Source organism: Bufo bufo, chromosome 4 (genome assembly GCF_905171765.1).
Source record: "Bufo bufo chromosome 4, aBufBuf1.1, whole genome shotgun sequence".
NCBI classification, from domain to species: Eukaryota; Metazoa; Chordata; class Amphibia; order Anura; family Bufonidae; genus Bufo; species Bufo bufo.
Window position 1 is genome coordinate 411,740,082 of NC_053392.1, and position 144,179 is coordinate 411,884,260.

Consider the following 144,179-nt stretch of genomic DNA (forward strand, 5'->3'; position numbering starts at 1 on the left):
CGTGAAGCCTGATTCTCTGCTATGACATGAAGCCTGATTCTCTGCTATGACTTGAAGCCTGATTCTCTGCCTGATTCTCTGCTATGACATGAAGCCTGATTCTCTGCTATGGGACCTCTCTCCTCTGTCTGGATGCCGGGGCCTAAATATCTGACAATGGCCTGTTCCAGTGGTGGGTGACGTGAAGCCTGATTATCTGCTATGACATGAAGCCTGATTCTCTGCCATGAGACCTCTCTCCAATTGATATTGGTTAATTTTAATTTATTTTATATTTATTTTAATTCATTTCCCTATCCACATTTGTTTGCAGGGGATTTACCTACATTTTGCTGCCTTTTGCAGCCCTCTAGCCCTTTCCTGGGCTATTTTACAGCCTTTTTAGTGCCAAAAAGTTTGGGTCCCCATTGACTTCAATGGGTTTCGGGTTCGGGGCGAAGTTCGGGGCGAAGTTCGGGTCGAGTTCGGATCCCGAACCCGAACATTTCCAGGAAGTTCGGCCGAACTTCTCGAACCCGAACATCCAGGTGTTCGCTCAACTCTAACCTTCAGGAATATTAATAAGCCAACTTGGGAGATGGCAACTACTATATAAAATATAACTATTCCTAGTTGATGGCTTGATATATGTACATCTTTTAAATTTTTTATCTTCCACATAAATTTGCAAATCAAAAAATTCCAAACGTTCCTTACTTGTTACACTCGTGAATTTAAGATTGTATTCATTAAAGACATCCAATTTCTCCTTACCTGACTTCCAAATGAAAAAGATGTCATCGATATATCTTTGCCATAGCACCAGGTCCGTCCCCAGTCTGGGAGCCACCACTTGCTCCTCCCAGTTAGCCATAAATAAATTGGCATAACTGGGGGCGAACCTGGTGCCCATAGTGGTCCCTTGAGTTTGTAAAAAATAGTCACCATTAAAATTAAAATAATTGTGGAACAAGATAAAATCGATGTCATCTATTAAAAACTTAATCTGTTCTAGGGCCAGCCTACCTTCTTGTCGTAACTCAGAATCGACTGCCCGTTTCCCTTGTTCATGGTTAATGACAGTATATAATGATTGGACGTCCAACGTCCCCATTATCCAATCTTTCTCAAGTACCTTTTCTATTATCTCAATTATTTGTGTCGGATCTTTTGTATATGCTGGTATATTCTTAACCCTTGGCTGCAATAACACATAAATATAATGCGAAAGATTCAAAGTCAGGGAATCAATCCCTGAAACTATGGGACGTCCCGGTGGGTTGGTCGCATCCTTGTGAATTTTAGGTATACAATAAAACACAGGTATACGTGGATGTTTATTCAATATAAAATTGTATTCCTCTTCATTTAAAATGCCACTCGTTTTGCCTTCTTCACAGAAATTAATCAGCTCCAAATAAAACTGGTGAGTTGGATCTTTTCTCAACTTTGAGTATGTGTCAACATCAGACAGTTGTCTTAGACATTCTGAGTTGTATTTGTCTCTGTCCTGTATGACTATTGATCCCCCTTTATCCGTGGGGTGAATAATAATATCATTATTTTTTTGAAGTGTTTTCAAAGCTGTTATTTCTTCTCTTGTTAAGTTTTGGCGTCTATATTTCATAGTATTTTTGATCTTCCGCAAATCATTTTCGACACATTCTTTAAAAGTGATAATTTCTTGGCTCAATTCACTCCTAGGGTATTTTTTGGATGTATTTCTCAACGTTGTATGTATATATTGTTTGTATTGATTTATCTGACTGTTTTCCCTATCTATTGGGTTCCTTAAAAAAAAAAAGGCAAAGGCGCCTCATGAACTTCTCGATCCCAATAAAGGTTTCAAATTTGTTTAATCATACTGTAGGGGCAAACTTCAAACCTTTGTTTAATAATTGACTTTGGGTATTGGACAAAGTGACAGAACTCAAATTGATGATAGAATCATTAGAGATAAAGGATTCATTTATCTGGGGTAATGGCGCTTTCTTCCTTCCTCCCCTCCTAGTCTTCCCCTTTCTTCCTCGTATTGTCTCGCCCTGAAGCGGAAATTCTGACTGTGATAATCGTTGTGTTGGGTATGCAGTCTCCCTGTTAGTGGTGCTCTGTAATCTTGATGTGAAATCTGTGATTTGTTCCTCAAATTGTAATGGTGATCTGTGGGTGTGTTCAAATGAGACGACTGTGGTCTCATTGGTGGTGACCTTTGTTTCGTGCGTATCCTGTGATGAGGTGGAGTCTGATCTAAAAAATGCTCCCTCTCTTCTAAAATATCAAATCTATTCTGAGTGGGTATAGTGTAATTGGTGTATTCAAAATTATCTGTCTCTATAGTGTTAGTGGTCTTAACATTAATAACCCCATGGTTAGATACAATACCCTTCACTCCCTCTCCATTTTCCCCATATTTCTTTGTTTCTTTAATACCTCTCTTACTATATTTAAACTTCTTCATCTTTTTGTCTATTATTTCCCGTTCTACTTTATCCAAATTATTACATAATCGGGATTGTAAAGAATTCAGTTCATAATTTTTGGGAAATCTGTCAACTACAATTTTTATTTCAGCAATTTTTTTAGTGATTTCCTCAAGTAATTCCGTACGTCTTCTAATTACTAAGTTCGTCAATGCAACAGATTGATCATGTAATAAACTGTCCCATTCTTTATTGAAGTTGGAATTACTTAGGTCCAGAGCCGGAATTTTGGTTAATGTTAAACCTTTTGCGATCTGATTAATCTCTAAACATCTTTTCAGGGATTTAATCTCACACCTTTGTCTTAATTAGCGGATTAATAATATTTCCAAATCTTTAAGAACATTTGTTGCACTCGGTGCATCCTCAATACTATCTAAGTCTACAGTATCGAAATAAAATGTATCCACTTTTTGTTTTTTAATTCAATATGGTCCCAAATATCCATGATCCTGGTTCATCCGTGCAGTCACAGGGGTGAAGTATACAGTAGGAAATATTAAATATTGTGACGCACAGGATGAGCCTGAGATCAAATGAGGTGCTCTCAGTAAAGTAGATTCACCCCATCTACTCAATGAAGTAGCAATATAAACAAAAATGCACTGGGCACTCTCTAATATCTCGACCAATACTGAATTTATTATATACTAAGTGCTACCCTATAGTGAAGGGTACTAGGCATAATAAAATATCACATATAACATAAAAATCGAGGACATCAACAATAAAACATCACAATAAAATCGATAACATAATCGATAATAAAATCGCTGAATAAAACAAAATGCCTATGCTGATTTTCAAACCATAAATGCAACAGCATACACATTAGCAGCACTCACAGGTGTGGAATGTTAAACCTTTGAATCTGAAGGATCGATGTTTGTTCGATCAAGATTTATAGCATAAAGATAAAAGTCTTAATCCCACATGAATCGCTTTAGAAGAACAAGGTTAGTCACTGGGAAGTCAATTTCATATACAGCTTGTAGTAAGCTATTCCCCAACAAAATGTCCTAGCGGCGTCCCGCTATGTTGAAATCTCAGCGGCGTCCCGCTGAAACAATTAGCTTTGTGTTCCCAACACACATAAGCCGGCATAAAAAATCGAGCAGTCTTACCATTCGATGAAGCAAATGCCCATAAGTTGCTCTCGACGTTGGTCTTTCAGTAAAATCGACCGTAGTCTTACGAGTTTTACAAATTTCTTCCGTCTGGATCCCCACGCCGGTGGCTTGTTTGCACGTGAACCTCGATAGTTGTGCATGGTCTTTAATTAGACAAGCTTTGAGTCACCTATTGCGCGGCAGACGGTATTAGACGGGCAATTTCATATAATATTACTTCATCACACTTGGCAAGAGATCCTTTGGGGGGTTTGAACCAGACGCGTTTCGGGGTATTGAATAACCCCTTCCTCAGTGGTTACTAGTCCCCCTAGAATGCCCCTCTTTTATAGGGGTTATGATGTGATACAAAATCCGGTCTGGATCTTCTTGTTCATGGAACCAAATGATAATTAGATATTAATCCCTTATTTGAATATAGTCAATGCTGCGATGTGTGAATAATACTTTCAACATCAGTTTATAAATATATCTGACAATGTAATTAATCGTAAAATCAAAAGAAACAATAATAATAAAATCTATCAAAAATAATATCCCAGCATTGTTGTAGCTCAAAATCCCACCATTCAGTTACACAAACTTAGTTGTACTTTCTATTGGTCGACAAAACGCATCAGATCCCATGCGGTACCGGTGCGGCAATGATGCATTTTTTTGTAAAAATGGCTAAATGGATAATCCACACTTAAACCTCCTATAACTGGGGGTCTGTTATAGCTATAGTATACCATATTCAACCTAATGTCCCATCTAAACATAAGTCTGTTTCCTTGCTGTTGGGAAGAACCTCTTAACACAGAAAATACCAATTTGTTTTTCCACCAAAATACGTCAATAAAGATTTTACCGCATATAACCGTAGCGCTGAACGCTGAATAAAATTTGTTTTTCGACCGAAATACATCAATAAAGATTTTACCACAAATATTACTGCAGCGCTGAATGCAGAATATATTTTGCTTTTCTACCGAAATACGTCACTAAAAGTTTTACTGCATATAACTGCAAAAGTGAACGCTGAATATATTTTGTTTTTGTACTGAAATAATAACTGCAGAAGTAAAATGCATATATATTTTTCTTTTTGTACTGAAAAAGGCCAGTAAACGTTTTTAGCAGAAATAAATGCACCAGTGAAGTGCGTATTTATTTTTCCTTTTTGTACTGAAGTAGGACACTGAACGCTTTCACCACATATAGCTGCAGTAGTGAAATGCGTGTATATCTTTCCTTTTTGGACTGAAATAGACCACTAAACATTTTCAAGACATTTAACCGCCACCGACGTGAACTGAGAATGTATTTTTCTCTTTGTACTGAAATAGGCCACTAAACGCTTTCAACACAAATAATATATATATATATATATACAGTACAGACCAAAAGTTTGGACACACCTTCTCATTCAAAGAGTTTTCTTTATTTTCATGACTATGAAGGCATCAAAACTATGAATTAACACATGTGGAATTATATACATAACAAACAAGTGTGAAACAACTGAAAATATGTCATATTCTAGGTTCTTCAAAGTAGCCACCTTTTACTTTGATTACTGCTTTGCACACTCTTGGCATTCTCTTGATGAGCTTCAAAAGGTAGTCCCCTGAAATGGTCTTCCAACAGTCTTGAAGGAGTTCCCAGAGATGCTTAGCACTTGTTGGCCCTTTTGCCTTCACTCTGCGGTCCAGCTCATCCCAAAACATCTCGATTAGGTTCAGGTCCGGTGACTGTGGAGGCCAGGTCATCTGGCGCAGCACCCCATCACTCTCCTTCATGGTCAAATAGCCCTTACTTTCAAAGTTTTCCCAATTTTTCGGCTGACTGACTGACCTTCATTTCTTAAAGTAATGATGGCCACTCGTTTTTCTTTACTTAGCTGCTTTTTTCTTGCCATAATACAAATTCTAACAGTCTATTCAGTAGGACTATCAGCTGTGTATCCACCTGACTTCTCCTCAATGCAACTGATGGTCCCAACCCCATTTATAAGGTAAGAAATCCCACTTATTAAACCTGACAGGGCACACCTGTGAAGTGAAAACCATTTCAGGGGACTACCTCTTGAAGCTCATCAAGAGAATGCCAAGAGTGTGCAAAGCAGTAATCAAAGCAAAAGGTGGCTACTTTGAAGAACCTAGAATATGACATATTTTCAGTTGTTTCACACTTGTTTGTTATGTATATAATTCCACATGTGTTAATTCATAGTTTTGATGCCTTCAGTGTGAATCTACAATTTTCATAGTCATGAAAATAAAGAAAACTCTTTGAATGAGAAGGTGTGTCCAAACTTTTGGTCTGTACTGTATATATATTTATTATTTTTTTTTTTTTGTACTGAAATACAAAATAACACATATAACCGCTGCACTGACTGACTGCTACAGCCACTACTTCGGTGAACTCCTGCACCACTACTTCTCAGGCAGGTAGGCTGCTGCAAAGCAGGTGGTCTACCCCGGGCACGTTTGACTCCCAACTAGAGTTGAGCGAACACCTGGATGTTCGGGTTCGAGAAGTTCGGCCGCACTTCCCGGAAATGTTCGGGTTCGGGATCCGAACCCGACCCGAACTTCGTCCCGAAGCCGAACCCCATTAAAGTCAATGGGGACCTGAACTTTTCGGCACTAAAAAGGCTGTAAAACAGCCCAGGAAAGGGCTAGAGGGCTGCAAAAGGCAGCAAAATGTAGTTAAATCCCCTTCAAACAAATGTGGATAGGGAAATGAATAAAAATAAATATAAAATAAATAAAAATTAACCAATATCAATTGGAGAGAGGTCCCATAGCAAAGAATCAGGCTTCATGTCAGCAGAGAATCAGTCTTCATGTCATAGCAGAGAATCTGGCTTCACGTCACCCAAAACTGGAACAGTCCATTGTCAGATATTTAGACCCCGGCACCCAGGCAGAGGAGAGAGGTCCCATAACATAGAATCTGGCTTCATGTCAGCAGAGAATCAGTCTTCATGTCATAGCAGAGAATCAGGCTTCACGTCACCCACCACTGGAACAGTCCATTGTCAGATATTTAGGCCCCGGCACCCAGGCACAGGAGAGAGGTCCCATAACATAGAATCTGGCTTCATGTCAACGACTCAGCAGAGAATCAGTCTTCATGTCATAGCAGAGAATCAGGCTTCATGTCACCCACCACTGGAACAGGCCACTGTCCGATATTTTTAGGCCCCGGCACCCAGACAGAGGAGAGAGGTCCCATAACATAGAATCTGGCTTCATGTCAGCAGAGAATCAGTCTTCATGTCATAGCAGAGAATCATGCTTCACGTCACCCAACATTGGAACAGTCCATTGTCATATAATTTAGGCCCCGGCACCCAGACAGAGGAGAGAGGTCCCATAGCAGAGAATCCGGCTTCATGTCAGCAGAGAATCAGTCTTCATGTCATAGCAGAGAATCATGCTTCACGTCACCCACCACTGGAACAGTCCATTGTCAGATATTTAGGCCCAGGCACCCAGGCAGAGGAGAGAGGTTCCATAGCAGAGAATCTGGCTTCATGTCAGCAGAGAATCAGTCTTCATGTCATAGCAGAGAATCAGGCTTCACGTCACCCACCACTGGAACAGTCCATTGTCACATATTTAGGCCCCGGCACCCAGACAGAGGAGAGAGGTCCCATAACAGAGATTCAGGCTTCATGTCAGCAGAGAATCAGTCTTCATGTCATAGCAGAGAATCATGCTTCACGTCACCCAACATTGGAACAGTCCGTTGTCATATAATTTAGGCCCCGTCACCCAGACAGAGGAGAGAGGTCCCATAACATAGAATCCGGCTTCATGTCAGCAGAGAATCAGTCTTCATGTCATAGCAGAGAATCAGGCTTCACGTCACCCACCACTGGAACAGTCCATTGTCAGATATTTAGGCCCCGGCACCCAGGCACAGGAGAGAGGTCCCATAACATAGAATCTGGCTTCATGTCAACGACTCAGCAGAGAATCAGTCTTCATGTCATAGCAGAGAATCAGGCTTCATGTCACCCACCACTGGAACAGGCCACTGTCCGATATTTTTAGGCCCCGGCACCCAGACAGAGGAGAGAGGTCCCATAACATAGAATCTGGCTTCATGTCAGCAGAGAATCAGTCTTCATGTCATAGCAGAGAATCATGCTTCACGTCACCCAACACTGGAACAGTCCATTGTCATATAATTTAGGCCCCGGCACCCAGACAGAGGAGAGAGGTCCCATAGCAGAGAATCCGGCTTCATGTCAGCAGAGAATCAGTCTTCATGTCATAGCAGAGAATCATGCTTCACGTCACCCACCACTGGAACAGTCCATTGTCAGATATTTAGGCCCAGGCACCCAGGCAGAGGAGAGAGGTTCCATAGCAGAGAATCTGGCTTCATGTCAGCAGAGAATCAGTCTTCATGTCATAGCAGAGAATCAGGCTTCACGTCACCCACCACTGGAACAGTCCATTGTCACATATTTAGGCCCCGGCACCCAGACAGAGGAGAGAGGTCCCATAACAGAGATTCAGGCTTCATGTCAGCAGAGAATCAGTCTTCATGTCATAGCAGAGAATCATGCTTCACGTCACCCAACATTGGAACAGTCCGTTGTCATATAATTTAGGCCCCGGCACCCAGACAGAGGAGAGAGGTCCCATAACATAGAATCCGGCTTCATGTCAGCAGAGAATCAGTCTTCCTGTCATAGCAGAGAATCATGCATCACGTCACCCAACATTAGAACAGTCCATTGTCATATAATTTAGGCCCCGGCACCCAGACAGAGGAGAGAGTTCCCATAACAGTGATTCAGGCTTCATGTCAGCTCACTCAGCAGAGAATCAGTCTTCATGTCATAGCAGAGAATCAGGCTTCATGTCACCCACCACTGGAACAGGCCAATGTCAGATATTTTTAGGCCCCGGCACCCAGACAGAGGAGAGGTTCATTCAACTTTGGGTTGCTCGCAATATAATGGTAAAATGAAAATAAAAATAGGATTGAATGAGGAAGTGCCCTGGAGTACAATAATATATGGTTAAGGGGAGGTAGTTAATGTCTAATCTGCACAAGGGATGTACAGGTCCTGTGGGATCCATGCCTGGTTCATTTTTATGAACGTCAGCTTGTCCACATTGGCTGTAGACAGGCGGCTGCGTTTGTCTGTAATGACGCCCCCTGCCGTGCTGAATACACGTTCAGACAAAACGCTGGCCGCCGGGCAGGCCAGCACCTCCAAGGCATAAAAGGCTAGCTCTGGCCACGTGGACAATTTGGAGACCCAGAGGTTGAATGGGGCCGAACCATCGGTCAGTACGTGGAGGGGTGTGCACACGTACTGTTCCACCATGTTAGTGAAATGTTGCCTCCTGCTAACACGTTCCGTATCAGGTGGTGGTGCAGTTAGCTGTGGCGTGGTGACAAAATTTTTCCACATCTCTGCCATGCTAACCCTGCCCTCAGAGGAGCTGGCCGTGACACAGCTGCGTTGGCGACCTCTTGCTCCTCCTCTGCCTTCGCCTTGGGCTTCCACTTGTTCCCCTGTGACATTTGGGAATGCTCTCTTGGGAATGCTCTCACGTCTACCAACGTGCGCTTGTACTCGCGCATCTTCCTATCACGCTCCAGTGCAGGAAGTAAGGTGGGCACATTGTCTTTGTACCGTGGATCCAGCAGGGTGGCAACCCAGTAGTCCGCACACATTAAAATGTAGGCAAATCTGCTGTCGTTGCGCAGGCACTGCAGCATGTAGTCGCTAATGTGTGCCAGGCTGCCCAGAGGTAAGGACAAGCTGTCCTCTGTGGGAGGCGTATAGTCATCGTCCTGCGTTTCCCCCCAGCCACGCACCAGTGATGGGCCCGAGCTGCGTTGGGTGCCACCCTGCTGTCAACATGCTTCATCCTCATCCTCCTCCTCCTCGTCCTCCAGTAATGGGCCCTGTCTGGCCACATTTGTACCTGGCCTCTGCTGTTGCAAAAAAACTCCCTCTGAGTCACTTCGAAGAGACTGGCCTGAAAGTGCTAAAAATGACCCCTCTTCCTCCTCCTCCTCCTCCTGGGCCACCTCCTCTTCCATCATCGCCCTAAGTGTTTTCTCAAGGAGACATAGAAGTGGTATCGTAACGCTGATAACGGCGTCATCGCCACTGGCCATGTTGGTGGAGTACTCGAAACAGCGCAACAGGGCACACAGGTCTCGCATGGAGGCCCAGTCATTGGTGGTGAAGTGGGGCTGTTCCGCAGTGCGACTGACCCATGCGTGCTGCAGCTGAAACTCCACTATGGCCTGCTGCTGCTCGCACAGTCTGTCCAGCATGTGCAAGGTGGAGTTCCACCTGGTGGGCACGTCGCATATGAGGCGGTGAGCGGGAAGGCCGAAGTTACGCTGTAGCGCAGACAGGCGAGCAGCGGCAGGATGTGAACGCCGGAAGCGCGAACAGACGGCCCGCACTTTATGCAGCATCTCTGACATGTCGGGGTAGTTGTGAATGAACTTCTGCACCACCAAATTCAGCACATGTGCCAGGCAAGGGATGTGCGTCAAACCGGCTAGTCCCAGAGCTGCAACGAGATTTCGCCCATTATCGCACACCACCAGGCCGGGCTTGAGGCTCACCGGCAGCATCCACTCGTCGGTCTGTTGTTCTATACCCCGCCACAACTCCTGTGCGGTGTGGGGCCTGTCCCCCAAACATATAAGTTTCAGAATGGCCTGCTGACGTTTACCCCGGGCTGTGCTGAAGTTGGTGGTGAAGGTGTGTGGCTGACTGGATGAGCAGGTGAAAGAAGAGGAGGAGGAAGCCTAGTAGGAGGAGGAGGCGACAGGAGGCAAAGAATGTTGCCCTGCGATCCTTGGCGGCGGAAGGACGTGCGCCAAACAGCTCTTCGCCTGGGGCCCAGCCGCCACTACATTTAACCAGTGTGCAGTTAGGGAGATAGCAAGCGACATGAGCTGTTTGAAGCTGTGTGTGTCCACCAGCCTGAATGACAGCATTTCATAGGCCAGTAGTTTAGAAATGCTGGCATTCAGGGCCAGGGATCGAGGGTGGCTAGGTTGGAATTTACGCTTTCTCTCAAATGTTTGTGAGATGGAGAGCTGAACGCTGCCGTGTGACATGGTTGAGATGCTTGGTGACGGAGGTGGTGGTGTTGGTGGTACATCCTGAGCTGCAGGTGCCAACGTTCCTCCAGAGGCGGAGGAAGAGGCCGAGGCGGCGGCAGCAGCAGCAGAAGAGCCAGAGGCGGCGGCAGCAGCAGAAGAGGCCGAGGCGGCAGCAGCAGAAGAGGTAGCAGGGGGAGCCTGAGTGACTTCCTTGTTTTTAAGGTGTTTACTCCACTGCAGTTCATGCTTTGCATGCAGGTGCCTGATCATGCAGGTTGTGCTAAGGTTCAGAACGTTAATGCCTCGCTTCAGGCTCTGATGGCACAGCGTGCAAACCACTCGGGTCTTGTCGTCAGCACATTGTTTGAAGAACTGCCACGCCAGGGAACTCCTTGAAGCTGCCTTTGGGGTGCTCGGTCCCAGATGGCGGTGGCCAGTAGCAGACGGACTCTCTTGGCGGCGGGTGTTCTGCTTTTGCCCACTGCTCCCTCTTTTGCTACGCTGTTGGCTCGGTCTCACTACTGCCTCTTCCTCCGAATTCTGAAAGTCAGTGGCACGAACTTCATTCCATGTGGGGTCTAGGACCTCATCGTCCCCTGCATCGTCTTCCACCCAGTCTTGATCCCTGACCTCCTGTTCAGTCTGCACACTGCAGAAAGACGCAGCAGTTGGCACCTGTGTTTCGTCATCATCAGAGACGTGCTGAGGTGGTATTCCCATGTCCTCATCATCAGGAAACATAAGTGGTTGTGCGTTAGTGCATTCTATCTCTTCCACCCCTGGGGAAGGGCTAGGTGGATGCCCTTGGGAAACCCTGCCAGCAGAGTCTTCAAACAGCATAAAAGACTGCTGCATAACTTGAGGCTCAGACAGTTTCCCTGATATGCATGGGGGTGATGTGACAGACTGATGGGCTTGGTTTTCATGCGCCACCTGTACCTGCTCAGGCCTTACCATCCGTAGAACGGCATTGGGCCCCACAAAATATTGCTATAAATTCTGCTGGCTACTGGGACCTGAGGTAGTTGGTTCACTAGGACGTTTGGCTGTGGCAGAACGGTCACGTCCTCTCCCAGCACCAGAGGGTCCACTAACACCACCACGACCATGTCCGCGTCCGCGTCCCTTACTAGATGTTTTCCTCATTGTTACCGTTCACCACAATAAGAAAAAAATTATTTGGCCCAATGTATTAAATTCAAATTCAGGCCTTTTTTTACAGGCATCTAACACTATCTGTCTATCTATTTAGGTACCGTATTACACTAATACTTGCACAACAGTAAAAACAGATTTAGCTGAATATAAATTGTAGGCCTAGCATTTAGGCGCTGGGTGACAGGGATACGTTTACGGACAGAATTATTTAAACTTGGAAATGCACGGTAGCGTGTGAAGTTATTGAGGATGACACTATCCGCACCTTCAATCTAATATACATTTTATGGATCAATTTAAACTTGGCCTGATACAGCAGAAAAAAGATATTTAGGGGATTGCTAAGTTGGGAATTGTATTCAACCCAGAACAAAAACTGTGCTTTGGCGGACACTAAATAAATTTACCAGCCTCAGCAATAAACACAGATTGAGCTGAATATAAATTTTAGGCGTATTATTTAGGCGCTGGGTGACAGGTATACGTTTACGGACAGAATTAGACTTGGATATGCACAGTAGCGTGTGTGTGAAGTTATTAAGAATGACCCTATCAGCACCTTGAATCTAATATACCCTTTTAGGGATAGATTTAAAGTAGGCATGATACAGCAGAAACCACTAATTTAGAAAATTGCTAGGTTGGGAATTGTATTTCAACCCAGAACAAAAACTGTGCTTTGACGGACACAAAATAACTTGACCAGCTACAGCAATAGCCACAGATTTAGCTGAATATAAATTTGAGGCCTATTATTTAGGCGCTGGGTGACAGGTATACGTTTATGGACAGAATTAGACTTGGATATGCACAGTAGCGTGTGTGTGAAGTTATTGAGAATGACCCTATCAGCACCTTGAATTTAATATACCCTTTTAGGGATAGATTTAAAGTAGGCCTGATACAGCAGAAACCACTAATTTAGAAAATTGCTAGGTTGGGAATTGTATTTCAACCCAGAACAAAAACCGTGCTTTGACGGACACAAAATAACTTGACAAGCTATAGCAATAGCCACAGATTTAGCTTAATATAAATTTGAGGCCTATTATTTAGGCGCTGGGTGACAGGTATACGTTTACGGACAGAATTAGACTTGGATATGCACAGTAGCGTGTGTGTGAAGTTATTGAGAATGACCCTATCAGCACCTTGAATCTAATATACCCTTTTAGGGATAGATTTAAAGTAGGCCTGATACAGCAGAAACCACTAATTTAGAAAATTGCTAAGTTGGGAATTGTATTTCAACCCAGAACAAAAACTGTGCTTTGACGGACACAAAATAACTTGACCAGCTACAGCAATAGCCACAGATTTAGCTGAATATAAATTTGAGGCCTATTATTTAGGCGCTGGGTGACAGGTATACATTTACGGACAGAATTAGACTTGGATATGCACAGTAGCGTGTGTGTGAAGTTATTGAGAATGACCCTATCAGCACCTTGAATCTAATATACCCTTTTAGGGATAGATTGAAAGTCGGCCTGATACAGCAGAAACCACTAATTTAGAAAATTGCTAGGTTGGGAATTGTATTTCAACCCAGAACAAAAACTGTGCTTTGACGGACACAAAATAACTTGACCAGCTACAGCAATAGCCACAGATTTAGCTGAATATAAATTTGAGGCCTATTATTTAGGCGCTGGGTGACAGGTATACGTTTACGGACAGAATTAGACTTGGATATGCACAGTAGCGTGTGTGTGAAGTTATTGAGAATGACCCTATCAGCACCTTGAATCTAATATACCCTTTTAGGGATAGATTTAAAGTAGGCCTGATACAGCAGAAACCACTAATTTAGAAAATTGCTAGGTTGGGAATTGTATTTCAACCCAGATTAAAAACTGTGCTTTGACGGACACAAAATAATTTGACCAGCTACAGCAATAGCCACAGATTTAGCTGAATATAAATTTGAGGCCTATTATTTAGGCGCTGGGTGACAGGTATACGTTTACGGACAGAATTAGACTTGGATATGCACAGTAGCGTGAGTGTGAAGTTATTGAGAATGACCCTATCAGCACCTTGAATCTAATATACCCTTTTAGGGATAGATTTAAAGTAGGCCTGATACAGCAGAAACCACTAATTTAGAAAATTGCTAAGTTGGGAATTGTATTTCAACCCAGAACAAAAACTGTGCTTTGACGGACACAAAATAACTTGACCAGCTACAGCAATAGCCACAGATTTAGCTGAATATAAATTTGAGGCCTATTATTTAGGCGCTGGGTGACAGGTATACGTTTACGGACAGAATTAGACTTGGATATGCACAGTAGCGTGTGTGTGAAGTTATTGAGAATGACCCTATCAGCACCTTGAATCTAATATACCCTTTTAGGGATAGATTGAAAGTAGGCCTGATACAGCAGAAACCACTAATTTAGAAAATTGCTAGGTTGGGAATTGTATTTCAACCCAGAACAAAAACTGTGCTTTGACGGACACAAAATAACTTGACCAGCTACAGCAATAGCCACAGATTTAGCTGAATATAAATTTGAGGCCTATTATTTAGGCGCTGGGTGACAGGTATACGTTTACGGACAGAATTAGACTTGGATATGCACAGTAGCGTGTGTGTGAAGTTATTGAGAATGACCCTATCAGCACCTTGAATCTAATATACCCTTTTAGGGATAGATTTAAAGTAGGCCTGATACAGCAGAAACCACTAATTTAGAAAATTGCTAGGTTGGGAATTGTATTTCAACCCAGAACAAAAACTGTGCTTTGACGGACACAAAATAACTTGACCAGCTACAGCAATAGCCACAGATTTAGCTGAATATAAATTTGAGGCCTATTATTTAAGCGCTGGGTGACAGGTATACGTTTACGGACAGAATTAGACTTGGATATGCACAGTAGCGTGTGTGTGAAGTTATTGAGAATGACCCTATCAGCTCCTTGAATCTAATATACCCTTTTAGGGAAAGATTTAAAGTAGGCCTGATACAGCAGAAACCACTAATTTAGAAAATTGCTAGGTTGGGAATTGTATTTCAACCCAGAACAAAAACTGTGCTTTGACGGACACAAAATAACTTGACCAGCTACAGCAATAGCCACAGATTTAGCTGAATATAAATTTGAGGCCTATTATTTAGGCGCTGGGTGACAGGTATACGTTTACGGACAGAATTAGACTTGGATATGCACAGTAGCGTTTGTGTGAAGTTATTGAGAATGACCCTATCAGCACCTCGAATCTAGTATACCCTTTTAGGGATAGATTTAAAGTAGGCCTGATACAGCAGAAACCACTAATTTAGAAAATTGCTAGGTTGGGAATTGTATTTCAACCCAGAACAAAAACTGTGCTTTGACGGACACAAAATAACTTGACCAGCTACAGCAATAGCCACAGATTTAGCTGAATATAAATTTGAGGCCTATTATTTAGGCGCTGGGTGACAGGTATACGTTTACGGACAGAATTAGACTTGGATATGCACAGTAGCGTTTGTGTGAAGTTATTGAGAATGACCCTATCAGCACCTCGAATATAATATACCCTTTTAGGGATAGATTTAAATAACCACACTATTGATGGTTAAATGGACTTGATGGCAGCTTGCCCCTGATGTAGGATATAGCAAAAAAATAACCACACTATTGATGGTTAAATGGACTTGGTGACAGCTTGCCCCTGATGTTGGATATAGCAAAAAATAACCACACTATTGATGGTTAAATGGACTTGGTGGCAGCTTGTGCTGGCGCACCACAAGCCACAAAATGGCCGCCTATCACCCCAGAAAAAAGTGACTGAAAAACGCTCTGGGCAGCCAATAGTAGGCATGGCTGTGATGGCCTCTTGGGGCAAGTAGCATGACGCTTGTTGATTGGCTGCTTTGCAGCCTTTCAAAAAGCGCCAAGAAAGCGGCGAACACCGAACCCGAACCCAGACTTTTACGAAAATGTTCGGGTTCGGGTCCGTGTCACGGACACCCCAAAATTCGGTACGAACCCGAACTATACAGTTCGGGTTCGCTCATCCCTACTCCCAACCTCCCACTGCTGCCACCTTGCTGACTTCCAGCCATGCTTTCAACACATATAACCGCCGACGTGAACTGAGAATATATTTTTCTTTTTGTACTGAAATAGGCCAGTAAACGCTTTTAGCAGAAATAAATGCAGCAGTGAAGTGCGTATATATTTTTCTTTCTGTACTGAAATAGGCCACTAAACCCTTTTGCCACAAATAACTGCACCAGTGAAGTGCGTATATTTTTTTCTTTCTAAATTGAAATGGGCCACTAAATGCATTTGCCACAGATATAAGCCACTAAAGGCACTAACATAGCACTTGCACCCCAAGAACAAATTGCTGGAATGACAGAGCTGTATAATGGCTATTTGAATCCCCAAATTATCTTTCCCTGCACTTGTAAATCGCTTTTCTAGCACTGTCCCAAGCGCCTTCTGACGTCTCTCCCTGCACTAAGATGCTGTGAACTGATTCCTCCCTATCCATTCCCTGTGCTTGTAAATCGCTTTTATGACACTGTTCCTAGCACTTTCAGATATCTCTCCCTGCACTAAGATGCTGTAAAATGATTCCTCCCTATCAGTATTGAGCGAGCATGCTTGGCCGAATACCTGTTAAGCAGCCAATAAACGTGCAGGTAAGTACTGTCATCAAAGTAATGCCAGTAGCCATGTTGGCTACTGGCATTACAGTGATTGGCTGGCAGTAACGCTATATAGCACCAGATGACGGGGGTTTGGCTCATTATGAGTCAGGGAGAACTGAGCTTAGGAAGGGACAGATAGTTTCGGAAGTGTGATCGCAATATATTTGATAGAAAAATGTTTCAAGGACTTTTAAGGACTATTGTGTGTGGTGGTAGGTTGGCAGCAATATAATTTAGCCAGCAATTTTTTTTTTGTTTATTCTTTACAATACTTTTTTGATAGAGGGTTTCTGCAATGACTTGTGACATATGTGCTGCAATACCTTCTGTGTGTCAGTGCCAGATATTGTGAAAAATATTACTGACAACAAATATATATATTTTTACCATAATTTATCCACACTTTGCCTATAAACGTTGTTTGCAGTGAATTGTCACATCTGCGCTTCAAGCGCGTGTGTGTGTGTCAGGGCCAGATATTGGGAAAAATATTAATGACAACAAATATATATTTTCCATAATTTATCCACACTTTGCCTATAAACGTTGTCTGCAGTGAATTGTCACATCTGCGCTGCAAGCGTGTGTGTGTGTGTGTCAGGGCCAGATATTGGGAAAAATATTACTGACAATAAATATATATTTTCCATAATTTATTCACACTTTGCCTATAAACGGTGTCTGCAGTGAATTGTCATATTTGTGCTGCAAGCACGTGTGTGTGTGTCAGGGCCAGATATTGGGAAAAATATTACTGACAACAAATATATATTTTCCATAATTTATCCACATTTTTCCTATAAATGGTCCCTTATAACATATAACATTTATTATGAAGAAGGCGAGCATTAAGGGACGGGGAAGTGGCCGTGATGCTGATGGTGCAAGCAGAGGCCATGGCCCTGGGCGCGGTGAAACTGTGCCTGCTGCCAGAGCACAAGAAAAACAATCATCCAAAATACCTAGCTTCATGTCCCAGTTTGCAGGGTGGCACAGGACACCACTCTTGAAGTCAGCTCAGTGCAAGCAGGTGGTCTGTTGCATTGCAGCAGATAGTACTTCCAGTCGGTTAAGCACCACCCTGTCTTCCACCAAGTCCAGTCTCAGTAGCCAGGAGTCTGGTCAACACAATCCTCACCCTGATCCTCCTTCCTCCCACCATTTACAGTCTGGCCAAACAAGTGATCCCACACTCGGATATTCCGAGGACCTCTTTGCATCGCCATTAATTGATTTGGCCCTCTCGCAAAGCACGCTTGAAGAGGGACCTGAGATCTTGTGCCCCGATTCCCAACCTCTTGAGCATCCAGAGTCACAAGAACATGATGCTAGGGAATGGCAATTAGTGTGAAATGAGGTGGATGATGATGAGACACAGTTTCTGATGACTCAACCGCAATTACTGTCTCAAGAAGTTGATGAAGAGGATTACAAACAGTTGTCAATCACTGAGGTTGTGGTTAGGTCAACAAATTAGTAGGATAATCAGAGTGAGGAAGTGGAAGAGGAGGTGCTGGATGACGAGGTCACTGAATCAACCTGGGAAGGTGGAAACAAGCCTAGCGAGGAGAGCAGTACAGAGGGGGAGGGATCTGCAGCACTGAAACAGGCTGGAAGAGGCAGTGGGGTGGCAAAAGGTAGAAGGCGGGAACCACCAAACATGCCCGCAAATGTTCCCCGGAGCACCCCCTTGCGTAAATTTCCCTTGCCAAGGGGTAGGTGTTCAGCAGTATGGCGCTTTTTTGGGGAAAGTGCGGACGACAAAAGAATAGACGTTTGCAACCTTTGACACACCAAAATAAGTTGGGGTCGTGAACACTAGCAACCTCACCACCACCAGCATGATCTGCCACATGGCATCAAAGTACCTTAATAGGTGGGCCGAACGCCTGGGTCCACAATCTGTGTCTGCGGGTCACACCACTTCCAATCCCCTGTCCAAGACGCAGGCCCAGATGCCTCCTGCCCTGCACCTGGACCTTTGCAAGCACCATCAGCGACCTCATCCACTTCCCTGTCCCAGCACAGCATCCAAATGTCATTACCCCAGGCATTTTAACGCAAGCGCAAATACCCAGCCACCCACCCACCCACCCAGCCACAGGCCATAGCACTAAATGCGCAGCTTTCCAAATTTCTGGCCCTGGAAATGTTGCCATTTAGTATTGTGGACACTGATGCCTTCCGCAGCCTTATGTCGGTGGCCGTCCCTCCTTACGCAGTCCCCAGCCACCACTATTTTTCAAGGTGTGCTGTGCCAGCCTTACACCATCATGTGTCCCTTAACATCACACGTGCCCTGACCAACGCAGTTACTGGGAAAGTCCACTTAACCACAGACAAGTGCTTTTGGCCAGGGGCGCTACATTTCCCTGACGGCACACTGGGTAAATGTTGTGGAGGCAGGGAGCGACTCATACCCTGGGATGGAACAGGTGCTACCGACGCCAAGGATTGCGGGTCCTACTTCCATCAGGGTTTCCGCCAGCACCTACATTAGTGGCTCCAACCCCCACTTCTCCACTTCCACCACCGAATTATCCGCGTGCAGCACCAGTCAGTCATCAGTCGGTAGCTGGAAGCAGTGTAGCACTGCAGTGGGGAAGCAGCAACAGGCTGTGCTAAAGCTTATCTTCCTAGGTGACAAACAGCACACTGCCGCAGAACTGTGGCAGGGGATTAGAGACCAGACTGAGCTGTGGCTCTCGCCACTCAACCTAGAACCAGGCATGGTTGTGACTGATAATGGCCATAACTTGGTGTCGGCTTTGGAGTTGGGCAACCTTAGACACATCCCATGCCTTGCCCACATATTCAACCTTGGTTCAGCGGTTTCTAAAAACCTACCCCAATTTGTCTGAGCTACTGGTGAAGGTGTGCCGCGTGTGTTCACATTTCCGCAAGTCACCGACAGCTTCATCCGGTCTGTCAACGCTTCAGCAGCGCTTGAAATTGCCAGCTCACCAGCTGTTGTGTGACGTGAGCATGCACTGGAACTCCACGTTCCACATGTTGGCCAGGCTCTGTGAGCAGCAGAGGACAGTTGTGGAATACCAGCTGCAACATGGTCGTTGCCTTTCCAGTCAGCTTCCGCTATTCACAAGCGAGGAGTGGGCATGGATGTCTGACCTCTGTGAGGTTTTAAGAAACTTTGAGGAATCAACACAGATGGTGAGCAGCGATAACGCTATTATCAGCGTCACCATCCCACTTCTGTGTCTTCTCAAACGCTCGCTGCTCACAATTAAGGACGATGCTGTGCATGGGGAAGAGGTGGAAATGGGGGAAGACATTACACAGGTTGATGATAGCCAGACCACCCTCAGTTCGCCTTCTCAGCGCGAATTGTAGGCTGAAGAGGAGAAGGAGGAGCAGGAGACGTTTGCCTCAGCTACATAGGGTAGTACCCCTGGAAGTTTAATTCCATCTGTTCAGCGTGGGTGGGCAGAAGAGGAGGAAGAGGATGAAGAGATTGGGAGTGATCCTCCTGATGACGACAGCGAAGTCTCGCCTGTTGGTACTCTGGCACACATGGCTGACTTCATGTTAGGCTGCCTCTCCCGCGACCCGCGCGTTATACGCATTTTAAACAACACGGACTACTGGTTGTTCGCCCTTCTCGACCCCCGCTACAAAGAGAACTTCTCATCTCTCATTCCTCTGAATGCAATACCAGAAGATCCTTGTTGGAAAATTGCTAAAAAATTTCCATCTGACAATGCTGGCGGCAGAGTCCGTACTTCCTTGGCCAACCGAGGAGGGGAGACAAGGGGAACACACACCAGTTCCAACAGAGGCAGGGCAACACTCTCCAAAGCCTGGGACAGTTTCATGACACCCCGCCAGCACCCTCACCCTGATATGCGGCCTACTGCCACAAGGAGAGAGAAATTCAGATCCGATGGTATATTCTAACCCCCAGGCGTTCCCATGGTGACAGGGACGCTTGTCAGGGAGGAGTATGCCGAAGTGGAAAAACTGTACAGATTGAAAAAAAAATAGACTAATATATAAAAAAACGAATATATTCGATATAGTGCTATATATTAGTTTTTTCGAATATTCGTCATTTTTCCCATCTAAAGTCATGATTCCTCCCTGCTTAAGTTGCTTGTGGGCCAATAACTCAGATGGGAAAAATGATGAATATTCGCTATAACAAATATATGGCACTATATTCGAAATATTCGCGAATTCTCGAAGATGTGATATTCGAGATAAAAATTCGCTATTCGAATATTCGCGCTCAACACTATTCGTCACATATAATACCCTCGCTTATATGGCCTTCGAATATAATTTTTTACAGTCTCAGCTCACCAGCAGGCCCTCACATATAAGGCTACTTTCACACTCGCGTTTGGGGCGGATCCATTATGGATCTGCACAGATGGATCCGTTCAGATAATACAACCGTCTGCATCCGTTCAGAATGGATCAGTTTGTATAATCTTTAACATAGCCAAGATGGATCCGTCTTGAACACCATTGAAAGTCAATGGAGGACGGATCCGTTTTCTATTGTGCCAGATTGTGTCATAGAAAACTGATCCGTCCCCATTGAATTACATTGTGTGTCAGGACGAATCTGTTTGGCTCAGTTTCGTCAGACTGACACCAAAACGCTGCAAGCAGCGTTTTGGTGTCCGCCTCCAAAGCGGAATGGAGACTGAACGGAGGCAAACTGATGCATTCAGAGCGGATCCTTTTCCATTCAGAATGCATTAGGGCAAAACTGATCCGTTTTGGACCGCTTGTGTGAGCCCTGAATGGATCTGGCAAACGGAAAGCCAAAACGCCAGTGTGAAAGTAGCCTAATTTTTTACAGGGTCTGCTCACCAGCAAGCCCTCACATATAATTTTTTACAGGGTCCGCTGACCAGCAGTCCCTCACATGTAATTTTTTAGAGGGTCTGCTCACCAGCAGGCACTCACATCAGATTTTTTACAGGGTCCGCTCACCAGCAGGCCCTCACATCTAATTCTTTACAGGGTCTGCTCACCAGCAGGCCCTCACATCTAACTTTTTACAGGGTCCACTCACCTGCAGGCCCGCAACTCAAATCTTTTACAAGGTCAGCTCACCTGCAGGGCCGCAACTCAATGTGAATGAGGCCCTCCTTTATGTGATATACAGGTTGTATCGGAGTGCCTCTTCCTTGTAATTTTTGGCAGCACTTGCACTTTATATACAAGTAAATATAAAGGAAAGAATGTTTTCAATACATTTTTCCTATAAAATCAATTTTTTACTTTGGTTTTGTGCGTAAAACCTTAATTAGATTGTGGGCCTGGTAATCAGTTTAAGGCCTTTTAAGCATCATCAGCAGCAGTATGGTGATAAAAATGAGTGGCAAGGTGACATACTGTGGAGATGGCAGCATGAGGAGGTCACATAGTGGCACAATGACTGAGTCTGGATAAAAGACTAAGGCCACAGATTGTTTAGAAAGATGCAGATTGAAACAATCTGTAGAGCTGTATGACGGTCACCTGCAGATTAATGCAGACCAGGGGCATAGCTATAGGGGAAGCAGGGGAAGCTGCAGCTTTGGGGCCCTGACCCAGAAGGGGCCCATCCAGGAGGAGGAAGACTAAAGGATTTGGTCAGGGCCCCCTCAACAGTATTACACAATGAAATTATATACAGTGACAGTATAGACAGTGTATAAAACGGATGGAACAGCTGCCGGCTCTGGTCTGAGAGAGCGATCTTTACTAGCCACAGGAATGGGGGCGGCATGAAAGGATGGGGTTGCTAAAAAATTACTGTGGGATGGAGCCCCATTCAAAAATTTGCTGTGGGGCCCAGTAATTTCTAGCTATGCCACTGATGCAGCCCACAAAAGCAAGTTGGGTTTATCGATTACAAAACCTTAATTAAATTGTGGGCCTGATTATCAGTTTAAGGCCTTTTAAGCAGCATCAGCAGCAGCATGGTGATAAAAATGAGTGGCAATGTGACATGGTGTGGAGATGGCAGCATGAGGAGGCCACATAGTGGCACAAGTGGCACAATGACAGAGTCTGGATAAAAGACTGAGGCCACAGATTGTTGACAAAGATGCAGGTGGAAACAAATCTGTAGAGCTGTATGACGGTCACCTGGAGATTAATGCAGCCATCAAAATCAAGTTGGGTTTGTCGGTTCCACCTCAGCTCACCAGCACGCCCGCACCTAAAATCTTTTACTGGGTCAGCTAACCCTACAGGCCCGCAACTCAAATCTTTTACAGGGTCAGCTCAGCTGCAGGCCCTCAACTGAAATCTTTTACTGTTTCAGCTCACATGCAGGCCCGCGACTCAAATCTTTTACAGGGTCAGCTCACATGCAGGCCCTCGCATATAATGTTTTACAGGGTCAGCTCACCCGCAGGCACTCGCATATAATGTTTTACAGGGTCAGCTCACCAGCAGGCCTGCACCTAAAATCTTTTACAGGGTCAGCTCACCTGCAGGCCCACAACTCATGCTGCCTTGCTTTAAAGTAGTAGCCATAGCTGTTTATCAGGCTCCCTCTGCGAAATCGAACAATGATTCCCCGTTACCGGTGGTCACCATGTTAGGCGCATAAAAGAACATCGAAAGTTGATAGGGAAGATATCCAAATGGATCGTGGACGTCACGGGGACGTGCAATCAGGCAGAAGTTATCTAGAGTCAATAAAGCGGCAGCTTTAGAACGTTTCCTCATCCAAAATACCGTAGTGACATTCCCTGTAATTTTTTATTACTCATTCCAATAACAGGGCATCTTAAGAGTCCTGTATTGTTATTTATTGTCACTACCTCCACGAGTCGGGAGTGTGTGATTTGCGCAACACCCGCTTGCCTTCCTTGGAGGTGTTAGCCGTTTCTCAGGCTCCCTATCCAGAATCAAACACTGATTCCCCGTTATCCGTAGTTTACAATGGTTTTGAGATGACAATTACATCGAAAGTTGATAGGCCAGACATCCAAATGGGTCATCGCCGTCACAGGGACATGCCATCGGCCCCAGGTTAACAAGAGTCACCAAAGCGGCAACAGGCCACCGCCCATAATGTTTTAGATGGTCACCGGCAGGGCATCAATCATCATTTTTAAAGGGTATGTATGATGCCCTCCTTTATGTGTAACTAAGAGTACTTTCACACTCGCGTTTGGTGTGGATCCGTCATGGATCTGCACAAACGCATCCGTTCGTTCAGAACGGATCCGTTTGTATTATCTTTAACATACCCAAAAACAGATCCGTCTTGAACACCATTGAAAGTCAATGGGGGACGGATCCGTTTTCTATTGTGCCATATTATGTCAGTGAAAACAGATCCGTCCCCGTTTGGCTCAGTTTCGTCAGACGGACACCAAACAGCTGCAAGCAGCGTTTTGGTGTCCGCCTCCAAAGCGGAATGGAGGCAGAACGGAGGCAAACTGAGCCAAACTGATGCATTCTGAGCGGATCCTTATCCAAAACGCCAATGTGAAAGTAGCCTAAGGATGTACCGGAGTGCTTCTTCCTTATAATTTTTGGCAGCACTTGCACTTTATATACAAGTAAATATTCAGGAAAGAATGTTTTCTATCAATTTTTCCTCTAAAATCGAATTTTTCCCCCCTTGGTTTTGGGTGTATTATTGTCATTATGTAAAAGTGGCGTACTATTTGGACAACATAGTTCCCAGCAGCGACCAGCGAGTCCAAGATGCATCCATACATCCTCCCCATGCTGTTACAGAACCATTTTGGTGGTGTTACCAACAATTTCTGACATTTTTTTATGAACCAGGCACCCTCCCCTCTTTAGAGCAGGGGGTACCTGGTTTAATGCTCGGGTTCTCCCATTGACTTCCATTATACCCGGGTGCTCGGTTGAGCACCCTAATATCATGATGTGTTCGGCCCAAGCCCCTGAACCCCCCCGCCCTATGGTGCTCGATCAACACTACTCTCTATCCTTTCCCTGCACTTATAAATCGTTTTTTTCAGTGTTTTTTTTTCTCACTATGAGGTTTTTCCAATTGCTGTCCATAGCGCCCTCTCATGTCTGTCCCTGCACTCAGAACGCTTGAAAATGTCTGACTCTAAGGTGGCCGCTGTATTTTTAGGGCTGTGACATCACAGGGCTGGCTGGCTGCTGATTGGCTGCATGCATGGCATTGTGGGTCAGCCCGCCATCCCAGAGTTCCTTGCCCCATGTCCTCACACGTGTATCTGCCAATGGAGCCGCCATTTTAGGAAAAATTGAGTTACCACGAAGCGCGAGGAAATTCGCTCATCTCTACTTTTGACCATCCCCAGAAGAAGAAAAAAATGATTTTTTTCCCCAATAGATTTCCTACTGCTATCTGACAAGCTATGCCAGTTGGCAACCTCAGGTCCCAAGGTGGCAGAAAAGGTGATATAATCAGGTACAGCACTGAATGTATAGAAGCACTTCGGCAGCCATGTGCTCAGGCCTGGACTACACATTAGCAATAAAGTTCCTAGCATTCATTACTATACAGATTGTCCAGAAAAGATTCCCACCAAACTATAAAGCTTCTTAATGTAACGTTTGGGGAAAAGGCAAACTGTTTCTGAGCAAACCATATCCTCCACCACCGCCAAGAGCCCTCCTTTACATGATACCAACTCTGTTCCCAGTATTGACCAGGTTGGTTAACCTATCCATCTATGTTACTCCTAATTCTAAAACCATCAATACAAATGACACCGACATAATAGGACCACTAGAGACTAACAATATGATCACTACATTGCCCCTCATAATGACCAACACAACAGATATTGTCCAAGAATCTTCCTTGAACATTTCTACACAATCGGAATCATTCTTAGCCCTACCTACCAATTTATCTGATAGTCCTTTTTTTTAGGGAAAATCTCACCAAATACCACACCAACTCTCCACATGACTCCTCCTCTGCGACAAACTTGGTCTGTTTATCAACCCGTTACCCTTTTTTTCACTCCAACAGGGACTCTCTTGAAAACACCTCCCCGAAATCACCGCTGGGTGCTGGTGAACAATGGAGTGGTGCAGAGCAGTGTTAGATTTTAATTGCAGGGGGGCAGCATTAGATTTTAATTGCTCAGGGGGGCAGAGTTAGATTTTAATTGCTCTGCACCACTCCATTGTTCACCAGCACCCAGCGGTCAGTAGGCCGACGGTGCTTGGATCAGTTCAATAATTCAGCTAGTTTGGGCATTCGCTGCTGGGCACTGAGTCCCTGTTGCGGTTCCAGTCGCTATACATTCCAGTCTGAGATCAATTGAGACGCTTGTATATAGCAGGTTGATATCCTCATTCTCACACCACTTTATAAGGTTGCTATGACAACCATTCTCAGCTGGTAGTGATACCGTGGACGGTGCTACGGCAGTGATCGTCCCTCACAGTGACACCAGTAGGCATCTGCCTACAGGGACACAGGGTGAGAGATAGTGCACATCTCTCTTCCTCTTTAATTGTCCAGTTAACATTCTCATCAGTGTAGTGGTGCACTGTGCTTTTAACACTTTTCATTTTTTTGGTTTTGTCTAAGTTCAATTAAAGAGTGCACGTTGCACACACGTAGTATATTATATTTTACATTTATCTCAATAAAAGTGAAGTATTAATTTACACCAAAATCAACAGAGCCTCAAAATAACACTTTTTCACTCCCCTAACGTCATCAAGAAAACGGCAAAAAAACGAACTAGGGGATGCAGAGGAGGCAGATCCAAACGCACCAGAAAAGAAAAAGTTAAGAACGGTACCAACACATTAGAAAATAGAGGGGGGACTTTATTCGATCAGGAAGAATCAAATAACCAAAAAGAAAAAGGGATTTTTAATCTTTCCAGATACACTCTAGAACCTAATGAGTTCGAATTATTCAGCAAAGGACTATCCTTCTGTCCAACTAATATTCCTGACGTGTTTGAGTTATTTATAGATCTCAATAAATTTATCAGGAAACTTACCTTGAAGCATCATTTTAAAATAAAGGAACTTATCAAACAACTTTCTAATGAGAACAATACAGATATCACAACCAATACAGGAACACGTCCTACCTCACCAACTCCTATACCATCCAATCTGAAAATCTACATTCTATCCCTTGGATAGTAGAGGTGCACATATAGAAAGTTATTATAACATAGTACTAGAGGAACTAGAGAAAATGTGCAAGGAAGACCAATCCCATAACAATGAAAATACGGATCATCAGAACCTTAAACCCTGGGAGAGAAGAGCCTTGAAAAACCTATGTAAAAACGAGGAAATAATTATCAAAAATGCTGATAAAGGTGGAGGTGTCGTCATTATGGACAAAGAGTATTATGTTAATGAGGCAAATAGGATTCTTTCAGACCCCAAATATTATAGAGTCCTAAATGAAGACCCCACAACAATTTTTAAGAAGGTATTAGTTGAATTAATAGACTCAGGGTTCCACTCCAATTTACTTGATAAAAAAGAAAAACAATTCCTCTCACCTCCCCACCCTTCTTTGGCCAAGTTTTACTTTCTCCCGAAGATACATAAATCCATAACCCATCCACCGGGCAGACTGATCATTTCAGGTATAGATTCACTTACCTCTAATCTATCAGCGTATGTTGATCATTTTCTACAGAAACATGTACAAACACTTCCCTCATACCTGAGGGACACTGCTCATCTCATTAACCTTCTGAAACCCTAGATGTAGCCTCGTTGTATAGTAACATCTAACACGAACTTGCTCTAAAACACTCTCGGCTGTAAAACACTACCTTAATCAGGATTCTACTATGCCGGATCTACAAAAAGAGTTCCTAATCAGATCCATAGATTTTATTTTACGGCATAAATATTTCATTTTTAATGAAAAATTCTATATCCAGAATAAAGGTACTGCGATAGGGACTAAATTTGCCCCATCGTATGCAAACCTTTTTATGGGCCTTTTTGAAAAAAGGCATGGTCTGCTGGCCCACCACAAGATCGAGTTTTATAGTCGTTATATAGATGACATTTTCATTTGGGAGGGTACGGAAGAAGAACTTCTCCTCTTCTCAGGAGAGTTGAATGGGAACAAGTGGGGATTATCCTTCAGCTTAGAATATCATGCTAACAAGGCAACTTTCTTAGACATTCATCTTAAAATAGAATCTGAAAAGATAATTACAGAGACATACTTCAAAAAGGTCGACTCTAATAGCTATTTAGAATATACTAGTTGTCATCACGCTAAATGGAAGAAAAACATCCCTTTTAGCCAAATGAAGCATATCAGGAGGAATTGCTCTAACGAAAAAACCCTGAAAACCCAGTTATCTATTCTCCAAAAGCGTTTTAAAGAAAAAGGCTACCCAAAAACCTTGATTAAAGGATCGATGGAGAGAGCCCTGAGACTCCAGGTCAACGTTATTACCCGATATAGTAATAGACATTCACAAATCAGGAAAATCTTAACCAAACATTGGAATATCCTTTCAAAAGACCCAGTTTTGAAAGATATATTGCCCTCTGGTCCTATTGTTACCTTCAGAAGGGCTCCTACCCTAAAAAATCTATTAGCCCCGTTGCATCCCTATCTCAAGAAAAGAGAGAAGAGCAATCGATTAACTTCCACCGAAAACAACAGAGGGTCTTTTAAGTGTTTTAGTAAAAAATGTAAATGTTGCCAGATTATAACCCATAAAAGGAAGACAATCAGTATCCTAGAGTCCGATTAAATATTTCTCCTAAAATACACTATGGACTGCAGTACAAAGAACGTTATATATCTATTAGAATGCCCCTGCAAACTAAGCTATGTAGGAAGGACCACACAGTGCTTGAGAGAGCGAATGAATGAACATAGCTCTAACATTAACCGAAAATAGTGACGCCACTCTTTTAAAAGTCACTCCACTCGATTGGGTCCCACAGTCTTATCAGCAATTGTCCCATAAGGAGATGTACTGGATTTATTGTCTAAATACTTTGTCCCCGTTTGGTTTGAATGAAACATTAGAATATACCAACTACTGATCCACTTAGGACATCAATCAATATTTATTTGTATTTCAAATTTTATCTGTACCCATTTTTTTATCTAATACATGGCTTTTTCTTATGTTCACGCCCCTCTCCACTTGTGTGTGTGTATATATATATATTTTATATTTTATACTCAAATCATGTGTATATATTTTTATATATTTTTGTATATTTTTAAATATATATATATTTTTTTCTTTTCTTATTTTTATCATATCATATATATATTTTTTTTTACTAATATTCACTTTCTTCTATATATATATATATATATATATATATATATCCCTATGCTGCTAAAGCACATGCCCGGATGCAAATGGTGGAACGAGGCATGCCCGCGTACCTAAGACTGATGACCACTGTAACCCCTACAATAGTGGAAGGGGCACGGCCACCGGTGCCCTGCTCAGTATATGGAGGGAACCGTGGTCGCCTCAGATCCAGTCAGAAAATAAACAGATACACTACAATGTCTGCACACTTAGCTGAAGGAGCTGCAGCAGCAGAGAAGACGGATCCAAAGACAGCTGGCAATATCCGGAGTACTTGCTGCAGCAGAACACAGGTCCAGTGAAATGATAGCTTACAAGTGAAGATACTCAAGCAAGAGCGACAACTCAAATGAGAAATATAATCCACACCCTACAAAGGAGGAGGGGTGATTTAAAGGCAGGGAAATCAAACGCAGGAGGAACAGCTGGGAGGAAGGAAACAGAAAGTAAAGACCTCATCACAGGGGCGGAGAAACAGAGCAGTGAGAACTCCTCCAAGCTCTAGTAGTGACATCATCACAGGGGTGGAGAAACAGAGCTGTGAGAACGTCTCAAAGCTCTGGTAGTGACATCAGGCTTAATAAGTGGGATTTCTTGCCTTATAAATGGGGTTGGGACCATCAGTTGCGTTGAGGAGAAGTCAGGTGGATACACAGCTGATAGTCCTACTGAATAGACTGTTAGAATTTGTATTATGGCAAGAAAAAAGCAGCTAAGTAAAGAAAAACGAGTGGCCATCATTACTTTAAGAAATGAAGGTCAGTCAGTCAGCCGAAAAATTGGGAAAACTTTGAAAGTAAGGGCTATTTGACCATGAAGGAGAGTGATGGGGTGCTGCGCCAGATGACCTGGCCTCCACAGTCACCGGACCTGAACCCAATCGAGATAGTTTGGGGTGAGCTGGACTGCAGAGTGAAGGCAAAGGGGCCAACAAGTGCTAAGCATCTCTGGGAACTCCTTCAAGACTGTTGGAAGACCATTTCAGGGGACTACCTCTTGAAGCTCATCAAGAGAATGCCAAGAGTGTGCAAAGCAGTAATCAAAGCAATAGGTGGCTACTTTGAAGAACCTAGAATATGACATATTTTCAGTTGTTTCACACTTGTTTGTTATGTATATAATTCCACATGTGTTAATTCATAGTTTTGATGCCTTCATAGTCATGAAAATAAAGAAAACTCTTTGAATAAGAAGGTGTGTCCAAACTTTTGGTCTGTACTGTATATATATATATATATATATATATATACATATACACTCATTTGCCTATTTAATCATTTTTTCATGTGATACATTGGGGAATCAATGATTTTTCTTTGATTTCACGGCTCCCCTCTATCACTTGACTTCTTTAAAGTTTGCCAATCAGTTTTCAAATAGCGGAGGATACGGCGCATGCGCACTGAGGCCGAGCATTCCAACAGGCCGGTACTTTCTCCATGCGCTGTGTTTGGAATGACTCTACCTTCTGGTGCATGCGCATACACCTCCGCTCACATCAAGCAATGCGTTCCACGGACCGGAAGTATGGTCCGGTACTGAGGCGCATAATATCTCTTTTCATAGCATGTAGATTATTTTTTTCAGGGCCCACTGACCTACCAATGTTAATGACAATACCTTGAATGTATGTTTGATTGTTGTTCTATGTATACATGATTTGGTCGAGCCCTTGTGAGGTCATCATCACCCCCTGTCACAGGAAGTGACATCAGATGACCTTTATTTGGTGCTTTTTTAGATGATTATAAAGACTCTTAGTGATACAGTTTTGTATAGACTTTCTCCAGATGAAGGGGACATTTATTCTCCCCGAAACGGGTTGAGCTTTAAATCCTACTTTTACACCAATAAAGGAAATTGCAAGGAGTATCCGGGGTTCGGACTACTGCTTCATCCTAAGATTCTACTGGTGATCCAGGATAGGGAGGATTCCTTTGGGTGTCTTGAGCTTCATCCCAATAGGAAATCCTCCCTGTGAAGTGAGTGAAATTCACTATCTAATGGTTCTAATTTGATTGTTTCAATCTAGCGATTCTGAATACCGTATCTGTTAAGGTATATCAGTTCATTTATTAAAAATGTATTTTAATATATTTTATGTTTTGACATCCTCGTGTGAACCATGGTGTTCTGGTTTACCGTACAAGGCAATTAGTGGGCATATATATCCCGCTCCTCCAATCTATTCCTTATTCTTAACTATTCCCAGTATTCAGACTGGTGCCTCCAGGTCTATTGTGGTTATCATTTTCTCCTTTTACATTTTCAGTCTTTGGTTGTGCCTGGTACCCAGGCACACAAAGAACCACATACGGCAGCCTCTCCTAATTAGTTCCTTTTATCTATCTTCCATTCTAAATAGCATCTATTCAATTATCACTGTCTAAGAAGTTCCACCCTTTGGCGCCCTGCCTGACCATTTGATTACTTGGGATTTATTTTTTCTTCCCATATGTAACGGTCACGTCCACACACACACAGGGGGAAGGATAGTGACCACTGCGCTCCACCCTCACCCCTGGCCCTGCCTACTTGCCTCACGAGTCCTGATGACAGGGGACAACTGGACGACAGTCCCTTACTTAGGATATGTGCAGGGAAGACAAAATACGGAACGTGAACAGACTGGGTCAGAACCAAGAGAGCTACGCAGTACAAAGGGTTAAGCAAAGAGTGGTCAGGAGAAGCCTGGGTCAAATACCAGGAGAGTAGAGAAGTACCAGAGGAGTACGCAAAGAGTAGTCAGGTGGGAGCCGAGGTCACAATACCAGGAGGGATGCGTAGTACAGGAGGATCAGGCGAAGGATCGTCAGGGAACAGGATCAGGTGAGTATTCAGTAGTCCAACAAATAGCCAGGAACCTAGAAATAACAGGCAACCTGTGGCCAGCAGGCTGCCTGTATTTATAGTGGGGTCTGAGGGTCATGTGACGTGGCCAGCGTCAAATGACCGACAGACAGACAAGTCGAGCACAGAGTGATCAGCTCGGTGCTCAAGGCAGACCTAGGAGCAGGGAGCCTCCCAGATAGCAAAGACGCCCTGGGAACGAGGCCAAACACAGATCCTCGCTCCCGAAGCTAAGCAGCAGGTCTGCGGCTGATGGGAGACTGAGTGCGCCTTTGGCGCCCCGTGACACAATATCTGTTTACAAACCTATTAAGGTCAGGTTTATTGCCAAACAAGGAGTGAATGGAAAAATAGGGAGGATAGAGTATTCCTTTATACTTTTCCTAATTTACGATCCATTACCGGTTTTGGCTAAAACGTAAAACAACAAAACAACATCAATCAGCTCTGTGTGATCCTGGTGTAAGCTTTATTTATGAAAACCAGCACAAAATTAAAGAAGTGATGTTCATAGCAACTGCTGATTTACTGACTTTACTATAGGGTGTGACATATGGAGATACGTTTTTGCTTTATATATGCGACAGGCTGCAACATGAACCGGGGGTCCCTTTTAGGTGATGGATATATTTATAGTCGTGACGCCAGTTGCAGTCAAGTAACAAGGGCACAGGGCCCCTTTTAGTGATATAGTAGATGGTACCCAGTTGTAAGAATGCCAGAGTGGTGTAGGGTAGCCTATAATGTCTCTTAATGTTTGGTGCACGTGTCACGGTGGATACCCTGGAACCCCAGGGGTTTTCGTCTGAAGCAGAAAAAGGGGTATTTGAATTAGGGGATGATGAAATAAATGGAGTCCAGACTTTGCATAACGTTGAACAGCAGCTTTACTTTGGTAAACATTCATAAGAAACAATCTTCCAACTTTGTCTTGGTTACCAGCAGGCTTTGGCATAAATTCTAGCAGGCAAACACACTTGGCTCTACTACATATGTTGCTCTCTGGCTCTGCTGTACTGACAGGCTGGCTAAGGAAATCAGTTTCTTCTTTAGGCTGTACTTTACTTGGTAGGCTCGTCTGTCTCGAGCTTTGTCATGGAACTTTATTCCTGGCTTCAGAGGCTCCAAGTTTCGGCCTCCCTGTCCAGCAGAGCTGAAGGCACTCTGGCTGGCTTGGACACAACCATCCCCTAGCAGGGGGTAAGCTGAACCTTCTCCTAGAAGGGGGTAAGTTGAACCATCCTCTAGAAGGGGGTAAGCTGAACTTTCCCCTAGAAGGGGGTAAACTGAACTTTTTCTTCTCTAACTAGCTAAACTCCTCCCTCTCTTAGAAAGAGCACTAGAATGGAAAGAAGGGTTCCATTCTATACAAAATAGCTCTACCATGTATGCCGCCATCTGCTGGTGAACCAGGCATATTACACTTGAACAGTTACATAACAGTAAATATGAATACACATTTTGCAAGAACAGGAAATTAATACATATGATGACATTAAGTTAACCATAGGAGATAGTAGTGAGGCGCAAAGGTGGTAATGCACCTCTGGCGCGTTACATATAGCACTACCATTAATAGTGCAATGGATATTAGTAAATATCCCCATAACCTGAAATGGTTGCCACATTTATATAACACAGCATGACCTAGAGGCTCGGTTAAGCTTTCAGTACTAATAGCAGACGTGTAATGTTAAATTCAGTTCTATGAAAAGAACTGTCACATGACTCATATCATATTATTATTTATTATTAAAGCGCCATTCATTCCATAGTGCTGCACATATGAAAAGGGTATACATACATAATACAGACAATGAACAAGACGAGTTACAACTGGTACAGAAAGAGAGAGAGCCCTGCACGTGAGGGCTTACAATCTACATGGACTCATTTTGCACAAGATTAAATGCACAGTTCTCAGTTATCTCATCTATATGGAAAAACTGTATACAAGTAAGCAAAAATTTTGTTTTATAAATGATGTCTTAAACTAAAATTCACAGCATATTTCAAGTCACCTCAAGGTTCTGAAATTTTGGCCAAAGGATACAGTATATTGTGCATTGAAAAACAACAGACCCAAGGAAGAGCAATATTAATTTTCTGTGTGACTCCAAAGTCTACGCTACACGTGATGTTAATCTTTAGGTCCTGCTTCACTTGTTCTAGATGTATTTCTGTGTTCTAGATATTCCACAGCTCCATATAGCAAAATTCCCACCACAACAACACACATTAATATGTAGAGTTTAACATACACACATAAAAATGAGCTATATCCAAATGCAATAGCAAATCCAATGGATTCCCAAAGGGAGAAATTGGCAAAGGCTGCTTCCATATTCTTTTCAAACAATACACCATAAAAGGCTGAAAGATAAGAGCAATAATAAAAAAAAAAACATGAGAATCAATAAAGCCAGAGATGAGCACATTTGTCTGTTCAACGACATTTACCAGCAAATTTCTATTATTTACTAATATTCCCACTACATGAAACAATGTGGAATTAAATACTATATGGTTTAGTAGTCAAATGTTTTGTTTCCTTCATCTCTCTGTGAACAGCTAGCAATGCATACACAGTGATAGTTTTCCATGGAGTTGGACTCAAGTTAGTTTCAACATAGAAACAATTAATATTGTAACTTGAGGGACCACTGTTGTAGATGATGTTCAATTATGTGAACACAGTGCCTGCTCTTAGGTTTTAATATGAAAGAATTCAAGAGGGGCCTGGATGTATTTCTGGAGTGTAATAATATTACAGGCTATAGCTACTAGAGATGGGTCGTTGATCCAGGGAGTTATTCTGATTGCCTGATTGGAGTTGGGAAGGAATTTTTTTTCTTTCTCTGGATCAACTTTCAGGATAACAGGCCGAACTGGATGGACAAATGTCTTTTTTTCGGCCTTATAAACTATATTACTATGTTAAACGGATATATAGTTCAGTAGCAGGAAATCAGAGGATAGGCAAGTTTTTAATTTCCTTCATCTTTATTTGCGAACAGCTAGCGATAAGTATATTGATTAAATTGTGCGAACAAAGTGAGGGAGATATATCCATCCGCCAGTCTTGATCTCCCTGCACTGGCGTGATATGTGCCTTATTTGTTAAGAGGCAGAAGCCTCTTAATAAATCAGGCGCACCTCTGCCCTGCTGTGCACCACAAAGTGAAGTCTACATCAGCTACAGGCTGTCATAGACTTCAGCTATAACTTCCGCACTTTCTGGCAAAAGTTATAGTTAATGCAGCAGGCAGCTCGAAGCCACACCCCCTTCTACTAAGTCACGCCCATTTTCTTGGAACTTTAGAAAGTGCCAAGAAAAACCAAAAGTCGCAAATTATGGTACACAGATGCCATGCACCTTAATTTGCAACTTTGTTACGCCTATTGTGGCATGGAAAAAATGATTAATGCCCCCTGTGACTGCTCATAGGTTTTGATACGCATACTGTTAAAAGGATTTTGTCGAATGTTAAAAATTTCGTTTGAAGCTAAAAGAATGTCCTTTTAAAATAGTGTACCTCTCGGAAGAAATAAGGCAATGCAAATACAATGGGACGTCAAGATACGGATGCCTTCGGATGCAATATTTTCAACATACAATGGCCTTTCCTGGACCATCGTAAGTTTGAATCATACCAAACATGCAATGCCTCAGTATCAGGTCCAACCAATCAATCTTGCCATTTCTCTGATAAAACACCTGTATTTGGTCTGTAGTAGCTCCTTTTTACAGCACAGCGTAGTACTACATATCCTGTACTGCCGTCTGTCTGTGCCAGAATGAGCCGCTCCTTTTGAAGGTCAGATGGAGGCAGTTCCATTTTATTTTTCTGGTATGGTGTGTACTTCAGGGAACATTGAAAAAGTTTCTATCCCCTCATAGAAAGAAACTTACAGCTTTCAGCATCTATTCCTGAATTTCATATGTAACGACTTGCTTTATCTGTCTTATTTTCATTGTCTCTTCTCTTGGATGACATTTTGGGCCTTTGGGTCCGATTACTAGCTTTCCATAGTTATAGACTCAAGTTACTATGGTTTTAACATGCAATGGTCATCCCAAAACCAATTAATATTGTAACTTAAGGGACCACTGTATTTGATTCCAGTGCCATTGTTTAGTGTCATTATAATACATTGTTGATACCAAGTAAAATACCAAAGCTGTTTCTGTAATTCACACTGAAATGAATGGAGAGCAGCGCACACGTGTGCAGCCTCCTCTTCACTATCTTGCTCTGTAAGAAAATGTAACACCTACATTTATTTTTCTATTTAAACTTTTTTCTTCAATTTTTTTCTAATTGTATATTTTTTAAAATTCTATTTATTCTTGGAATGGCTATAGCAGTTCAAAGATAAACTTTATAGCAGCCACATGGGCCTTAGGAAACTGGCGACTGAGATGGCTCATTGACTTCTATGGGAGAACATTGTTTGTATACTCTGTGACCTGTGCAGAGTCCATTATATCACAACTTAGTTATCATCAATTGTATATCCAGAGTTATCTGCCTCCGCAGGAGTGCAGTCTGGCTGGTTCTCCCCAGGTATCCCAAACTAGTTGTTAAAATAACTGCTTCACAGAACTGGGGAGAGGCAGGATGTCAGCACAAATCCTGGCTGTTTTCCATTGAATGCATATATGTGCGGGCCAGTGTAGAAGTGCCCTACTTGGTCCTCCCTGCCATTCGCTGCCTTTTAGTGATGCAGCAATGTGTAGTGAGGGAGAGAAAGGCTCTCATAGAGTAAGTATGTGCAGATACGGAAACCCTTAGAGGGGTATGTATTCTACTCACCTGTTTGAGTTGTGCAGTCCTGGGCATATAAGACCCAGAGTCCGGAGCCAGGCTTTCAGTGGAGTGGATAAATTGCTCTGGATACTAGCTGACCATTTTATGTCACACTTATGGCTGATAGTATGAGGGCGCAAAACACGGCCAGAGGTTAGATGATAAAGAGGCTTTTTATTTGACAACGCGTTTCAGGGTAGATGGGACGTCATCTAACCTCTGGTCATGTTTTGCGCCCTCATACTATCAGCCATAAGTGTGACAGAAACAGTCCAGCTAGTATCCAGCACAATGTTAGTGATGCAGGAAGCACAATGATGGTCTTGTGCCACATGAATACTTTCACAGGAGCCCGATAAGACCTGGTTTGCAGGTCTTGTTGGCAGAACAGAAAGTATTATTTTAATGTTCTATCACTGCACAGCAGTTTGTAGAATTTAGTTATAGGCAGTAGGATGTGAGATATTTAAAAGGAACACTTATTTACAATGGGCATGGTTATGATTCCTGGGACATATTTACCAAGGGCACTATTATGGCACTTTTTTAAGGGGCATGCTAACGGGATTTGAGATGTAGTTGCATGGGGCACTATGATTACACTTATTTAGAGGGGACACTATGCATGGGACTTATTTTCAGGGGTCATTATGATGGCTGTTATGTTCAGAGGAAACTACAAACGAGATTACTAAAGCTCAGTTCCCCTTCAAGATAGATCATCAATATCAGGAGCGTGGAAAACACATTTAAAGGGAATCTTTTGTATAGTAAAAATTGGATAATGTGATAAGTGCCATCCGAGGGTAAGTTGGCAAATTACTGTATGTCATTCTGTGGAAAAAGTTAGTGTACAGAAAAAATAGCAAAAGCCTCATCTAAAACCTATAACTCTATATTTTTTTTATCATTTTTTGCTAATTACAAGCTATTTATACTTACAGCTTAATAGTGTCTGCCACACTGCATCTGCAATGCCCCATAGCCCAGACATTACAAAAAACACTGCAAAGTTGTCAGTTGCTGGTTTCCAGATCAAGAAGGCAATGATACATCCAATATTAATAGCTGCTCCTATTAATAATAATAAATTTAAAAAATTGGTTATACACTGAACACATTAAAGTACAATGTGGCATTTGGGCTTGGATATTTAGGAATCTGATACATGGAGCATTTTCAAATTCTACTTAGACAATATCTGAAAGCACTCATTGTTGAATAGCTGCTTATAGTGTTCCCATTTGTTTATTATATACTTTCTAATACTAAATTTGACAGACCCTGCTTACACTGTTAATAAGGAAGAAGCACAATCCATCTGTATTGAAAGTACCTTTCTCTTTATATACCGGTAGTTATATTTTATATATTGTTATATTATTATAATTACACTGAGCAAAAATATAAATGCAACACTTTTGGTTTTGCTCCCATTTTGCATGAGCTGAACTCAAAGATCTGAAACATTTTCTACATACACAAAAGACCCATTACTCTCAAATATTCTTCACAAATGTGTTTAAATCTGTGTTAGTAAGCACTTCTCCTTTGCCGAGATAATCCATCCCACCTCATCTTGATATGCCTCAGGTGTGGCATATCAATTTGCTGATTAGACAGCACTTCCCACAATAAAAGGCCACTCTGAAATGTGCAGTTTGATCACACAGCACAATGCCACAGATGTCGCAACATTTGAGGGAGTGTGCAATTGGCATGCTGACTGCAGAAATGTCTACAAGAGCTGTTGCCCGTGCAATGAATGTTCATTTCTCTACCATAAGCCGTCTCCAAAGGCGTTTCAGAGAATTTGGCAGTACATCCAACCAGCGTCACAACCGCAGACCACGTGTAACCACACCAGCCCAGGACCTCCACATCCAGCATGTTCACCTTCAAGATCGTCTGAGGCCAGCCACCCGGACAGCTGCAGCAAGAATTGGTTTGCATAACCAAAGAATGTCTGCACAAACTGTTAGAAACTGTCTCAGGGAAGCTCATCTGCATGCTCGTCGTCCTCATCGGGGTCTGGACCTGACTGCAGTTCATCGTCGTAACCGACTTGAGTGGGCAAATGCTCACATTCAATGGCATCTGACACATTGGAGAGGCGTTCTGTTGACGGATGAGTCACGGTTTTCATGCTGTCTAATCAGCACCTTGATATGCCACACCAGTGAGGTGAGATGGATTATCTCGGCAAAGGAGAAGTGCTCACTAAAACAGATTTAGGCCTCATGCGGCCTACAAACGGCGGGTTGGCGATCCACGGCCGCCGGCCGTGTGCACCACGCATCACAGATGTGGACCCATTCACTTGTTTCTTTCCGTTGTTCCGCACCGCAAATAAATATGACATGTCATTTTTTTTGCAGTGCGGACAGACCACAGACCCATTGAAGTTGAATGGGTCCGGCCTGCTGCACGGATGTTGCCCGTGCATTGGGGACCGCAATTATGTTCCCCAATGCACGGAACGGCCGCACAACGGCCGTGTGCATGCGGCCTTAGACATATTTGTGAAGAATATTTGAGAGTAATGGGTCTTTTGTGTATGTAGAAAATGTTTCAGATCTTTGAATTCAGCTCATGCAAAATGGGAGCAAAACCAAAAGTGTTGCATTTATATTTTTGCTCAGTGTGTATTCATTCATTATATATTATATTTGTTTTATATATCTGTTTTTTTAGGTCTGTTGAAATACATCCATTTTTGAGGTGGTTTCCAGTCTCTCGATATTGATGAGCAGAATAAGTCATAAACATGAAATCAGTCGGGGGACGACACCCAGCACTCCCACCCATCAGCTGTTTTTGACAACTGTCAGCACCAGAAACTTGTGGTAATGTAAAGGTACAGCCATGTTAATCATTGCTGTCTAAATACAGTGAATGATCCTCGAATAATTAAGTAAACAATCGTTTACAAATAAATTTGTACATGATAATCTTTGCTTGAAAATGCTTGCCTGTCGTCAGTTTTAAATTGCTAAATGTGATCAAGTCGTTAATCGCTAAAACTCTATAACTGCTTCATAACCTCAGATGTGCCTGAATGTCTGAGGTGCAAGTTTAGCCCTTCCCACATGCAGCAGGTACCAGCTGTGTAATACAGCTGATACCCAGTTGCAATGACCCATCATTTAACCCCTCAGATTCTCTAGTCAATAGTGACAGTGGCATCTGAGGGTTTAGACAGAGTAAGGGGGCTGCCCCTGAAGCAAAATCACAGGGCTCCAATGGGTTAGTATGGCAGGCAGGGGCCTCACAAGCCGGCCATGGTGAATTGCCTCTTAAGCCCAGCCTGTGGCTTAATAGGCAGTTTGTCAAAATCTCATAGACTGCAATAGTATAGTATTGCAGTCTATGGACTACACGACCAAAGGATTGAATATTTAAGGCCCTAAGGAGATTAAAAGTTACAATAAAAAATTTTTTAACGTTTTTAAAAATATAACAAATCATACAAATATTTAAATTCAAGTCACCCCTTCCCAATTTTACATAGGCAATATTTAAAGGCGCAATCCAACATGTAAAACATTCCCCACAATTTTTGGGCACCAAATATAGATTATACTTACCCCACTTCCCAGCTAATCTACATGAGGAGCATGTTTTACACATTGGATAAACCCTTTAAATAGTGGCATGTACCAAAATGGTACCAATAAAAACTGCAGCTCGTCCTGTAAAAAACAAGCCCTCACATAGTCCTGTAGATGGAAATAATAAAACTGTATCGGGGTCAGAATATGACAATGCAAATAAAAAAAAATTCAAAGGTTTCTATTTTCTAAAAAGTAATAAAACTAAAACTATATACAGTTTTTTTCATTCCATAAGACACACTTTTTCCCCACTGAGTCTTATGGGGCGAATACTAATGAGGACCCAGGAAGGAGGACCGGGAAGTGGTGAATGCAGCGCTCCCTGGGCTCTGTACTCACCATTTTATGCTCCTCTGCTGTTGGCTGTACTATGACTACGCACAGAGTGAGGATGCTCTGTGACCTCATGCTGTGCGCATTGGGTCACAGCATGTGGCAGGAAGAAGAAGAGAGCTGATCCCTAGGAGTGGCGGCGTCTGGAGCAGGAAAGGTAAGTTTTTATTTTTATTTTTTTCTCTATGGTATGGGGTTCTGATATGAGTCATGGGGGTCTGATTTGAGGCATGGGGGTCTGATTTGAGGCATGGGGGTTGATATGAGGCATGGGGGTCTGATCTGAGGCATAGGGGACTGATTGGAGACATGGGAGTTTGATCTGAGGCATGGGGGTCTCATCTGAAGTATAGGGGTCTGATCTTAGGTCTGAATGGGAGGTCTTATTTATATTGGGGCTCTTATCTAAGGTCTAATTGGGGGTCATTCACATTGGGCTCTGAGCTGAGGTCTGATTGGGGTCTTATTAATATTGGGTGTCTGATTGGGGCTGTGAGCTGAGGTCTGATTAATATTGGGGGTCTGATTGGTGGTCTGATCTGAGGTCTAATGATAAAATATTTTTTCTTTTTGTCCTACTCTGAAACCTAGATCTGTCTCATGGGCAGGTGTATCTTATAGGCAGGGCCGGTGCAAGGATTTTTGCCGCCCTAGGCAAAGATCCATTTTGCCGCCCCCTCATGTCACTCACTCACTGACAGACACACACACATACTGACAGACAGACCCACACATACACTCACTGAATGACGTACACAGAAACTCACTGACATACACTCACTGACAGACACACATACACTCACTGACAGACACACATACACTCACTGACAGACAGACACGCACTCAGACACTCACTGAATGACGTACACATAAACTCACTGACAGACAGACACACACTCACTCACTGACAGACACTCACTGACAGACATACACCTACCCACTGAAACACACACACACAGAAACTCACTGACAGACACTCACTCACTGGCAGACAAACACACACATATACTCACTGACAAACATACACATACTCACTGACAAACACACAGACACTTACTGACCGACAGACATCCACACTCACTGACATACACTTACTCACTGACATACACACACAGACACTCAATGACAGACACACATACATTTACTGACAGAAAGACAGACATACATACACTCACTCACTGACATAAATACACAGGCAGACACTCAGTCAAACACTTAAACACTCACCTCCCTAGGGTCTAGTGTGGTGCAGCTCCTCAGTCCTCCAGCGCGCTGTTTAGTATGCCAGGGCCGGAATGACGTCATTCCGGCATCACAGAGGGCGCACGAGGGAGGAGTGGGGAGCTGCTACAACCACCTCCCTTGCCGCCCGCCTCCTATCCTCCGGTAATTTACTGGCAGAGCAGGCACCTGCCATCAGGGTAAGCAGATGCCTGCTATGCCATATTTAAGAAGGACCTCCACCTCCTGGCCCCCCTGTAACGGCTCTGGGGGCGGCTCAAGAGCCGCTCGCCCAGGGCTGCAGCCCCAGTCAGGGGGAGCCCACTAGGGCGCCCCCAGCAGGCCGGCGCCCTAGGCGAACGCCTAGTTCGCCTATATGGTTGCACCGGCCCTGCTTATAGGGCGAAAAAATACAATAAATTTGTTACCTCTATAATTGTTCTTACCAACAGGATAAGGTTCGCATGTGATTTTTAGTGTACAGTGAATGCCGTAAAAGCAAAACCCCAAAAACAATGACAGAATTAAAATTTTTATTTTGAAGTGCATCCCAGAAATATTTTTTTCCTGTTTTACAATAGATGATATGGTAAATTAATTGGTACCATTTCAAATACAACTTGTCCTGCAAAAAACAAGCCTGTTCCTACTATGTGAACAGAAAAGTAAAATAGTTATGGCTCAAAGGTACGGTAGGAGGATAAAAATAAAACGTTTGCTGGGTCCTTAATGGAAATTGTTACCTCTGTCAAGACCTATGTACAATAATACATGAATAGTGCTGCTGCAGGAGACTCCTTTAATCCTGTATCCTGATACTCACCCCCGTTGCCCAGCTGTGTGCCCACAAACTGGTACTGGAATACATTCAGACATTGAGAGAACTCCTGAGTGCACACACATAATAGAGAAGACCTCAGGACTACAGTTCATGGCTGTAGTCATGACCAGCAGTATTATTCATGTAGTACTGTTCTGTATTGTACCTAATAGCTCTTGCCAAAGGTAATAGATTACTTTAAGGAGTTAAATAACAGCACAAATGCATATACTGTATTACCATTGTTGTGGTTAACTGCTGGGAATTTGAATACAATTACAGGAGGCATCATACAATCAGACTTTATTTTACTTACCAAGTAAAAACAAAGGAATTCTCCCAGTATACTGAACAAGTTTGCCAAATATAGCTGCACATATTGAATTTGTAACACCAAAACATATAATTACGAAACCCACATATTTTAATCCCAAGATGCAGGTTACATAAGACTAGAGATAAAAACAAAACAAAAGAGTCATTATTTTAATAGCACTATATACTTTACTTCACAATAATAAAATATATTATCACCAATAATAAAGCAACCCTCCTATTCATAATAGAAAAAAAAAAGCTCAACTAAATATTAAATGTTCCCTTTCTCTGGCACCCCCCCCCCCCCCCCACCCCAATACTTGACCACATACCTCTTACATCCAGGGACATCTCCTGTCATGTAGACCTTCTCTTTCCTCTTCTCCTCTGTTAGACCAGCATGACAAATTCTTTCAGCCGTATCTCATCTCTACAGAGTTTGTAACACAGACATGTTAGATTTCTCTGTTTTTCCATCAACCCTCCCCCCAATCCTGGTGTCCCCTGCTGCCACCCCCAATACTGTGCCCATTGTGCCCCCCAATGCCCCAGGTACTATAGTGCTAAAAAATTAGTGACCCCAGTAGACCTAATTGGAGTCATTTATCAAACTGGTGTAAAGTAGAACTGGATTTCCAAAAGAGCTGTCAAATATTAAAGGTGAATTCTGATTGGCTGCTGTGGGCAATTTAGCCAGTTCTACTTTACACCAGTTTGATAAATTATCCCAAATGTCCCTTTAGTGTCCACAGCAGTTATAATGTCCCCTAGAGTGCCCCCAGTAATAATAACACCTTATATTGTGCTCCAGGTAATAATGCCTGTATAGTGTCTCCAAAAATAATGTCCCGTAATAGAAACGCCCGCACACTGCTCCCATAAAGTAATTTCCCCCACACTGCCCCCATATAGTAATTTCCCTCACACAGCCCCATACAGTAATTTCCCACACACTGCCCCCATACAATAATTTCCCACACACTGCCCCATACAATAATTTCCCACACACTGCCCCATATAGTAATTTCCCCCACACTGCTCCTATATAGTAATTTCCCCCACACTACCCCATATAGTAATTTCGCCCACACTGCCTCCATACAGTAATTTCCCCCACAATGAGTAATAATAATAATAATCCCTGTATAGTGTCCCGACAAATAATAGAATTGCCCCTACAGTGCCTCCCCAATAACAAGTAAATTAAAGTCTGATTGTATGATGCCTCCTGTAATTGTATTCAAATTCCCAGCAGTTACCCACAACAATGGTAATATAGTATATGCATTTGTGCTGTTATTTAACTCCTTAAAGGTAATCTATTACCTTCGGCAAGCGCTATTAGGATCAGTACCGTACAGTACTACATGAATAATACTGCTGATCATGACTACAGCCATACTGCCCCCATATAGTAATTTCCTCCACACTGCACCCACAGAGTAATCCCCCATAGTAATTTGCCCCCACATAGTAATTTCCCCCACACTGCCCCCATATAGTAATTTGCACCACACAGTAATTTCTCCCACACTGCCCCCACACAGTAATTTCCCTCACACTGCTCCATATAGTAATTTGCCCCACACAGTAATTTCCCCCACACTGCCGCCATACAGTAGTTTCCCCCGCACAATAATTTCCCCCACACTGCCCCCATACAGTAGTTTCCCCCACACTGCCCCCACAGTAATTTCCCCACACTGCCCCATACAGGAACTTCCCCCATACAGTAATTTCCCCACACAGTAGTTTCCCCCACACTGCCCCCACACAGTAATTTTCCCCACTCTGCCCCTATACAGTAATTTCCCCATACAGTAATTTCCCCCACACTGCCGCCACATAGTAGTGTCCCCCACACTGCCTCAACACAGTAATTTCCCCCACACTGCAGTGTCCCCCACACAGTAGTTTCCCCCACAATGCCCCAACACAGTCCTTTCCCCCATACAGTGATTCCCCACACACTGCCCCCACACAGTAGTGTCCCCACACTGCCCCCCACAGTAATTTTCCCCACACTGCCCCCACACAGTAGTTTCCCCCACACTGCCCCCACACAGTAGTGTCCCCACACTGCCCCCCACAGTAATTTCCCCCACACTGCCCCCACACAGTAGTTTCCCCCACACTGCCTCCACACAGTAGTTTCCCCCACACTGTCCCCACACAGTAGTTTCCCCCACACTGTCCCCACACAGTAGTTTCCCCCACACTGCCCCCACACAGTAGTTTCCCCCACACTGCCCCCACACAGTAGTGTCCCCACACTGCCCCCCACAGTAATTTCCCCCACACTGCCCCCACACAGTAGTTTCCCCCACACTGCCTCCACACAGTAGTTTCCCCCACACTGCCTCCACACAGTAGTTTCCCCCACACTGTCCCCACACAGTAGTTTCCCCCACACTGTCCCCACACAGTAGTTTCACCCACACTGCCCCCACACAGTAGTTTCCCCCACACTGTCCCCACACAGTACTTTCCGTAGTTTCCCCTACACTGGCCCCACACAGTAGTTTTTCCCACACTGCCCCCCACACAGTAGTTTACCCCACACTGCGCCTACACAGTAGTTTCCCCCATACTGCCTCCACACAGTAGTTTCCCCCACACTGCCCCACACAGTAGTTTCCCCCACACTGCCCCCACACAGTAGTTTCCCCCACACTGCCCCCATGCTGTAATTTCCCCCACACTGCCCCATATAGTAATTTGACCCACACAGTAGTTTCCCCCACATTGCGCCATATAGTAATTTGCCCCCCCCACATAATAATCCCTCCCATAATTATTGCCCCCACATAGTAATCCCTCCCATAATAATTTGCCCCACACAGTATCCCACCATAATATTTTCCCCCCACATGTCCTCCTGTGTCCTCCCCGTGTCCCCCAAAGTTGATAAAATAAAATAAAAAACGAAAAGCTAAATACTCACCTATGTCCAGGCGCTTGCTCGCAGAGGAAGGCGCGCACACTTCACTGTGCTGCTGCATCCCGGCACAGGCGCGTGCAATGACGCCATCACGCACGCCTGCGCCGGGATTTCACTACCGCATAGGCCTCAGGCCTACTAGGCATGCCACTGGCTCCAGCTCCTTCATGTTGGATGGTTTGCTCTTGTGAACAGCAATCTTTAAATCTGACCACAGATTTTCTATAGTATTGATATCTGGGCTTTGACTAGGCCATTCCAACACATTTACATGTTTCCCCTTAAACCACTCAAGTGTTGCTTTAGCAGTGTGTTTGGGGTCATTGTCCTGCTGGAAGGTGAACCTCCGTCCTAGCCTCAAATCACTCAGAGTGGTATAGGTTTTGCTCAATAATATCTCTGCATCTAGCACCATCCATCTTTCCCTCAACTCTGACCAGTTTCCCAGTCCCAGCTGCTGAAAAACATCCCCACAGCATGATGCTGCCACCACCATGATTTACTGTGGGGATGGTGTTCTTTGGGTGATGTGATGTGTGGGGTTTGCTCCAGACATAGCGTTTTTTTTTGATGGCTGAAAGGTTTAATTTTAGTCTCATCAGACCCGAGCACCTTCCTCCATACATTTTGGGAGTCTCCCACATGCCTTTTTCGCAAACTCACAACGGGCCTTTTTGTTTTTTTTGCTGAAAATAATGGCTTTCTTTTGGCCACTCTGCCATAAAGCCCAACTCTTTGGAGCATACGGCTTATTGTCGTCCTATGTACAGATACTAGAGTCTCTGCTGTGGAACTCTGCAGCTCCTCCAGGGTTACCTTAGGCCTCTGTGCTGCCTCTCTGATTAATGCCCTCCTTGTCCGGTCAGTGAGTTTTGGGGGAAGCCGTCTCTTGGCAGGTTTGCTGTTGTGCTATGTTCTTTCCATTTGGTTATGCTAGATTTGATGGTGCTCCTGGGGATAATCAAAGATTTGGATATATTTTTATAACCTAACCCTGACTTGTACATCATTGTCCCTTTCTTGTTTGGAGAGTTCCTTGGTCTTCATGGCAGTGTTTGGTTAGTGATGCCTCTTGCTTAGGTGTTACAGCCTCTGGGGACTTTCAAAAAAAGGTGTGTATATGTAATGACAGATCATGTGACACTTAGATTGCACTTAGGTGGACATCATTTTACTAATTATGTAACTTCTGAAGGTAATTGGTTGCACCAGAGCTTTTTATGGGCTTCCTAACACATGCCTACGCACATGCCAATTTTCTGTTTTCTATTTATAAACAATTGATTTATTTATATAGTTTTCTCATTTCACTTCACCAACTTAGACTATTGTGTTCTGATCCATCACATGAAATTCAGATTAACAAAACATTGAACTTAAAGCAATGTAACAAAACACGAAAAAAGTCAGGGGGGGGGGAAAATAATTTTGCAAGGCACTGTATTACTGATTGGTGCACTAAGTATTGTCATGACATCACAGCACTATGTCTGTAGCATGTATGCATGGACAGCAGAGAAAAAGTAATTCCTATCACACTACCTAACACCCTGCACTGGAACCTATCAGCTACACTATATCAATATCTAACCTATACTGACTATCTCCCAATAACTAACTATATTATATATATGAGCTAACTAACTATCTAATGTAATTGGATAAGGAATAGGATCCAGATGACAGCACAGAGCACAGCAATGTCACTGCTCTCTCTCTCAAAACTGCAAACAAAACAGCAGAAAATGGCTGCTGGGGAGTTTCTTATATAGTAAAGGGGAAGGCAACTTTCCTATTGGTTGCTAGGGATGTTGCTATGCTCTGACAAAGATAATGCAGCCTTCTCATTGGTCCACAAGCAAGAATGGAGATTACTGATGAAAAAAAATCAAGAATATTCGCGATTACGAACATATAGCACTATATTCTACATTTTCACGAATTCTCGATGTGCTAATATTCGCAATAAAAATTAGCGATTACAATATTTGCGATCAACACTATTGTGCAATTCTAATATATTCTCGAACCTATGTACGTTGAGATGTAAGATATGGTTCATTTCAGGTTCACCAAATTTTTTATCGATTCTACCCAAACCGAAGGGGGGGCCTAGTTTTCTACTCTGAGTTTCTCGGCAATATATATGCATTTTTTTTTTTTGGGGGGGGGGTACTGTTTCTCATTATGGAGAGCGCCTACTTAGTATAGTATGTGTGCATCCCTCTGGGTTTCTGGGAAAGATTCCCAGAAACCCAGAGGAACATTGACTAGCTTGCAATACACCTCTTTCCTACTTAATGCCCTCCATATGTAGAAACAGTACCCGTCCAAGGCCTCTCAGGCAGTCAAGCAACATTTCTTTGCTCAACTCTGGGTTGTCACCCAGAAAGAGCTGGATTCCTAGTATCAGTCAGTTTTGCTTCCTTTTGCATTTCTTTTGGAAAAGAGATTAGCCTACATTCTCTTTTCCAGACAAGCATTATGTGGGGATACAAGCACAATAATAATGTAAAAAAATATTATTATGAAAACCACTGATTGAGCAGTTTGAGGCTACCACCAAAATTTTCATACACATATCCTGGGACATATTGGGTATACAAGGAGTGAGACAAATTGGTTGCTAGGCATGTGAAAGACCATCATAACAACACTCCCAATAGCCTTAGTTTATTTGCCCTGGAAGTAGTTGAAGAGAACAGGTGACTGGGGAAATAAAAATCTAAGAAAAGAAACCCAATGTATTTTAGGATGAATATCATTTGGGGCAGGGGGAACTCTGTGGTCCCTTACGTCCTACTGCATTAGGTGGATTTAATTTATCTCACATATAGCTAGCTTGCATGTCTCAATGAAAAAACTTAGGCCTGGGTGGATATTCTGGTTCTCTTGTCTTCCTTTTAGTTGAACCATAGGTGTCTCTCTGGTTCATCTGAAGCAAAATAACCTCTAGAAGGACAAGGAAACCAGAATATCTCAAGACAAAATTAAATGAGCTTTCCTGACAAAACAGAAAAGAGGGGACACCTTGTCTTATGCCACTAGAATTAAGATAAGCAAATTTGCACCTATTTTTCCCAGAAAGCAAGAGCAGTATTGTCTGGCATACAATACTCATCATGGATATTTTTTGTCTCCCTAATGAAAAGAGCACCATAAACAGTACTCCCCAAGGTCAGTCAGCTAAGCATGACAATGTTCTCTTGAGAAATCCTGGTTCTTTTGTCTTTCTGGAAGGGGAGCTAGGATATTGTTTTGGACAGATACTTAGATTGTATGCCTCACTTTCAGTTGAATACTAGGTGGGTCTTCTAGACTCATATTTATTTTGAGATGCTTTTTAGAAAAGATAGCAGACTAAGAGGTGTTATGTACCAATTTTAGGCTAATTGGAGCATATTTGAATAGTCCAGAATTTATCAACTTTCAAAAAGTTTAATAAATCATCTATTTATCCCCAGGACTGTTACTGTGACGAGGGGACATCCTCTGCGTCTGGAGGAAAGAAGGTTTGTACACACACATAGAAGAGGATTCTTTACGGTAAGAGCAGTGAGACTATGGAACTCTCTGCCTGAGGAGGTGGTGATAGTGAGTACAATAAAGGAATTCAAGAGGGGCCTGGATGTATTTCTGGAGCGTAATAATATTACAGGCTATAGCTACTAGAGAGGGGTCGTTGATCCAGGGAGTTATTCTGATTGCCTAATTGGAGTCGGGAAGGAATTTTTTATTCCCCTAAAGTGGGGAAAATTGGCTTCTACCTCACAGTTTTTTTTTTAGTCTTCCTCTGGATCAACTTGCAGGATGACAGGCCGAACTGGATGGACAAATGTCTTTTTTCGGCCTTATGTACTATGTTATGTACTATGTAAATCATACCTGAAACAAATTTGAAGTTTTAAAATCCAAGAGGCACATTTATTAAACCGGGCTTTTTAAACACCAGTCTTAATAAAGGCTATGTGCTGGCGGTGGATTTGTGAAGTTTTGAAGAGGCGCTGGCCTCTGCATAACTTCTGCGCATCCAGCGCTACTTCTAAATGTAAGACTGCTTCCTAAAACAGGAGTAGAAAATGATAAATGAGCCGGCCCGTCCCCTTCCCCACACACGCCATGCCCAAAATTGTAGACCTGATGTGAGCTGGGAAAAGTCACAGATCTGCGCCTGAAATATGCCTAATACCCAGGAGGCGTTACAAATTGATAGAACTGATTTGCTCATCTCTGGAATGTTTATTTATATATATATATGCCTTTATGCTTCATCAAAATCAATTTTGCTCTATGTTTTTACCACCAGTTTTCACTGGTAGCCTCAAACTTTTAAATTTGTGATTTTTCATAATAATATTTTCCCTTGGTGGTAGCCTCAAATTGTTCAATCAGTGCTTTTTTTAAAAAGATTTTTATCTATTGACTTGCTTGCATCTCCACATAATGCCTCTCTGGAAAATAGACATGCATTCTTGCCTCATTTCTAAAAGAAAATGAAAACTGTAAAACTGTCTCATACCAGAAATCCAGCTCTTTCGTCTTTCTTTCTTCTATTTCTTCTTATGGAGGTCACAGTGTATGCATGAAGTGTATAATAAGCCAGTCATGATTTCTCTGGATTTATGGGAAAAATATATGAAAATTCGCTGGCATCAGATAGGCTTAGGAAAACTAATTTTCATATGTTTCCCAGAAAGCTAGAGAGACATTGCCTGGCCTACAATACTCTGCACACGTACTATCCATTCTAGGCGTTCATAACGAGAAAGAGACCCCCCCTCCCTCAGACAACACATATATATTGCCATAAACCCAGAGTAGCATACTAGGCTCTCTCTCTGGAATGAATCAAATGAATCACAAAAAAATTGGCCTTTTTAGACTCTGACTTTTGTGGGAAATTGGGGATGAATTCATAACTCGTAGAATCAATTTATTCACCCTTAATTTTAGTTATATAATTTCAGAATGTAAACTTTTGAATTGTACAATATACAATAAAAATGTCTCAGGCAAATTATTTATTAACTCTTTAATGACCAGTTCTGAAAAGGCCCTAATGTCCAGACACTTTTTCATGATATAGTCCACATGGTTGCTTAACTGTCCTAACTAGAGTTGAGCGAACACCTGGATGTTCGGGTTCGAGAAGTTCGGCCGAACTTCCCGGAAATGTTCGGGTTCGGGATCCGAACCCGACCCGAACTTCGTCCCGAACCCGAACCCCATTGAAGTCAATGGGGACCAGAACTTTTCGGCACTAAAAAGGCTGTAAAACAGCCCAGGAAAGAGCTAGAGGGCTGCAAAAGGCAGCAACATGTAGGTAAATCCCCTGCAAACAAATGTGGATAGGGAAATGAATTAAAATAAAATAAAAAAATAAAAAAATTAACCAATATCAATTGGACAGAGGTCCCATAGCAGAGAATCGGGCTTCACGTCAGCAGAGAATCAGTCTCTTCATGCCATAGCAGAGAATCTGGCTTCATGTCAGCAGAGAATCAGTCTCTTCATGCCATAGCAGAGAATCTGGCTTCATGTCATAGCAGAGAATCAGGCTTCACGTCACCCACCACTGGAACAGGCCACTGTCACATATTTAGGCCCAGGCACCCAGGGAGAGGAGAGAGGTCCCATAACAGAGATTCAGGCTTCATGTCAGCAGAGAATCAGTCTTCATGTCATAGCAGAGAATCAGGCTTCACGTCACCCACCACTGGAACAGGCCACTGTCACATATTTAGGCCCATGTACCCAGGCAGAGGAGAGAGGTCCCATAACAGAGATTCAGGCTTCATGTCAGCAGAGAATCAGTCTTCATGTCATAGCAAAGAATCAGGCTTCACGTCACCCACCACTGGAACAGGCCACTGTCAAATATTTAGGCCCAGGCACCCAGGCAGAGGAGAGAGGTCCCATAACAGAGATTCAGGCTTCATGTCAGCAGAGAATCAGTCTTCATATCATAGCAGAGAATCAGGCTTGACGTCACCCACCACTGGAACAGGCCACTGTCACATATTTAGGCCCATGTACCCAGGCAGAGGAGAGAGGTCCCATAACAGAGATTCAGGCTTCATGTCAGCAGAGAATCAGTCTTCATGTCATAGCAAAGAATCAGGCTTCACGTCACCCACCACTGGAACAGGCCACTGTCACATATTTAGGCCCAGGCACCCAGGCAGAGGAGAGAGGTCCCATAACAGAGATTCAGGCTTCATGTCAGCAGAGAATCAGTCTTCATGTCATAGCAGAGAATCAGGCTTAACGTCACCCTCCACTGGAACAGGCCACTGTCACATATTTAGGCCCAGGCACCCAGGCAGAGGAGAGAGGTCCCGTAACAGAGATTCAGGCTTCATGTCAGCAGAGAATCAGTCTTCATGTCATAGCAGAGAATCAGGCTTCACGTCACCCACCACTGGAACAGGCCACTGTCACATATTTAGGCCCCGGCACCCAGACAAAGGAGAAAGGTCCCATAACAGAGATTCAGGCTTCATGTCAGCACAGAATCAGTCTTCATGTCATAGCAGAGAATCAGGCTTCACGTCACCCACCACTGGAACAGGTCACTGTCACATATTTAGGCCCATGTACCCAGGCAGAGGAGAGAGGTCCCATAACAGAGATTCAGGCTTCATGTCAGCAGAGAATCAGTCTTCATGTCATAGCAGAGAATCAGGCTTAACGTCACCCACCACTGGAACAGGCCACTGTCACATATTTAGGTCCAGGCACCCAGGCAGAGGAGAGAGGTCCCATAACAGAGATTCAGGCTTCATGTCAGCAGAGAATCAGTCTTCATGTCATAGCAAAGAATCAGGCTTCATGTCACCCACCACTGGAACAGGCCACTGTCACATATTTAGGCCCAGGCACCCAGGCAGAGGAGAGAGGTCCCATAACAGAGATTCAGGCTTCATGTCAGCAGAGAATCAGTCTTCATGTCATAGCAGAGAATCAGGCTTCACGTCACCCACCACTGGAACAGTCCACTGTCACATATTTAGGCCCAGGCACCCAGGCAGAGGAGAGAGGTCCCATAACAGAGTTTAAGGCTTCATGTCAACAGAGAATCAGTCTTCATGTCATAGCAGAGAATCAGGCTTCACGTCACCCACCACTGGAACAGGCCACTGTCACATATTTAGGCCCAGGCACCCAGGCAGAGGAGAGAGGTCCCATAACAGAGATTCAGGCTTCATGTCAGCACAGAAACAGTCTTCATGTCATAGCAGAGAATCAGGCTTCACGTCACCCACCACTGGAACAGGCCACTGTCACATATTTAAGTCCAGGCACCCAGGCAGAGGAGAGAGGTCCCATAACAGAGATTCAGGCTTCATGTCAGCACAGAATCAGTCTTCATGTCATAGCAGAAAATCAGGTTTCACGTCACCCACCACTGGAACAGGCCACTGTCACATATTTAGGCCCAGGCACCCAGGCAGAGGAGAGAGGTCCCGTAACAGAGATTCAGGCTTCATGTCAGCACAGAATCAGTCTTCATGTCATAGCAGAGATTCAGGCATCACGTCACCCACCACTGGAACAGGCCACTGTCACATATTTAGACCCAGGCAGAGGAGAGAGGTCCCGTAACAGAGATTCAGGTTTCATGTCAGCACAGAATCAGTCTTCATGTCATAGCAGAGAATCAGGCTTCACGTCACCTACCACTGGAACAGGCCACTGTCACATATTTAAGCCCAGGCACCCAGGCAGAGGAGAGAGGTCGCGTAACAGAGAATCTGGCTTCATGTCAGCAGAGAATCAGTCTTCATGTCATAGCAGAGAATCAGGCTTCACGTCACCCACCACTGGAACAAGCCACTGTCACACATTTAGGCCCCGGCACCCAGACAGAGGAGAGGTTCATTCAACTTTGGGTTGCCCCGCAATATAATTGTTAAATGAAAATAAAAATAGGATTGAATGAGGAAGTGCCCTGGAGTACAATAATATATTGTTAAGGGGAGGTAGTTAATGTCTAATCTGCACAAGGGATGGAAAGGTCCTGTGGGATCCATGCCTGGTTGATTTTTATGAACGTCAGCTTGTCCACATTTGCTGTAGACAGGCGGCTGCGTTTGTCTGTAATGACGCCCCCTGCCGTGCTGAATACCCGTTCAGACAAAACGCTGGCCGCCGGGCAGGCCAGCACCTCCAAGGCATAAAAGGCTAGCTCTAGCCACGTGGACAATTTGGAGACCCAGAAGTTGAATGGGGCCGAACCATCAGTCAGTACGTGGAGGGGTGTGCACAGGTACTGTTCCACCATGTTAGTGAAATGTTGCCTCCTGCTAACACGTTCCGTATCAGGTGGTGGTGCAGTTAGCTGTGGCGCGGTGACAAAACTTTTCCACATCTCTGCCATGCTAACCCTGCCCTCAGAGGAGCTGGCCGTGACACAGCTGCGTTGGCGACCTCTTGCTCCTCCTCTGCCTTCGCCTTGGGCTTCCACTGGTTCCCCTGTGACATTTGGGAATGCTCTCAGTAGCGCGTCTACCAACGTGCGCTTGTACTCGCGCATCTTCCTATCTCGCTCCAGTGTAGGAAGTAAGGTGGGCACATTGTCTTTGTACCGGGGATCCAGCAGGGTGGCAACCCAGTAGTCCGCACACGTTAAAATGTGGGCAACTCTGCTGTCGTTGCGCAGGCACTGCAGCATGTAGTCGCTCATGTGTGCCAGGCTGCCCAGAGGTAAGGACAAGCTGTCCTCTGTGGGAGGCGTATCGTCATCGTCTTGTGTTTCCCCCCAGCCGCGCACCAGTGATGGGCCCGAGCTGCTTTGGGTGCCACCCCGCTGTGAACATGCTTCATCCTCATCCTCCTCCACCTCCTCCTCATCCTCGTCCTCCTCGTCCTCCAGTAGTGGGCCCTGTCTGGCCACATTTGTACCTGGCCTCTGGTGTTGCAAAAAACCTCCCTCTGAGTCACTTCGAAGAGACTGGCCTGAAAGTGCTAAAAATGACCCCTCTTCCTCCTCTTCCTCCTCTTCCTCCTGGGCCACCTCCTCTTCCATCATCGCCCTAAGTGTTTTCTCAAGGAGACATAGAAGTAGTATTGTAACGCTGATAACGGCGTCATCGCCAATGGCCATGTTGGTGGAGTACTTGAAACAGTGCAACAGGGCACACAGGTCTCGCATGGAGGCCCAGTCATTGGTGGTGAAGTGGTGCTGTTCCGCAGTGCGACTGACCCGTGCGTGCTGCAGCTGAAACTCCACTATGGCCTGCTGCTGCTCGCACAGTCTGTCCAGCATGTGCAAGGTGGAGTTCCATCTGGTGGGCACATCGCATATGAGGCGGTGAGCGGGAAGGCGAAGTTACGCTGTAGCGCAGACAGGCGTGCAGCAGCAGGGTGTGAACGCCGGAAGCGCGAACAGACGGCCCGCACTTTATGCAGCAGCTCTGACATGTCGGGGTAGTTGCGAATGAACTTCTGCACCACCAAATTCAGCACATGCGCCAGGCAAGGGATGTGCGACAAACCGGCTAGTCCCAGAGCTGCAACGAGATTTCGCCCATTATCGCACACCACCAGGCCGGGCTTGAGGCTCACCGGCAGCAACCACTAGTCGGTCTGTTGTTCTATACCCTGCCACAACTCCTGTGCGGTATGGGGCCTGTCCCCCAAACATATGAGTTTCAGAACGGCCTGCTGACGTTTACTCCGGGCTGTGCTGAAGTTGGTGGTGAAGGTGTGTGGCTGACTGGATGAGCAGGTGGAAGAAGAGGAGGAGGAAGCTGAGTAGGAGGAGGAGGAGACAGGAGGCAAAGAATGTTGCCCTGCGATCCTTGGCGGCGGAAGGACGTGCGCCAAACAGCTCTCCGGCTGGGCCCCAGGCGCATTTACCTAGTGTGCAGTTAGGGAGATATAGCGTCCCTGGCCGTGCTTACTGGTCCACGTATCTGTGGTTAGGTGGACCTTGCCACAGATGGCGTTGCGCAGTGCACACTTGATTTTATCGGACACTTGGTTGTGCAGGGAAGGCACGGCTCTCTTGGAGAAGTAGTGGCGGCTGGGAACAACATACTGTGGGACAGCAAGCGACATGAGCTGTTTGAAGCTGTCTGTGTCCACCAGCCTAAATGACAGCATTTCATAGGCCAGTAGTTTAGAAATGCTGGCATTCAGGGCCAGGGATCGAGGGTGGCTAGGTGAGAATTTACGCTTTCTCTCAAATGTTTGTGAGATGGAGAGCTGAACGCTGCCGTGTGACATGGTTGAGATGCTTGCTGACGCAGGTGGTGGTGTTGGTGGTACATCCCATGTTTGCTGGGCGGCAGCTGCCAACGTTCCTCCAGAGGCGGAGGAAGAGGCCGAGGCTGCAGCAGCAGAAGAGGCCGAGGCGGCAGCAGCAGAAGAGGTAGCAGGGGGAGCCTGAGTGACTTCCTTGTTTTTAAGGTGTTTACTCCACTGCAGTTCATGCTTTGCATGCAGGTGCCTGGTCATGCAGGTTGTGCTAAGGTTCAGAACTTTAATGCCTCGCTTCAGGCTCTGATGGCACAGCGTGCAAACCACTCGGGTCTTGTCGTCAGCACATTGTTTGAAGAAGTGCCATGCCAGGGAACTCCTTGAAGCTGCCTTTGGGGTTCCCGGTCCCAGATGGCGGCGGTCAGTAGCAGGCGGAGTCTCTTGGCGGCGGGTGTTCTGATTTTGCCCACTGCTCCCTCTTTTGCTACTCTGTTGGCTCGGTCTCACCACTGCCTCTTTCTCCGAACTCTGAAAGTCAGTGGCACGACATTCATTCCATGTGGGGTCTAGGACCTCATTGTCCCCTGCATCGTCTTCCACCCTGTCTTCCTCCCTGACCTCCTGTTCAGTCTGCACACTGCAGAAAGATGCAGCAGTTGGCACCTGTGTTTCGTCATCATCAGAGATGTGCTGAGGTGGTATTCCCATGTCCTCATCATCAGGAAACATAAGTGGTTGTGAATTAGTGCATTCTATCTCTTCCTCCCCTGGGGAAGGGCTAGGTGGATGCCCTTGGGAAACCCTGGCAGCAGAGTCTTCAAACAGCATAAGAGACTGCTGCATAACTTGAGGCTCAGACAGTTTCCCTGATATGCATGGGGGTGATGTGACAGACTGATGGGCTTGGTTTTCATGCGCCATCTGTGCGCTTTCTGCAGAAGACTGGGTGGGAGATAATGTGAACGTGCTGGATGCACTGTCGGCCACCCAATTGACTAATGCCTGTACCTGCTCAGGCCTTACCATCCTTAGAACGGCATTGGGCCCCACCAAATATCGCTGTAAATTCTGCTGGCTACTGGGACCTGAGGTAGTTGGTTCACTAGGACGTGTGGCTGTGGCAGAACGGCCACATCCTCTCCCAGCACCAGAGGGTCCACTAACACCACAATGACCATGTCCACGTCCGCGTCCCTTATTAGATGTTTTCCTCATTGTTCCCGTTCACCACAATTTTGAAAATGGCAAATTTGGGAATAGTTTTTCAACCCAGAACAAAAACTGTGCTTTTACGGTCACTACAAATAATTTGACCAGCTAAGACAGTACAGATTTGGTTGAATAGAAATGTGAGGCCTATTTTTTTCGCGCTGTGTGACAGATATACCTTTAATCACAGAATTAGACTTGTATCTGGACGGTAGCATGTGTGTTAAGTTTTTCAGAATGACACTATCAGCACCTTGAATCTAAGATATCCTTTTTGGAAAAGATTTAAAGTAGGCCTGATATAGCAGAAACTACTTATTTTGAGAATGGCAAATTTGGGAATAGTTTTTCAACCCAGAACAAAAACTGTGCTTTTACGGTCACTACAAATAATTTGACCAGCTAAAACAGTACAGATTTGGTTGAATAGAAATGTGAGGCCAATTTTTTTCGTGCTGTGTGACAGATATACCTTTAATCACAGAATTAGACTTGTATCTGCACGGTAGCGTGTGTGTTAAGTTTTTCAGAATGACACTATCAGCACCTTGAATCTAAGATATCCTTTTTGAGATAGATTTAAAGTAGGCCTGATATAGCAGAAACTACTTATTTTGAGAATGGGAAATTTGGGAATAGTTTTTCAACCCAGAACAAAAACTGTGCTTTTACGGTCACTACAAATAATTTGACCAGCTAAGACAGTACAGATTTGGTTGAATAGAAATGTGAGGCCTATTTTTTTCGCGCTGTGTGACAGATATACCTTTAATCACAGAATTAGACTTGTATCTGGACGGTAGCATGTGTGTTAAGTTTTTCAGAATGACACTATCAGCACCTTGAATCTAAGATATCCTTTTTGGAAAAGATTTAAAGTAGGCCTGATATAGCAGAAACTACTTATTTTGAGAATGGCAAATTTGGGAATAGTTTTTCAACCCAGAACAAAAACTGTGCTTTTACAGTCACTACAAATAATTTGACCAGCTAAAACAGTACAGATTTGGTTGAATAGAAATGTGAGGCCAATTTTTTTCGTGCTGTGTGACAGATATACCTTTAATCACAGAATTAGACTTGTATCTGCACGGTAGCGTGTGTGTTAAGTTTTTCAGAATGACACTATCAGCACCTTGAATCTAAGATATCCTTTTTGAGATAGATTTAAAGTAGGCCTGATATAGCAGAAACTACTTATTTTGAGAATGGCAAATTTGGGAATAGTTTTTCAACCCAGAACAAAAACTGTGCTTTTACGGTCACTACAAATATTTTGACCAGCTAAGACAGTACAGATTTGGTTGAATAGAAATGTGAGGCCTATTTTTTTCGCGCTGTTTGACAGATATACCTTTAATCACAGAATTAGACTTATATCTGGAAGGTAGCGTGTGTATTAAGTTTTTCAGAATGACACTATCAGCACCTTGAATCTAAGATATCCTTTTTGGGATAGATTTAAAGTCGGCCTGATATAGCAGAAACTACTTATTTTGAGAATGGCAAATTTGGGAATAGTTTTTCAACCCAGAACAAAAACTGTGCTTTTACGGTCACTACAAATAATTTGACCAGCTAAAACAGTACAGATTTGGTTGAATAGAAATGTGAGGCCTATTTTTTTCGCGCTGTGTGACAGATATACCTTTAATCACAGAATTAGACTTGTATCTGCACGGTAGCGTGTGTGTTAAGTTTTTCAGAATGACACTATCAGCACCTTGAATCTAAGATATCCTTTTTGGGATAGATTTAAAGTAGGCCTGATATAGCAGAAACTACTTATTTTGAGAATGGCAAATTTGGGAATAGTTTTTCAACCCAGAACAAAAACTGTGCTTTTACGGTCACTACAAATAATTTGACCAGCTAAAACAGTACAGATTTGGTTGAATAGAAATGTGAGGCCTATTTTTTTCACGCTGTGTGACAGATATACCTTTAATCACAGAATTAGACTTGAATCTGCACGGTAGCGTGTGTGTTAAGTTTTTCAGAATGACACTATCTGCACCTTGAATCTAAGATATCCTTTTTGGGATAGATTTAAAGTAGGCCTGATATAGCAGAAACTACTTATTTTGAGAATGGCAAATTTGGGAATAGTTTTTCAACCCAGAACAAAAACTGTGCTTTTACGGTCACTACAAATAATTTGACCAGCTAAAACAGTACAGATTTGGTTGAATAGAAATGTGAGGCCTATTTTTTTCGCGCTGTGTGACAGATATACCTTTAATCACAGAATTAGACTTGTATCTGCACGGTAGCGTGAGTTAAGTTTTTCAGAATGACACTATCAGCACCTTCAATCTAAGATATCCTTTTAGGGATAGATTTAAAGTAGGCCTGATATAGCAGAAACTACTAATTTTGAGAATGGCAAATTTGGGAATAGTTTTTCAACCCAGAACAAAAACTGTGCTTTTACGGTCACTACAAATAATTTGACCAGCTAAGACAGTACAGATTTGGTTGAATTGAAATGTGAGGCTTTTTTTTTTCGCGCTGTGTGACAGATATACCTTTAATTACAGAATTAGACTTGTATCTGCACGGTAGCGTGTGTGTTAAGTTTTTCAGAATTACACTATCAGCACCTTGAATCTAAGATATCCTTTTTGGGATAGATTTAAAGTAGGCCTGATATAGCAGAAACTACTTATTTTGAGAATTGCAAATTTGGGAATAGTTTTTCAACCCAGAACAAAAACTGTGCTTTTACGGTCACTACAAATAATTTGACCAGCTAAAACAGTACAGATTTGGTTAAATATAAATGTGAGGCCTATTTTTTTCGCGCTGTGTGACAGATATACCTTTAATCACAGAATTAGACTTGTATCTGCACGGTAGCGTGTGTGTTAAGTTTTTCAGAATGACACTATCAGCACCTTGAATCTAAGATATCCTTTTTGGGATAGATTTAAAGTAGGCCTGATATAGCAGAAACTACTTATTTTGAGAATGGCAAATTTGGGAATAGTTTTTCAACCCAGAACAAAAACTGTGCTTTTACGGTCACTACAAATAATTTGACCAGCTAAAACAGTACAGATTTGGTTGAATAGAAATGTGAGGCCTATTTTTTTCGCGCTGTGTGACAGATATACCTTTAATCACAGAATTAGACTTGTATCTGCACAGTAGCGTGTGTGTTAAGTTTTTCAGAATGACACTATCAGCACCTTGAATCTAAGATATCCTTTTTGGGATAGATTTAAAGTAGGCCTGATATAGCAGAAACTACTTATTTTGAGAATGGCAAATTTGGGAATAGTTTTTCAACCCAGAACAAAAAACTGTGCTTTTACGGTCACTACAAATAATTTGACCAGCTAAAACAGTACAGATTTGGTTGAATAGAAATGTGAGGCCTATTTTTTTCGCGCTGTGTGACAGATATACCTTTAATCACAGAATTAGACTTGTATCTGCACGGTAGCGTGTGTGTTAAGTTTTTCAGAATGACACTATCTGCACCTTGAATCTAAGATATCCTTTTTGGGATAGATTTAAAGTAGGCCTGATATAGCAGAAACTACTTATTTTGAGAATGGCAAATTTGGGAATAGTTTTTCAACCCAGAACAAAAACTGTGCTTTTACGGTCACTACAAATAATTTGACCAGCTAAAACAGTACAGATTTGGTTGAATAGAAATGTGAGGCCTATTTTTTTCGCGCTGTGTGACAGATATACCTTTAATCACAGAATTAGACTTGTATCTGCACGGTAGCGTGAGTTAAGTTTTTCAGAATGACACTATCAGCACCTTCAATCTAAGATATCCTTTTAGGGATAGATTTAAAGTAGGCCTGATATAGCAGAAACTACTAATTTTGAGAATGGCAAATTTGGGAATAGTTTTTCAACCCAGAACAAAAACTGTGCTTTTACGGTCACTACAAATAATTTCACCAGCTAAGACAGTACAGATTTGGTTGAATTGAAATGTGAGGCTTTTTTTTTTCGCGCTGTGTGACAGATATACCTTTAATTACAGAATTAGACTTGTATCTGCACGGTAGCGTGTGTGTTAAGTTTTTCAGAATTACACTATCAGCACCTTGAATCTAAGATATCCTTTTTGGGATAGATTTAAAGTAGGCCTGATATAGCAGAAACTACTTATTTTGAGAATTGCAAATTTGGGAATAGTTTTTCAACCCAGAACAAAAACTGTGCTTTTACGGTCACTACAAATAATTTGACCAGCTAAAACAGTACAGATTTGGTTAAATATAAATGTGAGGCCTATTTTTTTCACGCTGTGTGACAGATATACCTTTAATCACAGAATTAGACTTGTATCTGCACGGTAGCGTGTGTGTTAAGTTTTTCAGAATGACACTATCAGCACCTTGAATCTAAGATATCCTTTTTGGGATAGATTTAAAGTAGGCCTGATATAGCAGAAACTACTAATTTTGAGAATGGCAAATTTGGGAATAGTTTTTCAACCCAGAACAAAAACTGTGCTTTTACGGTCACTAAATATAACTTGACCAGCTAAAACGGTACTGATTTGGAGGAATAGAAATGTCAGGCCTATTTTTTACGCGCTGTGTGACAGATATACCTTTAATCACAGAATTAGACTTGTATCTGCACGGTAGCGTGTGTGTTAAGTTTTTCAGAATGACACTATCAGCACCTTCAATCTAAGATATCCTTTTTGGGATAGATTTAAAGTAGGCCTGATATAGCAGAAACTACTTATTTTGAAAATGGCAAATTTGGGAATAGTTTTTTAACCCAGAACAAAAACTGTGCTTTTACGGTCACTACAAATAACTTGACCAGCTAAAACAGTACTGATTTGGAGGAATATAAATGTCAGGTCTATCTTTTAGGCGCTGGGTGACAGGCTCAACTTGCCCCTTATGTAGTATATGGTCAAAAAATAACCACACTATTGATGGTTAAATGCACTTGGGTGACACAGGCTCAGCCTGCACCTGATGTAGTATATGGCCAAAAAATAACCACACTGTTGATGGTTAAATGCACTTGGGTGACACAGGCTCAGCCTGCACCTGATGTAGTATATGGCCAAAAAATAAACACACTGTTTATGGTTAAATGCACTTCGGTGACACAGGCTTAGCCTGCAGCTGATGTAGGATATAGCAAAAAATAACCACACTATTGATGGTTAAATGCACTTGGTGGTAGCTTGTGCTGGCGCACCACAAGCCACAAAATGGCCGCCGATCACCCCAGAAAAAAGTGATATAAAAACGCTCTGGGCAGCCTAAAAAAAGTGAGCAATTCAATATTAGCACTTCAATGATCCACAGCTGGAGATCGATCACTGAATTAAGTCTTTTGGAGGAGTTAATCTGCCTAATCTCACCCTAACGTCGCAGCAGCAACCTCTCCCTATGCTTGAATCAGCAGAGTGACGTGCAGCGCTACGTGACCCAAGCTTATATAGAGGCTTGGTCACATGCTGCCCTGGCCAATCACAGCCATGCCAATAGTAGTCAAGGCTGTGATGGCCTCTTGGGGCAAGTAGTATGACGCTTGTTGATTGGCTGCTTTGCTGCCTTTCAAAAAGCGCCAAGAAAGCGCCGAACACCGAACCCGAACCCGGACTTTTACGAAATTGTTCGGGTTCGGGTCCGTGTCACAGACACCCCAAAATTCGGTACGAACAGTTCGGGTTCGCTCATCCCTAGTCCTAACTTTTTTTTATTCATTCACCTACCAAAAATATTCTTGCAATGTTTTTAATGTGACACCTATGAATTTTATATATTTTCAGAGAATTTATTTTCCTTTTTAGATGAAATTACAGAAAACAGTCCAAATACTGTTTTTGAACTATAGTTACTTATCCTTTAAATATGCACATTGACACTAAAATAAATAATTAAAATGGATTTTCTATTTTGTGCTGGTTGTATTGATATTTAATATGCATAGTTTCTTGTGTATGGAGCGACTATGGTGACGATTTTGGTTGGAGTGAACATTTTACATTTTTTACTTATATTTGTATTTTATATATTTTTTTACTTATTTTTAATGATACATTTGGTACAAAGCATGTCACTCAAGAAGTCATTAAAGGACCTCTGTGTGGCACACTTTTTTCTGTATTTTAAACTTTCCCACTGTTACAAAGGAAAACAGTCCCCTTGCACACATGTAAAAGTGATTAGAGTCTGTTAAGACCCAGCAGTTCTACTCTACCTGATACACCGGGAGATCATTTGATCACTGGGTACAATAAAGGAAGCTACATAGCTGCTTCATCTATTCACTGCATAGCAGTCACTGAGAGCTATTTAAAAGAAGAAAGGACCTGAAAGAAGCGGTAAGGCTTCGTTCGCCTCACCGTTCAGCATTTCCGTTCTCCTGCTCCGTTATAGGACCAGGAGAACGGAAAGGACAGATTTGGCACATAACTGAGCCTAACGGAACCTAAGGATCCCCTAGACTAGGGTTCCTCAACAACAGTCCTCAGGGCCCACTTGCCGGTCAGGATTTAGGAGTATCTCACAGAATGAATACCTGTGGTAAATCCTGATGGATGGACACTAATTATATCAGCTGCCCAATACTAAGGAAATCCTGAAAACATGACCGGCAGGTGGGCCCTGAGGACTGGAGTTGAGGACCACTGCCCTAGACTATAATGGGGTCCGTTAGGTTTAGTTTCAGATGAAGATTTTTGAAGAGGAGACAAAAGTCCTGCATGCACTACTTTTGTCTCTGCTCCAAAATCTTCCTCTGAGTGGAAACTAACAGACCTCATTATAGTCTATGGGGTAGAACAGCATTCAAAATGAAAACAGAAACATTTGCATGTAAAAAGTACCATTTGACAAGATCATACCGTGCAATTAATCTGACATATTTGACTAAAAGGGGTTATCCAGGAAATTATAATAATGACCTATCCAATGGGGCTGAGCTGTAACTAGCATATGTGACTGATGAATGGTGACGTCACATAGCCAAGGAAGAGTGCCCAGCCTTTTCTAACAGCTGATCTCCGGGATCCCGGATGTCGAACCCCCACAATCTGATATTGATGACCTATCCAGGAGATAACCCCTTTAAGTAAAACTGAAGACACATTTGAAAACATATATTAAATGTATACCTTAGTGAAGTCGCTGGCAATAAAGCCTTGTTCGAAACCACTAAACATAGTGAGTGGGATAAGAAAACACTGACGTTTATCACGGAGATGCTTAAATGCTGAAAGCAGCGTAGAACAACAGTTTACTTCTTTTGCAACTCTGTCTTCTTGTATTTGATCCAAAAATATGATTATTAATAATACAGCTAACACGCCACACCCTTAAAGTGGAACAAACAGACATTTAGTGAACAGAAGACAGATTTCATATACATTGCAAACTCACATAGGCTGACACTAACTAGAAACTCTGTTTGGTTAAACTGCTATCATTTATCACTAAACAGCCTCACATAAACAATGCCTTGAACATTGTGCTCATACAACCTTTAACTTTTATGTCAAATTACTCTAATGTTAAATAGTTTTGTGTTAAAAGGATAGAAGTATTAAAGGAGGGATACCTTTATTGGCTAACCATAAAACAATGTGGCAAATTTACTATGGAAAATGTGCCATTTTTTGGTGCACTTTACACAAAAAAACTTGCGTGCACACTTTGCATCCCATTTACAAACAGTTTTACACTCTTTTTTTCTATGCATTTTATGCCTTGTCCAAAAAGGGATTGTGGGTTCATGATAAAAGGGCATGGCTTAGTGGCTCATGGACAAATATTTGGAGCAGGAACTGAATTATTGTGTAAATCTGGCACAGGATTTACGATACTTAAAATTTACAAAAGTCCATGAACTAGAACAGTAAATTTGTCCAATATTAAAGGGGTTAAAGGGGTTGTCTCATCATGGACAATGGGGGCATATCGCTAGGATATGCCCCCATTGTCTTATAGGTGCAGGTCCCACCGCTGGGTGCAGCCGCCCTCCATTCATTTTCTATGGGGCCGGTGAAAATAGCCGAGCGCTGGCTCGGCTATTTCCGTTGGCCCCATAGAAATGAATGGAAGCAGGGGCCACGCATGCGTGGTACCCTCCCATTCACTGCTATGGGGAGCCGGCTTGGTGGTGGCCGGACCGGATTCCTCCAGCCACCACCTTGCGGGGCTCCATTCTCGATATAGGTGCGGGTCCCAGAGGTAGGACCAGCGCCTATAAGACAATGGGGGCATATCCCCCATTGCATATGCCCCCATTGTCCATGATGAGACAACCCCTTTAAGCTCTGAATCCGTACATATCCCCATTTTCTCCCCTCCGACCACTCTGACATGAGCATCAGAGCATTTCATGGCTTTTTTGCTTATATTTTTACACTGCTAGTCGGAGGCTTCCACCTAGCAGTGTTGCCGGTGACGTCAGTGGGACTGATGGGCGGACTTTAGCGCTGCCATAGCCATTTTACAGACTAGGGCAGCGCTAAAGCCCGCCCATAAGTGCCAGTGACATCACCAGGCTCACTGCTAGGTGGAAGCCTTCACCTAGGTTTTCCCATGGAGAGCCCGGTATGTACATCAACAGATCTCCAAAAAAAAGCCTTTGCCCTGCACGATTCAGCGTAGGGCAAAGGAGAGCATCGGAGCATGAAATGCTCATATCAAGGGGGCTGTCTGGGTAAAAATGGGGATATTTCCAGGTTCAGCTTTGAACCCAGACAACCCCTTTAAGACTATGATTTCGTATTCTTAGACAATGAAAAGTGTGACGCATTAATAAATCTGCCTCAATATTTGGAAGATTTTGGAGCACAAAAGCCACTTCATCAGCAAGTTTACAAATGAATGACTGATAAAAGATGTTAGAGCAAGAGATTCTACCTGATATTATACATCATGAAGATAAGGCAGACTAATAAAACTGATGCTTTTGTAATAAATGGAAGGGCAACAGTGGTTATGACTTAAGAGTTTAGAGACCTAGGGTTAGTTTGATGGGAATGGGAAGAGAGAAATTCAAAAATTTCATCAGAGCAACATATACCTACATACCAGTATAAGATCCAAGAAGAATATATATCACTGTGTTTGATGGCCGACCAGATGTACTATTTCCACTGTGAGTCAACTCAACTGGACAGTCCCCTGCTCCACATATAGTTTGATTTGGTGCATACAGACCTAAAAATAAAATAACGTCAAATAACATCCAGAGGGCTTGTTTAATGGTAGCAACCTTAGTGAATATGTCATGTTAGGGTATATTAACATTATTGAAGGGTTCCCCACTTCTTTGTGCCAGAACTGTCTGCTAGAACCCATGTATCAATGCATTACATTAAACTACATCTACATGCCTTGATACAGCATCTCCAGCAATAACAGCTGATGGTTAGAGAAGCCAGGTTTTTATTTATTCAAGTGATTCTGATATGTTCTCATGACATATTGTACGTTATGTTAGAGGCATATTTTGAACAACTAATTATGTATAAAAAAAAAAAATCAATATTTACCAAAACGATTTTAGAATTTTTAATTTTCAAAATTTGGATTTCTCTGCTTTTTAAGAAAGTCATACCTCACAAAATAGTTAAAGGGGTTTTCCAGGCTCCCAATATTGATGACCTATCCTCAGGATTGGTCATCAATATCCATCAATCAGGGGTGGTCCGACATCTCAGATCCCCACTGATGAGTTGTTCCCTGCAGCCTCGGGCACTGGAACTAGCACTTTGAATGGAACAGAAAGCACAGCTCCATTTTCAGTACCCCAGAGCAAGGAGGTATCAGCAAATTGTTAATTTCTTTATGCTATGTAATGTAGTGTTATGTCATGCTAAGTCAGTGTAACCATGTATGGACGGCACAGCCATGGTTAGTAACCCACGCTCAACCCTTGTAGGAGGTTAAGTGTGGATTGGCTCCTCCCTAGCTCTAGTCTGTGATAGGGAGAGTTTGGAAAAGAGAGGAAGCTGCGACTTGTGCTCCCTCTTCTTAGGTCCAAAAAACTACAGAGACTCACCAATCCCTGCATGATCTAAAGAAGGAGTAAGACAAAGGAGAGAACTAGAGAACCTAGAGTCTGCATGGCTGAGGACTGGAGTCAGTAAGATAACCTGCTACCAAAATCTGTTAAGACTTTACTGCAGTGAGGGACACTGTTAAATCGCCCTTCACACTTGGACACGACATGGCCAGTGGCGTCGCCAGGGGGGGGGCCAGAGAGGGCCACGGCCCCCCCCTACATCACACTGTGCCCACCCATGTGCCCCCCCAACTAAAATGTGCCCCCATTCATTTTGGTGTGCTGCAGGCAGGGCCGGACTGAACCGCTCGTCACAGGTGTGTACTGTGTACTGTACATTCTTCTAAACTTCAATTCTGTACAGGGGTGGACTGACCGGTCGGGCACTTCGGACATGGTCCGAGGGCCCGGCCGGGATGGGGGCCCGGCCCAGAATAACATAACACTGGGCCCCGCTCACTGTAATAGTAATATTCCTATGTGATCCTCTCCCTCTCCCTCTCTGTACTCACAACCTCAGTAGCATAGAGGCAGCAGCAGGCAGTGTAATAGGAGCCGACAGTGGAAGCTAGCCCCGCCCCTCCCCGCCCTCCAACCAATCTGAGGCAACCAGCAGTCCAGCACTGACTCACAGCACAGGGGGAGTCGCAGGGACTCAGAGAATCGTCTGAGTTAAAAGAATCTAATGAGTCAGAGACGTGTCACCGAGTCCCTGCCAGGCTTCCTGCTCTGCGGCTCCCTGTCTCCTGACAAGTCCGTCCGGAGGGGTGGTATAGTATTGCATGTAGCAGAGCTGTGTGTGTACAGGGTGCTTGCAGCAATGTAGCAGAGCTGTGTGTGTACAGGGTGCTTGCAGCAATGTAGCAGAGCTGTGTGTGTACAGGGTGCTTGCAGCAATGTAGCAGAGCTGTGTGTGTACAGGGTGCTTGCAGCAATGTAGCAGAGCTGTGTGTGTACAGGGTGCTTGCAGCAATGTAGCAGAGCTGTGTGTGTACAGGGTGCTTGCAGCAATGTAGCAGGCTGTGTGTGTACAGGGTGCTTGCAGCAATGTAACAGAGCTGTGTGTGTACAGGGTGCTTGCAGCAATGTAGCAGAGCTGTGTGTGTACAGGGTGCTTGCAGCAATGTAACAGAGCTGTGTGTGTACAAGGTGCTTGCAGCAATGTAACAGAGCTGTGTGTGTACAGGGTGCTTGCAGCAATGTAGCAGAGCTGTGTGTGTACAGGGTGCTTGCAGCAATGTAGTAGAGCTGTGTGTGTACAGGGTGCTTGCAGCAATGTAGCAGAGCTGTGTGTGTACAGGGTGCTTGCAGCAATGTAGCAGAGCTGTGTGTGTACAGGGTGCTTGCAGCAATGTAGCAGAGCTGTGTGTGTACAGGGTGCTTGCAGCAATGTAGCAGAGCTGTGTGTGTACAGGGTGCTTGCAGCAATGTAGCAGAGCAGGAAGCCTGGCAGGGACTCGGTGACAGGATTATTTTAACTCAAAGAATCAAATGAGTCTCTGACTCATTTGATTATTTTAACTAATAAACTCTTAGACCATTATCTAAATCCCTGCAATAACTATACAGTTACATCAGTCTGCTCCACTGCAGCAGAGCTGTGTTTGCCAGGAGTGAGTCCCTCCAGACCTTCGGTTCACTTGAGAGCCGACTCAGCAAGTGAACCGAACATTCGATGAGCTGAGCATGCGCATTGATCTTCAGTTCACTTGCTTCTGCCGGCTCAGGAAGTGAACCGAAGATTCGATTCATGAAAAAGATCCGAACTTCCCATCTCTAAAACTCAGTAGCAGGCCGGGCGGCAGCACAACTCACTGACGTCACGCGCCTGCTCCTCCTACTTCATTCATAAATTGGGAGGAGCAGGCGCGTGATGTCAGTGAGTTGCGCTGCCGCCCGGTCTGCTACTGAGTTTGTGAGTACAGAGAGGGAGAGGATCGCAGAGGATTTCAAGTTGTTCACATCGGAATATTAGTATTACAGTGAGCGGGGCCCGGTGTAATAGAATACAGTGACTGCACCGGGCCCCGCTGCCATTACAACACCAGATGCCGGTGTTCCGTTTACTTGACAGTATTATGTCTATATCGTGGGAGATAGTTTTGCATTACGTCTAGCTTGAACTGCTGACTAATATAAAATTTTAAATCTTTATTTCATTTCCTTAAAACTATTTTCCATGATATAGACATAATACTGTCAATTAAACGTCACAGAGGTGCTGAAGAGGTCTAGATATTTGCATTTTGTTAACCTTTATTTTTGTTTGCATTTTGTTAACCTCTACTGCGCCTGCGCCAAGTCGTCTTTTTTGCGCATGCGCAGTGTATTGGGGATCATTCACTCACAAGGACACTGTTATAGGGGATCTGTGGATGACACTGTATATGCTGCTATATATGTGTCATCCACAGAGCCCCCCCCACAACAGTGTCTCATCCACAGAGCCCCCCCCACAACAGTGTGTCATCCACAGAGCCCCCCCCCACAACAGTGTGTCATCCACAGGGGCCCCCCCACAACAGTGTGTCATCCACAGAGCCCCCCCACAACAGTGTGTCATCCACAGATCCCCCCATAACAGTGTCATCCACAGATCCCCCCCATAACAGTGTCATCCACAGATCCCCCCCATAACAGTGTCATCTACAGATCCCCCCCCATAAGTGTCATCCACAGATCCCCCCTATAACAGTGCCATCCACAAATCCCCCCATAACAGTGCCATCCACAGATCCCCCATTCCCCCATAACAGTGCCATCCACAGATCCCCCATTCCCCCCATAACAGTGCCATCCACAGATCCCCCATTTACCCCATAACAGTGCCATCAGCAGATCATAATGATCTGATGCTCTCAGCATTACTTAATGCTAGGAGCTTTAGGTACTTATGCACTTGGCCAGCAGCTGTGGGCGCTTTCCTGTATTCAGCTGTATCACTGCCCTCAGTGAACTACAACTCCCGTTGGCTGTCCAGGCATGCTGGAAGTTGTAGTTTTGAAATATCTGGAGCTCCACAGTTTGGAGACCACTGCTCTATAAGCTAAAGCAGTAGATGGGGATCTGACCACTGGGGCCCCCACCAATCCTGAGAATGGGACATAATTGTGCCTGGAGTGAATGGTGCGGACTGCACCTGCGTGTCCACCACTCCATCTATTCCCTATGCATGTCTACATTCTTAGGACCGGCAGGGGTTCCAGCATTCAGACTCCCACCTATCTGCTTGTTATCCCCTATACTGTGGATATATTTAACTTAATGAGATGGGGGAAAACCCTTTAACCTCTTCTTACTTCAGGATGTATGCCTATGTCCTTGCAGCTGCAATGTTCACACAACTGGACGTATGCATACGTCCTACATTCTCCACCTCTAGATCGGTGGCAGAACCTGGCTGGTTGCCATGGCAAGAAGAAGCCAGTGGATCTCACAGGCAAACTGTCATAATATACTGACAGTTATACTATGCTGCAGTACAGATGGTCACAGGCCCATCTAGAGTTGGCGCACCTTTTGCACTTAGAATAACATTAAAGTGCAGAAACGTATATAATTTTTGACAGGAACCCCTGCTCTTCTACTGTAAACAGGGATACGCTATTCAAATGTATATATTTTTTATTTTACTTATTTTATTTTTTTAAATCATTGCTGAAGGTCCAAAGCACACAAGATAAAACCCTGGGACACAAACTCTTGTATCGTGAAAGGGCAGTGGGTGAGGCTCAGCTTCAGTGTGGTGGGCCCATAAGAGCTTGATGCCCCCCTGCAGAAAAGAAGGGAAGACTGCAAAGGTATGTATAAAACTGAAGGCATTCCTTACACAGTAGTTATTTAGGAGTAATATTTGCACACAATTTTCCACCATTTCCTTTTCCTATTTTTGTTACAGATATTGTCTTTGTACAAATACTTCAGGTTCTCGCAGATAGCGATACTATCGGGTCATGCCATGTGACAAAGAGAAGGGGACTTACCTCTGACTCAGGAGTAATTCCAGCATGCCCAGGCAGCTAGGACATGTTGAAATCGGAGTGATTGTTTTTTTTTTTTTTTTAAACAGACAGCAGGACTTTTCTTCCCTGTTGCGGTTTTAGGTATTGGGTAAAGTATTGCAGCATTTCTAACCATACTTGTGTAAATGTATCGTTGTTATAGCTGCCCCCCTCCCCTACTTTTGTCCTGGCCCCCAGTGTGCCCCCCCAAAATTTAAAAGCTAGAGACGCCACTGGACATGGCCAGTTGTATCTCTAAAAACCTCAGTGGACATTGCAGCCACCATTGCCTGCCAATGATTCTGTAGGAAGAGACTTGAGACAGATAGAGAGGGAAGAGAAACATAACTCCCATCCTTGCCTAAATCCATACATTGTTAATGAGAAGAATTGTAGTGTGTACATTTGGAACTGCGTTTTGCTATCATTAGATGTACTGCAACTCCAATTTTACACTTCAGTTGAGACATTTAATCTGTTACATATGACCTGGTTACTGACTCCTGCACCATACGCCATCCATTGCACTCTACACACCCCGACTACTATCAAGCAGGAGCCCCAACACCAGGGTGTGCCTTAAGGGAACAAAAAGTATGCCCTCCTTTTACTGTATGGCCCTAGGGAGAAAAGGTGTGAGGAAAGCCATTGTGATTGACTGTAACAGCCTTAGTCACTACCACTCCCATCCTACACTCTCGCTGCTCCCTCTCCACTTCACATTCAAAGTGTAAAGGCCTTGCCAAATTACTGCAACTTATCACCCATTCACTTTATTGTCCAATACACGTATAACAGAGCTGTCTGCTTCCTGCTCTATTCAAGAGCTAGTTCTAGAAGACAGCTAATCATTGGGGGTGCTGTGTTTTGGACCTTCAACACCAATCCTGAGAATAAATCATCAATATCAGGAGCCTGGAAAGCTTATTTGTTAATACTTAATAGTGTTGAGCAAGCATGCTCGGCCGAACACCGCGTGTGCTCGAGTCAGTGTATTTAAATCTAATTTAACCTCTATTCCTATGCAGAAGATCTCTGTCAAGTGAGGGAATCCCTCAGTGTGAGTCCGCGCTCTGACTCCATATATAGCTATGTCCATATATGGAGTCATATATTTATTTATATATGTATTTAAATCTAATTTAGCCTGTATTTCAGAAAAGTTTCTGCTGGGATTCAAACTCACAACCTTCTGCATTAGAGGCAAGGCATTTACCACTCAGCTATAATAGCTGCATAGCCTGTTACTTTAAAAAAAAAATAATAATAATATGAGACTTCTACTGTATAGGTCTCAGTAGAAGTCCATCACAGTAGAAGTCTTATTATTATTTTTTTTTTTTTAAGTGACTGGCTATGCAGCTATATAGTGTAGTAGTTAAAGTTATGGGCTATGATGCAGAAGCTGTGAGTTCAAATCCCATCACAAACATTTTCAGAAATAGAGGTTAAATTAGATTTATATATTTTATATATTTTTTTGTAATTGTAAAAAATGTATGGCACAAAATAAATGTGTAATTACTAGAAGAAAAAAAAAACATATATATAATTTTTTTGTTGTTGTAATTACACATTTATTTTGTGTTTGACAGGCAGGTCACATACAGTATATGCATGAGTGCATCACCATTAGGCTCAGTTCCCACTTCACTTGGTCAGTTAAGGGTCCAAAGCAAAGAACAGGTGCAGATCTTTTCATGATACGATATCTGCAAGTAGGATTGGCTCCTGATTTTGACTCACCATTGTTAAAAAAGTACCCAGCTTTCCATTTTACAGAGAGACTTTTGTGTTTAAATTTCTGTGTGCGCCATAAGAAGATGAAGATAAGTTAGCGAGTGTGTGTTAAGATAAGCTAAGCTGAATACGTGCTAAGTAGCCAGTATGCATTTTTTGCTAAAAAAATACAAAACTGTCTCAGCGATTAACCCGTTAGTAGAAAATAGAAAGCTCATAGAATACTAACCAATCAATAGATGGATTCAGTTCTGACCAATTAGAAGTTTTTTATTGGAATATTTGCAAACCAATCATGTCAATACTTTATGAGGTTACACCCTCCAAATGGGTATAAATAAAGGGCCTAGGACACTCTCAATTTGGGATCCTGGCAGAGTTTTAACCCGTGTGCTGACTTCTGTCATTTTCTTCCGTCAATGTCATTTACCTTGAACACGTGGCTCGCTCCTCACTTGACTAACCCTAGGTCTGCCACAACACCATACAGTAACTGCTGGAATTAACTGACCAAATAACTGAAGTGTAAATTCAGAGTTACAGGTCAATGTTAGCGTCAGGTATAATGTACTTAACTGTGCAGTGGCCCAAGATTCTACTATAGAGTGAAAGAGTGGTCTCATTTTACACTGCTGTCTGCTGTTTGTACATAAATTGCTAGTAACCTGTTCTGTTACCTACTGACACAAATAGTGGTGCCATGACAGAGTGGGAAGGGTGTCAGCAGTAAGTTTGTGCTGTGTTTTCCCTTCTTCTGATCTGCCAGAAGAACAACCCAAAAAGAAAAAGTATCCTGTCATCCGCCTTCACATGGTCAGTATTTGGTCAGTAATTGATTAGTATTGGTAAGGCAAAAACAGGAGTGGGAAAAAAAAGGAAAGACACGTGAAGGAAATATTTGCATGTCTTCTGTGTTTTGGACCAACTTCTGCTTTTGGTTACCAAATCATGATCAAATCCTGATGCAAAATATTGAGTGAGGCCTAATGCTCAATTTACATGAGTTTTGTCCATTTGCATCTGGCATTGGTTTTACTCAGATGGAAAATAATTCCTGCATGCAGGGCGTTAATGGCCTCTATCACATGGCCAGTATTTGGTCTGTTTTTTGGACAGGATCTATTGGGTTTTTCCATCTGATGGATCAGGAGAATGGCAAAATAAATAATAATAAAATAAACTGTGATGACAACAAGGCCAATCAGTATCCCCAGGGCAGACTGGTGATGGTGGCAACAGCATGAGGAGTCAACATAGTGGCCTAGTCACAGTATAGTGAGTGTGGCAACAGCATGAGGAGTCAACACAGTAGCCCATTCACATAGTGGGGAGGGTGGCAACAGCATGAAGAGTCAACACAGTGGACCAGTCACAGAGTGGTGAGTGTGGCAACAGCATGAGGAGTCAACACAGTAGCCCATTCACATAGTGGGGAGGGTGACAACAGCATGAGGAGTTAACACAGTGGCACAGTGAAAGGGTGGTGAGGGTGGCAACAGCATGAGGAGCCAACATAGTGGCCCAGTCACAGAGAAGGGAGGTGGGGGGCAACAACACTGGTGGTACAGTAACTGCACAAGATGATGGCTGTAGGAGAAGATGGCAGCAGAGGCAGCAGGTGAGTCGCATCAGGCAGGTGGCAGCATCAGAAAAGTGGCTGAATCACGTGGCCAGAAATAATGGGACATTTTTCACAATGTTCTGTTGTGGCAGCATACTGCAGTAAGAAATTTACAGTTTGAATTATCTAATTTGATGCATCAGGTACCGTGTGTGGAAATCCTGGCTGATCCCATCTGATTCATCTTTCTAAAGGTTAATCTCTCACCATTTTATGTGCTGAAAGACACAACTATGCCCCCCGCCTCAATAAACACCCTCTCTGATGATACACTACTGGCCGGACAGAAAAAGCTTGTCCAGGGAAAACTCAGCCAGTTGCGACCACAATTCAAGTTTGGATGCCCAGTAGTCCAGGGGATCTTGGATCTGGGGTGTAGTCCAAGTATTCCACCACCTGCTGGTTGAGGTTCTGCGCATGTCCTGCTGCTGGGTGGTTTCTTCAGTAGGCAGCTGAAGAAACATGCTCATCAGAGATTGGAGACTAAAGTTACTGCTGATGGAGCTGGTGCTGCTTCTGCCCCCTAACCCCCGCCAGTAGCCATGACATGAAAGCGTGAGAACAGAGGGTCCTCCCAATCAGAGCTTCGTGAGGATGGGTGATGGTACATGTAGGCAGCAACCAACTGACTTCATAGGATGTTTCTATAGTAGTTGAGTTTATCTTCCCTCTCAGCAGGTGTAAAAAGGCCCCCATTTGGGCCCAGTAGTGAGGGTTTAACATTGTGGAGAGCTAGTAGTCATCCCATGTGGCTGTCACTATTCAAGAAACTCAGATTGCATCCCTCCATTTGTGCAAGGGAATCATAGGGATTGGAATGGCTGTATCTCCACTGCTACTGTCTGTCACGGTCATCTGCCTCGTGTTCCTTATTGCCCTCTAGCTCCTGCTGCTCCTCTCCTTTCGCTTGTGCAGGTAAACCACCTATTTTTGTATACATTTCCTGGGCGTTAATATCCTCCTCCTCCTCCTCCACCAGTTCAGTCCCCACAGGAAAGGTGGCCATGAGATGTAGGTGCCACGTCTCCTGTCCCCTGGACATCTAGATTTATCAGCACCTGCTCCAGGATGTGAAGAAGTGGAATGACATCATTCATCCTGTAGACCTGGTGACTGATAAATAAAGTGGCCTCCACAAAGGGCCTGGGCAAACGGCGGGTGTCACGCATGAGCTGCCACTGACTACGATCTAGAAATCATTCACAGCCTTCCTCTGCTCATATAGTCAGTCCAACATGTGGAGGGTGGAATTCCAACATGTGGAAACATTGCATATAAGGCTATGTTGGGGAACACTATTCTGCCTTTGCAGCTCAAGGAGGGTGTATTTTGCATGGTAAGAGTGACTGAAGTGCCTGCACAGCTTCCTGGTCATTTTCAAGATGTCTTGCAATTGGGCAGATGACTTCAGGAACTGGGTTACAACCAGATTAAAGATGTGTGCCATGCAGGACGTATGGGTCATCCCTTCTTGACGCAGCACCAATAGAATGTTTTTCCTACTGTCCAATCTTCAGTTGGTAAGGAGAAAGCCAGTATTTGATTTCTTGGTTGATGGCGCAAAGCAATTCCTCCCTGGTGCGACTCCTTTTGCCCAGGCTGGTCAGGTGCAGAAGAATGTGACACAGCACAGCCATGAATTGCATAGGTGGTATGCTGGAGGACCACTCAGAACTGTGCCTGCAGTGGAGTCTGTGGACTAGGTGGAGGGTGAGGAGGCAGAGGAGGACATTGACACCGCAATCACAGCATGAAAACACAGAGTCAGCATTGCCACCACCTGGCAGGAACCACATTTACCTTGTTTGCCATAAGGGACATATATTGTCCTTGACAATAGTTACAGCTCCACACGTCAGTGCTGCCATGAACTATATCAGACACTGACAGACTCAAGGACTGGCCCACCTTCTACTCAACATATGTGTGCAGGGCTGGTACAGCTTTCGTAGAGAAGTAATGAAAACTTGGGACTCTCCACTTTGGCTAGGCACAAGCCATCAGTTCTTTGTAATAGGCAGAGTCAGCCACATGGAAAGGCAAGGACTGTAATATAGCAACTTGGTCAGGAGCACATTCAGCTTCTGCGCCGTTGAATGAGAGCACATCTACTGTTGTCTTTTCACATTTGCCTTGGTGATCGATTGCTGGCAAAATGCGTAACGAGGAGGAGGAGCATCAGGACCAGTACACAATGGGAAGGAAACACAGCTCCCTTCTGCTGAGGTGGTTGAACCTTGACTGCTAGAGAATGGGTGCGGGCCACTGGGAGATGCAGTGGTTGCTTAATCAGGCTGTACCACTACATTAGCGCCATCGTTTTTCCAGGCCATTTTATGGTGACGCTCTATTTGTTGACTCAGGGCCGTGGTGCCAACATTGGCTCCCTGGCCGCACTTTACCTTCTGCCCACAAATCCTACATACGGCCACTCTGACGGCCTCTGGCGACTTTATCAAAAATTCCCACACTGGTAAGGATTAGTGATGAGCGGCAGGGGCAATATTCGAATTCGCAATATTTCGTGAATATTTGGGAGAATATTTGTCATATATTTGCAAATTTGCGATAATTTTTTTGATTGCAAAAATCGGCAATGTAATATGCGCGTATCGCGCACGCAATACAGACGTGGGTCACTGTTGCTAATTTTTTCAAGCTTCTAGAAGTTTCCTGAGACTGGAGAAAATGGTTGGCATGGCAGAACATTACAAAAGCTTTATATGCAGATAAGAGTGCTCCAATATATTTGCGATAGCGCAAATCGGCAATTAATGATGCGCAATACGTGCAACTTCACATTTTAGCAGGTCTGACTACATATTACTGATTGGTGCACTAAGTATTGTTGTGAACTTGTGACATCACAGCTCTATGTCTGTAGCATGTATGTATGGACAGCAGAACCTATCACACTACCTAACACCTTGCACTGGAACCTATCAGCTACACTATATCACGATCTAACCTACACTCACTGACTATCTCCCACTAACTATCTGAATTATATATATATAAGCTATCTAACTATCTATCTAATGTAGTGTGGAAAGCACAGAGCACAGCAATGACACTGCTGTCTCTCTCAGAACTCCATAAAACTACAGAAAATGGCTGCTGGGGAGGTTCTTATATAGTAAAGGGGTAGGCAACTTTCCTATTGGTTGCTGGGGATGTTGCTAGGCTCAGACAAAGACATTGCAACCTTCTCAATGGCCCACAAGCATAAAACTACAGAAAATGACTGCCTGCTTCTGCCTCTAGGAACCCCTGCACCGTTAGTTACCTCCTGAGTAGCAGACGGTCTACCCAGGACACGTTTGGCTCCAGATCTCACACTGCTGCCATTCTGCTGACTCACAGCCACACTTGCACCTTTCTGGCTGAGCTGCACACTGCCACCCTGCCGCTGTCTCACTCCAATTTGAGAATCAAGGCGTAACAGAATTGCATATCTATTAAACAAGGTGGACTTCCCAATAACAGTAAAACACTACTTATTCACTCCAATTTGAGAATCAAGGCGTAATAGAATTGCATATCTATTAAACAAGGTGTGTATAGAGAAAAGAAAAAAAGTGGCAGCACCATCTCTGATGCAAACAAGAGGGTGCAGCTGGCCCAATATGGATACAGGCAAATCCGATAGATAGAAATAAAAAAAATGGGCAGCACTCCATGAAGTAAAAAAATACAAAAACCTTTATTTACCCAAGCAGGACATGTGACATTTCGGCTCTATGCTGGTCCTTTCTCAAGCAGTGAGAAAGGCTCCAGTATAGAGGCGAAACATCGCATGTCCTGCTTGGGTAAATAAAGGTTTTTGTATTTTTTTACTTCATGGAGTGTTGCCCATTTTTTTGATTTCTATTAAACAAGGTGGACACTGTTCAATTAGATAGCTCTGTGCAGGGATTGATGAAAAATGAGCTGTCTCCTATGGATCCTTTCAGCTTCTGATTACACAGCCTGCACCGTCCCTGCAGTCTCCCTGTCCAAGATTCATGATCATGATTTATCAACAGTGTGTTTGTCTATGTAAAGGTGATGGTCTGAGAGCCAAATTATACTTACCCCCCTCCTTGGCACCCTGTTCGCTCCAAATCCATGCACAGCCGCCCCTGCATCTCCCTGTCACGTGGATCAAAACATCCGGCAATGGGGGGAGCAGCCAATAGCAGGTCGCAGCGGTGACTAGCCTCCCTAGCATCACCCGCGATACAAGGGAGTCATGACCAAAACAAATGTGGTTCCAGTATTCAAAAGGGTCAAAAACTGAGCCCGGAAACTATAGGCCGGTAAGTTTAACATCTGTCATGGGTAAACCATTTGAAGGTTTTCTAAGAGATGCTATCTTGGAGTACCTCAATGAGAATAAGCAAATAACGCCATATCAGCATGGCTTTATGAGGGACTGGTCATGTCAAACTAATTTAATCAGTTTCTATAAGGAGGTCAGTTCTAGACTTGACAGCGGCGAATCAATGGAAGTCGTATATCTGGAATTCTCCAAAGCATTTGACACTGTACCACATAAAAGGTTAGTATATAAAATGAGAATGCTCGGACTGGGAGAAAATGTCTGTATGTGGGTAAGTAACTGGCTGAGTGATAGAAAACAGAGGGTGGTTATTTTTTTTTTAAATTTAACATCTTTATTACTATAAAAAGCAAGTACACAAAATATAATTCAACCTTATTATAAATTTTCATCATTTTTCCCCTTAACCCCATTACCCCCCACCCCACCCTGCGATGCCTAAGTGATCCTTTTACCCCCAACCATCCTCTAGTAACAGCCCACATTTTCAATAGTAATTTTGTAGTCCCTTTATGACCCCGGTCCCTGTTAATCAGTAGCCCAGATTCCAGAAGCGTAAATATATTATTATGCGCAGAGCTTCTTTCTAGGCTACTTAGAAGTGTACTATTTGGCCATTCATTGCACATCCGTAGCTGAGCAGCAATAAAGTAGCCTTTAAAGCATGGGAGATTTAAACCCCCATGCTCCAGCGGCTTATATAAATATTCTAGTTTGAGTCTCACTCGTTTTCTTCCCCAGATCAAATCATTAATTATTCTTTCCATAAGTTTGAAATATTTATCCTCTATCCAAATAGGTATATTCCTAAGGACATAGAGGAATTGGGGTAGAGTTACCATTTTAACCAGTGAAACTCGGTCAGCTTTGGATAAAGGAAGTCTCAACCAAATCCCTATTTTTGCCCTAGTTTTTGTTATCAATGGGGTCAGGTTAAGATGTACAGAATTTTCAACCTTGGGAGATATCATCATACCCAAGTATTGAAAAGTATCAACAACATCTAACTGGGTTATCAAGGACTCCTTTTGGGACACCGGGTCTATTGGCATCAGATTGGTCTTTGACCAATTTATATCCAGGCCTGATACCTCACCAAATAGTTTGACCATACGGATAATTCTTGGGGCAGTTATCTCTGTATTATCTGCGAAAAAAAGGACATCATCCGCGTATAGAGAAATGCGATCTTCCACTCCTAATGTTCCAAATCCTTTAATTTGAACATCCTGCCTAATAGCCAAGGCCAGGGGCTCAATATAAATATCTAATAGGAGTGGAGATAATGGGCAGCCCTGGCGAGTACCTCTATTTAGATCAATACTGGCAGTAAGGCTCCCGTTGAGACTCAACTTGGCCGTAGGGGATCTATAAAGTGTTTTGATCATATTTATAAATCTCTCCCCAAAGCCCATCCTCGCCAAAACCCTCCATAGGAACCGCCACTCAACCCTGTCAAAGGCCTTAGAGGCATCTAAAGACAGGATGGAGCGAGCAGACCCCCCAGGAGCCTGTATATTGGCAAAAAGCCGATGAAGATTATGTTGTGTACCTTTGTTTTGAATGAAACCGTTCTGGTCCGAATGGACAATGGAGGAGATAACGCCAGAAAGTCTTGTGGCCAAGATCCTCGCCAGGAGCTTTACATCTGCGTTCAACAGTGAGATCGGTCTACAGGATCCCAAATCTGTGGGGTCCTTACCTTTTTTTGGAATTAATATTATTACAGCTTCCATCATTGAACCCGGCAGGTTCCCCTCCTCCAACAATCTAGGAAAAACATCCTCTTTATATTTACCATAAAATTCATATGGAAGTCCGTCTGAACCGGTGGTGGAGTTGCCCGAGCATAGCTTAATTGCGCGTTCAAGCTCCTGAATAGAGAGATCGGCCTCAAGTACCTTCCTTTGAGCCAGAGTAATTGTAGGAAAGACAATACCATCAAGATAAGAGTCCATCATTTCATCCGTGATCCTGCAATCGGCTCTATAAAGGTCTGAAAAGTAATCAAGGAAGACCTTCTCTATGGAGTCTTGTCCCCTAACCATCCTCCCATTAGCCAATCGTATATTATCTATATTCTTTTTGGATTCCTGACTTGAGATCACCCTAGATAGGAGTTTCCCCGATCACCCCGATTCAGTAAAGTATTTTTGCCCTTTAAAGAATAAACTCTGTTGTGCCTTCTCCAGCAAGAAGTCAGAGTATGCTTGTGCAGTCTTCTGCATATTTTCCCTATTTTCCTCTGTCCTATTTATATAGAAAAATTGTGTGGCTGAGGAAGCTTGTTCTTTTAAATTTTTCTCATTTTTCCCGTACTCCTTTCTCAGGTTTGCAATGTGACTGACCATTATTCCCCCCATATAGGCCTTAAAAGTATCCCATACCATTTGGATTTTTGTTGACCCATAATTAGTTACCCAAAATTGGTTTATTTCCTTTTGTATTATTTCATGGTTCTTTATTAGTGATAGCCAGTAAGGATTTAATCTAAATGGAGGCCTCCCTATTTGTTTATTTCAAGGAGTATCGGTAGATGGTCCGAGAGTGACCTAGTCTCGTACTTCATTCGTGTTACATATTGTACATATTTTTTATTGATCAGAGCATGGTCTATTCTGGACATAGATCTACCTAATTTACTAATACATGAGAAGACTCTTCTCACCTGACCCAGACCTCCCCAAACATCCTCAAACCCAACCTCAGAACAGAAGCGTGCCAGGGGAGACCCCTGAACAGAGGCGTCTCCCTCGACACCCATAGAAACCCTATCTACTGCCGGGTTAATAACACAATTAAAGTCCCCAATAATCAATGTGGGGCATTCCGGCCATTTATCAATAAATGTTAATAGAGAATTAAGCACTGAGAAAGAGAATGCAGGTGGAATATAAACAAAGGCCAAAATGCACATCTTCCCCGCCAACTTACAGTATAAGAAGACAAATCTTCCCTGGTGGTCAACAGAGGATGCCTCGCAAAGAAATTCAATCGTTCTATGAATGAAAACTGTCACTCCCCTAGAATGACTAGAGAAGGTCGAGTGATACGTGTGCGCCGCCCATCCCCTGGTGACCATCCCGGAAGTCTCCCCAGTAAGATGTGTTTCTATCAAGCATACAATTGCTGTTATTCTGTTCTTGGATCGGGGATGGAAAGCCCTCCCTTATGTGATGGCAGTAATAGAGGACTTTGGTAAACTTTCGGGCTATCTGATCAATTGATCCAAGTCATCGCTCCTCCTGCTTAACCGCAAGGCCGTAGATGAGGGGAGTGGAGTAAGGGTGCTTGCTCCGAATGAAACCCTGGATTACTTGGGGATTAAGATTGGTGTCCCTATAAAGAGATTTTATGAGCTTAATTTAGCCCCGGTCTTGAACAAAGTAAAGTCTAAAATATGTGTTTGGCAGAAACTGATACTGACACAGACGGATCGAATAGCGCTGGTTAAGATGATTATTTTGCCTATTGTGATGTACCCGATGTGTGCTTCCCCAGTTTGGATCGACGATATCTTTTTTTACAGATTGGAGACTCTTATTAATGATCTAATATTGGGAAGGAAGAGGGTCAGGATAAAGCAAAGATATCTATGGTTGTCGGAATCAGATGGTGGGCTATCATTCCCTTTCTTTCAGGGTTATTATTTATGTGCACAGGTTCAACGTTGCTGTAGTCTTACAGATAGTTTATTAGCACGATATTTGTCGCAGGTCTTGGAAAAATCAATAGAGAATATTTTTACATGTTTGGAGTCTGGGTATTTGGGGGTGAGGAAGACCCTAATGATTCCTTGGATCCTACAAATGGTTTGGGATAAGCTTAAGAGGATTTTGAAAGTCTCCTCCCCTTTTGCTTTCTCCCCTTCGTGGGAGAACAGGAATTTGACGTAATTCTTTAAAATCACAGATTTTGTTTACTGGCTACGTAGGGGTGTGGTTAATGTGCGTCATCTTTTTGTATGCGGACACTTTAAATCCTTTTCTGATTATAATTTCACTGATAGTACATTATTAGATGTGTTTATGTATTCACGTTTAACCGCCTCAGCTCCCCTAGCTTAAACACCCTTAATGACCAGACCACTTTTTACAATTCTGCACTACGCTACTTTCACGGTTTATTGCTCGGTCATGCAACTTACCACCCAAATGAACCACCCTTTTCTTCTCACTAATAGAGCTTTCATTTGGTGGTATTTCAGTGCTGCTGACATTTTTAATTTTTTTGTTATTAATCGAAATTTACCAAAATTTTTGCAAAAAAATGTCATTTTTCACTTTCAGTTGTAAAATTTTTCAAATAAAACTACATTTCTATATAAATTTTTCTCTAAATTTATTGTTCTACATGTCTTTGATAAAAAAAAAATTAAAAAAGTGTATATTTATTGGTTTGGGTAAAAGTTATAGCATTTACAAACTATGGTACAAAAATTTGAATTTCCGCTTTTTGAAGCAGCTCTGACTTTCTGAGCACCTGTCATGGTTCCTGAGGTTCTACAATGCCCAGACAGTAAAAACACCCCACAAAAGACCCCATTTCGGAAATTAGACACCCTAAGGTATTCGCTGATGGGCATAGTGAGTTCATAGAACTTTTTATTTTTTGTCACAAGTTAGGGGAAAATGAATTTTTTTTTAATTTATTTTTTTCCTTACAAAGTCTCATATTCCACTAACTTGTGACAAAAAATAAAATGTTCCATGAACTCACTATGCCCATCACGAAATACCTTGGGGTGTCTTCTTTCCAAAATGGGGTCACTTGTGGGGAAGTTATACTGCCCTGGCATTTTAGGGGCCCTAATGCGTGAGAAGTAGTTTGAAATCAAAATGTGTAAAAAATGCCCTGTGAAATCCTAAAGGTGCTCTTTGGAATGTGGCCCCTTTGCCCACCTAGGCTGCAAAAAAGTGTCACACATGTGGTATCTCCGTACTCAGGAGAAGTTGGGCAATGTGTTTTGGGGTGTCATTTTACATATACCCATACTGGGTGAGATAAATATCTTGGTCAAATGCCAACTTTGTATAAAAAAAATGGGAAAAGTTGTCTTTTGCCGAGATATTTCTCTCACCCAGCATGGGTATATGTAAAAAGAAACCCCAAAACACATTGCACTACTTCTTCTGCACTACTTCTTTTTTACCAATTATAAGCAATAATTGGTAAAAAAAAAAAAAACACGCATCCCAGCCAAATCCCAACCCCCCCATACAAGTAATCCACCACATATTGCAGCAGATCTCTCACCTATGACCATCCCTCCCATACTCCCCCCCCCCCCTGCTCGGCACCTCCCTGCTAGTGATGAGCGGCAGGGGTAATATTCGAATTCGCAATATTTCGCGAATATTTGGGCGAATATTCGCCATATATTCGAGAATTCGTGAATCCATGATTTCTAAGCATTATTTTCTTGATTGCGAAAAATTCGCATAAAATTCGCCTAAAGAATTTGCATAAAAATTTGCATGACCTGGTATTTTAAAAAAAAACTAATATTCGCGATTACGAATATATTTTGCGATATTCTAAATATTCGCGAATTCTCGAAGTGCCGATATTCGATATTAAAATTCGCAATTCGAATATTCGTGATCAACACTACTCCCCGCTAGTAAAACAAAGAAAGTGGAAAATATAAACACCCTCTAACAATTGTTATTCCCAACCAACCCTACAACAGTTAGATCACATATTGTTTTGTTCAAGCCAATCCACGGCTTTATCCGGAGTGTCAAAAAAAAAGTTGTATCTTTGAAAATAATCCGAAGTTTTGCTGGGAAAATAAGTGAGTATTTAATATCCCTTTCTCTTAGCCTCTTTTTAACAGTCATAAACGAGCGTCTCTTTTCCTGGATATCCTTTGAAAAATCAGGAAAGAAGGCCAATCTGTTCCCATCATATAGAACGGGGGAACATTCCCTCGCCCTTCTTAGTACCATATCTCTGTCCCTTGAAACCAGCATCTTAACAAGGAATGTTCGTGGTTGTCTCCCAGGGATTGGTTTCCCACCTGGGACCCGATGGGCTCTTTCTACCATAAACATAGGTGAAAAAAGATCCCTCCCAAAATTCTCCAGGATCATCGTCTGTATAAATTGGGTAGGGTTCTTATCTTCCACACCCTCTGGAACCCCTAAAACTCTCACATTATATCTTCATGATCTGTCTTCGAGGTCCACCACCTTTCTTTTAAGAAAATTAAGATCTATCTTCAGGGTGGACACCTCGGTATTTATTTTTTGGGATTCATTCTGCATTATAGCCATAGAACTCTCCACATTGTTAACTCTATCTCGGATCTTTGACAAATCGTCTCTAATCAGTCCCACATCGGCTTGAATTCACCCAAGTTGGGTTGCAATGCCTTGTATTAAATCCCCATTCCATTTTACTGTCAATAGTATTTCTTTTAGCGAGGTAGAGTCGACGTTAAACATATCTTCTCCCTCTATTCCCCCTTCCCCTTCAGGGTACCCAGAAACTTTTTGTGATTCTGCTTCTGTCACCTCAGTATTGTCAATTCTTTTAGAACTAATGTCCTTTTGACTACCTCTGGTATTAACCCTTGGGGACCTTAGGAATTGGTCTATTTTTGTTGCTTCAAAGGATTTAGGGGCCGGTTTCTGGGCAGAGAGATCTGCGGAACGCTTAATAGCTTTTGGGGCCATTCCGCGTTCCTATTTTTCCTTACTTCCCCCTCTTCTTCTTTTTTTTTTTTTTTCTTCCCCCCCCCTTTTTTTCTTCTTTTTCCTTCCCCCCCCCCCCCCTCTCTCCTCCTTTTTTTTTTTTTGGATATGTCTTTTTCTCTCTCTCTCTCTCTCTTTCTTCTCTTTTCTTCTCCTTTTTTTTCCCTTTTCTCTGTTTTCTTTATCTTTATCTCCTTGTCCTCCCTCAGTAATGCTTCATGTGGGATGTAGGTTCAGTGTACATTAGTATACTTCAATTAGCTTTGGTTACTTTGTTACTTTGTTAGTTGATTGGTAAGAGAATAGAAGAACCAAAGATAAAACGAAAAAGGAACCGTCTCACGAATTTCCACGCAAAGACCGGACTATCATGGAGACATTAGGCATTGGAAGACAACCAGATGACAGGAGAGGAGCCGGAGGCACAGCGACACAGCCGAAGAGGATCGCCAGGAGGAACAGCCGACCAAGCTCTGAGGACAGCACCACAGGCAGCCCGGAGAGGAGCAGGAGGCACAAGACACCACCGGAGAAGACCGTCAGGAGGAGCAGCCGACCAGGCACAGGACACCGTGGGCAGCCCAAGACACAGGGCGCAGAGAAGATCCACCAGGAGGGGAGGAACGCCGCAACCAGCGGGCACAGGGGAACCAGAAGTCGCCGGCAGGCAAACCCAGAGGGACCACGGACCGAGCCGCGCCGAACACCGCCGGCCAAGGAGGCAGAGAGGAGAGAGCCAAGGCAGAGGCAGACGCACGGAGCGAAGCGGAGCCCAGGTAAGAGGTAAGAAGTCCACAATCTGGGTGAGGTGAGGGTAAGGTGAGGTGAGGAGGTGTTCGGGTTAAGAGGGAGAGGAGGAGACACGCTTGTAGGCAGAGGCAGAAGCAGGGGCACAACTAAAGCACGGACCGGGAGTACATCACAAGTCCCCGGTTCTAGGGAGAGGGGGAGAGGCCGCAGAGACGATCAAAGACAGCGGGGAAGCCGAACCACGGGAGGAGGGGAGAGTGCGACGTCCTACGTTATCTACGTCATCACCCGAACAGAGGGTGGTTATTAACGGTACATACTGATACTGGGTCACTGTCACTAGTGGAGTACCACAGGGGTCAGTATTGGGCCCTATTATCTTCAATATATTTATTAATGATCTTGTAGAAGGCTGGCACCAAAAAATAACAATTTCTGGAGATGACACTAAACTGTGTAAAGTAATTAACACTGAAGAGGACAGTAAACTGCTACAGAGGGATCTGGATAGATTAGAGGCTTGGGCAGAGAAGTGGCAGATGAGGTTTAACACTGACAAATGTATGAATAAAGGTTATGCACATGGGAAGGAATAATGCAAGTCATCTGTACATAGTATATGGTGTAACACTGGGTAACACTGACATGGAAAAGGACCTAGGAATTTTAGTGGACAGCAAACTAAGCTGTAGAAACCAGTGTCAGGCAGCTGCTGCCAAGGCCAATAAGATAATGGGTTGCATCAAAAGGGGCATATATGTACGTGATGAGTACATAGTACTACCACTTTACAAATCAGTCAGACCACATATGGAGTACTGTGTACAGTTCTGGGCTCCTGTGAACAAGGCAGATATAGCAGAGCTGGAAAGGGTTCAGAGGAGGGCAACTAAAGTAATAAATGGAATGGCTGGACTACAGTACCCTGAAAGATTATCAAAATTAGAGTTATTTAGTTTAGAAAAAAGACGACTGAGGGGGAGATCTAATAACTATGTATAAATATATCAGGGGTCAGTACAGAGATCTCTCCCATTATCTATTTATTCCCAGGACTGTGACTTTGACGAGGGGACATCCTCTGCGTCTGGAGGAAAGAAGGTTTGTACACAAACATAGAAGAGGATTCTTTAAGCTAAGAGCAGTGAGACTATGGAACTCTCTGCCTGAGGAGGTGGTGATTGTGAGTTCACTAAAAGAGTTCAAGAGGGGCCTGGATGTATTTCTGGAGTGTAATAATATTACAGGTTATAGTTACTAGATTTCTGGAGAGGTCGATGATCCAGGGAGTTATTCTGATTGCCTGATTGGAGTTGGGAAGGATTTCCCCCCCTAAAATGAGGAAAATTGGCTTCTACATCACAAGTAGTTTTTTTCTTTTTTTGCCTTCCTCTGGATCAACTTGCAGAGGCTGAACTAGATGGACAGATGTATTTTTTCAGCCTTACAAACCATGGGGGTCATTTATCAAACTGGTGTAAAGTTAAACGGTCTTAGTTGCCTATAGCAACCAATCAGATTCCACCTTTAATTTTGAACAGCTCCTTTGGGAAATGAAAGGAGGAATATCTTTGGTTGCTATGGGCAACTAAGCCAGTTCTACTTTAAACCAGTTTGATAAATGACCCTCTATGTTACTATGTAATCCTGCCTGTTATGATATTACCTCTATATATAGATAAGCCATAATAGGTGATTGTCAAAACTTATCTATTCTTTCCTTGTACAATGACCTCTGCACAGGTCAAAGAGCCTAGAAAACCCTCCCATAGAAGTCAATGAGGTCCCCTCCTGACCATTGTGTCTATGGCTCATGTGGCTGCAGTAAAGCAATTCTTTAAATGCCTTCTAAATACTGTTAAAAACAAGTCAGGTAAGATGGTGGCCCCATAATCTTGTTCAGGAAATAGAAGAAATAAATCTGCAATCAGAAAATATAAACAGATTCAAAAAAAGGAGATGTGTTGCTATCTGGTTTTAACTGGCAAATAACGTTTTTGGTGACACATTTCCCTGAAGGAATATTTCAAGTCCTTCTTTGAACCCATTCCACATCAGGCTGCGCTGAGATCAGTTCAACCGAATACTAGAAACTTCTTCCTGATAAAGTGGTCACTGATTGATGTGTATACAAACATGCAAGAATGTATTTTTGATGCAATAATGAATTCAGCAACATCCATATTGCATGGAATGTAATAAGCATGCACAATAAAGTGCCTGTGTGCCTAAAATATAAAAATTTTAGTTTACATTTAGTAAGTTACATAGAAAATAATTCATATAAAAGCAAGGTAATGTAAATATCAAGACGTATAAAGCAATTATTTCACAAAGAGAAATATGTTGATCCCACCTTTGTGTTAGTTGCCTGCTACAATATATTAACGCTGTGTTAATATCTATATTTTACCTGCATTTGGTGTTAGATAAAATACCAAAGAAGAAATAAGATTTCCCCAAACACGGCAAGTTTGGCAAATTAGAAAGAATATCCCAAAATACTGGTTCACAACATCTTTTGCCAATTTGCCACAAGATTCTGCATATTTTGTTCCAGTTATTGTTATATATGTGCTCTTGCTAGCCCACAGAGGTCCACCTCCTAGTCCAACCAGTATAGAGGAAATTATAAGTGTAGGCCTAAAAAGGAAGATATAAGTGTTTAAATCAAGTGGATACAGTCATTACAGTTATTATTGTCCTCCAAAAATGCTAAGTTCAAAACTTTTCCTACATGAAATTCTAATAGTCAACCAATATTAACTGGACAGAATGATATCAAAACATCTGACCCCCAAGGAGTCATAATAATCACCAAAAAAATGAAACTAACTTTCGTATGTATGAAAATCCAAAAAGCTTTATTGTAAATATATAAACAGTACATACATGTATTATAAAACAGGCAGCACAAGGCGGGACACACAGATGGGGAGCAGGACCCAAGGAGAGGCCGGGAGATCAGTGCAAAAAAATACAGGGAAAAAGAATACTAGCTGAAAGAGCATACCTCAGAGTCTCATAGCAGCAACGCCCCAAACACAATGCAACAGAGGCGATTGTGGAGACTGAGGTTTAAGATGGAAGGAACACAAAGGAACACAATTAAACATACCCTGAATGGTGCAAAGATCTCTCGGCCAACTCCTGACCCCACGCCGTTTCGCCAGTAGATCTGGCTTCTTCCCTGTGTGGGCACTATATAGGGGAGATGTTTTTATGTGTTTCCGTATCCCCAGAAGAAGCCAGATCTACTGGCGAAACGGCGTTGGGTCAGGAGTTGGCCGAGAGATCTTTGCACCATTCAGGGTATGTTTAATTGTGTTCCTTTGTGTTCCTTCCATCTTAAACCTCAGTCTCCACAATCGCCTCTGTTGCATTGTGTTTGGGGCGTTGCTGCTATGAGACTCTGAGGTATGCTCTTTCAGCTAGTATTCTTTTTCCCTGTATTTTTTTGCACTGATCTCCCGGCCTCTCCTTGGGTCCTGCTCCCCATCTGTGTGTCCCGCCTTGTGCTGCCTGTTTTATAATACATGTATGTACTGTTTATATATTTACAATAAAGCTTTTTGGATTTTCATACATACGAAAGTTAGTTTCATTTTTTTGATGATGAAGTTCTAATAGCAAAAGCGAAATTAGACAGTGTTTTTTTTTTCTATCATTAAAAAATTAGTAGAGCATTTTGAAAAAAGATGGTAAAAGCTGTACATAAATGTATATAATTATTTACCAGCTTGAGTAGAAGTTGCAAAGACTGTAGGAGATGAAGCAAAACATTGATGCTACAATTGTCCATTTGCATCCAATTTTCTTTATCAAAAGGGGAGGTAACAGTAGTGAAGAGAGGCTGAGGGACACATACATTACACTGAGTGATGCAACACCAAGTCCTTCTATCCTATTTAGACTGCTCTGTAATAAAATATAAAATAAATACATGTAGAAGTGCATTATTATGTCATTTCTTTTTCTAGTTTTTTATAAGCTAGATTTATATACATTTTCAGGAAAGTTTAGATGTACAGTGCACATTCTAGTGTAGGAACATCATGTTCCATATACTTCTACAGGTTTTTTATTATGCCTTTAAAAGCACACACAAAAATGCATGTACAAAAAAAAGTACCGGTATATTAAAAAAGTTACTAAAATACAAAAAAAATTCCATTAAACGGCTTTACAACTTTAAAATATAGCATAAATTTTTTATACAGTTTTAAAAACAGAAAAAATTGTCTGCTTTGCAAATATCAGTCCCTGTTCACAGTTCAGTGTTTGGTCAGTGATTTTCATCAGTGATTTGTGAGCCAAAACCACAAGTGAGGCCTATACAGGGATGAGGTATAAGCGTTAATTTTTAACGTAAATTTGTTTTCCCTTAGTCCTAACAGCAGCACAAGTGGGGAGTTCTCCCCTGTGAAACTAGTAGGACAGGTGGAATTTTTAATGACAATAAATTTCCTACCAAGTAATAATTAAATAATTAGTAAAACCCACCCCTATAAAGGGCAGACTGCCCATAATTCAGTGCTTTTATAACAAGTAGAAACAACAATGGTGGGAAATTTGTGTGCTACTGTTAGGACTAAGGGAAAACAAATTTACGTAAAAAAATTAACGCTTGCCTTACGTCCTAACCAGCAGCACAAGTGGGGACCTAGCAAGTAACCCAACAAATTGGGAGGGCCTTTCCCAGGTATAATCCTATTATTATTATTATTTATATTTTTTATGAGAGGGCAGCAGACAAAATGGTACGTCCGAATGTTACCCCCTCTGAACGCCTAGAGTCTAGGCGATAGTGTCTAATGAAAGTGCTGGGGGAGCTCCAGGAAGCCGCAGAACAAATCTGTTCAAGTGGAACGAGATTTCTTTCCGCAAAAGAAGTAGATATTGCCCTCGTGGAGTGGGCGGTGACAAAGGATGGAGGAGCCAAGCCTTGGGATAAAAAGGCTTCCCTGATTGCCTCCTTTACCCATCTACTTAGAGAGGGTTTGGAGGCTTTTAGACCTTTGCTTTTACCAGAAAAGGAGAGCAGTAGGTGTTTTCCTAAAGTTCGCAGTCCTGTCCAGGTAGATTTTTAGATTTCTGGAAATGTCCAAGGAGTGAAGGGCTTCTTTTTCAGGAGATGATGGAGTAGGACATAGGACTGGCAGGGAGATAGTCTGATTTTGGTTACTGAATGAGGGAACATTAGGAGCAAAGGTCGGTAGAAATCTCAATAGGACAGAGTCCTGGAGAAAGAGGGTATAAGGCTCAGTGGCGGCTAGGGCCTGTAATTCTCCAATCCTTTTGGCCGATGTTATGGCCAGTAAAAATGTGACCTTTAAGGATAGAAACTTAAGGTCTACATTCTCTAAGGGTTCAAAGGGGGGAGAGGATAGCCCCTTTAAAACAATGGATAAATCCCATTCAGGGATAGGTCTCAGGATTCTAGGTTTTAATCTTTCAGCTCCCTTGAGGAACCTCCTGAGTAGGGGGTCTTGAGATAATGGTCTACCTAAAGAGGCAGAGAGAGCACTGATGTGGACTCTGAGAGTAGACGGGCTTAGACCCTTGTCCAGGCCGTCCTGCAGGAATTGTAAAATAGCTGAAAGAGGAGGATCTGAGGGTACTACCTCTTTAACAGCACACCACTGAAGAAAGATCTTGTGAATTCTTGAGTACGCCTTGTTTGTAGACTCCGCACGGGAGTGTGAAATAGTTCTCAAGACCTCCGCAGAAAGCCCTCTAGCTTCTAGTAGAGGCCTGTTAATCTCCAGGCTGTCAGATTGAGTTTCCTCAGATCTAGGCAGGGGCCTGTGTCCTGATACACAAGGTTCTGCATTAGGGGAAGTCTCCAATATATGCCCTGACTCATCTTCATGAGCTGGGTGAACCAAGACCTCTTTGGCCAGAATGGTATTATTGCAATGACCGGGGTCTGGTCTTGTCTGATTTTCGTCAATACCCGTGGAATCATGGAAAGTGGAGGGAATATGTATGCCAGCCTGAACCTCCATGGAATGGACAGAGCATCTATCGCCAAGGGGTTGTCCTCCTTGTAGAGGGAGCAGAACTTGTCCACCTTCGCGTTCAACCGGGTCGCCATCAAGTCGACCTCTGGAATACCCCAACGTAGAGTGATCTGGGAGAAGATGTCTCTGTTCAGTGACCATTCGCCTGGAACTGGTAGGCCCCGACTGAGTCGATCTGCAACTATGTTGAGATCTCCCCTGATGTGAACCGCGGATAGGTGGGATAGACTGGGCTCTGCCCAAGAGAGAATTAGACCAACTTCGTGAAGAAGAGGTTGAGATCTCGTACCTCCCTGTCTGTTGATGTAAGCAACCACAGTCGTGCTGTCCGAACGGACTCTCACCGCCTTTCCGCGGATGAGAGGAGCAAAGTGATAAAGAGCTAGACGTACAGCTCTTAGTTCTCTTATATTGTACGAGAGAAGCCTCTCCTGTGGAGTCCAGATACCTTGTACTGGACTGTCTTCCAGATGGGCTCCCCAACTTAGAAGGGAGGCGTCTGGGGTCAACGTGATCCAACGAGGTTGAATCAAGGACCTCCCATCTAATAGGTTCCTCCACCATTTGAGTGAGGACCGGACTTTGACAGACAGGGAGTGAGTCTTGTCCAACCCTTTGGGGTTGTGGTTCCAGACTGCTGACACTTCCTCTTGAAGTGGACGGAGGTGCCAAAGGGCCCAAGGAACTGCTTCTGCAGATGCTGACATGTGGCCCAACATCTTCATAAGTGTTCTGATGGACACTCGACGAGGTGCCATGAGAAACTGAGCGGCTCTTATGACTCGATCTCTCCTTTCTGGGGAGAGAGAGAGAGAGTCATCCTTTGAGAATCCACTATAAACCCCAGGAATACCCTGGAAGTGGAAGGCAGGATCTGGGACTTTTCCCAATTTATCAGCCAGCCTAACCGCTGGATAGTCTGAATAGCCAGATGAAGATGTTCTGAAGAACGTCTAGAGACGCAGCTTTTAAGAGCCAGTCGTCTAGATATGGCACGATTTCTAGTCCTTGAAGCCTGAGCTTGGCAACAACCGGAGCCACAACCTTGGTAAAGGTGTGGGGAGTGGAAGAGATGCCAAAGGGTAGAACAGCAAACTGGTAATGCTTTACCACACCTTTTATGGAGACCGCAACTCTTAGGAACTTTCGGTGAGTTGGATGAATAGGGACATGAAGATAAGCGTCCTTTAGATCTATGGTGACCATGAGGTCTCCGGGATTTAGAATATTGATTAAGGAACGGATGGTCTCCATTCTGAAGCGCTTCTGCCTTATGAAGCAATTTAGGTAGCGCAGATCTATTATCATGCGCCAGTCTCCAGAAGGCTTTGGGACTACAAATATGGGGGAATACACCCCTCACCCTCGTTCGTGGGAGGGAACCTCCTCTAGGGCTTTTTTGTGAAGGTAAAGGATGACTGCGTCCTCTAGGATCTTTTGTTTGATTTGGGGTAAAGGCCGGATTAACACAAATTTCTCCTGAGGGGGAGACACGAAATCTATTGTGTAACCGAACAAAATTATATTTAGGACCCACTGGTCCGGGATCTCTTGCAGCCAGGTCTGCTGAAAAAAACTTAAACGCCCTCCGACCGGAGGATTGCACGGAGGGTCTGGAGGGGAAGGGAGAAGGTAAGCGGGAGAGTCATAGGTCCGCCTTACGTTCATTGCCTCTACCACGACCGCGTCAGCGTCTGGAGGACGCCTGACGCCTCTGGGATCTCGAGGGGCTCTGATGTCTTGTATTTCTGGACCTACTGCGACCCAGAAAGGACTGTTGAGGTAGATTTTTCCCTTTCTTATCTGCCAAGCTTTCCATGAGCTTATCTAGCTCAGAACCAAAAAGCCTTCCTGGCTCATAGGGTAGGCCACATAAGTTAAATTTGGAGGTGTTATCGGCGACCCATGGTCGTAACCAAAGGGGCCTACGCCTGGCAGAAGAAAGCGCCATACCTTTTGCAGCCAGTTTCAAGTGCTGCGCAGAGGCGTCACATAGAAAATCCGCTCCCAATAGGAGGGTCGTAAATTGGTCTAGAATGTCCGTTCTGGCTACTCCGGCCTCTAGGTCAGCCTGAATTCTTAAGATGCGGGAACATACAAAGTCCGCGGTCTCAGAGGAGGCTGCAGCTACAGACGCTGAGGCTGCAGCAGCAGAATAATTTTGCCTTAAGGTGCATTCGACCTTTCGGTCTAACGGGTCCTGAAGATTACTACCGTCATCTGACGGGACTAGGGTCCTTTTGGACAGTTTGGATATCGCCATGTCAACCTTTGGAGGCGGTACCCAAAGGTCAGATTCCGATTCTTGGAGGGGAAACATGAGTTTAAACCTCTTATTGAGGACTGGACCCTTCTCTTGGTGTTTCCATTCCGTAAGCATAAAATGCTTAAGGTTTTCGTCCACCTTGAAGGTTCTTAACCCCCTAGAGGTGGACGGCGGAGCTTCCCCTTGCTCAACATCATGGTCCCTTGACCGGATGGAGCGTAAAAGCCTTTGAGTCTTCTCAGCTGGGAACAGGAATAGTGAATCTTCGTCGTCAGAGGAAGAAGATGAATGGTCGTCCACGGAGATTCTCTTGGTCTCTTTGAGGCGAGGGCGCTTTTAATTTCGGAAATCAAATTTCCCATGAAGTCCTTCATCCACCCAAACATGTCGCTTGCAGTGGGTTGCTACAGAGGGGGACGACATGATGGACACTGATTGTACTCGTAGGAGTCCGGCATTGGAATCTCGCAGGAAGCGCAGACTAAATGTCTCTGCTTGTGGGCGGATTTACCACGCTGATCACCGTTAGGAGATGCCATCTGAAAAGAAATTTTCAGTTTAGTAGTAATAGCCACAGGCTGTAGCTTTAGCTCTCAGTAGTAGTTAGCAGGCACAGAACTGTAGCCTTAGCTCTCTGCTCAGAAAGAAGAAGTACTCCTCTTGTTGTGGACTTATATAGGTGGATAGCTCCACCCATAACCTTAGATCGGCCCCCTCTGTGATAGCACCGCCTCACTTTATCTTTCCCCTGGGAATATAAGCTTTTAAAACATATATACATATTATATACCATAAAATATGCAGCCCGCAGGGCTCATAAAACTAAAATACACTTGCGTTTTAAGTTTAATACAGCTGGCCGAAACCGGAAGTCGTCATTGACGCACTTCCTGTTGGCCGTGCAGCATGCAGCAGGAGCCGGAAAAGAGACGCCGGCGACCCAAGCCCTGTAGGTGGCCGAGCGCCGATAGGCTCCGCCCCTGTAGCCTGTACTGCCTCTACCGCAAGTGCAACGTGCGGCGGATCGCAACGATGAGCAGAGGGGACTGGAGCGACTTTATGGCCACAAGGTAGGACCATGAGACAAGCCGTAGGAAAAAATCGATCAAGAGAACAAAAGTATTTTTAAAGTGACAGGCCGTAGCCTGACCCGTCCTACTGTCCACAGGGACAGAGAAAAAAAGCACTGAATTATGGGCAGAACTCCCCACTTGTGCTGCTGGTTAGGACGTAAGGGAAGGGAAAGGAAAGGAAAGATCTGCACCTGTTCTGTGGTTTAAACTCACAAATCACTGATGGAAATAACTGACAAAACACTGAGGTGTGAACAAAGCCTCACATATGATGTCCACATCTTGTCTGTTTTTCACTTAAGGAAATGAATCTTGAGGGAGACCCATTGATGGAGATGCCTTCAGACTTGTGAATTAGTTTTTAATTTTGAGATGTTTTTAACCACACAGTCAAAATTGAATAAAAAAAAAAAAAGCATTTTAAACCACATTCAGTTTTACCAGCTCTGCTATGGTTTTGTGAGGTGGTTAATTGGCATGCATTTTTGCCAGGTTAAAAATGCAACATAAATGTATTTCACTCGCATAAACTGAATGGCCAATAACCACATCACAGAACCACAGCAATTATGGTAAAACCAGGTGCGTTTTCAAAAGCATTTTTTTACTGCATGGCCAAAATCATATGTATCTTTTGTATACCCTCAAGTCAATAGGCAGCTTTAGCCATATTGAACATAGCAGGTGTGAGCACTAAATGTGCATAAACTCTAAATACAGTTGTTTTAAGTAAAATTTCATGTTTCAATACATTTTTAAATATGCTGAGAGTTACTTAAGTTATAGTTCTTTATGTATTAATATTGCTCACAAAGTTAAAATGCTATGAGAACACAAAGGTTAGTAATGGATATAGGAACACTATTTCACTGCTGGTATGTGGTCGGTTATTTAGCTAGTAAAATGGTTTCACTGCTTTACAGTAAATCTACATAATAATTATAGCTTGTACAATAGTTTGTCATCCATTATTTCGCTTGGAAGAAAATGGTTGAGAATTAGAAGGGAAGAGCCAAACACACCTCTGTGACACAGATTATTTCTACCTTCATGTAATGCTTTCTAAATGACTAAATATTACATTTAAATGCACAGATTGCTGCATCCCATACATGAGGTCATGAAGATCCATTTATATTGATGATGCTATATGTGTAAATAAAGATTCATAGTAGGTATGTAGCAATTGTCATAAATGATGCATAGGTGCTATGAATGCTGAGGATTGCATGCATCATTTCGTATCAAAAAGAAGATTATTAGGAAATAATTATTTCTGATTGGTAACCATATGTCTTCCACACCTATATGAATGAAATTAGTAATGCAGTAATATTTGTATAGTAAAAGCATGAGCAAGCTTCTTATAACCATATACATGTAAGTCAGAACAAGCTTTAATTATGTTTTCAGTCAAATTAAAATGGTTGTCTGACTCAAAGGAATTTTAGATGTGGCTTGAAAGTTTATTAATGAAAGAAAAAAAGGAACTTGCCTATACACCCCTATTCCTTTTCAGAATTAGGAACCCAGTGCCCTCTTCTTTTGGAAGTGAGATCCTGTACTGTAGGTAGTCACAAGCATTATTGTAATCATTCACTGGCCTCAGTATGGGCGTGTCCCCAGGTGACACATGACTGCTGTGTATCAGTGGTCACATACAGCTTGAGGATACATCACTGCTGAGGCCAGTGAAAGTGGATGTCATTGCAAATGGAATGTCACACTTCAGGATCGGAAGGAGCGAGAACAGGGGCCTCAGTGCTGGAACAGAGCAGTGGTGACTTCGTTTTTGCACTGTTCACCTGTTAAACCTACTTCTCATTTGCTTGAGTTGCAGCAGTGCAGGGCACTGCCAAGATATGTAACAACTTACTGATCAGAAAGAGTCTGGCTACTGGGAGCACCAATAATCCCTAATCTTTGTACAGTGCTACATTTCAGTGTACAGTGGGGATGGGGGGTTGCAACTCAAGTGGATGAGGAGATGCTGTTCCACCAGCTCAGTTAGGGATATGCACAAAATAAACAGAAGATGTAAGTGTGCTGTACTGGCACCGGGACTAAGTTATGGTCTGTGGTAGCGGAATCCATAACAAAATTCCTAGATATCCCGAACCCAAACCTTGTACGCCGAACTTGAAAACAGAAGTTTGCTTAACTCTAACCGAGACCCCTTCATTCTAGTGATCAGAGTCAGAGCGGTTATATCCCCATCGATGAGTACGTGATAGTAAATCCTACCGATACATGACAATTTTTTTCTTTGATGCCTGCTGTTTTTAAGTGGAACTGCGATGCATGGTCAGTGAGGACATGATTAGTACAAGATTAACACAACAATCTTTCTCAACTTTTTAAAAAGGTAGACTTTGATGTTATATTGTCTTCAGTGATGAGCGGCAGGGGCAATATTAGAATTTCGTGATATTTCACAAATATTTGGGCGAATATTCGTCATATATTTGCGAATTCGAGAATTCGCGATCTTCAGTCATTATTTTTTTGATTGCGAAAATCGGCAATGAGAAAATTCACGATAAAATTCACGATACGAAAATTCGCTATCAACACTACTCCTATAGGAAACTTTCCTATTGGTTGCTAGGGATGTTGCTAAGTGCAATTAGAATATTTGTGAATATGAATATATAGAGCTATATTCTAAATAATCGCGAATTCTCGAAGTGGCGATATTCACGATTAAAATTTGCGATTCGAATATTCACGCTAAACACGAATTGTCTTGTCCATATTTACTTCTAATAATTTTTCACACAAGCTGTTACTGTACCTGCAGAGTCTGAAGCCCCATATAAGCAGTATATAGAAGCAGGATTCCAAATGACAAAACAAGAATGTTTTTGAGTTTTGAACATTGCATTCTGTAGCCTTTATTTTTTCGGGTTATGATGTATTGTCAGTCTTGTAAGTGCTGAAATTAAAAATTAAGTTATAATAAAATTTTGCATATAAATTCAACCATGTATTATATGATCATTTTCTGAATTTCAGGGACATGTGCCCATAAGACTGTACAGATATAAAAAAAAATCTGCTAAAGTATTCCCTTGATCATATATAATAAAATGATGTTCATTTCTCATTTCAATATTCTGTAGAAATTATTCCTAGGTACACAATTATCAATTATTGGGCATAAGCATTTATATGAATGCTTGTTACTAATAAATGCTCCTTGTAAATGTGCCGCCGATTGGTTGTTCATCAGGTTTAGCATCTTTTATGTGGCACATAAAATTATTGTTAGCGACAAATCACATCATATATGGCTGCATACAAATGCAGCTAACAGGCAGGCAGCAGTCAGGAACAATCATTGCCCGCTCTCACCCTTCTTGGCAGGGGCATAATTACCATAGCGGCAGACCATGCAACTGCTTGCCAGGGCAAGAGGGGGCCCAGTCTTAGTTGGGATCATCTCCTCTTCTACTGGAGGTGAAAACTTGGTCAGGACTCTACCCTCTAGTCTAAAGGAACAACTTTTAGCAAATAAGGCAGTTGAAATGTGGCCCAATGGTCCTTGATCCTTGCTGTGGTACCCTTACTTCTCTATGTACGCCACTGCTTCTTGGAGTATCAACATTGTGTAATTTCAGCAAATAGCATTTACAGTATTATGTAGAAGTTAAAACAAACTCTTACTAATGTGTTGTTATCATCCATATTGCTTCCTTTGCTGGCTGGATTCATTTTTCCATCACATTATACACTGCTTGTTTCCATGGTTACGACCACCCTGCAAATTCACGCAGCAGTGGCCGTGCTTGCACACTATAGGAAAAAGCACAAGCCTATGTACGCTTCCACGGTCCTGATCACCACAGAGATAGCATGTGTGCAAGCATGACCACCACTAATGGATTGAAGGGTGGTCCAACTCCTAACCATGGAAACGAGTACTGTATGATGTAATGGAAAAATAAATCCAGCCAGCAAAGGAAGCAATATGAACAATAACAATACATTAGTAAGTGCCTTGTATTAACTTCCTCTACATGATAAATGTCACTTGCTGAAGTGAGAAAACCCCTTTAAGGGTCTTGCAGGTACAATATTAGGGATTAGGAACATATATGTAGTTAGGTAGATTGAATTGCCTGATAAATACAGGTTTAAAGGGGTTTTCCGAGTTATGGGGGGAAAAAATCAGGATACATATATCCGTCATATAGCTTAGATACATATAGCTGTCATATAGCTTAGATACATATAGCTGTCATATAGCTTAGATAGGATCATAGGGAGGGAGCGGGCACACTGTTGAATTTTTCTGCACGGCTGCCAGCACTGGTAAGGATTGCGCATGCGCGATCCCTCACAGGAACCGCGGAAGTCAGAGGAGAGAAAGGGGGGGGCAGGCACACAAGGCTCTGACGTTTCGTGTACAGAGCCGGGCCACTCCCTAAGGCAGGTAGAAGCCTGTACACGAGATGTCACCACCGGAGTACCAGCTGGCAACTCAAATAATATTTTTTAAAGTGTAAAGCAAAGCTGTTAAATATTTTTTTCTCTCCAATGTATTCACTGAGGAAAATAAACTGTCAGATGAAATGCTGAATGTAAAAATAAATTCCCCATTAAAAGTGTCCTGTCTGACCCAGGAAGAAGTACAACAGCGACTTAAAAAGATTAAAATAGACAAATCGCCAGGACCGGATGGTATACACCCCCGTATCCTAAGGGAATTAAGTAATGTCATTGCCAGACCCTTATTTCTGATATTTGCAGACTCTATACTGACAGGGAATGTCCCACAGGATTGGCGCATAGCAAATGTGGTGCCAATATTCAAAAAGAGTGCAAAAAACAGAGCCTGGAAACTATAGGCCGGTAAGTTTAACATCTGTTGTGGGTAAACTGTTTGAATTTTTTCTGAGAGATGCTATGTTAGAGCATCTCAATGGAAATAAGCAAATAACGCCATATCAGCATGGCTTCATGAGGGATCGGTCATGCCAAACTAATTTCATCTGTTTCTATGAGGAGGTAAGTTCTAGACTTGACAGCGGCGAATCAATGGATGTCGTGTATCTGGACTTCTTCAAAGCATTTGACACTGTACCGCATAAAAGGTTAGTATATAAAATTAGACTGCTCGGACTGGGAGAAAACGTCTGTATGTGGGTAAGTAACTGGCTCAATGATAGAAAACAGAGGGTGGTTATATTAACGGTACACACTCAGATTGGGTCACTGTCACTAGTGGAGTAGCTCAGGGGTCATTATTGGGCCCTATTCTCTTCAATATATTTATTAATGATCTTGTAGAAGGCTTGCATAGTGCATAGTAAAATATCAATTTTCGCAGATGACACTAAACTGTGTAAAGTAATTAACACTGAAGAGGACAGTATACTACTACAGAGCGATCTGGATAGACTGGAGGCTTGGGCAGATAAGTGGCAGATGAGGTTTAACACTGACAAATGTAAAGTTTTGCACATGGGAAGGAATAATGCAAGTCAGGCTACTTTCACACTTGCGTTTGGGGTTCCGCTTGTGAGATCCATTTGAGGGCTTTTGATAATGGGTTGCATCAAAAGAGGCATAGATGCCCGTGGTGAGAACATAGTCCTACCACTTTTCAAATCATTAGTCAGACCACACATGGAGTACTGTGTACAGTTCTGGGCTCCTGTGAACAAGGCAGACATAGCAGAGCTGGAGAGGGTCCAGAGGAGGGCAACTAAAGTAATAACTGGAATGGGGCAACTAAAGTACCCTGAAAGATTATCAAAATTAGGGTAATTCACTTTAGAAAAAAGACGACTGAGGGGAGATCTAATTACTATGTATAAATATATCAGGGGTCAGTACAGAGATCTATCCCATCATCTATTTATCCCCAGGGCTGTAACTGTGATGAGGGGACATCCTCTGCGTCTGGAGGAAAGAAGGTTTGTACACAAACATAGAAGAGGATTCTTCACAGTAAGAGCAGTGAGACTATGGAACTCTCTGCCTGAGGAGGTGGTGATGGTGAGTACAATAAAGGAATTCAAGTGGGGCCTGGATGTATTTCTGGAGTGTAATAATATTACAGGCTATAGGTACTAGAGAGGGGTCGTTGATCCAGGGAGATATTCTGATTGCCTGATTGGAGTCAGGAAGGAATTTTTTTATTCCCCTAAAGTGAGGAAAATTGGCTTCTACCTCAGAGGGTTTTTTTTGTTTTGTTTTTGCCTTCCTCTGAAACAACTTGCAGGATGACAGGTCGAACTGGATGGACAAATTTCTTTTTTTGGCCTTATGTACTATGTTACTATGTTACTATGTCTAGATGTCATATAGCTTAGATACATATAGCTGTCATATAGCTTAGATAGGATCACAGGGAGGGAGCGGGCACACTGTTGAATTTTTCTGCACGGCTGCCAGCACTGGTAAGGATTGCGCATGCGCGATTCCTCACAGGAACCGCAGCAGCCAGAGGAGAGAAAGGGGGGGGCAGGCACACAAGGCTCTGACGTTTCGTGTACAGAGCCGGGCCACTCCGTAAGGCAGGTAGAAGCCTGTACACGAGACGTCACCACCGGAGTACTCAGTTTTTTTAGTGCAAGGGCCAGCTGGCAACTCAAATAATATTTTTTAAAGTGTAAATCTACTAGCTAATGATGTTTTGAGCATCATAGTTGCTCTAGACACCGTGCAATTGTGTGCATTTTTTTGCTAAAAACATGTTAATAGCTTTTCAAATATTGAAAGTAGGGTATATTTTGGCCTCAGAGGTTGGCCTATGGAACTTGTTTTTAAAATTGTTTGGATGCATTTACCCATATCTATACGGTATATTTCAAATACTAATGCTCACTATGTTTTAAAGACCTAGAAAGGGGAAAGAGAGAAAAAAGGTATTAGAAAAATTAAAAAGAGTGAAAGACAAGAGAGAAACAATATGAGTCCTGGAAGACCTCAGAGTGTTAAACACATTTTCAGACCAATTGGAGCACTTTCAGCTCAATTAGAATTTATATGCTCCAGAATCAAATATTCCAACTGATCTGTTAGAATCCGACCCAAAAAGAATTTCAAGATATTCTGCAATTCTCTGAAGACACTTAGAAAGAGAGATGAAACATCTAAATTGTAAACATCTATATTCTCAGAGGAACAAATTAGTCACTTGACAATGGTGTAAATATTATCACCAGAAGACTTATAACAGACTTAAAAGCTATCTGAGGATCTGATGAGTAATCAAATTTAGCAACCATCATGCCTCATTAACCAGTTCATTAAACATTTTAAAACTGTCATGTAAGCTGTGCTAAGTATCCATAAGCTTTGTAGTTCTGCAAAATGAGCTGACAAGAACAGTCTTATTACACTGTAATGTTGTGTTCATATTGTTTGGACACTTTAATGCCTGAAACTACAGTATATCTAAATGCTGAGAGGAATATACACAATATGTACATGAATATCATTTGATATGATATGATCAATAAAAATTTAATTTCTTTTACATTAAAAGAAGTGTAATCAAAATGTATTCACTATTTATTGGATTGAAGAATCCTATTGCATGGCACCTTCTAAATGGCATGCAGTTCCTATTATTATGGTGATGAATACCACCATGACCATTGGTTGTCTACACTGTCCATAAGTACTGAGGTTTATTTTTAGATTTCAGATCAGTCTAGTAAATAGAGAAGGTAAATAGAAGATAAGCAGTGGGTCAATAAAAAGGAAAGGCCCCTTAATACTGCCTGAATATCGGGCAAATTATCGCTAACAAGCATTCAGCCCATTATGGATAATCTGCCTGTGTAAAGGTGCCGCCAATTGCCTGATGAAATGCTCATGCAGTCACCTAAATCATTTGCTGGCAGCAGACCATACTATCTAAACAGCACTCTGCTGCCCAAAAACAATGATTCTGTATGGGGAAGAGAAATGGCAATAAGGGCCCTTTTCATGGGCTGAGAATCTCAAAGATAATATTCGTTAACGATATCTGTCAGTCTAAATGTGCTGCCAATTACCCAATGAATGAGTAAAAACACTCATTCATCGGGTAATTCGATCATTTGTGCACACAAAAATTATTGTTTACTGGCAGCAGATCATGCTGTGTAAACACGATCTGCTGCTGGCCAACAATCGGTCAGTATGGGGAAGAGTGATGGCATTAGCGATCACTCCTCCCTATAGTTTGGAAGAGATTGCTGCATATAAATATAGCTGTCCTCCTCCGCTGACGAGCAGGCGATTGTCGGGAAGGAACATTTCCTTCCTGACAATCTGCTGCTCTGTCGTCCCATTTAAAGGGACCTTTAGTGATCACTCCTCTACAAACTGTGGAGGAGATCCCTGCATATAAATGTAGTGGTCTTCTTCACTGACGACTTTGCTTCCTTTCCATCAATCACCTACTCAGTTAAGCAATGTAAAGGGGCCTTGAGTTGTTTGTTATAATGTACACAAGGCTATAGAGTCAGAGAGAATGGTGGGTCGTTAAACAACATAATAACATCTCACAAGTGTCAACTGCAAAAAAAATTATTAAGAAAATGCAATATAGTCGTACATACAGTACAGACCAAAAGTTTGGACACACCTTCTCATTCAAAGAGTTTTCTTTATTTTCATGACTATGAAGGCATCAAAACTATGAATTAACACATGTGGAATTATATACATAACAAACAAGTGTGAAACAACTGAAAATATGTCATATTCTAGGTTCTTCAAAGTAGCCACCTTTTGCTTTGATTACTGCTTTGCACACTCTTGGCATTCTCTTGATGAGCTTCAAGAGGTAGTCCCCTGAAATGGTCTTCCAACAGTCTTGAAGGAGTTCCCAGAGATGCTTAGCACTTGTTGGCCCTTTTGCCTTCACTCTGCGGTCCAGCTCACCCCAAACCATCTCGATTGGGTTCAGGTCCGGTGACTGTGGAGGCCAGGTCATCTGGCGCAGCACCCCATCACTCTCCTTCAAATAGCCCTTACTTTCAAAGTTTTCCCAATTTTTCGGCTGACTGACTGACCGACCTTCATTTCTTAAAGTAATGATGGCCACTTGTTTTTCTTTACTTAGCTGTAGGACTATCAGCTGTGTATCCACCTGACTACTCCTCAACGCAACTGATGGTCCCAACCCCATTTATAAGGCAAGAAATCCCACTTATTAAACCTGACAGGGCACACCTGTGAAGTGAAAACCATTTCAGGGGACTACCTCTTGAAGCTCATCAAGAGAATGCCAAGAGTGTGCAAAGCAGTAATCAAAGCAAAAGATGGCTACTTTGAAGAACCTAGAATATGACATATTTTCAGTTGTTTCACACTTGTTTGTTATGTATATAATTCCACATGTGTTAATTCATAGTTTTGATGCCTTTAGTGTGAATCTACAATTTTCATAGTCATGAAAATAAAGAAAACTCTTTGTATGAGAAGGTGTGTCCAAACTTTTGGTCTGTACTGTATATATCAACCTTAACAATAGAAATATTATGTCAAAGCAGACCCACTTATTAATGATAACTATTCTGTTGCATTCATTGCTGCCTCTGTTGTATAACATTTAAATTATAGTATCCGCACTAATGATCTTTCTAAGACTGTCACCGCAAAAGTGCTCAAGTCCGAGTGCTACCACCTATATATCACTGTCCTAATGAAGAATCACTTAGTCTAATGAGTACGAACTGCAATATGACCTACCCAGGCCACTCTAAGATCTTGCCACTAGATTACACCGTCAATGGTATATGTCCTGGTCAATGTCCAAAGAGCTGGAGTTCTGGTGAGCTTGTCTCCTAATGGTAAATCACTTTTCAATAGTGACATAGCTTTACAGGTATCATAGTACTGTACAATTACCTTGAATCACAGAACTGCTCTTGCCACTTTATTATGATGCTGTTCTCCTATATGGTAGTCTGGCCTCTGGGCCACCTGAGGAACTAGGTATGATTGCAAACTGAACTACCAATTATGCGCTACTGATCAAATATTGATTAATACAGAACAATTTAATATTGGTCACTCTTTCAGTTTTTCATTATATTCAATATTAGTCCAACACATTACAAGTACAGCAACACTAATTACTGATATCTAGGGAAAATATTCTTTAATGCTTCTCTCTAACTAATAAAGGGACATATGAAAAGTGGTAGTTCTGGTAGGACAACCTTTTCAAGTAGCAACTGTTTTATTTTTTAAGATGTTCCTGATAGGAAGAATCTGATATTATTTTAGTCTGGTATCTGGATACTATTAGCAGACCACAGACTGCTACAAACTGGAGAAGTGAAGTCAAAAACCAAAAAAATTGCAAAGTCATTTGGTCTCATAAAAACATAATACATAAGTAAATATACTATTAAAATTGAATAAATCTAATTAGTAATTAAAATAAAATAGAAAACAATCATTAAATTCTATAATAATACATTAAACTTAATATTATGTATGTCAAATATACCACAAATAGAAAAGAAAGGAAAGATGCACTTACTCACACAAGATAATTCCTGACTGGATTCTTGGTCCGTGTATTACACTCTAAATAATGGTCAGCAGTTGTCAAATAATATGTATAGCTATCTCAGACACAAGTTCAGGTATGAATGATGAAGCCAGCTTTTATAGCAAAAGCACTGTGACGCACACCCTGACAAATTATAGTAATTTCCTCTAGGTTAATCCTTTCCTTGTTTTAGTCAATACATTCTTAGATAGCTGCTTAGCATTTATTTATGTATGGAAAACACTATTTCAACATGTTAGCACACCTGTAATCATGCATAAACACTGGCATCGTGGGCGGAATGGAAGCCTGAAATGGCCCTGAAAAAAAAAGTAAAGGTGGCTCCATATTGTAGGCAGTTCCAATACAAGAAGGTAGGGCTAGTAAAACCATAGTGTAGTATTTTCTGCCTTAGTAAAAGCAAATACCACAGTGTGGCACAAATAACTGTTCCAAAAGAAACAAATACCACAATGCAGCAGAAAATACTGCCCAGCATAACCAAATACCATAGCACAAAATACTGCCCCAGCAGAGCAAAATACCACAGTGAGCCCCAGTAACAATTGCCCCAGTAATAATAATGCCCACTATTATGTGTCCACCAATAATAAAGCTTTCTTATTGTGCCCCCAGTAATAATAATGCCCCCTATAGTGCCTTCGGCAATATGAATGCCACTTATTGAGACTCCAATAATGCCTAGCAGAATAATAATGCTCTTTATTGAGCCCTAGTAATAATTGCCCCAGTAATTATAATGCCCACTATTCTGTCTCCAACAATAATAAAGCTGTCTTATTGTTCCCCCAGTATTAATAATGGCCTCTATAGTTCCTTCACGAATAATAATTCCCCCCTATTGTGTCCCCAGTAAAAAATAATGTCCCTATAGTGCCTCCACAAAGATAAAGACCCATTAATAATAATGCCCCATATACTACTTCCATCAATAAGTAACCAAGTAATAATTATGCTCCCATTGTGACCCAGCAAGAATTCCCTTTATAGTGCTTCCACCAATAATAAAGCTGTTCTATTGTGCCCTCATTAAAAATAGTGTCTTATATAGTGCCTCCAGCAATAATAATGCCCCTATTGTGCCTCCATTAATGATAATGCCTCCAATTGTGCTCCCAGTACTAATAATAGAATAATCCCCCCTTTTGTGCATGAATAATAATACAATAATAATAGTATAATAATAAGGGCACCATATTGCCTCAACCAATAATAATGTCCCTACTGTGCACTCAATAATAACAATGCCTTTAGTGCTCTCAGCAATGATAATGCTCTTATTGTTCCTCAAGCAATAAAAATGACCCAATAATGCCTCCACCAATAATAATGTCCTCCTACTGTGCCTCTAGTAATAATAATGTCCATATTGTGTCCTAGTAATAATTATGCCCTATAGTGCCCCAATAATAGTTATAATGTGACAATAATGCCTTTTCCTATTATAAAGCTTCCTATTGTCGCCACAGTAATAATAATAATAATGACCCTATAGTACTTCCACCTATTATAATACCCCTATTGTGCCACCAGTAATAATTATGCACAATTTAGCACCTCCAAGTACAAAAAAAGCCCCCCATTGTGCTCCAGTAAGAATAATTATCCCTATAGCACCTTTACCAAAAAATAATGCCCACCTAGCAAAAATAATTGTCCCTATAGTGCCTTCCCCAAAAATAATGCCCCCTATTGTACCTCTAGTAATAATAATGTCTTCCTATAATGCCGCCACCAATGATAATGATTCTTATTATGCTCCCAGTAATAATAATGCTCTCATAGTTCCCCTGTATGGTTCCCCTGTATGGTCCCCAAGTAGTTAAGTAAACAGAAAATAATCCAGTCCATTTCCACTCTATCGTGTGCCTTAGGGCTCGTTCACACGAATGTCTTTTGCGTTCCGTATACAGGCTGTTTTTTGCGTTCCGTATATGGTCCATATACGAAACCATTCATTTCAATGGTTCCGCAAAAAAAACTGAATGCCCCCTGTATGCATTCGGTTTCCGTATTTCCGTTTTTCCGTTCCGCTGAAAGATAGAACATGTTCTATTATTGCTGAAACAGAAACCAAAACACAACGGAAACAAAAAATGGAACAACGGATCCATGAAAAACGGCCAGCAAAACACTGAAAAAGCCATACGGTCGTGTGAAAGAGGCCTTACTCTTAAGGCCTGGGATTCTCCCTCCACAGGCAATCATAATGATGCCATTGCTTTGTGATCATCTGTGTCAATCTACTTTCTCATAGAATTCAGGTCTAGTGACAGTGAATGGTGGGGCAGAGACCTGTCAGTGAAGTGTACCTATGTTATCTATCTCTATAATAAAGGTGTTACATTTCATTGAAATCCTGCCTGTGAAGATAATGACATAATTGTTGAAAAATGATTGCTACAAAACTATAAGTGTCAGTCTATTGTGAAGCACAATTAGCAAAGTGAAAACTGCAAGATTTCAATATTGTTTTACTATATATTGACAGACATGTTTATCTTGAAAACTTGAATTAAAGAGCATCTGTCACCTCTCCTGACAAGTCTGTTTGAGTAAATAATTGCATTCCACGTGAAATGGAAATTGTGGAACATTTCTTCTCATAAATCTATATTTTGCATTCATCTACAGTATTCTTGCTAAAAGTTTATAGATAAAGGTACAGATGGGAGTTAACAATGGGGGTGTATCCTTGCACAGTCTAGCATTGTCTGACCAGTGCTGCCAGTGGCAGACTGTGCAAGGACACACCCAACTGGTAACACCCATTCTTGCCTTTATCCATACACTTCTAGCAGGAATAAGAGAAGAGCTTTTTGACCCTCAAGCCAAATAAACTGCAAGTGAGGTTGGTGAATGCAGCAAGTGTTGCTGAGTGCTGAAAAGTTACAGTGAAGTGCCCGAAATTACAAGCATGTTGCATATTTAGAAGCACAGATTCGAAATGCACCATGCAGAAGCTTAAACCTCACTGTGCAGGCACTGGCTGGGATCAGTGAAATGGGGGTGGATCGAGGAGGGCAAGGTAAGGCCTATGGTGTCAATAGTTGGGTTAATGTTTTACGAGAGGGGGTGAGGGAAAGGTGCCAGGAAGGCTAGTCGTGAGCTGGAGCACTCTAGCAAATATGTCTGCTTGGCTAATATTATGGACGCAAGACCAGGGCCAGCAACACTGCAAAAGGGCATTGCTCCTAGCAATCAGGAGGATGATTGCTGCAAAAAGGATGGGAAGAGGAGTGCAGCAAAGGGCAAGCAGAAGCTGGTGGTAATAGACTCTATTATTAGGCATACACACAGGGTCATCTGTCGACAAAACATTAAATTCTGAACATTGTGTTGTCTTCTGTGTGCTCAGGTTCTGCATATTGAAGATCAGATAGACAGATTGCTAAATGGGGCTGGAGAAGAACCAGCAGTCATGGTACACATTGGTACCAATGACAAAGTCAGGGGAGATGGAAGGTCTTTAACCCCTTTAGGACACAGCCTTATTTCACCTTAAGGACCAGGCTATTTTTTGCAAATCTGACCAGTGTCACTTTAAGTGGTGATAACTTTAAAACGCTTTGACTTATCCAGGCCATTCTGAGATTGTTTTTTCGTCACATATTGTACTTCATGACACTGGTAAAATGAAGTAAAAAAAAATAATTTTTATTTATAAAAAAAATAACAACTTTACCAAAGATTTTAAAAAAATTGCAAATTTCCAAGTTTCAATTTCTCTACTTCTATAATACATAGTAATACCTCCAAAAATAGTTATTACTACTTCATGTTTGTATCATTTTGGGAATGATATTTTGTATTTTAGGGATGTTACAAGGCTTAGAAGTTTAGAACCAGTGGGTCACTGTCACTAGTGGAGTAGCTCAGGGGTCAGTATTGGGCCCTATTCTCTTCAATATATTTATTAATGATCTTGTAGAAGGCTTGCATAGTGCATAGTAAAATATCAATTTTCGCAGATGACACTAAACTGTGTAAAGTAATTAACACTGAAGAGGACAGTATACTACTACAGAGCGATCTGGATAGACTGGAGGCTTGGGCAGATAAGTGGCAGATGAGGTTTAACACTGACAAATGTAAAGTTTTGCACATGGGAAGGAATAATGCAAGTCAGGCTACTTTCACACTTGCGTTTGGGGTTCTGCTTGTGAGATCCATTTGAGGGCTTTTGATAATGGGTTGCATCAAAAGAGGCATAGATGCCCGTGGTGAGAACATAGTCCTACCACTTTTCAAATCATTAGTCAGACCACACATGGAGTACTGTGTACAGTTCTGGGCTCCTGTGAACAAGGCAGACATAGCAGAGCTGGAGAGGGTCCAGAGGAGGGCAACTAAAGTAATAACTGGAATGGGGCAACTAAAGTACCCTGAAAGATTATCAAAATTAGGGTAATTCACTTTAGAAAAAAGACGACTGAGGGGAGATCTAATTACTATGTATAAATATATCAGGGGTCAGTACAGAGATCACTCCTATCATCTATTTATCCCCAGGACTGTGACAGTGATGAGGGGACGTCCTCTGCGTCTGGAGGAAAGAAGGTTTGTACACAAACATAGAAGAGGATTCCTTATGGTAAGAGCAGTGAGACTATGGAACTCTTCACCTGAGGAGGTTGGTGATAGTGAGTTCACTAAAAGAGTTCAAGAGAGGCCTGGATGTATTTCTGAAGTATAATAATTTTAAAATTTTACAAGCTATAGCTACTAGAGAGGGGTCATTGATCCAGGGAGTTATTCTGATTGCCTGATTGGAGTCGGGAAGTAATTTTTTCCCCCTAAAGTTAGGAAAATTGGCTTCTACCTCACAGGGGTTTTTTGCCTTCCTCTGGATCTTCCAGGATAACAGGCTGAACTGGATGGACATATGTCTTTTTTCAGCTTTACAAACTATGTTACTATGTTAGGAGAGAAGCTTAAGTTCAGGACCTCCAAGGTAGTGTTTTCAAAAATACTACCAGAGCCACATGCGTCACTAGAGAGACAAGAGGAGCTTAGGGAGCTAAATAAGTGGCTCAGAAGCTGGTGCAGGATGAAAGGGTTTTGGTTCATGGAGAACTGGGCTGACTTCTCTGTTGGGTACAGGCTCTACAGTAGGCACGGGCTGCACCTTAAGGTGGAAGGTGCAGCTGTGCTGGGGGAAAATGGTTAAACGGCTGGAGGAGATTTTAAACTAGGATCTGGGGGGGAGAGGGGGTCATACCAATAAGAGCGTAGAAAAAGAAGATAGAGAGTGAGATATAGGAGAGTTCAGCGGTGATTTAGTGGGGCTGGGATTAAGTCAGGAATTAAGGAGGTGACTATGCATAATTGTACACAAAAACAGCTGTATAACCAAATGGAGCAAGTTGCATAGGCTGGTACAATGGTCATAATAGGAGAATTTAACTTCCCAGATATTGAATGGGATCATGGTTCTGACTGAACTGCAAAGGGGAGAAAATTCCTCATTTGGCTACAGGACCACTTTATGGGCCAGCTTGTTGAAGATCCAACTAGGGGCTATGCTCTGCTGGATCTAGTAATTTTTAATGAGGCAGAGCTTGTTGAGAATATTACTGTTCCTGAAACACTAGGTAATAGTGAACACAATATAATTGTTAGGACCAGAGGGTGGAACCGGCTGGTCAAACCAGAGATAATGTGGATTCTCTGTGTCAACCAAGGGATGGCACCCACTAACCCGTCAGGTGTTACTCGGGAAGTGGCGGTTGTGTGCCCCCTGATGAGAGCATGGGATGGAGCACAGAGGCAGCATAGCTGGAGAATGCGTCTTGCAGGCACGTGCCTGCCCCATCTGATGGGGATAGCAGCGGCAGCGAGGCAGGAGAAGCTGGGGATATGACAGGTAATACAGCAGGAGGTATGGCAGAAAGCCCAGGCCTAACAATAATTATATTCCCCTTGAAGTATATAAAGGAAACTCTGGAAGAATAAAAACACTGTATGCTAAAAAGGCCAATTTCCCTGTGTTGACTAGGTATATCTATTGTCACATAATGGTACAGAGGATAAATAGGACACCATGACAGGAGCGGGAGGCAAGGAGGACAGTTCAGCAGGTTTGACAATAATGATTTGTGGAGAACATTATTCATTTTTAAAGCCTACAGAAGTTCAAGACGAAAGGCTACCGGGTTTATAATGGCAGACATCTTATATGGACCAATAAACCTTGGACCCAACTTCCAAGAAGGTACTTTCAACTTAATGTTTCTTGTGGACAGCCACACACAGACACCCACTCTCAGGTCCGGACCACTGATACGTCTCTTGTCAGCCATACTTTGGTCACTTTTGAATGCTGGCGGTGCTTTCACTCTAGTGGTAGCATGAGACGGAGTCTACAACCCACACAAGTGGCTCAGGTAGTGCAGCTTATCCAGGATGGCACATCAATGCGAGATGTGGCAAGAAGGTTTGCTGTGTCTGTCAGCGTAGTGTCCAGAGCATGGAGGCGCTACCAGGAGACAGGCCAGTACATCAGGAGACGTGGAGGAGGCCGTAGGAGGGCAACAACCCAGCAGCAGGACCGCTACCTCCGCCTTTGTGCAAGGAGGAACAGGAGGAGCACTGCCAGAGCCCTGCAAAATGACCTCCAGCAGGCCACAAATGTGCATGTGTCTGCTCAAACGGTCAGAAACAGACTCCATGAGGATGATATGAGGGCCTGAAATCCACAGGTGGGGGTTGTGCTTACAGCCCAACACCGTGCAGGACGTTTGGCATTTGCCAGAGAACACCAAGATTGGCAAATTCGCCAATGGCGCCCTGTGCTCTTCACAGATGAAAGCAGGTTCACACTGAGCACATGTGACAGACGTGATAGAGTCTGGAGACGCCGTGGAGAACGTTCTGCTGCCTGCACATCCTCCAGCATGACCAGTTTGGCATTGGGTCAGTAATGGTGTGGGGTGGCATTTCTTTGGAGGGCCGCACAGCCCTCCATGTGCTCGCCAGAGGTAGCCTGACTGCCATTAGGTACCGAGATGAGATCCTCAGACCCCTTGTGAGACCATATGCTGGTGCGGTTGGCCCTGGGTTCCTCCTAATGCAAGACAATGCTAGACCTCATGTGGCTGGAGTGTGTCAGCAGTTCCTGCAAGACGAAGGCATTGATGATATGGACTGGCCCGCCCGTTCCCCAGACCTGAATCCAATTGAGCACATCTGGGACATCATGTCTCGCTCTATCCACCAACGTCACGTTGCACCAAAGACTGTCCAGGAGTTGGCAGATGCTTTAGTCCAGGTCTGGGAGGAGATCCCTCAGGAGACCGTCCGCCACCTCATCAGGAGCATGCACAGGCCACACACACTACTGAGCCTCATTTTGACTTGTTTTAAGGACATTACTTTAAAGTTGGATCAGCCTGTAGTGTGTTTTTCCACTTTAATTTTGAGTGTGACTCCAAATCCAGACCTCCATGGGTTAAAAAATATGATTTCCATTTTTTTATTTTTGTGTGATTTTGTTGTCAGCACATTCAACTATGTAAAGAACAAAGTATTTCAGAAAAATATTTAAGTAATTCAGATCTAGGATGTGTTATTTTTGTGTTCCCTTTATTTTTTTGAGCAGTATATAAATTCTATATAGTACATTTGTAATTTGCAGGAGTTGTGTGCAGTTCTGATGAGATACCCCAGCTATACAGAGGGACAAATGCTATTTGAACAGATAATTTCAACTGGTGTGATATACCCACTGCCCGCCAAAAAAACTGATTGAGGCAGGGGTGTGATATACCTAGAATATACTTTCCGTAAAGTTCATTTGTAATTTGCAGCAGTTGTGTGCGGTTATGCTGAGATACCACAGCTAAACAGAGGGACAAACTCTATTAGAGCAAAAAAAATAACTGGTGTGATATACAAGTTGCCCCCCAAAAAAACTGAATGAGGAAGGGGTGTGATATACCTATAATATAATTTCCATATAGTACATTTGTAATTTGCAGGAGTTGTGTGCGGTTCTGCTGAGATACCCCAGCTATACAGAGTGACAAATGCTATTTGAACAAATAATTGCAACTGGTGTGATATAAAATTTGCCCCCCCAAAAAAACTGATTAAGGGGTTTGATATACCTGCTTCCAGCAAATAATCATTAAGCGGTTCTATATACCTGCTTCCACAAATACTGCTCTTCTATAGGGACTTTGTCACAGGTTCATTTTGAAAATGACATGCAGAGGAAGAGGCCGGCCATTCCGCAGGGGTGGTAGGGGTTGGGCAGGTGCACCAGGCCGGAGACTAAGTGGGAAGTTGGAAAAGGTGCGTGTGAGAGTTGGTTGAGTGGCTCACTCAGTCTTCCGCTTCTGCACCCTCCTCATCCTCTGTATCTGCACCCTCCTCATTCTCTGCTGTGTGCACCCCCAAAGACACCACCACCACCATGACCATAGCCACTCCACTCGAGTCAAAGGAATTATTTTCCCATCAATTCCCAGACCTTAGCGATGCACAGCCATTCTTGGCATCGGATAAGAAGAGGAGGTAGCAACGGCCGCCACCCAGAGGTCTTATGACAGTACCGAGATCAGCCCAAGGAGGGTGGTCCCCACTGTTGCTGCCTACTCCGAGATCTCTAATGTCAGTGGTGGTGAAGGTGACGATGATGACGTGTCAATGGACCTCACGTGGGTGCCCACAAGAGAGGAAGAGGAGGGGAGTTCAGAGGGAGAGACGGAACAGCAGATAGGGAGGAGAAGCAGGCAGAACTTGCAATGCACAGGAAGAAAAAAGCAGACTGCAAATGTATCTGGAGCGAGCAATCCACCATGCACGGTCACATATTGCGCTCCCAGGATGCCGGCACATGGCTCCGCAATGTGGGCTTTTTTTAACTTGTCAGCTGCTGATAATAGTTGCCATTTGCAGCCTGTGCTGTTAATGCATAAGTCACGGTAAGCCCAACACTAACCAAGGGATGACCTCCTTAAGAAGGCACCTGGCCTCTCATCACCGAGCCCAGTCAGAGCAACGCCGTCAGAACCCACAAAGCCACACTCCTGGTGCTCCATGTCCTGCCTATTCTCCTTCTCCTCTCTCCTCCCATTTGTCCTTCACTTCACCTTTCACTGTGCCGTCGTCACGTTCATCTTGCAAAAGGCAGGCTTCTGTGGCCCAAATGTTCGAGCGTAAAAAATGATGACGCCGGATAATCCTCTTGCCCAACGGCTGACCGCTGGCTTGTCGGAACTGCTAGCCCGCCAACTACGGCCATATAAATTGATGGACTCGGAGGCCTTTAGAAAATTTGTGGCCATTGGCACACCGTAGTGAAAGGTCCCCGGAAGGAAATATTTCTCCTAGAAGGGCATCCCAGAGCTATATGGCCACGTTCAGCGGCAATGTATCTCTGGCACACAGTGTCGGTGCCAAGATACATCTGACCACAGACACGTGGTCTAGCAAACATGGGCAGGGAAGGTACATAACTTTTACTGTCCACTGGGTGCACCTTGTGACGGCCGTCAAGCATGCAACCCATGGCACTTGTGTGGGCAGGCCAGGAAAATCTCTGGCCATTTTAGATGATCTTACACAGCCATGGCTCACCTTGCTGACGTTCAGCGGCGACACCACTTGCCCGTCAGACGTCTGATCTGTGACTGCCCAACGCGCTGGAACTTCACCTTGTATATGCTTGATAGGCTTCTCCAGCAGATACGTGCCGATAATGACTAACTCTGCGGCAGGACAGGTTCTTGGGAGCTTTTTTTTTTTTTCACCGTGCCAGTGGCTGCTCATGTGCGATGCATGCAGACTTCTGCAGCCATTTGATGAGATCACCATACTGGTCAGTCACAGCCAGGGCGCAATCAGTGACATCATACCTTTCTCCTTCTTTCTGGCGCGTGCATTGCTTTGTGTCATTGATCAAGCCGTCGAGGAGCAGGAGCAGGAAGATGAGGAAGTCGCAATGTTGAATGAATTCCAGGGGGGGCTACTCCTTCTGAGACAAGTCAGCAGGAGTCTGAAGAGGAGTCAGAGGAGGATGGTGTCTGCGGGGAGGAGAAGGAGCAAGAAGAGCAGGCTTTAACATTTTCTGGGATCCCTGGTGTTGTTCGTGGAGATGAGCAGGAGCCACCGCTTCCAATTTAGTGCAAATGGGGGCCTTTATGCTCCAGTGTTTGAAGATGGACCCCTGTATAAAAAGCATAAAGGGAAAGGACCAGTACTGGGTGGCAACGTACTTAGACCCCCGGCACAAACACAAAATGGCGGACATGTTACCAGCATCACAGAGGGCTGTCAGAATGCAGCATTTCCAGGCCTTAATGTGAGAGATGCTGCATTCTGCTGTTGCGGGTGCTGGTAGAGGAATTTCCACCCACAGAGAAACAGTTACGAATACCAATCCTACAGCGCATGCAAGAAGAGGGCGGTTTGAAGATATGTTTTCGTCACTTCGGATATGAGATAATTCTTGCAGCCAACCCATCGACAGCCGCCCTCCGGTTACAGCCTCAGGGAACGCCTAAACCGACAGGTGTCCGACTACATCGGGTTAACGGCCGATGTGGACTCTCTGAGAAGCGAGAAACGCCTGGACTACTGGGTGTGCAGGCTTGACGTGTGGCCAGAGCTGGCACAATTTGCCATGGAACTCTTGTCTTGCCCCTTGTCGAGTGTCCTGTCCGAAAGGACGTTGAGCGCAGCAGGGGGGATCGTGACCGATAAGCGCACTCGCCTAGCTCACGACAGTGTGGACTACCTCACATTTCTAAAAATGAATGATGCAAGGATCTTGGAGGACCTGTGACGACCTCGTTTAATTGAATTTCCTCATGACAGCCCACAAATATCCACCACAACCCAGAACAAATAGTCCCTGTCTTAGGTGAATACAGCGGCATAAAAGGCCTTTTCTGTCCGGTGAATGCCGGTGAATGCCTAATGTTTGGGACCTCGGAGGAATTCAACACCTGTGACGACCATGTTTTATCGAGTTTCAATTATTATCATTTGGGGTTTTTTCAAGAAGGGGGATTTCATTAGTCATGTTTTTAATCCAATTTAATATTTTTTGTTCCTTTCAACATATGTATTTGCCATCTATTTGTACTGGCCTGCAGTAAAATTGATATCTAATGACCGTCTAATATACCTCCAGCCACATAATTACTTGTTCTTTTCTGTCCGGTGAATGCCTAATGTTTGGGGCTTGTACTACACTGGCCTGCAGTAAAACTGATATTGAATGGCCGTCTAATATACCTCCAGCCACATAATCACTTGATCATTTATGTACAGTGAATGCATAATTTTTGGAGCCTGTAATCTAACTGGCAAACAGTAAAATTGTTATACGATGACCCCCTAATTTACATCTAGCCACATTATCAATTGTGCTTTTCTGTACGGTGAATGAATAATTTTTGGGGCCTGTAGTCCACTGGCCTGCAGTAAAATTGATATCCTTTGAACATCTAATATACTTCCGGCCACATAATCACTTGATCATTTATGTACGTTGAATGCACAATTTTTGGGGCCTGCAATCTAACTGGCCAACAGTAAAATTGTTATACGGTGACCGCCTAATGTACCTCCAGCCACATTATCAATTGTGCTTTTCTGTACGTTGAATGAATAATTTTTGGGGCCTGTAGTCCACTGGCCTGCAGTAAAATTGATATCCATTGACCGTCTATTAAACCTCTGGCCACATAAATCACTTGATCTTTTATGTACGATGAATGCATAATTTTTGGGGCCTGTAATCTAACTGGCCAACAGTAAAATTGTTATTCGGTGACCGCCTAATGTACCTCCAGCCACATTATCAATTGTTCTTTTCTGTCCGGTGAATGCCTAATGTTTGGGGCCTTTAATACACTGGCCTGCACTAAAATTGATATTGAATGAGCTTCTAATATACCTCCAGCCACATAATTACTTGTTCTTTTCTGTCCTGTGAATGCCTAATATTTGCGACCTCTGAGGAATTCAACACCTGTTGACGATGACCATGTGTTATCGAATTTCAACTATTATCTTTTTTTTTTTTTTCAAGAGGGGGGATTTCGTTAGCCATGTTTTTATTCCAATTTTATATTTTCTGTTCTTTTGAACATGTGTATTTGACATCTAATTGTACTGGCCTGCAGTAAAATTGATATCCAATGACCGTTTCATATACCTCTAGCCACATAATCACTTGATGTTTTCTGTCAGGAGAATGCCTAATTTTTGGGGCCTGTACTCCCGTGGCCTAAAATAAAATTTTCTAGGCTCCAGCAGGCCACATTTTTGACAGTTTTCCTTTAAGATGCATAAAAATGGTCCCTGATCAAAATACATATTTTTTGTGGAAATTTTTTGCCATTGATCCCCCTCTGGTATGTCACTGTCCATGTTGTGGGACGATTTGTGCACTTCTTGTAAGTATTTGGTGGCTGAAATAATGACTTGACGTTTTTTCAGGTTGGCCTGCCATTAAAGTGAATGGGGCCTGCCGCGAACTTGCGGTTCACGAACATTTGATCGCGTTCGCGAATCGTTCCCGTCGATGTTTGTCCATCACTACTCTGGATCTGTGAGATGGTCGTGAGGAGGTCAGCTACCTCCAAAGACAGCGCCTGCAGTTGTCCGACCAGTGCAGAAATAGTATCCATCGCTGCAGTGACACAAACAAGATGGCGGTTTTCCGGCGGTTGATAATGTCAAGGAGGGGAGGAACACCAGAATGACAACAAAAGGAAAATAACCAGGGCAAGTCAGGGCACAGTATGTGGCACTAAGAGGAGTTGTCTTAGAATACAGGATGTCGATGTGTTGGTAAAACCAGAAGCTGAAGAGATATTGGCAAAATCTGCAGAAGTTGTGGCTGGGAGATGTCATCATGGTGGCCTAAACCGGATGGATAGGAACTCAGGAGGAGGCATCACCTGTAAGGCTACTTTCACACTATTGTTTTTGCTGGATTCAGCAGGGCTCAGCAAAAACGCTTCCGTTAGTGATAATACAACCATCTGCATCCATTATGAACAGATCCGGTTGTATTATCTTTAACATAGCCAAGACACATCCGTCATGAACTCCATTGAAAGTCAATGGAGGACGGATCCGTTTTCTATTGTGTAAGATAGTGTCAGAGTTAAACGGATTCATCTTACCCAGCATCCCATGACAGAAAGAAAACCGCAGCTTGCTGCGGTTTGCTCTTCGGTATGAGAACACAACTAAATGGAACAGAATGCATTTTGGAGCATTCCGTTCTGTTCAGTTAAGTTTGTCCCCATTGACAATGAATCGGGACAAAACGGAAGCCTTTTTTCCGGTATTGAGACCCTATAACGGATCTCAATACCGGAAAATAGAAACGCTAGTGTAAAAGTTCAAGAAATATCAAAGAAAGACCCTTAAAATCAAAATTTGATTAGAATCATAAAAAAAAGGACCTGACCTTGCAGGTCACAATGGATGGATCACGGCCCTGATCAGTAGGTAAGTAGGGGGGGTTCTCTGCCGTGGGATGATTTTCCCTATAGAAACCCTAATATTCCCTTAGCCCGGAGACAACCCCTGATGGTGGAGCCTCTCAGTCCTCGTACCTATCCTAATTCGCCCTAGTAGGCCCTAGTCATTGAGGTTTTCCCTTTTAACCCAACGCATTTCCTCCAACCCAGGTTCCTCACGGGGTTCATATGGGAAGGATAGAAGGGCCAAAGATTCAATACAGAACTGATAAATTCTGATGGACAACATAAAGAGACTGGCTATATTAATATACAATATGGGAGCTTAAGATATATCACATGTGATTCCAGGTGATCTGGAAAAAAAAACTCCACCTAGGACACAAAGATTAAACTATGTCAGAAAAAAACACAACAAATGTGCTGTAGTGACAATTTGTAGTGCCACAGACCATTACTCACATTTTTAGGTCCCCACTGTTTAGCCAAGTCTCTGAGGGTGCATGATGTTGCAGAGATATAAGATAGCCGAGGCTGGATTTAAATAACAGGACATCGTGAGCCTTCCGCCCGCCGGAATGAAAATTTCCAGCGGGTGGAACGCATCGCTCCATGACGCCAACTATTTCCGGGTTCGTGGAACGCAAGCGCTACTTCCGGATCTGTGGGAGGCAGCACTGTGGGTCATTGGTACGCAGACGCTGCTTCCGGATTTATGGGACGGAGCGCTGCTATCGGGTATGTGGAGAGAAAGTGCAGGCGCACTGCTGGTACCTCACAAGATATACGGGAGTGTGATTAAGACCTGGAGGGGCCTGGGCATTGGAGCTCCTTGCCACTCCCAAGCCCAACCCATCAAACAGCTCCAGTTCACAATATGTCACAAGTGTCACCCATCTCTTTCACTACATTTCCATATTGAATGGACAAATACAAATAGTGGGTGCCTCCTCTATTATCCTCCCAGTACCCTTACTAGGTACTGTATACAAGCCTGATACATAAAGTTATAAAGAAAATGGGGCATGATACCATACACTGACCCAGTTAGCATCGAATAAATAAATAGCTGTCCATAATGTCACAATGTCTCCCATATCTCATTAATACCAGAAAATATATTTTTGTCTGAAAGTGGATAGCTATGTCTAGATAAAATATTCCTCCTTTACGCACCCTTTAATAACCAACTAACCTACTGGGGATACATATGGATCCCGAAAAGACAATAAATCTACGTGGCAGGATAAATGCCACTGGCAAGTTCAGGACTAATAATTACTGAAGACTGAAGCAATTAGAGAGAAAAAGAAAATTCAAATTATATCTTCCATCTAAATGAAACAACTGAAGGTCAGTCTCTCATTTAGCCCAATCGGGGATTGTGATCTAAACCTATGAATCCATTCAGATTTCTTCTGAAGAATTTTCTTTTCCCAATCCCCTTTTCTTGGCGATGGGTTAATTATTTCCAAGACCGAGATTCTGAGGACCCGTGGATCACCTGAATGTTTCTCAATTACATGGTTGGCTACGGGTGTGATGTTCTTTTTATAGATGTCATTAATATGTTTACACACCCTTCTTTTCAATTCCCTAATTGTCTTACGGATATAGTCTTTCGGGCATGGACATTGACAGATGTAGACAACACCTCTACTCTTACAGTTAACAAATTCACGTATTGAGAAAGTCTGATGCATTGCAGAGCTTGTAATTGTATTTTATACGGAGATGAACTCACATGCTTTACATGCCCCGCAAGGAAACATGCCTAAAGGTCTACGATCAAGCCATGTACCAGTCCCAACTGGGGACACGAAATGGCTATGTACTAGGTGAACTCGTAAGCTTCTCCCCTAACAATAAGTGATGCTTAGATAAGGGGAGACAGCATTTGACAGATCCGGGTCCATTAGAAGAATGGGACAGTATTTATTCAGGACTAGTGTTGAGCGTGAATATTCAAATAGCAAATTTTAATCACGAATATCGGCAATATTTAGAATATAGCGCTATATATTCGTAAATTTGAATATTCGTTTTTGTTTTTTTCCACAGTACACATGATCCCTCCCTGCTTCTAGCTGGTGGGCCAATAAGAAGGCTGCACTATCTCTGTCATAGCTTAGCAACATCCCTAGCAACCAATAGGAAAGTTGCCTACCCCATACTATATAAGAAAATTTCCAGCAGCCATTTTGTGCTGTTTCAAGCAATTGTGTGAGAGAGAGAGGAGTGTGATAATTGTGCTGTGCTGAATTTCTGTTTTATGATACTTCTGGTACCTCATATATAATCCAGATATTTAGTGGAAGATAGTGTAGGTTAGTTAGGGAATAGGTAAAAAATATTGTTTTAGTGTCTCCATATTCTGAGAGCCATATTTATTTATTTTTTGGGCGATTGTCTTAGGTAGGGGCTCATTTTTTGCGTAATGAGGTGACGTTTAGATTGGTACTATTTTGGGGGTCAAACGCCTTTATGATCGTTTGGTGCTGCACTTTTAGAGATGTAATGTGCCAAAAAAATGGTTTATTTAGCACAGTTTTTAATTTTATTGAAAATGTATTTATTTTTGGAAATCTCCCAGAGCCCTCCTCCCAGAGTTCCATGAATAATTCTAAACCTTAGAGGTTACTTTTAATAACACTATTTGTGTTATTAAAGAACTTTTTCCAAGATGCAGGTCTTTTACCCATGTGAACAGATTAAACTCAGTAGTCGGGACAAAGGAGAGACCCTTCTTCAATATATTGATCTCTATTTCATTTAGTATGCGTGAAGAGAGATTTATGACCTGTAGGTTGTCATTGGTGCCTGGTTCTCGCCTCCCCTGTTCCTGTCCCGTAACTGATAGGGAGTTTGATTCTGTGCTAAAAAAGGTACAGTGATGTTGCCAAGCGGTGCTGATGAGGATGATGATGCCGCTGGGCAACATCAATGTACCCTTTTTAGCATAGTCTTGGAAATAATTCCCCCATCGCCAAGAAAAGCGGATTGGGACAATAAAATTCTTCAGAAGGAATCTGAATGGATTCATAGGTTTAGATCACAATCCCCAATTGGGCTAAATGAGAGACTGACCTTCAGTTGTTTCATTTAGATGGAAGATTTAATTTTGAACTTTTTCATGTTTATCATTTCCTCCTTTTTCCTTTTTCTTTTTCTCTCTAATTGCTTTAGTCTTCAGTAATCGTTAGTCCTGAACTTGCCAGTGATGCGAGAAGCATCCAAAATTACTATAGTGGCATTTATCCTGCCGCATACACTCACCTAAAGAATTATTAGGAACACCATACTAATACGGTGTTGGACCCCCTTTTGCCTTCAGAACTGCCTTTGATTCAACAAGGTGCTGATAGCATTCTTTAGAAATGTTGGCCCATATTGATAGGATAGCATCTTGCAGTTGATGGAGGTTTGAGGGATGCACATCCAGGGCACGAAGCTCCCGTTCCACCACATCCCAAAGATGCTCTATTGGGTTGAGATCTGGTGACTGTGGGGGCCATTTTAGTACAGTGAACTCATTGTCATGTTCAAGAAACCAATTTGAAATGGTTCGAGCTTTGTGACATGGTGCATTATCCTGCTGGAAGTAGCCATCAGAGGATGGGTACATGTTCTCATTCTGTTTATGCCAAATTCGGACTCTACCATTTGAATGTCTCAACAGATATCGAGACTCATCAGACCAGGCAACATTTTTCCAGTCTTCAACAGTCCAATTTTGGTGAGCTTGTGCAAATTGTAGCCTCTTTTTCCTATTTGTAGTGGAGATGAGTGGTACCCGGTGGGGTCTTCTGCTGTTGTAGCCCATCCGCCTCAAGGTTGTGCGTGTTGTGGCTTCACAAATGCTTTGCTGCATACCTCGGTTGTAACGAGTGTTTATTTCAGTCAACGTTGCTCTTCTATCAGCTTGAATCAGTCGGCCCATTCTCCTCTGACCTCTAGCATCCACAAGGCATTTTTGCCCACAGGACTGCCGCATACTGGATGTTTTTCCCTTTTCACACCATTCTTTGTAAACCCTAGAAATGGTTGTGCGTGAAAATCCCAGTAACTGAGCAGATTGTGAAATGCTCAGACCGGCCCGTCTGGCACCACAACCATGCCACGCTCAAAATTGCTTAAATCACCTTTCTTTCCCATTCTGACATTCAGTTTGGAGTTCAGGAGATTGTCTTGACCAGGACCACACCCCTAAATGCATTGAAGCAACTGCCATGTGATTGGTTGACTAGATAATTGCATTAATGAGAAATAGAACAGGTGTTCCTAATAATTCTTTAGGTGAGTGTAGATTTATTGTCTTTTCAGGATCCAATGTATCAAGGGTTGCTCTTCAGTAGGTTAGTTGGCTATTAAGGGTGCGTAAAGGAGGAATATTTTATCTTCCATAAATGTAATACTAGAGACATCGAGGCACTAGACATAGCTATCCGTTTTTAGACAAAAATATATTTTCTGGTATTAATAAGATATGGGAGACATTGTGACATTATGGACAGTTATTTATTTATGTGATGCTAACTGGGTCAGTGTATGGTATCATGCCCCATTTTCTTTATAACTTTATGTATCAGGCATGTATACAGTACCTGGTAAGAGTACTGGGAGGATGATAGAGGAGGCACCCACTATTTGTATTTGTCCATTCATTATGAAAATGTAGTGAAGGAGATGGGTGACACTCAGTGGCGCACCGACAGGGGTGGTCCAGCGGGTCTGGACCCCCCCCTAGAACAACCAGCGAATATTTTTATTTTATTTTATTTTTTTATCCCTCAGGGCCGCACCGCCGATAACTACAGGCGGCGTGGCCCTGGTTCTAGTTTATCTCCATATTCATTTGTATTGCCATCCTCAGGACAGTGATACAGAGGACTGTGCTGCGGCGGGGCAGGGGAGGGAGAGGCGTCTCCCTTCCCTGTTCTTCTGATAGGCCTATCAGAGGCCGGCTCAGGCGGTGCGATGACCTCAAGAGGCCTGCATCGCATCACTGCTGATGAAGGTAAGTGTTAGTGGTTTTTTTTGTTGGTTTTTTTGGGGGGAGCTGGTACTATGGGGGCATCTGGTATTTCTTACAGCCCCATCTTTTTGGGGGTGGCACTCTGGGGGCATTTATTTCTTGCCCATTTTGGGGGGCACTATGGAGGGATTTCTTACTGGCACATTATGGGGGGGCACCATGGGGGAGAGGAGAACTATGGGGCATCTGGGGGCTCTAAAGGGGCTTTTTTTATTGGCACATTATGAGGGGCACTATAGAGGAGAGCGGCACTATGGGGCATCTGGTGGCACTATAGAAACATTATTTGGGGGCACTATGGGGAAGTGGGGGCTCTAAAGGGGCCTTTTTTTATTGGCACATGTGATGGACTGACCCGTCACTGGGGCTGCTGGAGAAGCCTGATGGCCAGCCTCCTTCCTACAGACTATGGACCGAGAACTATGGAGACCCCCTCAGACCTTTTGGGGTTACAAGGAACTATGAACCCTGATTTATGTGTGTAATTTATATGCCACGTATTTCCTATTGCCCATTAAAAAGGCATGGTGTGGATTCAGCAACACAAAAAGGGTTAACTCTGCACTGAGACTCCCACTGATTGTGTTAGTGATGGGATTAAGATATTTGATTATAATAGCAGCCAGCTCCTATGATACACTCAGGAGATAATCCCATCACATGTGTCTCCTCTTCCCATTCATTCATTATGGAGGGGGTGAAGATATCTGTTTGCATGTTCATTGTTGATTGCGTCAAAGACAATGCCAGTGTGTTTGTTGAATAGGGTTAGTTTTGTTTTTAAACTGTACAGGATTGGCTGCTATGTCATGTGTATATAAGTCAATGCTGTGTGTTCAATAAAGAGTTCCTGTTTTACATTCAACATAGAGCCTCGTCTCATGTGTATGGGGATTGCCAGGGCTTTTTTTCTCAGAGAAAAGGTGGTGGAACTCACCCCCCCTCCCCTGGCCACGCCCCTACCCAACCCTAAGACCACCCCCTACCCGCCCCTAAGACCGCCCCCCCCACCCACCCCTAGGACCGCCCCCTCTACCCAACCCTAGGACCGCAAGTAAAATTTGGGGGGGGGGGGGGCTATAAAAGTCCAGCCCAGCAAAGAAACCCCCCAGATAGGGATGGCACTGGATCTGGGGATGGCACTGTTAATGGGGGGATCTGAGGACGGCACTGTTATGGGGTGGAGGATCTGGGGATGGCATCCACAGATCCCCCATCCTATAACAGTGCCATCCACAGACCCCCCCCCCATCCTATAACAGTGCCATCCACAGACCCCCCCACCCCATAACAGTGCCATCCACAGACCCCCCCACCCCATAACAGTGCCATCCACAGAACCCCCCACCCCATAACAGTGCCATCTACAGACCCCCCCCTCCCCATAACAGTGCCATCCACAGACCCCCCCCTCCCCATAACAGTGCCATCCGCAGACCCCCCCACCCCATAACAGTGCCATCCACAGACCCCCCACCCCATAACAGTGCCATCCACAGACCCCCCCACCCCATAACAGTGCCATTCACAGACCCCCCACCCCATAACAGTGCCATCCATAGACCCCCCACCCCATAACAGTGCCATTCACAGACCCCCCCACCCAATAACAGTGCCATCCATAGACCCCCCCCACCCCATAACAGTGCCATCCACAGACCCCCCCAGCCCATAACAGTGCCATTCACAGACCCCCCCACCCCATAACAGTGCCATCCATAGACCCCCCCACCCCATAACAGTGCCATCCACAGACCCCCCCACCCTATAACAGTGTCATCCACAGACCCCCCATTGCCGCTCCAGTACAGTTATACAATGTGTAATTAAATGAATAATGATTCCTGCTGCCCCTCAGTAGTATAACATTCAATGTATTTGTACTCACAGCCGGCTACTGTTATCGTAATGCAGGCAGGCCGGGCAGACGAGCGGCAGCGTCACTGACTGACGTCATGTGAGTGCGCCGCCTACTTTATGAATGAAGCAGGCGGCCCAGGCAGGTGACGTCAGTCAGTGACGCTGCCGCTCGTCTGCCCGGCCGCCTGCATTACGATGTCAGTAGCCGGCTGTGAGTACAATACATTGAATGTTATACTACTGAGGGGCAGCAGGAATCATTATTCATTTAATTAAACATTTTATAAGTCTCTACTGGAGCTGGGGGCCGGAGCACAGTGAACGCACCGGCCCCCAGCTCCTCCTTCCAGTCCCTCCCCGCTGATACATCGCAGCTTGCGATGTCAAAAGGTCGCGGAACGCCGTTCCGGTGCGTTCCGCCAGAAAAAAAGCCCTGGGGATTGCTATATGCTGTTTACTCCCCTGGCTATAACTCCTAGCTCTTGTAAGAGCTGTTCCTGCTCTCTGGATTTAGGAGAGGTTCACCCACTGGAGCCTGGATCCTTGTCGTAGGTCCAGGGTGGGTAGGAGACGGTGAGACCTCAACCAAGCTTCGGCGGTTCGTGGGGTCTGCAGCACTTACGGTGTCAAGTGGAGTGCTTGGAGTCCTCGGGAAGCACTAGGAGCATCATTCGACGTAGGTACCCGGTCGGGGTGCCAGGAGATCCGTTACAGCACATTATGGGGGGCACTATGGCATCTGGTGGCACTAAGGGGGCATTTTTTACTGGCACATTATGGGAAGCACTATGGGGCATTATTTGGGGGTACTATGGGGGAGTAGAGCACTATTGGCGTATCTGGTGGCACTAAGAAGGGGCATTTCCTACTGGCACATTATGGGGAGAGGAGCACTATAGGGGCATCTGCTGGGGGCACTAAGAAGGGGCATTTTTTTTACTGGCATATTATGGGGACACTATGAGGAAGGGGATCTAAAATACCCCTATATAGTGCCCCAGTAAATGCCCTCAGAGAGCTTCTCTGAGGGCATTTACTGGGGCACTATATAGCGGTATTTTAGACTGGCATACATTATGGGGACATTAGCTCAACTGTGGGCACTAAGCGGGGGTATTTCATGTACTGTCATATTATAAGGCAAATTATTACTACTAGGGGGTATTATGCGGAGCTTTACTACTACTGGGGGGCTATGAGGAACATGATTACTAGTATGGGCACTATAGCGGCATTATTACTACTAAGTGTGCTCTGGCAGAGAATTATTTCTATTGGTGGGACAGTATCAGTGGGACAGTAGCAGCTTAGCACAATTATTTTTGGGGGACATTATCTTTATACTATTAGTGTCTGGGCACAGTTATTTTTTAGAGCACTGTGTGCCAATAATTGTTGAAGGGGGCACTATCTGTGTGGTAGCAGTATTTCCAGGGGGACTGTTTCTGCAGTATAGTATTGGGGAGCACAGTGGGCACAGTATTGGGGGCACTATCTGTGTGGTAGCAGTATTTCCAGGGGGACTGTTTCTGCACTATAATATTGGGGAGCACAGTGGGCACAGTATTGGGGCACTATCTGTGTGGTAGTAGTATTTCCAGGGGGACTGTTTCTGCAGTATAGTATTGGGGGCACAGCGGGCACAGTATTGGGGGCACTATCTGTGTGGTAGCAGTATTTCCAGGGGGACTGTTTCTGCACTATAATATTGGGGAGCACAGTGGGCACAGTATTGGGGCACTATCTGTGTGGTAGTAGTATTTCCAGGGGGACTGTTTCTGCAGTATAGTATTGGGGGCACAGCAGTCACAGTATTGGGGGCACTATCTGTGTGGTAGCAGTATTTCCAGGGTACTGTTTCTGCAGTATAGTATTGGGGCACAGTAGGCACAGTGTTGGGGGCACTATCTGTGTGGTAGTAGTATTTCCAGGGGGACTGTTTCTGCAGTATAGTATTGGGGGTGGCAGGATGGGGTGTTCAGAAGATGTGAAGATGATGGAAATGTGGGAAACTAATGTCTGTTTGTCAATCTCTGCAGAGACGGGAGATTGCTGACAAATCATCATGGCGGTCTGGTCTGAAGAGGAGAAAAGAGAACGTCTACAACAAAGGTGACATCCCTGGATGTAAGAGGTATGAGGCGCTATATAGGAGAGGAGATGCTCCGGCTCCCCCCCTGCCATTTGTAGAAGGAGGATTCAGAGCTGGGTGAGGACGGCCAAAGGGGGCAGCAGGCCACGGGCGGGTGGCAGATGGTTGGGGGAACCACAGGCCTTGAGCAGGATCGGGGGAGGGAGGAGAACGGAGGAGCTTCCTGGCTGTAGCCTGCTGTTTATTGACAGGCCTCCCCTCTCTGTATGATGTGTAGAGACAGGCCTCAACTATAGAATGTCAGCTGTACAGTGTTTGTTGGGAGTGGCCTATTTCATGTAGGAGAGCTTTTAATAATGGATCGGGCTAAAAACATTGCGGGGCGCGCTATGCACGCCACATTTTTCAAATCCTACAGGGCTTTTAGAAATGGCCAGGCAAAAGAATCAGCGTAGCAACCGACGCGCCCCGCATTTTTAAATATGAAGGGGGCTTTGAAAAATGGGGGGGCAACAGAATTGGTACAGCATACTACACATGCCACATTCTTTGCCGTTCGGACCCCCCCTAGACAAAATTCCTGGGTGCTCCCCTGGTGACACTTGTGACATATTGTGAACTGGAGCTGTTTGATGGGTTGGGCTTGGGAGTGGCAAGGCGCTCCAATGCCCAGGCCCCTCCAGGTCTTAATCACACTCCCGTATATCTCGTGAGGTACCAGCAGCAGTCTCTGCGCCTGCACTTTCTCTCCACATACCCGATAACAGCGCTCCGTCCCATAGATCCGGAAGCAGCGTCTGTGTTCCAGTGACCCACAGCGCTGCCTCCCACAGATCTGGAAGTAGCGCTTGCGTTCCACTGACTCAGAAATAGGTGGCGTCATGGAGTGATGCGTTCCACCGGCCAGAAATCTTTATTCCGGCGGACGGAAGGCTCACAATGTCCCTCTATTTAAATCCAGCCTCTGATATCTTATGTCTCTGCAACATTACGCACCCTCAGAAACTTGGCTAAACATTGGGGACCTACACATGTGAGTAATGGTCTTTGGCACTACAAATTGTTGCTACAGCACATTTGTTGTGTTTTTTTCTGACATAGTTTAATCTTTGTGTCCTAGGTGGAGTTGTTTTTTCCGGATCGTCTGGAACCACATGCGATATATCTTGAGCTCCCTTATTGTATATAAATATAGCCAGTCTCTTTATGTTGTCCATCAGGATTTATCAGTTCTGTATTGAATCTTTGGCCCTTCTATCCTTCCCATACGGACCCCCTGAAGAGCCGAAGTTGGGGAAAACGCTATGGGATAAAAGAGAAATCCTCAATGACTAATGCCTACTAGGATGAATTAGGATAGGTATGAGGACTGAGAGGCTCCACCATCAGGGGTTGTCTCCTGGCTAAGGGAATAATAGGATTTCTATAGGGAAAATCATCCCACCGGAGAGAGCCCCGACCTCCATTTTTTCTACACTATCCATAGCCATTGTTTTCTCATTCTTTATTTTTTGTATTTTCTCAATTGTGTACTTACCTACTGATCAGGGCGTGATAGCCATCCATTGTTACCTGCAAGGTGAGGTCCTTTTTTTAAATGATTCTAATAAAATTGTGATTTTAAGGGTCTTTCTTTAATATTTATTGAACTTAGTTACTTTGTAGATATACTGTATGGGACCCATTGATATTTTTTTTGTATATCTGTATATGTGAATGAATACTAGTGTTAAAGTAGTTTAAGTCATGAAATGGATATGCTTATTCGGCAGCTGACTGTGTATGATGAGTGCTGAAGTTACCTGAATGATCTATAGCTGATGATGGGTAGTAGTATGTTATTTTCTGAAACAACAACTCCCAGCATCCCTTTACTACTGTTTAGTCCATACTGGAAGCTATTGTTTCTCACTGCGCAAGTTTTTATGACAGCTGATCTGACTACTCAAATGGTATCTGTATTGAACATTTAAAATCTGGTGATGTATATATATAGTGCACATGGTTCTGTATTTATGCAATCAAAATGGTTCTGGTTCTGTATTTATGCAATGTGCTTGGTTTTCGTGCTGTATTAGACTTATGGGTTTGGTTCTGGTGCTGTATTTATGTAGGTGCATTGTCCTGAAATACACTGCAAAGCATTAAAAGTGTTAATATCATTGTATTTCATGTATTTCAAATCTCATAAGGTTGGATAGGGAGTGGGAGGTTCCATTAAGCTAGTCAGGGCTGGCCCCATCCTTACTCTCTAGTAGGAAGATTCTGGAGTTAATGGCTGACTGCTATGAAGTGAACACCTCAGAGCAGCAAGGAGAAGCTTCTGCATGGGGATTCCATTCCCCTACAACTCAAGCAAGCAATTTATGTGCCAGCCCTCAGAAGGAGAAAGATCTATAGGAGGTTTAGCTGACAGAAAGAATTGCGGACTTTGGCAAAGAAGGTGTTAATCTGGCTACAGCCTCCTCTGCATGTGGTGTAAACACTGTAAGCTACAAGCTGCCCACCATAACCAAAAACACTAGGGACCCATGTTCAGAGACTGTATTCCTTATATATCTGATGATAAAGAAAGTGCATCCCTTTAGGCCAGGAAGAGATTGACCAGTCTGATTGTGATAGAGAAGTTAGCCTCCATATACAACCTTTAGGAACTACTTGAATCAACTGTAAAGCCTGCATTTCATGTGAATAGTGCCTGAGTGGGTCACCTTTTGACCAGCTTCAGTAAAGTAATGTGGATTTGTTACACCGGTCTCATCATTATACCACAGTACATTTGCTCCACAAGATGCTGTCGTCATGGCAACCAGGACGCTGCCTCGCACCGTAAAACAGCAACATCATGGGCACCTCAACCTCAAGCAGGAGAACTGTAGAACCAGAGTGTGCCCCAAAGGGAAGAATTGGTGCGCCCCTCCTGTCACTGCACAATGGCCCAAGGAGCTTCAGGAAACCGTGAGCACGACTACTGCACCAATCTGGCCATTTACACTCACATGCACCTCTGCTGCCTGGTCGCTGCATAGGGAACATGGTTCTGGTGCTTTTTTTATGTTCTGAGAAAGGTTCTTATGCTGTATTCATGCAATGAACTTGGGGGGTCCTTTACTATCCAGAAATACACATATATTAGGCGTATTTCTGGCACAGATTGTGGCACAAAGGTCATTAGCGCCTCAATCTGCGAATTTTCCCGACTCAGACCAGGTCTAAAAAAGTGGGTATAGGGTGGGCGGGGCAGGGAACAGGCCAGCAGGCCCATCTCATTCATCATCTTCTATGCCTGTTTTAGGCATAGAAAATGGTCTAAATGTAAGTCAGCAAGGAAGCTGGCTTACATTTACACTGGATCAGGATACGCCAAAGATATGCAGATGCCTTATCATAACTTCGGCAGATCTGCAGTGGTCGAGTTTGGGGTAGCCCCAACGCTACTTGGAGTCCCCTGAACACCGTTGAGGTGTCACCACATGTTGCTGCCCGTTGGAAGGAGTAGTAAGGCGTGGTGCACCCCAATGGGAAATAAGTCCAGAGAGTCAGGATCTGAAGTTAACCTGTGTGCCTCTGTACTGGAGGAATTCAGGTGGCTGGCTTCTCCAGTCTCTTCCTTGGCAGAGGAAGGGTTTGATGCTGAGGAAAGGCCTGAGCTAACTGTCCCTCTCTCTCCATTCAGAAGGCTGGTACCCTGGTCAAAGGCTAGTGATCCAGGGTTTGTGGAAGTGTATCCCTGTCTCAGCGTTTTCTTCTGGTCACTCAGTACCTTAGCAGAGTCTCCTCTTCCAAGCACTGTTCCCTAACTGCAGAACACTAGGGGCTCTGACAGCTCTCCTTATATACTATTTCTAGCTAGAACCTTCTTGTGGGCGGGGTGTAGTGGAGAAACATAGGAGCTTCAATCATAATTAGTGCCAATGACACAGCAGTTTTTCCAGACAAAATAAGTTTCCATACATAACAAGATAGCTAAAACCAGACATTAAAAAGGTCAGGCTGTCTGGTTTTGGTGGTAGACAAGTCTGTCTTTTTCCCTCCAAAAATGTTTTTCTTTAAACCCTATGGCTGTCATTGAAAATTACCAGCTTCTTATTCAAAGTCCCAAAAGTCTCTCAGTATTCATTAACCCTTTTCACAGAGCCTTGCAAATACAATGCAAATGAACAGGATATATATCACAAAATACAGTTAAACCAGGGGCGGATTGGCCCTTGACCTTACAGGGAAATTTCCCAGTGGGCCAATGCCCAGGTGGCCACCTGGACCCTCCTCACAACTGGCCAGTGAAAGTTTTTGGGGATGTATTTTGAGCTGCTGGCAGTATTTTGTGATGAAGCATGGTATTTAGCTCTGTTGGGGTGATATAATCTGCAACAATACAGTATTGCTTGCCCTGTCCTCCATCAATTTGGACCCAACTACAAAACGGGGCCACTTTTTTAGTATTTTTTCAAGGGCCACTTTAAGTTCCCAGTGCACCCCTGAATTACACAGTATTAAACAGCATAAGTCAATTCAAGTTAACCCTTTCTAGTGAAATAAAGTAAGGAGTAGATGAATTTGCATAGGGGAAATAGGCAAATGTCCACAAATATCCAAACATCAAAGTACCCCTGCTGCAAGACACTACAGATCCACCGCCAGCTATAGGGGTTATTAACCTCTTAAGGACACAGGGCGTACAGGTACGCCCTGATGTCCTGGTACTTAAGGGGCGGCGATCGGAACAAGGTGCCTGCTCAAATCTTTGAGCAGGCACCTTGTGTCAATGCCGAGGGGGGTAATGTGACCCCCCGTGTCGGCGATCGCAGCGGATTAACCCGCTGCTGTGGCAGGGACTCGATGTCTCAGAAGGCAGCCCGAAGCCGCACAGAGGCTGCCCAATGCCTTGCATGGCATCGGGACCTGCCTTCTACGGAAGCCGAGGAGATCCAGCCTCAGGCTGGGTCTCCTAGGCAACCTGTTTGTGTACAGTCGTGGCCAAAAGTTTTGAGAATGACAAAAATATTAGTTTTCACAAAGTTTGCTGCTAAACTGATTTTAGATCTTTGTTTCAGTTGTTTCTGTGATGTAGTGAAATAGAAATTACATGCACTTCATAAGTTTCAAAGGCTTTTATCGACAATTACATGACATTTATGCAAAGAGTCAGTATTTGCAGTGTTGGCCCTTCTTTTTCAGGACCTCTGCAATTCGACTGGGCATGCTCTCAATCAACTTCTGGGCCAATTCCTGACTGATAGCAACCCATTCTTTCATAATCACTTCTTGGAGTTTGTCAGAATTAGTGGGTTTTTGTTTGTCCACCCGCCTCTTGATGATTGACCACAAGTTCTCAATGGGATTAAGATATGGGGAGTTTCCAGGCCATGGACCCAAAATGTCAATGTTTTAGTCCCTGAGCCACTTAGTTATCACTTTTTCCTTATGGCAGGGTGCTCCATCGTTCTGGAAAATGCATTGTTCTTCACCAAACTGTTGTTGGATTGTTGGAAGAAGTTGCTGTTGGAGGGTGTTTTGGTACCATTCTTTATTCATGGCTGTGTTTTTGGGCAAAATTGTGAGTGAGCCCACTCCCTTGGATGAGAAGCAACCCCACACATGAATGGTCTCAGGATGCTTTACTGTTGGCATGACACTGGACTGATGGTAGCGCTCACCTTTTCTTCTCCAGACAAGCCTTTTTCCAGATGCCTCAAACAATCGGAAAGAGGCTTCATCGGAGAATATGACTTTGCCCCAGTCCTCAGCAGTCCATTCACCATACTTTCTGCAGAAAATCAATCTGTCCCTGATGTTTTTTTTGGAGAGAAGTGGCTTCTTTGCTGCCCTTCTTGACACCAGGCCATCTTCCAAAAGTCTTTGCCTCACTGTGCGTGCAGATGCGCTCACACCTGCCTGCTGCCATTCCTGAGCAAGTTCTGCACTGGTGGCACTCCAATCCCGCAGCTGAATCCTCTTTAGTAGACGATCCTGGCACTTGCTGGACTTTCTTGGATGCCCTGAAGCCTTCTTAACAAGAATTGAACCTCTTTCCTTGAAGTTCTTGATCATCCTATAAATTGTTGATTGAGGTGCAATCTTAGTAGCCACAATATCCTTGCCTGTGAAGCCATTTTTATGCAACGCAATTATGGCTGCACGCGTTTCTTTGCAGGTCACTATGGTTAACAATGGAAGAACAATGATTTCAAGCATCACCCTCCTTTTAACATGTCAAGTCTGCCATTTTAACCCAATCAGCCTGACATAATGATCTCCAGCCTTGTGCTCGTCAACATTCTCACCTGAGTTAACAAGACGATTACTGAAATGATCTCAGCAGGTCCTTTAATGACAGCAATGAGATGCAGTGGAAAGGTTTTTTTGGGATCAAGTTAATTTTCATGGCAAAGAAGGACTATGCAATTCATCTGATCACTCTTCATAACATTCTGGAGTATACACTGCGTGCAGAATTATTAGGCAAATTAGTATTTTGACCTCATCATCCTCTTTATGCATGTTGTCTTACTCCAAGCTGTATAGGTTCGAAAGCCTACTACCAATTAAGCATATTAGGTGATGTGCATCTCTGTAATGAGAAGGGGTGTGGTCTAATGACATCAACACCCTATATTAGGTGTACATAATTATTAGGCAACTTCCTTTCCTTTGGCAAAATGGGTCAAAAGAAGGACTTGACAGGCTCAGAAAAGTCAAAAATAGTGAGATATCTTGCAGAGGGATGCAGCACTCTTAAAATTGCAAAGCTTCTGAAGCGTGATCATCGAACAATCAAGCGTTTCATTCAAAATAGTCAACAGGGTCGCAAGAAGCGTGTGGAAAAACCAAGGCGCAAAATAACTGCCCATGAACTGAGAAAAGTCAAGCGTGCAGCTGCCAAGATGCCACTTGCCACCAGTTTGGCCATATTTCAGAGCTGCAACATCACTGGAGTGCCCAAAAGCACAAGGTGTGCAATACTCAGAGACATGGCCAAGGTAAGAAAGGCTGAAAGACGACCACCACTGAACAAGACACACAAGCTGAAACGTCAAGACTGGGCCAAGAAATATCTCAAGACTGATTTTTCTAAGGTTTTATGGACTGATGAAATTAGAGTGTGTCTTGATGGGCCAGATGGATGGGCCCGTGGCTGGATTGGTAAAGGGCAGAGAGCTCCAGTCCGACTCAGACGCCAGCAAGGTGGAGGTGGAGTACTGGTTTGGGCTGGTATCATCAAAGATGAGCTTGTGGGGCCTTTTCGGGTTGAGGATGGAGTCAAGCTCAACTCCCAGTCCTACTACCAGTTTCTGGAAGACACCTTCTTCAAGCAGTGGTACAGGAAGAAGTCTGCATCCTTCAAGAAAAACATGATTTTCATGCAGGACAATGCTCCATCACACGCGTCCAAGTACTCCACAGCGTGGCTGGCAAGAAAGGGTATAAAAGAAGAAAATCTAATGACATGGCCTCCTTGTTCACCTGATCTGAACCCCATTGAGAACCTGTGGTCCATCATCAAATGTGAGATTTACAAGGAGGGAAAACAGTACACCTCTCTGAACAGTGTCTGGGAGGCTGTGGTTGCTGCTGCACGCAATGTTGATGGTGAACAGATCAAAACACTGCCAGAATCCATGGATGGCAGGCTTTTGAGTGTCCTTGCAAAGAAAGGTGGCTATATTGGTCACTGATTTGTTTTTGTTTTGTTTTTGAATGTCAGAAATGTATATTTGTGAATGTTGAGATGTTATACTGGTTTCACTGGTAAAAATAAATAATTGAAATGGGTATATATTTGTTTTTTGTTAAGTTGCCTAATAATTATGCACAGTAATAGTCACCTGCACACACAGATATCCCCCTAAAATATCTAAAACTAAAAACAAACTAAAAACTACTTCCAAAAATATTCAGCTTTGATATTAATGAGTTTTTTGGGTTCATTGAGAACATGGTTGTTGTTCAATAATAAAATTAATCCTCAAAAATACAACTTGCCTAATAATTCTGCACTCCCTGTATGCAAATTGCTATTATAAAAACTTAATCAGCAACTTTTCCAATTTCCAATATTTATGTAATTCTCAAAGCTTTTGGCCACGACTGTACTGCTCACTGTAGTACACGAACAGGCAATGCATTACAATACAAATGTATTTTAATGCATTGCAGAGGGGATCAGACCGCCAAAAGTGAACATCAGAAATAAAGTAAAGAAAAAAAAGTTTAAAAAAATGTTTTTAATAAAGTAAAAAAAAAACGCCTCTTTCCCCTTATTTTATAATAAAAAAACAGAAAAAACCCCCACACATATTAGGTATCGCCATGTCAGTAATGACCCGCTCTATAAATATATCACATGATCCACCCTGTCCGATAAATACCATAAAATAAATAAAATAAAAACGGTGTAAAAAAAAACAAGTGATCAATGAGGCGTATGCCCCCCAAAATAGTACCAATCTAACTGTCACCTCATCCCGCAAAAATGCTGGAATTGTGTAAAACTTAAGTAAATTTAAAAAAGTATACATATTAGGTATCGCCGCGTCCGTAAGAACCAGCTCTATAAAAATATCGCATGATCTAACCTCTCACGTGAACACCGTAAAAAATAAAATTATAAAGTGTAAAAAAAAAAAGCTATTTTTTGTCACCTTACATCACAAAAAGTGTAATAGCATGCGATCAAAAAGTCATACGTACCCCAAAATAGTGCCAATCAAACCGTCATCTCATCCCGCAAAAATCATACCCTACCCAAGATAATCACCCAAAAACTGAAAAAAACTATGGCTCTCAGACTATGGAGACACTAAAACATGATTTTTTTTGTTTCAAAAATGAAATCATTGTGTAAAGCTTACATAAATAAAAAAAAGTTGACATATTAGGTATTGCGTCGTCCATAAGAACCTGCTCTATAAAAATATCACATGAACTAACCCTTCAGGTGAACACCGTAAAAAAAAAAAAAGGGTAAAAAAAGGCAGTCATCTCATCCTGAAAAAAATGAGCCCCTACACAAGACATAAAGCCCAAAAAATAAATAAAACTATGGCTTTCAGAATGTGGAGACACTAAAAAATCTTATTCTTTTTAAATGCTTTGTTATGTAAAACTGAAACAAATCAAAAAAAGTAGTCATATTTGGTATTTTTGCGTCCGTGACAATCTGCTGTATAAAAATACCACATGATCTAACCTGTCAGATGAATGTTGTAAATAACAAAAAATAAAAACGGTACTAAAACAGCTATTTCTTGTTACCTTGCCTCATAAAAAGTGTAATATAGAGCAACCAAAAATCATATGTACCCTAAAATAGTACCAACAAAACTGTCACCCTATCCCGTAGTTTACAAAATGGGGTCACTTTTTTGGAGTTTCTACTCTAGGGGTGCTTCAAATGGGACATGGTGTCAAAAAACCAGTCCAGCAAAATCTGCCTTCCAAAAACCGTATGGCATTCCTTTCCTTCTGCGCCATGACATGTGACCGTACAGCAGTTTACGACCACATATGGGGTGTTTCTGTAAACTACAGAATCAGGGCCATAAATATTGAGTTTTGTTTGGCTTTGTAACTGGAAAAAATTGATTTAAATGACATTTTTTAAATGTTATCTCTATTTTCCATTAATTCTTGTGGAACACCTTAAGGGTAACCAAAGTTTGTAAAATCAGTCTTGAATACCTTGAGTGGTGTAGTTTGTAAAATTGGGTCATTTTTGGGTGGTTTATATTATGTAAGCCTCACAAAGTGACTTCAGACCTGAACTGGTCCTGAAAAAGTGGGTTTTAGAAATTTTCTCAAAAATTTCAAGATTTGCTTCTAAACTTCTAAGCCTTGTTACGTCCCAAAAAAAAAAAATGTAATTCCTAAAATTATCCAAACATGAAGTAGACATATGGGGAATGTAAAATAATAACTATTTTTGGAGGTATTACTATCTATTATAAAAATATAGAAATCGAAATTTTGAAATTTGCTAATTTTTCAAAATGATTGGTAAATTTGGTATTTTTTTATAAAAAAAAATATTTTTTTTTACTTCATTTTACCACTGTCATGAAGTACAATATGTGACGACAAAAAATCTATCTCAGAATGGCCTGGATAAGTAAAAGCGTTTTAAAGTTATTCGCACATAAAGTGACACTGGTCAGATTTGCAAAAAATGGCCTGGTCCTTAAGGTGAAATATGGCCATGTCCTTAAGGGGTTTAATCCCAGCTAAGACGATATCCCGTCAGAGGGTATAATAACCACAGGTGGTGTATAATCCAATAAATGTAATCACAGGGAACGACCTGTTTAAAACGTAGCCTTTAATCTAATTTAGACATAAAATAACAAAAACTCCCACAAACATACATAGAAAAGAACAAAAAGAAGATATATTCTTGATGACATGGAAGATGATACTTGTGATCGTTCAGAAAAATACGGGTCAGAGATGGACGGTGTGGACAGAGATGGAGTCTGATCTGTCCCTATTCCTGGCCCTGGGCTAAGTAGCCCTGCCTAAGAACGGAATAGCCGCCCTGATAAGGACGATCCCGTATTCTGGAACCTCCTTGTGAAACCTGAATAGACCCTGTAATCCTGATGGTTCCCTACTGTGGGGTCTGCTCTAGGCACACAAAACAAAAAAACAAGTATAGATAACCAGTATAGAGAGCAACGGACCAACCACACTCATAGATGCTCAGTGGTGTGGGTGGAAGGCCGCCATCAATAATTATGTCATAAAGGATGCACAGGCAGCCAAAGATATGGCTATCTGTGACTGTGCATCATCAAATGGACGAAATCACTGTGTAGACCCCACACACCAGAATCGATGTGCGACGTCAAATCACCATGAGTCACCGTTCACATTTGTACATATCAGTGTATACTTAAGATATATATACACGTACGGCACCAGAAGCACTACATATATCAGTATGCAATCAGGTGCCAGTGTTCCAACGCGTTTCACCCTGATTGATTTTCGGGTTCCTCAGGGGACATATATCAAAGTACAATTCTGTTTATTTGGCATCAAAGAGAGGTAAACCATTGGTAGGGTCCTCAATTATGATGACACCTTTTGACCAGATCATTCACTGGTCGCATTACGTTCAATCACCCAATAGCTTTAAGTGATCAAACACAGGGACCACAACAGGGGGCATATGGAATACGTATAAGAGAAGATTCATCTGCCAGTGTGGATATATGTCCACATAGATATCCAGGCGTAAATGATTACCACAGAAATAGTAGTCAAAGTGACAACCTCCTACAAACAGTCACGAATGTGTGATGCCATGTGTGATGTCATGGCCAACAAGTAACAAGATACTACTTGCGTGTCCACATGCGGTCAAAGATGGCCCAGGCTGTCTGTGGAGATGATCGTATATCCGCTGTCACTCCAGCCATAGCCCGCATATACACTGTTTGAGACATAATTGATAATAAAGATTAAATGCCAGATAGGGCCAGAAACCAACCTTTTGTAAGTGGGAGGAATCAGCCCCCAGCTATCCAAGGAACTCACAGATGGTGGTGCCTCACTGGTCCTGTGTGTGAGGTCTCCAAGCAGGGAAACCTGCTCGGTTTAAATAGCCCGCCCTTGAGAAATAGAGCAGGGGGCCGGACATCGTCCCGCCCCTCCTTTTCCATGCTAAGGTTAGGCATGGAGATATGGCCTGATCACGCCTCAAATGGGCGTGCCCGTGATGCTAGGTAGGTATGGCCAATCCCCCTGCCCACTGATACTAAGCATAGTGTACCGCCCCCGTCCCGTCACGCCTGTAAGGGGTGTGGCCCATTGGTGAGAGCGAGCCTGAGATCGGTAATCCATGCACATCGGCCGGCCTCCGATGACGTCACCGGCCGCGCCCGATCACGTGGTATCACTGGGATAGCGTCCTCGTGCTGGAGCGCCGCCTGATGATGACGCCCATCTCCTCCGATCACATGACAGATAGGTGTAGAATGACACCGTGGGGTACCTGTGATGCAAGGTTCCCAAGTGATCAAAGTCAGGTTGTTTGTATAAAAGCACGATTATGCCTTGATGAGAAGGACCCAGTATAGATACATAAACCCTAGTTAATAAATACCAGGCAATTAGCGCAGTATAGATGCGCGGACCATAAACCAGTTTGGTATAGATTCATAGAGTGGGGATAATACTTAAGACAGGTATTAGTCCGTAGGGACACGGTACATATACTGTACGCACCAGTATGAGGGGATATAGATACTACAGGCTAAATAAAGCTACTAGTAGATACTCTATTATATCTTAGTGAGTAGAGTTGATGGTGTATATATATATATATAAATTGATGTTCTACATGGGATGGATCAAAACGGCACTATAGTGGGGGTGGCCACATATCCTCCCCTTAAAATTAATACAGTGCTCAAGATATATATGTCGACCCCATGTCAAAATAGTATATGGCTGGCTAGAGAAAGCAGGAGTAATCGATGTTTTCGTTCAGTCCTGCAGGTGACATGGTGTTAAGCATATGTATCCATTTTGACTCTTTCTGTCTCAGGATAGTGTCAATATCTCCTCCCCTAATGGAGTGTTTTACTGTTTCCACCATGGAGAAGCTTATCACTTTCGGGTCTCCTCCGTGTTTTAAAACCACATGCCTGGACAGAGGCTTGTCCCGCTTATGGCGAATATCGCCAATATGCTCCAGAATCCGCTTTTTAAAGGCTCTACACGTTTTGCCGATGTACCTAAGGCTGCATATACATTGGGCCATGTAGACCACGCCCACTGTATTGCAATTTGCAAAACCACGGGTCATATACGTGTGGGTCTGTTCGGTGTTTGTGAAGGATTGGCCTACTGTTATAAAGGAACAAGCCTTGCACTTTCCACATCTGTAGGTACCATTTCTCCTATCCACTAGCCACGTACCAGAGGGGGGGACTGGTTCAAAGTGGCTGTGTACCAGTTGATCCCCTATACTGCGGCCTCGCCTGAAGGTAATTGAGGGATGCTCCGGGAGAAGATCAGTCAGGTCAGGGTCAGATTTAATCAGTGACCAATATCGTCCGATGATCTGACGGACTTGGTTAGCTTCAGTGTCATATGTACCAATGATTCTAATCACTTCATCTGATGCTTTCTTCTTCCCTACAGAGTGGATTAATGTTGATCTATCACGGGATCCTGCATAGTTCCAAGCCTCATAGAGACAGTCCTCTGAGTACCCCCTCTGTTTAAACCGATGGAATAGAGTACTGGCTTGCTTGTCAAACTCGGTTGGATCGGAGCGGTTTCTGCGGATCCGCAGAAACTGTCCTTTAGGGATCCCCTTTTTGAGTGGTTTCGGGTGAAAACTCTCCCACCTCAATAGACTGTTTGTTGAGGTGGATTTGCGGAACAGGGTGGTAGTTAGGGTATTATTCATGTTCTTGCTAATCTGTAGATCGAGGAAATTGATTGTTTTGGATTGTAGTTCATGGGTAAAAAATAGACCGATGTGATTAACATTCAAGTCCTTCATGAACCCATCAAAATCTTCCGCGGTACCTGACCAGAATAACAGGATGTCATCGATGAACCTCGACCAAGATATTATATGGCGGGTCCATCTCTGCATCCCTTCTGTAAAGACAATGGTGTCTTCCCACCAGCCCAGGAGCAGGTTGGCGTAGGTGGGCGCACAGGGGCTCCCCATCGCCGTGCCCCTGAGCTGGTGGTAGAACCGACCATTGAATACAAAGTAATTATGCTTCAAAGCAAAGTCCAAGAGTCTGATAACGAGGTGATTGTGCTCCCTGAGATCGGTTGATCTGGTATCCAGAAAATATTTGATTGCTGCCAAGATCTTATTATGTGGAATAGAGGTGTAAAGAGCTTCCACATCGATGGAGGCTAGCCACACACCTGGATCCAGTGAGATGCAATCTATCCGTTTCAACAGATCATTTGTGTCGCGTAAATATGAGGGAAGAGACATCACGAATGGGCTCAGAATCTTATCAATATAGGTGCCTATGTGTTCTGTAAGGCCCCCTATCCCAGATACAATTGGGCGACCTTAAGGGGTTAAGACCGGCGTCTAAAATGCCGGTCTTAATAAATGACCCCCTTCGTTCTGGTGCTGTATTTGGCTTATAGGCTTTGTTCTGCTGCTGTTTTTATGTAGTGAATGTGGTTCTGGTAATGTGTTTGACTAATAAGCTTAGTTCTGGTGCTGTATATATGTAGTGATCTTGGTTTTTCGTACTGTATTTGTGTGTTAAATGTGCATCTGATGCTATACTTTAATCCACAGTCACAGATTCTGTCAAAAAGACCTGACCAAAAAACCCTGCATGCAAGACTTTTTTATTCAATAAGTAAGCAGCTTCCTGAGAAGACCACATTGTAGTCAATGGAGTCTCTTGAGCTCAGGAGTTGGGAAATTTGTTCCCTTTAATGATCAAGCTTTTCCTACGAACTCAGTTATGTGCTATATCTGGGATTGCATATTTATGTGTGATCCCAAGCCAGCTGCCTTTTTTAACGATTTAAAGCCCATTTACCTATACCAGTATTATAAGGTAGGCGGAGTTAAACAGGTTAAGAATGGGCCGCTGCACATGGGCCAGTGCTGTGTGCTTGCCCCCCGGGCTAAAATTTGCCAGCTAGACCCTGTGTATAGGCACCTGATTATATACATCAGTTCTATATGTTAAGTATAAAATATCTGTCACCCAAGTAATAACCTACCAAAGTATTTATCTACTATTGTATCATATTACAAGTTATAATTAGAGAGTTTTAGGATTTTTCTTTACATCTTAGATTTTATAATATTATACACTGCGTGCAGAATTATTAGGCAAATGAGTATTTTGACCACATCATCCTCTTTATGCATGTTGTCTTACTCCAAGCTGTATAGGCTCGAAAGCCTACTACCAATTAAGCATATTAGGTGATGTGCATCTCTGTAATGAGAAGGGGTGTGGTCTAATGACATCAACACCCTATATTAGGTGTACATAATTATTAGGCAACTTCCTTTCCTTTGGCAAAATGGGTCAAAAGAAGGACTTGACAGGCTCAGAAAAGTCAAAAATAGTGAGATATCTTGCAGAGGGATGCAGCACTCTTAAAATTGCAAAGCTTCTGAAGCGTGATCATCGAACAATCAAGCGTTTCATTCAAAATAGTCAACAGGGTCGCAAGAAGCGTGTGGAAAAACCAAGGCGCAAAATAACTGCCCATGAACTGAGAAAAGTCAAGCGTGCAGCTGCCAAGATGCCACTTGCCACCAGTTTGGCCATATTTCAGAGCTGCAACATCACTGGAGTGCCCAAAAGCACAAGGTGTGCAATACTCAGAGACATGGCCAAGGTAAGAAAGGCTGAAAGACGACCACCACTGAACAAGACACACAAGCTGAAACGTCAAGACTGGGCCAAGAAATATCTCAAGACTGATTTTTCTAAGGTTTTATGGACTGATGAAATGAGAGTGAGTCTTGATGGGCCAGATGGATGGGCCCGTGGCTGGATTGGTAAAGGGCAGAGAGCTCCAGTCCGACTCAGACGCCAGCAAGGTGGAGGTGGAGTACTGGTTTGGGCTGGTATCATCAAAGATGAGCTTGT

At 43.3% G+C, this 144,179-nt stretch overlaps 1 protein-coding gene across 2 annotated transcripts; it reads right to left on the minus strand.

The window, feature by feature from the left end:
• Positions 1 to 33,482: 33,482 nt before the first annotated feature.
• LOC120997203 (protein unc-93 homolog A-like) lies at positions 33,483 to 106,197 on the minus strand. 2 transcript variants are annotated; one of them, XM_040427197.1, is made up of 9 exons: positions 106,108 to 106,197; positions 98,403 to 98,543; positions 89,983 to 90,164; positions 88,660 to 88,889; positions 66,140 to 66,268; positions 64,216 to 64,415; positions 42,741 to 42,876; positions 37,379 to 37,510; positions 33,483 to 33,998 (listed from the first exon to the last, which is right to left on the minus strand). In XM_040427197.1, exons 2-9 carry the CDS (start codon positions 98,490 to 98,492, stop codon positions 33,766 to 33,768), a joined length of 1,332 nt encoding a protein of 443 aa, XP_040283131.1. In that variant the 5' UTR covers positions 98,493 to 98,543; positions 106,108 to 106,197; the 3' UTR covers positions 33,483 to 33,765. The 2 variants fall into 2 exon arrangements, with proteins under 2 accessions (XP_040283131.1, XP_040283130.1); XM_040427196.1 differs by having other exon boundaries at positions 106,104 to 106,190.
• Between the last annotated feature and the right edge of the window lie 37,982 nt (positions 106,198 to 144,179).

What these genes read in the sequence shown, in the direction of transcription:
- LOC120997203 (XM_040427197.1), bottom strand. Translation starts at nt 98,492, where the DNA reads ATGCAATGTTCAAAACTCAAAAACATTCTTGTTTTGTCATTTGGAATC. An exon ending in TGGGGCTTCAGACTCTGCAG is followed by an intron (nt 90,165 to 98,402) that starts GTACAGTAACAG and finishes ATTTTATTACAG; the next exon opens with AGCAGTCTAAATAGGATAGA. An exon ending in TGCAACTTCTACTCAAGCTG is followed by an intron (nt 88,890 to 89,982) that starts GTAAATAATTAT and finishes CTTCCTTTTTAG; the next exon opens with GCCTACACTTATAATTTCCT.